The following is a 142918-nucleotide window of genomic DNA, read 5'->3' as shown; positions in this document are numbered from 1 at the left end:
CTTAACAGCTGTGGGACCTTGGGCTAGTGACTTAACCTGTCTGGGGCTCGATTTTCTCATCCACAAAATGGAGATGATGATAAGAATGCCTTCCTCTTAGGGCAACTGTGAAAATTAAGAGTCACTACATCGAAGTACTTAGCACACAACCTACCCTATAGTAAGAACTCAATAATGTTGCCTGCTATTACTAAGTTGATGGTTTTGAACAAGGGATTCTTGGGGCGAATAGTGGGAACAAGAGTATTCAAGCTATTCTCAATACAGACAGGCTAATGGCATGGGATAAGACCAGGTTGACTAATGGACCTTTTACTTTGGCTGGAATGCTGGCAACCCTATCTATTCACATTGGGACTCGCTGTCCGATCATAACCTTATTCAGCTCTTGCTTATTTATTAAAATTTGGGCAACTAATTAATTCTTATTGTATGCAGTGGAGTGAGGGAGCAGAATATTTGGGGGTGAAGTGGCAGAATTTTTAGTGAGAGGAAATTTAGAACAATGGGTGCCATTGTCCTAAAACCAAAATACAGATCTAGATTGGACATCAAATATGCTCAATTCGTTGACTTCATAATGATAGACGAAAGGGAACTCACTGGTCAGGGGTGGAAAATGCTGATGCGTAAACTATCCATTGTGAACACAGAAAAAAAAAAAAAAAGAAAAAGAGGTAAGCATCTATCCGGAGCTGCACCAAAGACTAGCCAAATAGCAGATGATACTCTAGAGATATATTTCAGATAATAGGTGAACACAGAATTACAGAATTAGAATATCACCCTTTTGCAACCCCTACAGAATTAACAGATTTAAGTATTGAGCACCAATAGCTACTGCTATCTCTCTCTCATACACGCACGCGCGCGCACACACACGCACGCGCACACACACACACACCTGCCATGAAGTAGTCTTACAAAAAGAAATGAACATAAATCTGATAAAGCCCTAGATCCATCCACCAATGTACAGAGAACAGAAGAATACTTTAAGGGAACCATGAGGATACAGCAAAATCAAGACTCGGGGAACCCCATAGGAAAAAGAACTCAGTTTCTTTGATAAACTGCAAGAACAAAAAAAAAGTTATAGCAGAGGGACCTATGGCTTTAAAATGACTTAAGGGATCTATCAACCAAACACAATATGTGGACTTTATTTGGGTCCTTCAGTGGCAAAATTATAGTCTCCAAAGATGTCCATTTCCTGATCCCTGTGACCTGTGAATATGTTACCTTATATGGCAAAATAGACTTTGCAGATGTGATTAGGGCTAAGGCCTTTGAGATGGAGAGATTATTCTGGATTAGACAGGTGGGTCCAACCTAATCACGAGTCTTTGAAAGTGGAGTCTCCTGGCTGGAGTCAGAATGAGATGTGACAACAGAAGAAAGGTCATAGAAAAAGGTGAGGAAACATATTCCCCCCTAAAGCCCCTGGAAAGGAGCACAGCTCTGCCAAGGCCTTGATTTTAGCCCCGTGAGATCCATGTCCAACCTCTGACCTCTGGAACTATGAGATAATGAATTTATATTGCTAAACCACCAACTTTATGGTGATTTGTTACAGCAGCAATAAAAAAAAAAAAAAAACAACTAACACAGATCCAAACAAGTAAGCTGTATTTTAAAAATTATAATCATTGGGAAAACGTTAACACTGGTTATTTGAAGTTATATATATAAGAAGTTATATGAGATTAAGGAATTCTTTGATAATACTGAAAAAACTACCTGATGTGATCAGGACTTTGGTTAGATTAATTCCTAGATTTCGTTTGCTTTTTGGTGCTATTCTTATGTGAGTGACTTTTTAAGTGATACTCTCAGGAGGAAGGGGGTGAGGGAGGCAGGGCAGGGATAAAAACTAAGCAAGAACATGATCTCAGCGACAGGCTACCCTCAGTTGGATCCCACAGAGTGCTCCGGAGCATGGATTACATCACGGAAATTGTCCTGGAGCCTGGATTTTATTCCCCTGTGTCAGTCTATCATTAACTACCAGCTGTTCCCAGGTGGCAAAGGGGTTCCCATTGGCTGAAGTCAATTCACCAGAGAATGAGGCAACTATGAGCCACGCAGCCAGCATTTCACTGCACCTGACAATGGGTCCATCAGCCCATTAGGAGGATCTGAGATGGACATCCTCTATTACAGTCGACCCCTCTGAACTGCTCTGATTCATTGCCTTTCGCATTAAGTTCACTCCACGTAGGCACAGCCTCTATAGAACTCTGGTTGGTCACAATTTGGGGGGAAATTTTAACAAGAAGATTAGTGGGATGAACTAGAGCCCCCACTACAGTAGTTGGTCTCAAGGCCAAACTAATACTCATCATCTCTCTCTTCCACCACTCATTCTAGATTGCCCTCCCCTGTTAGCACTTCTGCTGGCCTAAGTGGCCAATCTAATGGGGTGATGCAGACCCTTATCCTGAAGAGTCTGAACCCCTGATTACCATGCCCTTAGCAGGCAGCGGTTGTTTACTGCCCATTTTCAATTATAGTTAGGCATGGGGACCTCAAGAGATAACCCAGATGATCCATCTGAACAACAAGAATATGCTTTATTGGGATGCCTGGGTGGCTCAGTCTGTTAAGCATCTGACTCTTGATCTTGGCTCAGGCCATGATCTCACAGTTTGTGAGTTCAAGCCCCACCTCGGGCTCTGTGCTGACAGTGCAGAGCCTGCTTGGGATTCTATCTCTCCCTCTCTCTCTTCCCCTCCCCTGCTCATGTGTACACACACACTCTCTCTCTCAAAAAATATAAATAAACATTAAAAAAGAAGAAGAGGAATATACTTCACTGTGTAGCTGCAGCCCTGACTCCCCATGGGGATCAGGGCCAATTACTTCTGCCGGGATGGTGATTTTGCCTTCTGGTATACCTAAAATAACCAGGTGGCAGGCATAGTTTTAGGTTACCTGAGACTCTTATTGTGTACCCTGATGGAAGTGGACCCCCTCTGGAAACTAGGACCCCTAAATTCACAGCACCTGGGAACAATGCACAAAGCCTCCAAGTAGTTCACTGGGAGTTATGAAGGATAGGGCAATTCCTCTTTTACCTCTTAGTTCTAGACCCCAGATACTCTGCCTCTTACTGACATAGCAATACATAATGGCCACTGATTTAGGGAATATTCTGCATCCTTAAGGATAGTGTGACAACCTTTCAGGGTGTCATCTCCATGCTAACCTATCAGCTATGCCTTCCAGAGGCCGTTATACTCCTCTAACAGATACAACCACTGCTGGATTGTGTAGGATATGGTAAGACCAGAGGATCTTGTGCCCGTTGCTGCATCATTTTGCCCAAGTTGTATTTTTCAGTATCACATGGTGGTACATATATATGAATCCTTAAATAGTGCTGCTAGCTGAGGTCCTAAGAGCCAGAAAGGCAAACACATACCTAGAATATATGTCAATTCCAACCATGGCTTCCATGATGTAAGGGTCTGATAGAATCACTTTGTCACAAAGTGATGTGGTTTATGTCCTGAAGGAATGATACCACACTGGGGACATAGAATCATTCTCTGTTGTGGGTAGGTCAGATACCCAGCAGTGGCAGTAACTAGATCACCCTTGGCAAGAGGAATCCATGCTGTTTGGTTCCATGGACAATCTCCAACTCTTCCACCATGACTACTCCACTGTGCAAGCATCAGGTTGGCCAGGGATTGAGGCAGGCTGACATCTACTGAGTTACTCTGTCCATGCGATTTTTTTAGTGTCTCTTTTGCAATGATTAACATTAACATACAACATAAGAACTTCACACTTCGCACCTGCTTTCATAACTCTATCTACATGCCTCCATCATAAAACTCTTTATTACATTTTCCAAAATTTCTCCTTGCAGGCCCTTGACCAATCAACCAAATTATTCATCCTTTCCTAGGATTCCATGTCTATTCTCCACTTGGGCCATTTCTGTCTCCATACAGAGTGAATGGCACGGTGCATGCCTGAAGATTCAGCCTTTAGGAACCAACCCTAAAAATGGCTGTCGTGCTGCCAACTTTCCATTTTTGCCTTGCACACACTGACTAGGTGCACCCATTTGTGACCTAAGCTTATTCCTCTTCCATCAGTTGGAAGCTCTCCATGTGGTCACAGACGAGAGCTGAGGGACAGCTGCTGGGACAACGGTAGTGGATAAATGGGAGTCCTGGCTCCATGCCCATGCAGCTCGTTTGTGTTCCCTGAACCTGTGTGAGCCCAATCCGGTATGTACGACCTCCACTTTACAATGAACTGCGACTGGATCCACCTTGCTTAGGCCCTTGTGTGTCTGACGGGACCCCATTCATGATGAGACTAGCAGCTCCTGACAGCATGGTCATCTGATGTCACATGGCTACACACTCAGTTGCCACTAGAACCCAGGAGCAAGCTAGGCACTTCTTTGGAAATGGTGTACATTGACGTATTTTAGATGGGGTACGGTTCTAGGTTTGAGAGGCTGTATTTGTGTCCAAGGGCTGCCATAACAAAGTATCGCAAACTGGGTACTTAACACACCAGAAATTTATTCTCTCACTGTTCTGGAAGCTAGGAATCCAAAGTCAAGGTGTCAGTAGGGTTGATTCCTTCTGGAGGCTTTGAGGGAGAAACCATTCCTTGCATGTCTCCTAGTTTCTGATGGTTGCTAGCAGTCCTTGGTGTTCCCGGGCTTATAAATGCATCCCTCCAATCTCCGCTTCTGTCTTTACATGGTATTCTCTTCCTGTGAATGTGTAAGTGTGCCTCCAAACATGCCTCTCCTTGTAAGCACACAAGTCATTGGATTTAAGGTGCACCCTAGTCCAGTATGACCTCATTTTAACTTGGTTATATGTGCAAAGTCCATTTTTCCAAATAAGGTCACAATCATAGGTACCAGGGGTTAGGACTTCAGTACATCTTTTTGAGGGACAAAATTCAACCTACCACAGATAGCAAGGCTTTACTTCAAACTCCAGCATCCATGTCTACCAAAGATGCCTCTAGTTCAATGATCTCTGCCAGATCATATGGTTCATTCAGCAGCTTGGACCCACTCCAGAGTCCTTTCTTGACCTGGGCTCCCCTAAAAACACTAGCAGCCTCTTATGTCATGCAATAAATGTGCTGTAGAATTATTTTCAAGTGCACAATATCCTGTCTTCAAATACCCAAAGAAGCCCACCAAGCATTGTGCTTCTTTTTTAGGGGTAGAAGTTGCAAAATGCAATAACGTGTCCTCAGCTTAAGGAGAGAATGTACTGGCCTGTCTTGGATCATTGGATCCCTGAAAGCTTCACTGATATGGCAAGCTCCTGAATTTTAATAGGCTTTGTCTCCCACCTTCTGGAACAAATTTGTCTTAGCAAGGCATCCAGGGTACTTACCCCTTTTGTTCATCAGATCAGATTAAAACAAAGGCATCAATGTAGTAGACCAATGGGAAGTTCTGCAGAATTTCTAAGAGTTCCAAGCTCCTTTGGACTATAGTGAGGCAGAGAAGTAGAGACTTAATGTAGCCCTGGGAAAAGGAATCTATCTGCTGTCTGTCCCACATAAGTGGAGACTGCTTCTAATCCTCATTCCTGACAGGTATTGAAAAGAACACATTCGCCAGATCAATAGCTACACGTCTTCACAGCACAGGCTGTGCTACTCCCCTCCAGTAAAGATCCTGCAACTAGCACAGCAGTACAATCGGGGCTATTACTTGATTGCCTTTGAGATTATCCACTGTCATCCGCCATGACTGCTTCGTCTTTGCAGGGGCCAGACTAATTAATTAGAAAAGAATTGATGAGACCAACACTTGTGCTTTCTATAAATCCATGGGGGTGGCATTTATCTCCATCTTAGCCCTAGAATGGAATATTTTTTATTTACTCTCTTGACTGGGAGAGAGAAGTTTCAGGGCCTTCCACCTGTCCTTTGGAAGGGTGAAAGAGCTCTTATTTCACTGGTCAAAAACCCCACATGAATGTGAGAGTCATGCCAACAATTAAGAACATTCATTCCAATTGTACTTTTGGAAATAGGAATGACCAACGGATGGTCTCTAAGACATCACATTGGTCTATCTCCCATGTAAGCTCTAGGAGAGGAAGTTAGTAGAGAACTCCATGGATTACCTGGACTTCCTATGCCACCACTCTAACATGGGAGCCACACCGGTGCTTCGGGTCTTTGCATGTCAGCGTCAACTCATATCCTATATCCAATAACCCTCAATGGCCCCGTATTAATTTCTGTATTAATCACTGTCACAACAAATTACCACAAACTCGATGGCTTGGAATGACCTCCACTTATTTCTCATAGTTCCATAGCCCAGAAGTCTGGGTATAGGATGATTATCAAGTCCTCTGCTTAGTCTCACAAGGGTGAAATCAAGGTGTTGGCTGAGCTGGATTTCTTTCTGGAAGCTCTGGGAACGAATCTGCTTCCAAGTTTATTCAAGTTTTCGGCTCAGTCCCTTGTGGATGTAGAACTGAGGTCCTCTCTACTTGCTACATGTCAGTCTTCACCCTAGGAGTCCACCTGCATTTTTTCTCCTGCTGTCCTGTGGCCTCTTGCCAGCAATGGCTGAAGGGGCCACATGCTTTGAATCTCTCTGACATTTCCTTCTGCCTTCTCTCCTGCCTCCAGCTAGAGAAGGTTCTCTGATTTTAATGGCTCATATGATTAGTTTGGACCCACTTGGAGAATCCAGGATAATCTCCCTATCTTAAAATCTGGAATCTTAATTACATCTTCAAAGTCCCTTTTTTAAAATGTAATGGAAAAAGAGGTTAGAGTGGAAGAGAACCAAAGCATAAGAGACTCTTAAAAACTGAGAACAAACTGAGGGTTGATGGGGGGTGGGAGGGAGGGGAGGGTGGGTGATGGGTATTGAGGAGGGCACCTTTTGGGATGAGCACTGGGTGTTGTATGGAAACCAATTTGACAATAAACTTCATATATTGAAAAAACAAACAAACAAACTTTTAGAAAGTAAAAAAAAAAAATACCCCCCCCCAAAATAAATAAAATGTAATGGAACAGATTCCTAGGATCCAGAGATTATGGCATGGACATCTTTGCAGGGCTTGGGAGAGGCTGTTATTTTGTATCCCAGTATACACACCTGAGTAAATGGCCAGAGATCGTTCTTCTCGGGAAGAACGAGCTAAATCACTACCGTATACACTGCCATGATGTTGCCATGTCCTTTCTCATAGAGATTCTGTCCTCTCTCTCTGCCTATGGGAACTGGTTTGGGAACCAGTTCCAAGCATGGAAATGAGGATCATGGTTTTCCTTGGGGAAACTGACTTTAGTCTTCCGCTCATCCATTGGTGATCTTCTTTGATTATACATATTTAGCAACACATTTGTTAGCTGCCTATCCGTCCTGCCCAGGCACACCATGCTCTGTTAGCCGTCTGCATGGATCCCAATGGATCAAGCCCCTCTGGCTGCCATTCTGACTTGCTGCCCATGACAGTCATTGTGTCCTCTTTGCTTCTGATGGTTAAGAGCTGCCAGGTGGCTTTGGCAACACCTAAACCCCACCGTTCCCATTGAAACCAGGATACCAGTTCTGTCATGGCAGCCCTGCCAGCCAGCCCCATCCTCAGAGGACACCACCACCACGGAGCTTCCTAATGATGCTGGTGCTCCCTCATCAGCATATTCGTTATGGCCTTGATAAAAGAAGGGTCCACGAGACTTTTCCAAGGAATCTAGTCAGCTGGTGATTTTCTGATCTTAAGCAATAGATCCCCTCTAGCATTTCCACTTCTCTGAGCCTCTTGATCCCTTCCTCTAGTCTGCTATCTCTATTGCATTCAAGGTGAGCCAGTTTTCTAAGCCTTCCAGCAGCCAATCGAGACTGATGCCTGGGGCACCTAACAGGAAGTTAGATTCTATTTAGCAAGATAAGAAGAATACCCTATATTAACAAACCCTCTTTCTATCTTTCCCCCTTGATCCAGCACTCTCAGGAGCCATACCTCTCAATTCCTCATTCTGCAATTCCTTTGAAGTTTATTATCTCTCCTCCCTTAGCAGATCCAGCCCTTCTGTGGTGAAGCCATGCTGGTACTTAACCCTTCTTAGAGGTCTGATGTCCAAATGGGGAGGAGAGGCCCATGCTGGGAAGGGAGAACATTATCTTGTAGTAGCTGTCTCGCTTGGGGTTTCTACATAATTTTCAACAAAAGGGAGGTTGAAGCCTTCTAACAAAGGGAGGCAGCTGCTTCTGCAGGTTCAGAGGGCTCAGGAAAATCAGGAAACTTGAGGTTCTCCAGGGCATCTTCCCAGATATCCTCACCCCAGGTCTCGGGTCCTCCCTCCCTCCCTATCAGGGCACTGACTTTGACATAGCAGACCTGCCAGGCCTGAGAGTTCATCTTTCTCTGAGATTCAATAACTTTCACAGGTAAGTCTTTCGCCCAGTCTTCAGCTCGGTCCCTTTAAATGTTCCCAAGGAGCTTCTCTGACTCTCATACTTGGTTTTAAGTTATAATAAATAGATCAGAGCCTGATGTTTTCTCTGTTCAATGAATCCAGGGATTCAAGGGAACTTACAACAGCCACTCACCTCTATTAATTCTTATAGTTATTATTTCCCCCATGTCTTTTTTTTTTATAAGATTTTATTTTTTTTTAATTTTTTTGAACGTTTATTTATTTTTGAGAGAGAGAGAGAGACAGAGCATGAACGGGGGAGGGGCAGAGAGAGAGGGAGACACAGAATCGGAAACAGGCTCCAGGCTCTGAGCCATCAGCCCAGAGCCGGACGCGGGGCTCGAGCTCACGGACCGCGAGATCGTGACCTGGCTGAAGTCGGACGCTTAACCGACTAAGCCACCCAGGCGCCCCTATAAGATTTTATTTTTAAGCAATCCCTATACCCAACATGGGACTCGAACTTATAACCCTGAGATCAAGAGTCACATGCCCCACCACTGACTGAACCAGCCAGGTGCCCCTCCTCAGCATCTTTCAAATGCTAGAGACACTTTACAAGTTATTGCAGCTCCTCCTGCCATAACTCTGCAGATCTCCCCGGGTGCATCTTAGCCGCTGTCCTGCTACCCCAAGCCAAAATCCATCAACACCCCACCTACCCCCAGTGATGGGTTCCTCATTTCCCTTAAGGCAGCAAGTGCTCCGACTCCAGAATCCCATGCTTAGAATTGGCTTCCTAGGGCCATTTCTAGTCCCAACTGTCCTAGGGTGGATTCTTTAGAAGCAGAGCCTGAGCCAGGCATTTGTGCAAGGGATTTGTTAAGGAAAAAGAGAGTGAGGGAGGCAGGATAGGGCAGGATGCGGGGGAGCTGAGCTTCAGCCTAATCCCCATGGGGAGCCTGAGAGCACGAGTTGAACCACAGCTTTTTTTTCCCACCTTGATCAATTACTCATTGGCTGCCTGCTGCCTCAGTGGGAGAGGGTAACCTCCCAGGGGGAGGCAGCTCTCATCCAACAAAGGCAATTCAGTGGAGCATGGGGTGGCTGTGAGCCATCAGCCGCTAACAGCTCACAGCAGTTGGGGATGAGTATACCCAAGGAGGTGATGAAAAGGGATTCACCAGGGAAAGAAGTGGGAAGGGGGATAGATATTTTAGGCAGAAGGTAGTTTAAGAATTATCCTGTATAGCAACTATGTGCCTTTATTATTTAAAAAATATTTCTCATACCTATTACTTCATTTGAGCCTCACAAAAATAACCCCTGTGCAAGAGTGTTGGCATTATTGCACACATCGGCAGGGAGAAATCTCAAATAATTATGTGGGGTGAAAGAAGGCAAACAAAGAAGCATATACCTTATCATCCCATTTACATAGCATTCTAGAAAATATAGTGGCAAAGAGCAAACCAGTGGTTCCTTGGGAGGAAGCGGGGGGGGGGCCTCCTTGGGGAGGGCAAAGAGAGAGGACAAAGGGGCACAGAGACACTTTTGGGGCCGGTGGATAGGCTATCTTGGTTGTAGTGATGGATTCACGGGCGTAAATGTGTCAAAATTAATGAAATTGTACACCTTAAATATGAGCAATTAGTTGTATATCAGTTGTACCTCAATAAAACTGTTCCTGAGATATACACACTCTCACCCCCTCCTTTGGGGGGGGGTTAAGAACAGGAATTCCTAAGGAGATTATGCTAGTATGGGCCTCTGTTGCAAGTACAACCAGTGTAGGCTAAAAGGGAATTAACTGGCCCATATATCCCTATCGTGGGAAGGGCAGGGATGGGGCTGCCTTCTTGATGCTGAATGAAAGCAACAGGAGGGGCTAAGCTCCAGTCTCTGTTCCTCTCTCTCACCACCTTTCATCTCTGATTGCCTCTGCACTGACAGCTGACTTCTCTCAGGCTGGCTGTCTCCATAAGGTCCACCGCAGGCCACCAGCAGCTCTGGGGCACAGCCCCTGTCATTGCAGATCACAGAGGGCTAGGTTCTTCTCATCTTTTCCTGCCCACACACCTGTTCCAAGGGAAGAGCTCTGATTCCCTGGCTTGGGTCATGTGCCCACTCCCAGACCAATCACTGGCTGAGGATGGAAAGAATATGACCTCCCCCTTGTCAACTCCTTATCAGTGGGTGGAGTGAGGGAGGAAGAGGAAGATCAGAAATGCCCAGAAAGCCCTGTCTGGATAAAAAGAAGATAGTTGGACAAAAGAATAAATGTCCACCACAAGAGGTGCAGACATGATTGACCAAAGAACCCAACAAAGTTAATGTACCCAGTTGAGGCTCAAACCCGTGATCTTGACTGTATCCCATCTGGTCACCAAATCAATGAGCCAACAAGCTAGACTGCTATTCTAGTGACCTCTCTCTCTCTCTCTTTCTCTCTCTCTCTCTCTGGGAAGGGAATCCCAGGACCCCATGAAAAGTAGAAGAGAAAGCACTCAGCTTTAGGTCCTGCAAGAAACAGATGCCAAGAAAGGATTCAATGTGCAATTATGAAGGAAATGCCTACCAAGCCTGAGGAAGAGAGAGCAAGGCAGACGGGGGAGACTTCAGACCAAACTCCAGATCTGATGCCTGTGAGAAGAGGCAGGACAGTAAGGACTGGATCAGTAGAGCCTTGGACTAAGGGTCTCATCTAGAAAAAAATGGGGAGTCCTAGGGCAAAATCTGCCTGGTACAGGGTGTGGGAGACTTAACCACCCCCCACCAAATGTCCACATTGAATCCCTGGAAATGTGATGAAGGATCTTGAGACGAAGGGGCTTATCCTGGATTGCCCAGGTGGGCCCTAAATCCAATGATAAGTGTGCTTATAAGGGGAAGATAGAAGGAGGCTTGAGACAGACAGGAAAGGAGTAAACACAGAAGGAAAAAGAGACGGTGATGTGAAGATACAGGCAGAGGATGGAGTTACATGGGCTCTAGGGATGCTGACAGCCATTGGAAGCCAGAGAGGCAAGAAAGCTTTTTTCTCCCCTAGAGTTTCCTTAGGGAGTACAGCCAACACCTCGACTTTGGATTTCCGACCTCCAGAATACATTTCAGTCGTTTTAAGCCCTGAGTTTGTAGCAATTTGTTTCAGCAGTCTCAGGAAATGAATGCAGACAGGCCTCGGGTTGAGCAGGACTGGCCGGGCTCTATCACTCCATGTGCTCAGTCTTTGGGACCATTTGGGAGAAGCACAGCCTGGCGTGCACATCTTGGCGGACCCAGAGATACAGCAATGGAAGGCTGTTGGTCAACGAAGCTCCCTGAGAGGGAGGTCGGAGCGGTAAGTCACTACAGCCACCATGGAAAGCCCGCACAATGTCTAGCACACAATCGGTACTCAGTGACTATTGTTGATGTTGACTGTAGAATGAGTAAATGTTCATTCTGTCCAGCCTTACAGGGCAGACCAGTGGATGAGGAAAACAGGGAAGCAGATTTTGGCCTGGTGTAATAATAACAGCCCACACTAGGTAGGAACTATTTGCCATGTGCTGTTTTTGCACGTACTTATATGCCACGCGCATAAACACAGACACATTTATGTACCCGTGAAGGTGAATGTATGTACACATCTATGTGTACACACAGTTAAATCAGTTTAAACTTAATTTAAGCTTCATGGAAGTCCTTGGAGAGAGGAATTACTAGTCACCTTTGAGGAAACTGAGGCAAGTACAGTACAGCCATTTGCCCAAGGTCACATACAGCTTACAAGAGGTAGAACAGGAATTCAAATCACCACCCTTCACTGTTCCTGCAAATGTGATGGGAAGAACATAAGGGCCCCGACAATTAGTCAAGCAACAAAGCCCTGTTACAATTCAGCAATTCAAAGAGCTTCTTTTGGGAGACGGAACTAAATGGCCATCTTGTTGAAATTGTTCTATCGTTGAGTGGCCAGGAATGGGGGGGTCAGAGAGGAGCAAGAGGGGAGTCAGGTAAAGGGTAGAAGTGGCCCCAGGCCACCAGGGCTACTATGTATTGAGGATTTACTAACAGCTGGGCACCTTTCTAAGGCTGTTATCAGCACTCACTCATTTAGATCACCTGACACGTCTACAAGAAAGGTGAGCATTATTGTTACTCTATAAAGACATTCTTATTTTATAAATAAATAATCTCAAGTCACCCAGCTACATCAACCCAGCTCTGCCTCCAAAGCCCCGCTCCGAACCACAACCTTGTCCTGCCTCCTGTGCATATATGATGATTCTGTTCCAGGATCCCATGGGCTACAAGCCCACAGAGACACCAAATGCACCTTTTCCCCATTTCTTTTGCTGCCTTCTGTGTCTGAGATGAAAAGGCATGCCAGTCCCCACTTGGGGCAATCGAAGGGGCTCCTGGGGAATGCCCCCCACCCCGACTGTACTCAGCTATCTGGCTTGGACATGGAGCCATCGTTGACAGCATCCTCCCAAGCTGGCATGTTCTGACAACCTGCTGGTAATCGGACGCCATCGGCAAATCATCAGCCCCCTCCGTTCCCGCCACACGCGGTCAGGCTTGGCTTGTTGCTGCCGAATGCCTGACACATTTCAGCTCTGGCAGGAAATTGGATCCAATCTGGAAAATTACTCGGCCACGGCAGGGGTCTGACGGGAACAGCTGAAACCCCCACCCCGACTCCTCCTTCTGTCCTTCCCTGGGGGCTCTGAAGGGATTCCGGGCACAGTGAGACAGCCTTCAGTCTGCACAAGGGAGGGCTGAGTGGCGGAGAAGGCAGAACTGAGGGAAGGCAGCCTGAGTCCTAGTCCCGTCTTAGTGCACCCCTGCTTGCTGTGTGACCTTGGGTGGGGCATTCACCTTCTCTGGGTAATGTCGGTGCAGCCAGACATTCAGACTTTGGTGTCAGACAAGACCAGTGGGAATCCCAGCTCTGACACCACCGGATAGATGGTCTTGGGCAAGTTCTTTCACCTTTACAAGGCTCAGTTTATTCATCTATGAAATGGTAGCAAATAATCACACGTATTCACAGGGCGACTTTGGGCATCCCATGAAAATGCACGTAACATTCGGCAAGGTGTCTAACACGTAAGCAGGGCTCGGTCGATGGCAATGATTCAATGATTCTTCACCACTTGATGGACAAGCATATTTCTAACCCACCTGGCATTCCGCATCTCCACCGAGTCACTCACATGGAGCATGAGGTTTACAATCAGATCTCTCAGTGCCTATTGAATGAAGGCAATCAGTGGTCACATACCTAGAATATGTAACATCACTACTTACTGAAGATTTAATAGGTACTAGGCAGATAAAAACAGCTATCACCCAGCATCTGCCCTTAAGGAGTTCGCTGAGGCTCAGTTTTCCCATCTGTGAAATGGGCGCAGAGATCCTGCCTTGCCCTCTAGACTCGTCGCGTGGATCTAAGAGATAACCAGTGTTACACAGGCATTGTTTCATTTAATCCTCGTGGCAACCCAGTAAGGTAGGTACAATTCCATCCCCATTTTGCAGGCAAAGAAACTGAGACTCAGAGAGGTCGAGCGGTTTTCCTAAGGTTGCAGTGCTGGGTAGGGGAGAAGCAGGGAGTCAAACTCAGGCATTCTGGCTCCAGAGCCCAAGCTGCGGCTACTCTAAGCTAGAATCAAACATAACCTCGCTCCCAGAGCTCGCTGGGTACCGCTCACGCGTCCTGGCCCAAAGAGCTGCACTGTCAGAAGCACAGGCCTTGGCTTACTTTGCCCACTGAATTGGATGCATTTAAACATCTCTTGGGGCTGCAGAAGGCTTGCCCGAAAGAGCTTCTGACCCTTACCGCCTCGACAGCGGGTCCTCAACACCCCAACATCCCTTTGCATTTGGTGGCTCTCGCTTCTTCCTGACAGAATCGTCATTCCTACTCATTCACCCATCTCAATCCTTGCTCCCTTCCAGGGGGTACTGAAGTGAGAGCTCTGTTTAGAGGGCCTGGCACACAGATGTCTACACCCTAGTCAAAGGTGAATGTGTCAGCCCCTGGGTGGGATGGCAAATCCCTGTGGCCTATCAGGGTCACTGCTAAACCCCCAGGACTAAGCACAGGGTGAGGCCCCTAGGAGGCACTGAACAAATAACCCGCAAAAGAAACATCAGACTAACGCAGGTCGTGGTAATATCAATTAGAGGTGTTCACGTTTACCAAGTACTTACGATGTGCTGATGTTTTACATACACTGTCCCGTTTACTTATTTTTCCTCTTTACAGACAAGGCAACTGAGGGGTACGGTTGTCTATCATCCTTCCCCCCCACACAGGGAATCGGGGACAAGGAGAGGCATCAGTCACTGGAAAATCCTCCTACAATACCAGCGGCATTTCTTGGGAATCTCCCCTAATCGCTTTACATACAACATCTCCAATCTACACTGTAACCTGCGGAATAGACCGTATCATACCCGTTTTACATATGAGGAACCTGAGAGCCTTGGAGGTTAGGCAACTTGCTTTTATATGGCAGAGCAGGATTCAAACCTAGGTCAGTCCAAGTCCAAAGTCTGTGCTCCATCATGACGTCACACTTGCCTCCGCTCTCCCTTCCCAAGGCCAGCAGGAATACGAAGTTCAAAGGAGGAATGCCATGGTCAGCTTGTGCTTGGCACTTACTCAGGTCACTTTATGGCCAAGGATTCCCTGATCGGTGTCCAGCACCACCAGAGAGCGAGCCTGGCTTCCACCCTAAAGCCCTGTACACCCTCCTCCTCCATCGTCCCAGACTCCCCTGGCCAAGACTTCGGTGTCAACCGTCCCTCCTCGGGGGCCTCAGAAATGAGTAGGAGGGGGTGTCGTGAGGAGGGAACAAGCAGACGACTCTCTCTCTGGAAACTTGAGTCTTATCGGACTGAGAAAGATAGTCCCAAACAAAGAAGTGGAAAAAGAGAGAAAGACAGAGACACAACTGTCCTTGACACCGGGTTGGAGGATGGGCTGTTGCCAGGGCAACAGCAGAGAAGGAGGGTATCAGACAGCAGAAATCACCGCCTGTCCCCCCTCTGTTGAGAACCACTGTTCTGTAGCGTAATGGGGAAAATCATGCACTTTGTATACTTATCCAAATAGAAAGATGGTCACAATATTTGAAGCAAATATCATAGGTTGAAAAAACGTTACGGACAGTTTCTTAGGACTCATCGAGTAGTTTACCGGTGATCTTCCCAGCACGATTCCATCCCTCCCCTTCTTCCTTACTCCTAGGCCTCGGATTTTGCACTATTGAACAAATTTGTCTGGCCCCGGAGGATGAAATAAGATTTGTCTAAATCAATCACAGCAGGCCCCTTCCCCTCCCTTCCAGGGATTGGTCTGGAAGTGGGCAGGTAGCCCAGATCTGACCAATTAGACAAAAGGGAAATCTGCTGAGAGGCTTCCAGGAAGTAATCTTCCCTCTGTCTCCCAATAAAAGAAAGGTGCGTGCAGGAAAAAAAAAACTCCTTTCCTGCTCTAGTTATCTTCTCATCCTGGTTTGGGACACTATCCTCTGAAGATGTGATTCTTGGAGCTGCAGCAGCCATCTTGTGACCATGAGGGGAGTTACTACCTATACCCCAGGGAAGGCAGGACAAAAATATGTAAATACCTATGCCTTTAATGACACCGAACCATCCCAGAATTACTCTCCCCCAGCCATCTTGGTAACTAAATAAGTGTTCTTACGTGTTAAGTGGCTGTTAGATGTTTGGTGTTGTTTTTTTTTTTTTTCCTGCCACCTGCTACGGATTCTTGCCTGCGAGTAACAGAAACCCTTTCAAATCTCTGAAAAAGGGAGGTTTGTCATGAGGATAGTCAGAGAACTCAAGAGCACGAGATGGCTGGATTATGGGTGTCATCTCCTCTGCACCATCACTGCAGACCTCTCTCCTCCAAGCCTACATCACAATGCTGTCTTGCCCATTCCAGACACTCACCTGCTCCACCTCGGGGATCGGCAAGTTCGAGGCCGGAGCCACTTGGCCTCCACTCCAAGTTCCCCACCAAGGCACTGGCTGATGTGATGTGAGTCAGGTGCTCACAACCTAACTGAATCAACTAGAGCTGGGACTGGGCGTCATGTTGCCCAGGCAGAGCTTCCAGGATCCTGCCATCGAGCAACATGGATGGGAAGATGGCCAGGTGCAAAGATGGGAACAGGCTCGCTCAGCAGACAAAAAAAAAAAAAAAAGCCCCCTAAAAATTCCAGAAGTCCTACGCACCAAAATTTGACAGTGTTTACCTGTGTGTGGTCGCATTATACGTTTTTCTTCTTCATGCTGCAGTTTCTTGTGTCCCCACAGGAAGCATGTAGAAGCAACCAGCTGGACCCCTCTGTGCAGTCTACCCACCGTGCAACCGCACCTTTCTGAACCTCCGCTTCCTCGACTCTGACAACAAGCACCATCCCGCCTATTTCAGCGAGCTGCGGGGAGGATTCAAGGGGGAACATCGGGTCACCAGCCTGACACGCTGTACGGAGGGAGGAGCCTACGTATTTGTGTTTACGTGTCAAACATATTTGTTTCTCTTCTCTCCCCTACTTGCTGTTAGCCCCTGAGGAGCAGGCCCTTATCTCCAGAGTGTTCTCCTCACAGTGCCTGTCATTGGGTTGGATAGTGTGCCCCCAAAGTTCGTGTCCACCCAGCACCTGTGAATGTGACCTTATGCGGACTTGGGGTCTCTGCAGATGCTGCCGGGTTAAGAAGAGGTCATGCTAGGTTACGTTGGGTCCCAAACCCAACAACCGATGACTTTATAAGGAAAGGAAGACCTAGGGACACAGGAAAGACGGCCATGGGAAGACAGAGGCTGAGACTGGAGGGATGGGGTCACCAAAGCAAGGAATCAGAAGCTGGAAGAGGTGAAGAAGGACCCTCCCCTAGAGCCTTCAGAGGGGACGTGACCCTCCAACACCTCAACTTGAAAAAAATGTTTTTAAGGTTTATTTTTGAGAGAGCGAGAGACAGAGAGACAGACACAGAGTGTGAGCAGGGGAGGGGCAGAGACAGAGGGAGACACAGAATCCGAAGCAGCTCCAGGCTCCGAGCTGTCAGCACAGAGCCCGACGCGGGGCTCAAACTCACGAGTTGCGAGATCATGACCTGAGCTGAAGTTGGACACCCAAGAGACTGTGCCACCCAGGCGCCCCTCGACACCTCAATTTTAGACTTCTTTAGACACCTCCAGAACCGAAAGAAAATAAATTTCTGTTGTTTTACATCACCTAGTTTGGAGTAATTTGTTAGGACAGCCCTCAGAAATGAATAGAGTGCTTAACATAGTCCCTTGCACATGGTCAATTCTTGATAACGGTTTGTCTAGCGAGTATGTAAGCGAGTGAGTGAAATGAATCGGAAACAGAGTCTGAGAGAGCTTCGCTAAATACCTGTGCCAACCTCTTCGGCAACCACAGCTAACGTTCAACAGTCTCTCCCGATACCGATTCATTCATTCGTTCATTCATTCATTCATTCATTCATCATTTACCACTTATATCTATTGAGTTCCTGATTTGGAGTAGACACTAACCACTGAAGAGCGCCCCCATTTTATTTATTTATTTATTTATTTATTTTTAATTTTTTTTTCAACGTTTATTTATTTTTTTTTGGGGGACAGAGAGAGACAGAGCATGAATGGGGGAGGGGCAGAGAGAGAGGGAGACACAGAATCGGAAACAGGCTCCAGGCTCTGAGCCATCAGCCCAGAGCCTGACGCGGGGCTCGAACTCACGGACCGCGAGATCGTGACCTGGCTGAAGTCGGACGCTTAACCGACTGCGCCACCCAGGCGCCCCAGAGCGCCCCCATTTTAACTAGAGCAAGGATTTGGTAACTGGTCTCTTTTTCCAGTCCCCACCTCCCCATGTACCTGTGTTTTGATCGATGACTCCCCAGAAGGCACCCAACCGTGCTCACACAATAAAAGGAGGGAAGAAAATTTAATAAGATTCCAAATTGCCTTCCCTTGAATTCAAATTGCTTCATATATTATGTTCATGATAACTACTGTAGTCCCTATTTTTTTCTCAACACCCCCCCACCACTTCTTTTCTAATACAAGACAAGTTCTTGTGTTAATGAATTCTAGATTTTCATTTAATAAATGTTGTGTGGGAAGCTTCATTATTTGCAACCTCATCAATCTAAAGCGGACACATAAATGCCCTCTTTCTAAGTACCTGCAATCAATAGAGCATGATTCTCACGTACTCGGGCCCGATGCACAGCCACCGAGAAGAATTCAGTAATTGAAAAGACCTTATAAATCAATACAGCCAAATTGAAAACTCCAAGAGAACTCCACATCATTCACTGAGGTGCTTGTTAAGACTTCTCTTTCCTTTCAGAGGGGAAAAAAAACCAACACTGGGGAAAGGTTGAAGAGGGGGCAAAGGAAAAAAGATATTTCTATTCAATCCTAATCACCTGGGAGAGATGGTGGGTCTCCTTCTTAGCATGTTTATTTAATTTAGTTTTGATTACTTGTCCTGATTAGGTTGAGTGTGTGTGTGTGTGTGTGTGTGTGTGTGTGTGTGTGTGTGTATGTGTGTGTGTGCGCCTCTACTCAAACATAAGGTCTCTGCACTCCAGACCACATAGAGGTGGTTTCAGAGTCTTCTCCAGAGAGGCATTGAGAGAAAAGACAGAATTCCAATGTTCATTGCTAAGCCTGTCATAGAACATAGACTCAGTAAGGGCTGTGCATTTCAGCTGAATCGCATTGAACCCAGGGACCGCCATCCCACCAGTCTTCCAGGAACGGGACTAACACAGGACCCCGTTCTCTCTGTTCCCCTGCACATTCCCCTTAGCCTGATAATTCTCTACCATGGCTACAAGAGTTGAACAGAAGTTATGTTAAGCATTCACAATGCATTTAGGGTGATCTTCTCCCCACCCCCACCATTTGCTTCCCGACCGTGCTAAGAAAATCAACCCTAGTGTAAATTACCCACCGTGCAGGGAGAGAAATCATCTGTCAGTGGAGGGCAGCATCTAGATGTCTGGATGTTTCAGACACGCCTAGAACACAACCTGCACAAACCTGAACTGGCCATCTGCACCCCCACTCTGAACCTCCCCCTACACTTCACTCAGAAAATGGAGCCTCCAATCATCCATGGAGCTGAAGAGTCCCCCTGCCCCCCTCTACATCCAATGCACAGCCAAGATTTATCTACCCGTGTGTGACCGCACTGGCTGGTAAGCGGTCGCTGCTTATCCACAAGGCCAAACGTTCAACAAGAAAAATAGTCAACTTTAGGGGCTTTGGTTTATTCAGATGTGAGGGGGTCAAAATCACTGAGCTGGGAATGAAGAGCCTGGATTCAAACCCCAATGTCTCCACTTACCTTTCCCAAGCCTCAGTTTCCTCTGGCGTAAGGTGAGGACAGTGAACTTCCCTCCCAGATGGCATGTGTGAAGGAATACACAGGTCCCAGTGCGTCATCATTAGGCGACATCGGGCTGGTCAAGTGTTAACCTTGAGGGGGAGGCAGCGTTTGTAATGGTTAAATTACAAGAGCAAGCAGGTGGAGTCCTAGCCCAACCACCTGCCGGCTGTGAGTTCTTCATCAAAGCAGCTCATTCCTCACGCCTTGGTTTGCACATTTATAAACGGGTAACCCTCGTACCAACTTCATAGGGTTATGGTGGGGATTAAGCGAGGTCACACATTTCAGGTCCTCGGTGTTGTGCCTGACACATGTGCATTTTGTACTATAATTATTGTCTTTTATTTATTCCACCAGTGGTATTTCACTCCCACCCATTCCGAGGCAGAGGCACCCACACCCACCCTCTTGATTCACACATCTTTCTTCCAGCTTGTGATTGCAAAACCACCGTCAACCCAGGATGACCCTGGGCTCTCAAAGCTCTTCCCCATTCTCTCTGCCAAACCCACGGGCAGAAATCTTGAAGATGAAAGGCCGGAGAGAACACCCACCCTCCTGGAAGCCATCAAAGCCATCTTCCTCATTGCCTTAAATACAGCTCTGAAAGCAACCCAGCTCCTTAGGGAACTCAGGCCTGAGGCCCCTGGAGCTGGGGGTGGGAGAGTGGGAGGGAGTGGGATGGTGGGTGGAGTCCAGAAAAAGGAAGTTGTTTGGGAGTTGAAACAATAAAGGAAATTCAAGTTAAGACAGCAAAAAAGGATATCCTTTTTGCTAACCAGATCAGCAAAAACAATGTGATACAAGTTGCCCTCCGTCGATGGGGTGGAGCTGGAAGTCACCAGTGATGAAAGTTCAAGCTAGCACAACCTCTCCCAGGGCGGCTGCCCGCTCCCATCAAAAAGCCCAAACCTGCATAACCTTTACCCTCCCAGCTCTCAGACGCATGTTTTCTACAAAAACACACATGCACAAATATGTGTGGACAAGAGGGTGCATGAAACACACACACAGAGAAAGCTGGAGATAATTAAATGCCCATCAACAGGGACACGGATCATATTCCACTGGAATATTCCATTGGGGTGTTAAGTATCTCTTTAAAGAATGCAGTAGAGCCTGTGCTCACAAGACCTATGTGCAAGTGACACCAAGCAGGTCACAGATCTCTAAGTATTACAGGATAAGTATTATTAGAAAGAAAAGAAATACAAAACCACATTTAGGCACATGCGCGTACTCAGGCTGGAAGCGGAACAAGTTAGGGGGCTCCCCCGGAAAAAGAAAGATGACGAACAGCTTTCTCGACATAAGAAAAGTCATTTTAGGGGGCGCCTGGCTGGCTCAGTCCGTTAAGCATCCAACTTCAGCTCAGGTCATGATCTCGCGGTTCCTGGGTTTGAGCCCCACCACGGGCTCTGTGCTGTCAGCTCAGAGCCCGGAGCCTGCTTCGGATTCTGTGTCTCCCTCTCGCTCTCTACCCCTCCCCCACTCACGCTCTGTCTCTCCTCTCTCCCCAAAATAAACATTTAAAAAAAAATTAACAAATTTAAAAAAAAAAAAGAAAGAAAGAAAAGTCATTTTAGGCCCCCACCATCTTGAGATCTGCAAAAGCATTTCTTGCAGAATTTTCTTGGGGTATCTTGAAATTGCAGAAGAACAGACCCCAGCAGATAAAGATTTTAAGGGTGGGGGGGGGAGTCGGAGAGGTCTGGTAAGACTGTAAGAACAAACAGCCACTATCAGGCCAGGAGCCAGGCTAATCATGTCAAGACAATAAATCAGTGGTCAAACCACCAGTACTGGTTCAAATGTAAAGATTAATCTGAGGCACATTCTTGAGTTATCTTTGCAGGATCTAAACCCTTCTGAGCACTCAGATGCCAGACAGACCAAAGCCAGAGAACTGGTGATGCTGACTTCTACCCGGACTCCATCACCTTAAGATGACTTTTGCCCGGGGCGCCTGGGTGGCTCAGTCGGTTGAGCGTCAGACTTCGGCTCAGGTCACGATCTCACGGTCTGTGAGTTCGAGCCCCGTGTCGGGCTCTGTGCTGACAGCTCAGAGCCTGGAGCCTGTTTCAGATTCTGTGTCTCCCTCTCTCTCTGCTCCTCCCCTGTTCATGCTCTGTCTCTCTCTGTCTCAAAAAAAATAAATAAATGTTAAAAAAAAAATTAAAAGATGACTTTTGCCCTAATTCCATGCTGAAGCCCCTTCATGAATATGCATGCCCTCCTACCTTAAAACTTGCCCAGTTTTGCTGTTCAAGGAGACGCGGCTCTGGGACACATCCCTGGTGCTCTCCTTTACATGTGGCAAGTAAAACCCCTCCTCTTCCTAGTCTTTGGCTAGGTTGCGTCTTTTGGCCTGACGCTCACCGAAAGGTGCACCCAGTTTCGGGTAACAAGGTGTGCAAATGCATAGGAAAAGCCCCGCAAGGGAGCCCTCCACACTGTTAAAAAGCGGATGCTGATGGTGAGTGGGTGGAACACAGAGGATTTGGGGGCTAGGGAACCATTCTATATGATCCTAGAACGGTGGGTACACGTCATCATAGATTTGTCCAAACCCATAGAATGCACACCACCAAGAGCAAACCCAAATACAAACTATAGACTCTGGGTGATCATGGTGCATGGATGGAGGTTCATCAAGCGTAATGGGCGTCCGGCTCTGGTGTGGGATGTTGGTACAGGGGGAGCCTGTGCATTTGTGGGGGCGCACGGCATACGTGGGAGATCTCTGTACCTTCCCCTCATTTAGTTTCATTTTACCATGAAACTAAAACGGCTCTAAACGCTAAAGTTTACTTATAAAATAAACATGAAAACATTTTTCCAAAGGGCATACCTCTGGAGAGAGGGGAGAGAGCACTCGTGCTTTCCGTCGTAGACAAAAAAGAAAAAAAAGATCAAAGAAAAAAGAATATAGAAGTGAGAGAGGCGGCGCTTTATTGGTTGAAAAACCTCCGCCTTCCAACGCCATCTCCCACCCCTGCCATTCTTGATAAGAAGATAGATTTAGGTCCTAATTTTAAAGATTCAGAAGGCTTTCAGAAATGTGCCTTGCTTTGTCTTCTTCGCCCGTTCCCCCTGCCTGAATCTGTTTGGCATCCGATCCATGAACGCCTCCCTGTGGGGCTGTGCTCCCCGCACAAGGGGCCCTAAGCACAGAGAAGGTCTAGGCAAAATTTATGCATGACTCAGTTACAGTCTTGCATGATTTCCCACTTGTGTCTTTTTGTAAACCTTGATTTAAATTTCGTTCCCTTAGCACATTCCCTTAGCACATTCTCTCCCCTTCCAGATATTGTTGCAATGGATATTGGGCTCTTTAAGACTTTCTCGGTTGCGAGTAAGAGGAGCTAAATTAGCAAAAGGTGGGATTTATTATAGGCATTCAGTAAATGTTTGTTGTTGCTGCTGCCCCTGCTATTATTAAAGGCGGGACCTGGCTGGGTTTCAGGAACAGCTGGATGCAGGAACTGGTACGCCATCAGAAATTTCGTCGCCCTCCATTGCTCATCTCTGGTCCGTTTCAGACTAGTCTTTTTCACTGGTAAGTGAAATTCAAGTCAAATCAGCTTTAGCAAAAAAAAAAAAAAAAAAAAAAAAAGGCAGGGGCAGGGGGTGATTATTGGCTCATGGAACTGTGGCTTCAGAAACTGCTTCACATACGTGCTAGAACTACACGAACCACATGCTTATCCTGGAAGAGAGTTCTGAAATCAGTCCTACTCTACCCACGTGAACTCTCAGTGAGAAAATGGTGGTTTGTGCCATGGCAAATCAGGGTAATGTCACCAACAAAGGTAGACCGATGCTAGGTAGGCAGAAACAACATGCATCCACAATTCATCTTTTTCCTCATTCTCCTCTTTCTCTCTCTCTCTCTCTCTCTTTACCTCCAGCTCCAGAGAGAAAAATCCCAGAGAAGCATTTCGATTGGCTCAGCTTGCGGCATATGCCCCTCTCAAGAGCCATCAGTGACAGGGGTCAGGGTGCAGGGTCTGGTGCCAGAACAAGGGAATGGAAGAGGAATCCAAAATGGTCATGGACAATAGTGTCTACACTGCGTGACTTTAGGTGGGCCACTTAATCTTTGTTAGGTCTTAGTTTCAACATCTCCTAAATAGTGATGATAAGGCCTTCCGTATAGAGTTGACTATTTTTTTTTAACTTTAAGTAGGCTCCATGCCCAATGTGGGGCTTGAACTCCCGACCCTGAGATCAAGAGTCGCATGCTCTACCGACGGAGCCAGCCAGGCACCCAATAGTTGCTACAACTATTAAATTAGGTGATATCTGTGAAGCACAATGCGTAGCCACATGGAAGTGTAGTCAGATGATCCTTGCTGCTACAAGTACCTAAAACTTACACTGGCATTTTTTAAAAAGTAATATATAATTGGAAAGTCTCAGGACCCACTCTTCTCGTTCTCTTGGTTCTTAACTTCCTCACTGTGATTGGCTTCCTCCACGAGCAGGCTTTCCTCACGAAAGCAAAAGAGCTGCAGCAGTTCCAGGCCTCATGTCTGAAACCCACACAATCCACATACACACAACACACACACACACACACACACACGCACACACACACAGAATGTCTTCCTTCCAACATCACAAGCAAGAGTCCTGACGTTCACTCTGATTGGACTGACTTAGATCACATTCCCACCTCTGAACCAATCAGTGTCCAGGGAAATGGACTGTGCTGATTAGCTGAGACCAATCAAAACCCACCCTGATGGTGGGGGTAGAGTCGGTCTTCCAGGAGCACAAGGGGCAGGTGGGAAGAAGTGGAATAAAAATCAGGTACTATTAGAAAAGAGGGTCGGCTGGCTGGCCACCTCAACCCTTTTGTGTTACAGCAGCAGGGTTGAGCAGTTGCCACACGGACCATGTGACCCACAAAGCCTAAAACAGTTACTCTTGGGTCCTCTACAGAAGAAGTTTGCAGACCCCTCCATGCAGGCAAGCATACGATTTCCATTGCAAGAGTACTAGAAGTATCTGTTTCTTTCACTCTCCTCTCCCTTCTCTTTTGAGAGACATCATGACAAACCAGCAGAGCAGGCACGTGTAGGCAGAAGGATCTTCCTAGGGTCCATCAACTCCCACCCCGTTGGCAATGACTAAACACGAAGCCACAGAATTCACATCAGGCAGAGGACTGGGTTGAGAAGAGCTTTCATGGCTGCTGGAGCGTATAGGCTCTGACTCCATTACCCACTGCAGAACTTCACCACTCAAAGATCAATGACGCAGCCTAGATGATGCTGGCAGCCCATGGGCTGCAGATCCCAATTTTTCCTCTGTGATAAATGAGGAGCAATCTCCAGGAGCTCTAGCCTGAGAGACAGCCCTAGTTAAATTACTTTATCGCCCAGCTGAGAGATGGCCAGCTTGGAGAAGAGGTACTAGGGCAGCATATTAACTAGAGTCAGCATCGACACACAGGCCCTTTCTTGGAGCAACAGACTCCTCCCTCCTCCTTCCCATCAAAGCACAGAACTCCACCCTGCAAGTGGCCACTCTCCCTGCCACTCCCTTGCGAAAAGAGACTGGGCATCTGCGAAGGATATGCCCACCCTCCGTGCACACGTCCAGCGAGATCGCTGCTTGCATGTTTGTGGAGTGGCAGAGAACGTGTACATCATGGTGTCCCTGCAGACACTTGAAATGCTGGTCTATCAAGCTTAAAAGAAAGCTCCAGAGCAGCGGCTAGGTGCACGGGCAATGGAGAGATTCAGAATGGGTTTCAAATCCCAGCTCCTCAATTCACTATTGATCATGGTCAAGTATCTCAGTTTGGGATCACTCAGAAACCTCCTCTGGGACAAGGGTCCGAGTGCAAGCAGGTGATTTAGGCAGTGGCCTCATGAAGCACCAGCAGGGGACTGGAGAAGAGATGGAACTATGCAGGGTATGTATTAAGGAAGCTACCAAGGAGGTCAACCGGGATTGAATTCTGTTGGGGACTCCTGGGAACCAGTGATGTTCCCCATCCAAGGAGCTACCTCATCCAAGGAGCAAGGGAGCTGGGGTATTTATACACCAACTTCTCCTATAAATCATTATTCGAGGGCTGTCCCGGGAGGCATTAACTCCCTGCCACTTCTGGCCTGCTATGCGTGGGGACTCTGGTGGTCAGTGGGATCCCTCCATCAAAGAGCTGCAGATGCTGGGGGTTGGAAGTCTAGCCCATGAACTCTGAAATGGTAAGACCCAAGGGAGTAAGTGTGGAGGGGCACCATTAACATACATTACAACAAGCACTCTAAATCATCTGGGAGTCAGTTTCCTTACCTATAAAATGTAATAATACCTAATACCATGGGATTGCTTTGAGGGGCAAAGGCAATACCATAGGTTACAAAATTCAACACAGTGCCTGGTGCAAGTAAACATTCAATACGTGACAGCTCTGTTTAAAAGACTCAGGCTGCATGGGGCGCCTGGGTGGCTCAGTTGGTTAAGCGTCTGACTTCGGTTCAGGTCATGATCTCGTGGTCCGTGGGTTTGAGCTGTACTGACAGCTCAGAGCCTGGAGCCTGCTTCGGATTCTGTGTCTCCCTCTCTCTCTGCCCCTCCCCTGGTCATATTCTGTCTCTCTCTCTCTCTCCAAAATACATAAACATTAAAAACTAATAATAAAATAAAAGACTCGGCTACAAACTCAATTATGCAATGAATCCACGGCTCATTTTTACAATCAGCTCTGAACCTCCTCCCACCCCACCCCCCCATCTTATAGGGTTGGTGAGAAATTCAATCTCCATATTTTGGGGTGGTCCATCCACATTTCTTATTTAAGTTTTTTTTTTTTAATTTACTTAAGACAGAGAGAGACCAAGCATGAGAGAGAGGAGAGGAAGGGCAGAGAGACAGGGAGAGAGAAGTGCCCAAGCAGGCTCCATACTGTCAGTGCGGAGCCCGAAGCAGGATCGATCTCAGGAACCGTGAGATCATGACCTGAGCAGAGATCAAGAATGGGATGCTTAACTGACTGAGCCACCCAGCGGCCCCAGTCCTTCCACATTTCTAAGGTGGCACGGAATCTGGGAGGCTTAATGTGGAGCTCAGGAAACAAAAGATAGGCCTCTGGTCCTCAGTTCCCTATGTGTTGCTGATGGGCTATTATCCAGCTCTCTACAGAATTGCTTAAGCTTGGCCACAGAAATCTTGTGCAGACTGAGAGCCCCAATAGCCAGGCTCCGTCTTCCTTAAGTATACCCCAGTCATTCCACACCACCGCATCCCAACCACCAGGGCGTTCCAGCCATCCCCCTCAGGATCCTATGGAGAATCACGGCACCTGCAGAACTCCGGCCAACCCCCTTCTGGTGTTGAGGAGTCTCCCTCCACTCCCACTGCTTCTGCCATTTCCCTGCTCCTCAAGGGCACTTGTCTCCCTGTCCTTCCCTTTGAGACAACAGCATCATCTAGGCTGCACATCACTGTCGAGCTATGAATGGAGATGTTCTGTGACAGGCAATGGACTCAGAGCCCTTCACTCTCCTACAGCGTCCCTGAAAGCTCTCAGTAACCCAGTCCTCTGCCTGATGGGAATTCACAGGCTTTATAGGTAGGTCATTGGCTACAGAGTAGGTTTTGAGTCCCCCTGGGACAGTTCTGCCTGCAGACGACACTTGTCCGCTTTGTCATGATGCGTAACAAGACAGAAGAGGAAAGAGGGAAGGAAACAAACATTTATCGAGTACCAATAGAAGCAGACATTGGACGTCTGCCTACCTCATATCCATCCTCTTTTCTCCTTTCTTAGCAGTATCCAGCAGAGAGGAGAATTTGCAGATAACGCCTTACATTCTGATTCATCTCTTGTAGGAATAAAACCACAAATTAATATCTCAACGAACTATCCTGCCTTATAAAACTTTGTGCAACATCAACTATCATCTCATACCAAATTCTAATATAAGCCAGGAGCAAGAGCCATTGGCCTAGTGGGAAAAGAAAAAGCCAAAACTAGAAATTCTATTTGTCTGGGGTTCGGTGGTTTGGTTTTGCTTTGCTTTGCTTTGCTTTTTCCGGGGAGAATTAACAAGTTAATTTCTGTAGAGGAGAGTGCCTGGTATACAGTAAGCACATACTAACTGTGCTGTGTGGTCCAGCACAGCAGATATGCCATTCTGAAGACATGTTCACACTGTAAGAAACAGAACTGTGTTATTTCTCTGGGAGTGGCCAAATGTCTGCTTCTCAAAACAAACAAAATAATTTCTTTCCCCGAGGGAATGGGAGAGTGATCCAGGAAAATATCACCTTGCCTCCTCACCATCGAAGGTACCAAATGCGTGAAAATTTAATACAGATCATTTGCATCTATTTGGGGCTTTTAGCATTTCAAAATGGTCTCACCTCAAGGCTTTGCAAGTGTCAGAAACCCAGCTCAAAGTAATGAAGCCTAAAGGGGAATTTGCTGACCGGTATAACCTGGAAGTTCAAGTGTGGTTTGATCCAGGTACTCACAAGAGAGCATCAATACTGGGTTCTTTTCTATTTTTCATCTCTGTTGGCTTCACTCTCAGGTTGGTGTTTCCCCAGCATGACTGACAGCAGCTCCTTGCTCACATCCCACCAGCTAGAGATCCCAGAAAAAAAAAAAAAAAAAAGAGAGAATATCTCTGTAGCAGTATCTCTCTCCTTAGTCCTGGAATGCATTTTTTTTAAATTTTTTAAACATTTACTTATTTTTGAGAGACAGAGCATGAGCAGGGGAGAAGCAGAGAGAGAAGGAGACACAGAATCTGAAGCAGCCTGCAGGCTCTGAGCTGTCAGCACGGAGCCTGATGTGGGGCTCGAACCCACAAACTGTGAGATCATGACCTGAACTGAAGTTGAAGTCAGATGCTTAACCAACTGAGCTACCCAGGTGCCCCAACATTCTTTTTTTTTTTAAGCTTATTTATTTATTTTGAGAGAGAGTGCAAATGGAGGAGAGGCAGAGAGAGAGAGAGAGAGAGAGAGAGAGAGAGAGAGAGAGAGAATGAATCCCAAGCAGGCTCCACACTGTTAGCACAGAGCTGGGTGTGGGGCTAGCACTCATGAACCCTGAGATCATGACCTGAGCCACCCAGGTGCCCCAGTCCTGGAATGCATTCTGATTGGACAGCTCTGCAGTCATGTGCATCACCTGAACCAATCATTGTGCTGGAGGATGCAGTACATGTTCTGATTGGCCAGGCCTCATGTTGCCTCTCAAGGGAGACCGCCTGCAAGAAAGATGGCTTCTCACTGTAAATCAGAGTGATGTTACCAGAAGAGGGGAAAAATATGCCAGGCATGCATGCATAACTGATACCCCTGCAGGATCCACAACTACCATGTAGTTTTCAAGGGGCTCTATGATCCCCAAAATGATCATTTAGGGTTTTTGCTCCTTTTTAATCTCAAAGTCATGCACACTCACTGTAATGATTACTTTTATTTTACAGATGTTGAACCTGAGGTTCAGAAGGAACAAGGGACACCCAAATTCTCAGTCAGTCTGCCTCCAAAGGGCGGGGGGGGGGGGCGGTCCTTAAACCACCGAGCAGATCTGTCCACTGTCTTTTCTTCTAAGGTCCATTTACAGGCCCAGGGGTCATTTTCAGGACTGTCCAAACTCTTCTTCTACTATATACATAAACCAAAGGAACCAAACAGCGTTCCTCACCCCTCACTCCCACAACCCAGGAAGAGCAAACTTCAGGAGCCCGTCTGTAGCCACCTGGCATGGGGACTGATCACCGAGCCAGTAAGCTTGGGTTGGGTTAATACAGCAGTCACCTGAGCACTTGTTAAAATGGTAGATCCCTAAGCTCCACCCCACACGCCTGGGAAATCACAATCTCTCAGGCTGTGGCATCCAGCCTCCAAGATGGTCCCCTGTGATTCCTGCCTCCCAGTGAATCCCTGGTATTTGCAACTTTTTATTGAGTCCCCTCATCCCTGAATAGGCCTGACCTGTTGTCTTAGTTAGCTCAGGCTGCTATACCCAAAAAATACCTATATGGGGTTGATGTAAACAATAAACTATTTCACAAGTTCTAGAAGCTTGGAAGTCCAAGATCAAGGTGCCAGGGTTCACTTCCTCGTTCACAGATCACCATCTTTTAGCTGTCCTACGTGGCAGAAGGGCGAGGGAGCTCTCTCTGTCCCTTTTATAAAGAGGTCACTCGTCCCATTCATGGAGGCCTTCGTGACCTAATCACATCGGAACGGCCCCTCTTCCTAACCTGTCCCATTGGGGATTAGGGTTTCAACGTATGAACAAGTGCTCAGTCCATAACACCCGTGGAACCAGTAGGCTATTGCGGAAGCTGACTTCTGTGGCTAGGTCATAAACAACATCACATCTGCCTTGCTCTCTCTTGAGTCAGTTGCTCTGGGGCAAGTCAGACACCATGTCACGAGGATGCGAAGCCAGCGTGACGCAGGTTTCCGCGTGCCGAGGACCCGAGTTCCGTGACCTGCGAAATCAGTCCCCCAGCTCCAGCCAGGCCCTGGCCCACACCCTGACCGCAGCCTCTTAAGAGACCACATGCCAAAACCAACCGGGCAAGGTGCTACCTAATTCCTGACCCTCAAGAGCTATGTGAAGCAAAAATGCACTGTTGTTTTAAGCCGTTAGGTTTCAGGGTGATTCGTTACGTAGGAGTAGATAGTTACTGCACAGAGTGAGCCCAGAAATCTGCATGTTTTATAAGCTTCCTGGATAAGTCAGAGGTGCGTTCCCATCCCAGCCAGTGCAGCCCCAGGATGTTCCTGCAGCACTGTATGGAGGGGACAGTGGCGCTCTCTCCAGGGAATTAGGAAGCAAATTATAGTCCACCCCCAAATTATAGACAGTGATGCAGGTACACAGCTATACCTTTTTTCAAAGGAGGCCTAGTGTTATTTCATGACACGTTGAATGAAACACCAGTCAGCATATACTAAGCCATCCTACTTTTGTTCCATAAGGAGTATTATTAGGTAGTCCCTCGTGCCCCAGGAGTCACCCTCCTGTAAATATACAATAAAGGCTTTTATTCCCTAAAAAGAGTTTACTTCACTCCAAAAATTTCAGTGCACAGCAGCCTGATCGCTTAGAATTAGTCCCAGCTGTTTCTAAAGGTTCCCCAAGAACCCATTCACCCCGGGTTCAGGAATGAGCCCACACGTCCTTTTGACCTTGGCATTCTGCTGTCCCACCTCTGTATTCTGCTGGGACGACTCCCACCCCTAACCCCAGAGGCAAGATGCTGTTCCCCCGACGAACTTCACCACACAGCCCTCGAAAATATCCAAGTGAAACCAGGCTGTAGGGTTTGTGTTTTTTTTAACACATGTGAAGTACCTGAAAATCCCACTGTAAAAATTAGTTTTAAGGGGGGATGGCATAGGCAGTGGAGGCAGTAAAGCATAGTGGTTCAAATCCCGACTCCGCCTCTTAAATCGGCCCCTTTGCCTCATTTCTCTGCTGTCCCACTGCCCGCACAATTCCAGGGCCACAGTTCGTATTGTTTTCTATGCATATAGCACCCCCTGGAGTTGTGCCTTCGCTTCCTCGTGTAAAATAAGGAATCTAATCATAATTCATAAGGTCATTATTAGGATTGGGTAGGTTAACTCCTTCAAATAAAGCCCTTCAACAGTGCTTGGCCCAGAGCAAGCATTCAACAAACGTCACCTGTTACTTTAACTGTCATCGTTATTATCCACATAGACTCCACACACATAATCCCGCTGCCCTCCTTAGAAGTCACCCCAGTTATTGTTTAAGCAGGCACACTTGCGGAATTTTCTGTGCATTTACATACACATAGAAACACATTTTTGCATTGGTTTTGTGTTTCTCGAATGAATGGGACCTTTCTCTGTGTATTGTTCCCCGGCGGCGTGTGTCAGAGAAACACCCACACCCACAGGTACGGATCTGGCTCACTCTAGCGCAGATATACCATGGTTTGTCTAAGAGTCCCCACCAGATGGACACTTAGCTTATTCCCAGTTTTTTTTTTTTTAATTTTTTTTTTCAACGTTTATTTATTTTTGGGACAGAGAGAGACAGAGCATGAACGGGGGAGGGGCAGAGAGAGAGAGACACAGAATCGGAAACAGGCTCCAGGCTCTGAGCCATCAGCCCAGAGCCTGACGCGGGGCTCGAACTCACAGACCGCGAGATCGTGACCTGGCTGAAGTCGGACGCTTAACCGACTGCGCCACCCAGGCGCCCCAACTTATTCCCAGTTTTATGCTGTTACGAACAACCCCTTTTGTTTGATGCTGCGGAAAACGTCAATACATGCCTCTTTGTCCATCACACTAGCGCTGAGAGGAGATTCCTAGAGGTGGCATTTGTGGGCCATAGGGTATTTGCACTTCAAATGCTGACGGATCCTCAGGCTGTGCAACACTACAGACAGCAAGATAAGAGGAGAGCCTTTGTCACATGGAGATTAATTTAGACCCATTGGGTTTTTTTTTATTTTTTTTATGTCTATTTATTTTTGAGAGAGAGAGACAGAGTGCCAGTGAGGGAGGGGCGGAGAGAGGGAGACACAGAATCCGAAGCAGGCTCCAGGCTCCGAGCTGTCAGCACAGAGCCCGACGCGGGGCTCGAACTCACCAACAGCGAGATCGTGACCTGAGCCCAAGCCACACGCTCAGCCAACTGAGTCACCAATTTAGAACCACTGTTAAGAAAGTTTCCTCTCTCTCCATCCTGAAGCGCAGACACCACATTCAAGCTCCATGACAAGGAGCTGCTCGCTGAGCACTAAAGACATTCTGGAGAAGGCGGGAGGTGGGGGCGGGGGTCTCCACCCCTCCAAGTTCCCACCCAGCTCCTTCTGGACGAAGAAAGATAAGGAAGAAGACCAACACCACCTCCTCATGAAGCAGGGAGCATCTCCTCCGCCGAGAAGTCCTGTCACCGCCTGCAGTGAGCCTCCTGGCCCAAATGAGACAACTGCATTGGCTGGCAGGACATTTACAGCTCTGTCTGCTAGGTCTTGTACGTCACCACCGGGAGGGAGACCAACCCTGGAGACCTGGGTCCTCCTCGCCAAACCCTCCCTTTCGCCTCCAGCCTCAGGTGACGGGAAGATCAAACCTGCACGTCCCCCTGCCACCATCTGGCCCTCAATCCCCAACCCCAGTGAGCAAGGGCTCAGATGAGAACACACACCCCATCTCCCAAGAGCAAACAAGCACATGCAGGCCTGCAGCAGCCCACCTCCAAGGGCGGAGGCAGATTCTTCTCCAGCCCTGCAGGGGCACGTTCTGCTAACACACACACACACACACACACACACACACACACACACACACACACGGTTTGCATTAGGTTCTCCTTAGAATACCTAACAGCTTCGTCTGTGCTTCAGCATTTGGGCTTTCAGGGTCTCCCCAAGAACTGTAAATAGATCATTTTTCTTATTTTCTGCTCACCGAGAATCAAGGGATGTTCCTTCTGAAAGGTAAACTCCAGTCTTCTTCCCAGAAAGCAGGAAATGCGTGTATTGTATTAAATCAGGGTTTTCCACGCGTTCCCCGAAAATGTGCAAGTTGACTCTACCCCAGGAACTCTATTAAATATGTATTTATATTTTTCATTCCTTCAACAATATTTACTGAGCACTACTACACATAGGACGTAGTGTAGGTGCTGAGGACACAGAGGCGGAAAAAACAAGCCAAGATTCTACAGGGGTTACATTTTAGCGCACAGATACATGGGGGGAAAGCCAAAAAATATTTTTTAATGTTTATTTTGAGACAGAGAGAGAGCAGGAAAGTGGCAGAGAGACAGGGGGAGAGAGAATTCCAATGCAGGGCTCAATCCCACGAACCGTGAGATCATGATCTGAGCCGACGTCAAGAGTCGGAGGCCTAACCGACTGAGCCACCCAGGCGCCCCAAGCTGACCAATATTTTTAAGTGATAAGGGTTATCCTGAGGATTGTGAGAAGAGCAGACCTTTTTTTTTTTTTTAATGGTTTGTTTTGTTCGAAACTTTTCCATTTGGAAAAAAAATCATAGTTTAGAAGAATATTGTTGCGGTGTGTGTTCACAATATAGTGCTGCATGAAAATCACTGAGTACAGAAGAATATTCAAAGTGCTAGCAGTGTGTGTGTGTGTGTGTGTGTGTGTGTGCGCGCGTGCGTGTTGCTAGCAGTGGTTTTTGACTGGAGGAATCAGAGAGGAATGTGTTACTTCATTTTCTTTGTGCCCTTCTGTGTTTTCCAAGTGTTACGCATCGAGCGCACACAGTTTTTATAAATAGGGGGGAAATGTTATTTAACAACTGGAACTGCTTCCTTGCCCCAAGGTATTCTATCCATAGGTCTGTCGGAATACCTGAATGTTCTCCATTAGAGTCACTCGTTTGATTAAACCCTGTTTTCGCGGAGGCGCCTGCTAAAATACGGAAGAGGGACCGCACGCTGGTCTCTGTGAGATCTCACACTGTGAAGCAGAAATGTGAACAAGGGAATCTAAAAATGAACTGTTGCTTTGGAGAGCGGGGAGCCCCCCCCACCCCGGCCCCAGCCCCCCGGCTCAGTGAGACGCAGGCAGAGAGGGAGCACGAAGAAGAGAAGAAGAAGGGATGGAGAAGCGGAGACCAGCGGGGCACAGTGGGGAGAGGGGAGGAGGCATCTAGCCCAGCAGGGAGGCGGGAGGCGGGAGGCGGGAGGACTCCCATCCACGCCCCTCCACCTACTCCCACCACACCGACCCCCAAGAGTTATTCTGGAAGCAAGGTCAGCGCTAATTAGCACACTAATGAACAACCTGTTTGCTGCGAGGAAAAGGAAACCTATTTGTGCACGGTTTTCTCGGTGGTGAACAGCGTGGCCCAAGTTTCAGAAGCTCCATCTAGGGTGATGTCACTGCCCCCTGTCACAGGGGCCAGAGCTGAATGCCACAGCAGCACCCAAAGAGCTCACTCACCCATCTCTCTCTCCCTCTCTCCCTCTCTCCCTCTCTCTGTAGGTTTTCATCCAGAGTCCCGTATGGTAACACCTGACAGAGGGGAAGGCGGTCCTCAGAACCACAGTGGGAGAGCAGAGGGGAGGGGGGGCCAGTCAGCCAAGAGATGAACCCTTCCCGATGTGACCCTACCATGCACGCCTCTGCTCCACGACCTCCTGCACTCCGTTCCTGGTGCCCGAACCCAAGATACCCTCAAAGCCTCCCTCTGCTCCACACGGTGACCACGCACATCGAGGGGCGGGGGGTGGGGCGGGCAGGGGGAAGCGGGGGTGCGATTTAGCCAACGTCACTTAACAAGTCAGGAGCACAGAGGACCACCAGCCAGATCTCTGACGTCACGTCACTCAGCCTCCGTTACAGCCCGTTTCTCCTGCCCTCCCAGGAATCTGAGGCGCGACAATATTGAGCATCAAGGGAAGGTTAATATGAAAAGAGAATGTACCTAAATTAAGACAGACGAGTGCAAATCTATCAACCTTACCCCAGTCCTATCAACCTGTCCGCAAGTCTTGTTGGCTCTCTCTTCAAAATCTATTGGGGATCCAGCTCCTCCTTCTTACTGAGGCCACCTGGGGCCAAGGCACCAGGATTTCTGCTGCTGCCACCTCCCTCTCTCCCAGCTTCCACCCTTGCTCCACGACGGGCCGTTCACACACACAGCAGGCAGAGTCCTTTCTTTAAGATATAGATTGGATCATGTGTCTCTTTCCAGCTTGGAGCCTCCAGCAAATGACTTCCGGTGACACTTAAAACTTTCATTTCTCAAAAATAAAAAAATAAAAAAATAAAATAAAAAATGGGGCGCCTGGGTGGCGCAGTCGGTTAAGCGTCCGACTTCAGCCAGGTCACGATCTCGCGGGCCGCGAGTTCGAGCCCCGCGTCGGGCTCTGGGCTGATGGCTCAGAGCCTGGAGCCTGTTTCCGATTCTGTGTCTCCCTCTCTCTCTGCCCCTCCCCCGTTCATGCTCTGTCTCTCTCTGTCCCAAAAATAAATAAAACGTTGAAAAACAAAAACAAAAAAAACACTTTCATTTCTCACCCTGGTCTATGAGGCAGGACATGATCTGTCTGCGTGTCCGACCTCCTCTCCTACAGCATTGTCCTCACGAACCCTGTCCTTTCTATTCCTGGAAAGCCCCCAGCTCTACCCCGACCCCACCCTCTGCCCTTTGCACATGCTGGTCCCTAGTCTGCACAGCTGGCTCTTTCTCTCCCTTCAGGTCTCAACTCAGATGTCACCTCCTCCAAGAGGCCCTCCGCGAGTCCGTATAAAACCCTCTCCCCCATTTACTCCCTTCTCATCAGTTGGGTTCACTCTTTCAAAAGAACTTCTCACCCTCTGAAATTACTTTGTTCACCCATCTGTTTGTTAATTGTCCTCCCAGACCACCACATAGACACTACCGGGGCAGGGCCCAGGCCTGCTTTGTTCAAGCACCCAGTACACAGTAGGTGCTCAATAAATACCTGAGAAGAAAGGGAGGGAGGATGGGGGAGAGTGGGAGGGAGGAAGAGAGAGAACGGGCGACGTGTTGAGCTCCTCACGCCCACGTCCATACCACAACTCCAAATACTCAAGTGACAGTCAGCTGACCAGTGCAGCAAGCCCGGAGCCAGCCCCACCCTCCATCAACACCGCGACGGCGGGTATTCTGTGTCGCTTGGCATGAGCCCCCATGTGACCGGTCATGGCTATTCAGAACAGCCAGGGCCTTTGCTAATGAGGTGAGCAGCCATTTTCTCCAATGCTTGTAACATCACTGAGAATGCTTCTCTCCAGGTCAGGTTTATGGCTCTTACCTGACGCTCATTATAGGGTGTTATAATAGGTCTGAGAAAAATAGCCAACACCTGTGGAATTCTGCCTCCCAGGGTCCGGCCTTGGCCTTGGGTCCTGAGGTACACGGGTGCCCATATCACAGGCTCGGCAGTCTACACTGAGCTGGGGAGAGGATCCGACCTGCCTGGTGCTGAAAATCCCTTCCCCCTGCTCTACAAGGAGCAGGGGCCCAGGCCAAACCAACCATGGATGATCCCCCTCAAATCCCACTCTCTCCCTCCGGCAAGAAGAAAGTGATATTGATTCTGCAGGCTCTGGGGATGGTAAATTTGCCCTTGTCAGGCAGGCTCTACCAAGCTGGGGAGAAAACAAACCACTCCAGCACCTAAATCTAGTAAACCGAGGAGAGGTGGCAGCCAGGATTGCTGCAGGGAGGGGAGGTAGGGGCCAGGAGAGATTTACGGGGCACCAGCAGGAGAGAAATGGGGGTGGTTGAGCCCATTCTTCTGCCAACCCCAGATTTATACACTCCAGGCCTAGTTCACTGTCCCCACGGGACCTCAGGGACCTTTTGGTCTCTCCTCTTAGCCTTGGGGAGATTAATCACACAGAGAGGAGGCGAGTGTCGGTATATCGCTGTGGGTGTGGGTGTGCCTGTGTGTGCTTGGATATGTGTGTGAATTGTGTGTCTTTGTGTGTTGGCTTCAGTGCATTTGTGCATTTTGTGTATGTATGCGTTTGTGTTTCTCTTCGGCTACTCCTTTCAAATATATGCTATCAGTATCTCTCTGAAACAGCCTTTGGGGAGTTGAGCCTCCTCTACCAACGTCATGAAGCTTCATCTTCCCTTCTTGAATGTCAAGGCACCTTTTCCCGTGCTGACCACAGAGCAAACCTTGGAGGTGGTCTTGGGTTCTATCCAGGGATAAATGAACATCTGTGATTGCAGTATGCTAAGAAAATGAGATGGGTAGCCCTAAGCCCCTAGCTGGTGAATACCCTCCTCTTTCCTTCTTGCAAATCACTTCTGGTTTAGAGCAACGATTTTAAAATCCTGTGTCTGGGGGCGCCTGGGTGGCTCAGTCGGTTAAGCGTCTGACTTCGGCTCAGGTCGTGATCTCACAGTTCGTGAGTTCGAGCCCCACGTCAGGCTCTGGCTCTGTGCTGACAGCTCAGAGTCTGGAGCCTGCTTCGGATTCTGTGTCTCCCTTTCTCTCTGCTCCTCCCTGCTCACATGCTATCTCTCTCTCAAAAACAAATAAGGATTTAAAAAAAATTTTAATAAAATAAAATCCTGTGTCTGTAGTCTTTTTTATTTCAACATGAGCAGCCCTTCAATTCTCCCTACCTCTGCCTTCATGACCTGAATGTTACCAAATGAGGTGGCAGCATCAGAAAAATCAAAGCAGGCTGAGTCCTTAAGTCATTGCATGAGGGACCACCACCTAGAGGGTTGACTGACCCTCACCAGAATTCATAGAGGAGAAACACAGCTTTGTGGTATGAAGCCATGGAGATTTCTGGGCGTGCTTGTTCCTGCAGCATTAGTGGGCTTATCCTGACTAATATAACACCTAAACCATTTATATATATATATATATATATATATATATATATATATATATACATATATATATATATATATACATATACATATATATATATCTCCTTGGTGAGATACACCAAAACACTTTGGGATGTGCTGAATCTGACTATTTCTAAGTTCCTATTCATGTCCAACATGAAGATCCTAACCTCTTATGATGGAATGGCCTTCATTCTTTCCCCAATCATATGACTAGAATCTCTACACAGATGAAATCTCATCCCGACATGGCCACCCAGCCCTCTGGAGTGTTAGGAGATAAGTCGAAAGATGCTGCTGGGTTCTCCCATTATGGCAAAACATGAAACTGAGGTGTCTTTGTTGTGACCATGAGGCTTCTATGTTTACTACTCACCTCAGGACTTGGCCAACTGTATGTCACCCTGTGCTGGGCAACTGTTCCCAACCCAACCCAAATCCCTTCTCTCCAGGTGCCTTTCTATGATCAAGACCCTTCTGATTAAGGACACCACTTTGAAATTATCCACAGAAGACTCCCCAGAAGTACCTTTTGGCTTCAAGCAAGCCCGGTGCCTTGAGGGGCTTATCCCGGCTCTTGTCCAGGTGAATTGGTCACTCATGTCTAACGACAGTGCCAGTGACCTAGGTTCAAATCCCCACTCTGGCATGTCCTAACTGTGTGATCTCTTGGCAAGTTTCTTAGCCTCTCTGGGCCTCATGTTCCTCATCTGTAAAATATGGACAATAACAGTAGCTGCCATGGGGTTGTCCTGAGGAAATATAGAACATGAAACTGGTTCTCCAAGCTGAAGTGAATCAGAGTAGACCTTCATGTAAGCAGAACAGGGAAATACACTGTGTTCAAAAGTTCTTTTCCTCCCTGATCTGGCAAAGTGTCAGTACTTCTGCCATTAGAGTCACCAGTTTGCATTAGGATATTGCCACTAGAAATAAACTCGATCTGACAGACTAGCCCTTTGACTCACTATTGCTCTCTAGCTAAGACTGACTTCTCGAATGTGTCATTGCTATCAGGAATGGGAGACAATGAGACAGGGGACTAGTGGATTTTCATGATGATAAGGAGAGTCCATGCTTGGGCATTTCTGGAGAAGTACAGGTCAAATGATAAGAAGCCCCAGGCACTAAAGAGACAGCATGAAAATAGTGTATGAATCACTTCACTTGAGGTCACTGTTTCTTCCTTCATAAAAGCCATAGGATGTACTGAGAGTATAAAGTGGATGCCACAAATTTTAAAGTGTAGTGGACTGACTTGTTATTGCTATTGCCATAACCATTATAATCTGCCCTACTCACAAAAGCCCTTACAAAACCACCCCTCCCTCAGTGCTCCTTACACCTTCTCCTTCCTGTGTGGTTGGATGAATCAAAACCAACACTCTCCAATTTCCAGGACTCTCCTGGAATCATTGTTTGTTCTCCAAGAGGGTGGATTTTAATTCCTTTGTAGGTGAGAGCCTGGCTTCCATTCCCTCTCTGCTGTCATGGAAACCAGGGCACTAGCAACCTAGCATGGAAACAAGAATATGATTTTTTTTTTCCTTCACCAAGCAGAGGAGAGGCTAAGACAACTTCTGGGCAGGGGGAGGAGGCCTTACAGTCGATTTGATCTCCTTTTGTGAAGGAACAGCTACCCAGAAGATGCCGACAGAAGGTGCCACCCGGAGCTGTTCAGCCACAGAGCCCTGGAACTGACTTCAGAACCATGGAAAGCTCCCTAGGACTTCAAGGTTGAGAGAGGAGGCTACACCATATCCTGACTTCTAGAAAAGCAGAGTATTAAAGATGGGGACTGTGCTGTGTTTAAGAGTGTCAGAACCACAAAGAGGAAATGTGAAATATCATTTAGTTCACAATCCCTCAAAGTGTGTTCTGAGGGCCTGCATCAGAATCATCTAAAACGCCATTCCTTCCAACATCTGAATCCTTCTCTGTGGGGCGGAGTCCTGCATTGTGCATTTTAACACACTGCCTCAAAAAATTCTGATGCACATCAAAGCTTGAGGCCAACTGATCTAGTGCCACACTCGTATTTTTCAGGTGGGGAAATGTGCTAGTCAAAGTGACGTGCATTTTCTCAGTTCAAACAGCAAGTTGCAACCAGAATCCTTGTGTCCCAATTACCAAGATTTCTCTGAACCATCCAGCACTGCTCCGAAGTCCCATTTCAAAACCCTACCCTAAGTACCTATGCTGATGGCCCTGGCGAGCACATGAGATAATCATGCCTTAGGTCATCTCTCTGAGAGCTCTCTCCTACGACACAAATTCTCACTGGGAGGGGCAAATTGTCTTACCACCGTATTCATATCCCTGGAATCTAACACAAACACGGATGCTCAGTGCTTGCTGGCTGAACTAACTAATCGATTCGTGTACTAATGGATGAATGAACTCCTCAACAATGGGGTGTGATGTCTCCTTAATGGAGCTATAATAAAAATTCACATTTATTGAGCAAGCTTACATGCCAGTTTCAGGGCTAAGAAATCAACACTCAGAGCCCATTGGGTTTGCACAACAACCCAATGAGATAGGAACTATTATCGTCCTTAATTCAAAGATGAAGAAATACAGCGTGGAGAGGTGTAGTAATTTACCCAGGGCGCACACAGCTGTGGCAGAGCTGGGATTCACACCCAGGTGTACTAAATCCAAAGGCTGAGCTCCAAGCCACATTTTTTGGACACACCAGGAAAAGGCACTTGCCCTAATGAATGGCCTCTGTGCAGTGGGAAGAAGGTTAAAGAAAAGGACATTCAAGCCCCTGCGATGTGTTTGGTCACTAGCCAGAGCCTCTGCTTTGAGCTTACCAAAGAGAGGTTAAACCCACCCACCCATCCATCCATCCATCCATCCATTCCTTCATTCTGAAAATATGTGTTGGCCACCTAGTGTGTGCCAGGCCCTGTTCTAGATGCGAGGGTACGGTAGTGAACAAGATAGACAAGGTTTCTGTTCTAGTTGAGGGAGACAATCAGCACACAAAGAACTAACAAATAGGTACTGCGGTATCAGGCAGTGATGGGAGCTAAGAAGAGTACAGCAGGGCAAAGGGGATAGAGAGTGACAGGGCATGGAGGGAAACAGCCAGGAGAGCTACTGACACACAGCAGCTGTGTCTGCAAGAACCCCAAACAACTAGCTGAAAAATAACATGTCAGGCAACCCACTGGTTGGCATCAGAACAACCAAACCATCTCAGTGCGTTTTCTCCACTGAACTCATCTTGTGTTGTCTTATTTTTTCTCTTTTAACAGAGTCATTGATGAATAGATAGAAATAGAACCTGAGAGCCGGAGGCTATGACCGATGCTCCATTCTCTGGCCCGGCCCGGGCCTTTTTTCTGGTTGAGATAGCCCTGCTGTGAACAGTAAGGACTGGCAGGAGTGCCCGCTCAGGGATCAGAAATAAGAACAGAGGCCTGTCCATTGACAATTGTGTCAGTTGGGACTCTCTGGATACAGGTCACGGTAGTTTTCTAAATCTAACATTAGGAATAAAAGGGGACACGTAAGGGTACAGAGTGTTTCAAAAAAACCAGGCTAGGGACATTCCAGGACTCAGGAGGGACCTGAATGAGCAGCAGAAGGCTCTCAGGATGCCTGCTTCCTCTCTACGTCTGCCACTCAGCCTGCTTCTCTCTCTGCGTGTGGGCTGTCCAGTTTGTGTGACGAGCCAGAAGCTAGCTGCCCACCGCTCCTGAGTTTTATAGTGCTGCTCAAAAGCATCCCTCTGACACTAAACCTTCTTAGTCCCGATCTCAGATTCCCAGGGAAGAGGTTCTACTTGGCACATTTGGGGCTAGGGACTCCCACCTACGGTCAGTCGGCTCTGGCCAGGGAGAGGAGAACTTCATCGAACAATCATGGCGAACCTGTGTGTCAGAAGAGTAATGGAGGAATTGTTTTCAGGACTAATGGAATCAGAGTGACCCACACAGGATCTCATAAACTTGCCATGACTATGATATATCCCAGACCCTAAAAACAGAGAAAATGCACACTCCAAGGGTTGAGCAATTTGACCGGGGAAGAACTTGGGGTCCATACTACATGGAAGCCAGTGATGGGGATGAGAGAGTTAAGCCGAACCCATGAACTCTGAAAAGCACCCAACTCTACTCAGTAGTCATTGAAATGGCCTCCATAAAGCTCCGAGGCAAAATTATAGATCATCATTTTAATTGAGTGCAATTGGCTATACATTAATATTCATGATTATTAGAGCAGCTAATTTTCCTCTTTATAGAAAGTGAGTGGGGGATCATTTCAGCTGCTACTTACTTTTCCTCCCTTAGATTTCTGCGGGGGAGGTGAAAGAATAAAAGACACGGCACTTGAAATCAGCCATCAATTCCTGAATGTTGGGTAATTATTAAGGATTTTTAATTGCTTTGACCTCTTAGACGGGGCTGGGGAGAAGCATCTTAGGAATACAAAAAACACACACATACACGAGCCTCCGGAAATGGCTCCTCCGGTTGGATGAAAGCAGATTATCTAAATGAGAATCTGAGCCATTCCTCACCCCACTAGCCTGCCAAGGATAATAGTAACAACAGCAACAACCACAATGATTGGATTGCCATCAGAGCCCAAGCGGGATGAGGAGGATATCTGCCTGAGGGTACAGCTAACATGGGCTAAGAGAGAACAGGCAGGGTGACAAGGGGGTCCATGCAAGGTAGCAGTGGCAGGTGTAACAGGATGATTGTTTCATTGGTCAGACAGTTAAATATACTGAGGAAAATGGCAGCCAGCTTTCTCATCATCAGAAGGGAGTTACAAATATGGAAATGGAAAGAATCAGAATAAACTCGATGGTGATAGATTTGAATCAGAGATATCAATGTGACTTTATGCTTTTCAGTACATAGAAAAAGTCTAGAAATAAATACACACGTGAGCATGTCTGTGTGTGTGTGTACACATGTGTGCACACATGCGTGCACATGCACGCACACACACACACAAACACACACACACACACACACACACATCCCTGAGCTTTGTCCACGGAGGGGCTCTCAGAACTGTGATGCCCCAACAGCAATACACACACCAGGACCAACTTTACTTCTAGATATCCCCCACTAAACTGAACCAGGGCTCCCTTGAGAAATGGTTGATTCCAGGGCTGCTGGCTCAGGGAGAGTACAGGATGAGCCTAGAACATCTTGCTGGGCCAAAAAGCAAAGCAGTGCTCAGAGTAAAATGGAGGTTGTATCAAGGGACGCAGAAGACAGCTTGAAGGGACTCTCACTGGCCCAAAAATGAGGCAATCTGACCACTAAAATAAATGATAATAGTAATGGATTAAATCCTCTAAGTAAAATAGCAAAGAATTAGTTCGTAATGTTATGAATGAATGAATGAATGAATGAATGATTTGGTGACGACATTTACATAGTTTCAAAGAGCTGGGGCTCCTGGGCAGCTCAGTTGGTTAAGCATCCGATTCTTGATTTCGGCTCAGGTCATGATCTCGTGGTCATGATACCAATCCCTGCATCAGGCTCTGCACTGACAATGCAGATCTTGCTTGGGATTCTCTTTCTCCCTCTCTCTCTACCCCTCCCCCACTCATGCTCACTCTTTTTCGCTGTCTCTCAAAATAAATAAATAAACAGTAAACAAACAAACAAAAAGAACCTTTCCACAAAAATATTACGACAGAGGAAAAGAGTAACTTCACAGCAAAAAGAAGCTTGGCAGAAACCACCTTAGTCACATGACTAAAGAGAACAGACCAATAATGGGACACATGGAAATCACATGCCACCTGGCAGGACTCAATAAGGACACAGCATTGCTCCTGTGCCAAAGATGCACGATCCAAAGCTAAACTCAAGGGAACATCAGACAAACCCAAACTGAGGGACATTCTGCAAAGTGATGGGCCTGTCCCCTTCAAAAGGTTGAAGAATGCTCCAGACTAAAGGAGACTCAAGAGACAGGACACCTACAGGCAATGGGCAATCCTGAACTGGACCCTTCTGTTACAAAGGACATTATTGGGACAAACAGCAAACGCTGAATGGGGTCTGAGGATTAGAGGTTAGTAATGTGTCAGGGTTAATGTCCTGATCCTAACAGTTTTATTGTGACGATCTCAGAGCCTTCCTGTTTTAGGGAAATAAATTCTACTATATTCAGCGGTCATGGATCATCAGGTTGGCAGCTTTCTTTCAAATGGCTCTGGGGGAAAAAAGGTACTTGTATTGAACTTACAACTTTTCTATACTACTGATAATTGCCAACTTGAGTGCCTACTGTGTGCCATGCACTCCATCACCGCTTCTATCTTGCAAATAACCTTACAAAATATTTCTAGTTCATTTTACAGGTGAGGAAACAGAAGTTCACAGAGGTTAAGCACCGTGCATAAGACTGTTACTTCTTTCATTAGACAAGTACTCATTGCATCTCTGGGGGCTGTGTGAGGCACCAGCACATAGAGTAAGGAATAAAATAAGCATGCCCGACCTTCATGAAGTCTCCAGCCCAGGAGGAATATAGGCAATAACCAAGAAAGCAAACAAGGAAATAGTTCCAGGGCGTGACGAGGGCCATGAAGGTACCAACAAGAGGTGTCGGGAAAGATAACGTTGGAGGGTAAAGGATGAGCCAGGTCGTGTGGACCTTTATAAAATTTGGATTGCATTCTAAATCAGAGGGAAATCACGAACATGATTAATGCAGGGGAGTGGCAGGATCTGATTCATATTTTAAAGGAATTCCCTCGTTGTGGAGAGAGATAAGACGGGGCAAGAAGAGAAAATGTAGGGGCCAGGGAGCTAGTAGACGGCAGAGCCAATGTGTCCCCCACCCCCCACCCAGACCTGTGTGACCTCACTCTCTTGACACGGAGGGCATGCACTCTGGGTGCCTTCCCATGTTCTCCTGCACTTACCAGGTCTGGGCATCCAACCCCAATTCCATCTGTCAGCTCCCTGCCTTGGGCTTTCTCTGGCCGTCCGGAGCAGGTCGACAGTGCCCGGAATCAATGCTGGCTCTGTCACCGGGAGAGCATCCCTCGACTGGTGACACTGGGAGAGCATCCCTTGACCAGTGACCTGTCAGGCCTAGTGGATAAATACCATAGCTCCCTAGAGCAGGAAGTATTGAGCGAAATGAGCCACGTCACAGCAATCTGGGGCCAGTCCATGTTACATAGAGTCTAAAGATGGCGGGGGGGTGGGGTGGGGGGTGGGGTGAGCTCTGGAATTAAATGAGATCTGGGTTCTAACCCCAGTTCTGCCACTTAGTGGGAGACGGAAGTGAGAGGCGCACAGGCTCCTTAGGCTGGGGCCAGCGAAGACCTCCCTCCTTTTTGTTGTTTGAATATCTTCCGTTTGGGTCTTCCGGACCCGGGGGCACCAGCAATGGCCAACAGAACTTTCTGCGATCCGGGGAACGTTCTTTACCTGCACTGTCCAGTCTGGTAGCCACTAGTCACATGTGGCTATGGAGTACTTAAAATCTGATTAATGCAGCCGAGGGACTGAAGTTTTCATCTGACACCATTTTCATGAATTTGAATGTAAATAGCGACACACGGCTACTGGCCTCCGCGTTGGAGGGCGCGGGTCTACCCCCTTGGGACAAACGCTAGGGCACATCCTGCTGGAATGGGCACCCGCACCCGGCTTCCGAGCTCTCCGGAGAAAGGCAGCCGGTGGGAGCAGCAAACCACACACCCAAAGCCACGTGACCCCTGTCCTCTGGTCGCCAGGATCAGCCACTGGGCTTCTCTCTCCTTTGTCCTGCCTGAACAGTGCTGTTCCTTTTCAGAGATGCACACGCCTTTTCATAAGAACATACAGTGCTAAATTGCATCTCTCTCTCTCCTGACACAATTCTCTCTCTAACGAGATTTTCCCCATTTTCCACAGCAGCTGTGCTGAAAAGCCATCTTCTGATTGAGCCGTGACGCCTGAGCGCAAGGGATGGGCGGGGCATGAGGCACAAAGCCAGAGGGATTTAGGTCTATTTTCTCACCTCTTTGGGGACAGCCAGCTAATATAATCAAGCCAAAGACGATTTCCCTAACGCCCGCTGCGAGGCCAGCTGACCGGCACCTGCCTCGGCCACTTGTAATTGACGACGTTGCCAACAGACGGAGCCTCGGCCGTGGGACAGCCCGGCCCGGGGGCCTCGCATCTCTGGAGTGACCTTTCTGTTGCCCTTTACGAAGGGTGAAAACAGAGACCCATTTCTTGCGAGAAGATGAGCGGAATTTATTCTCTAATAGGAGATGGCGAGAGGAACTTTGGTGGTCTGAGAGCTCTTCGGGCAAGCCGAGCAGAAGTGACGCTTTCCCTTGTCCCTTAATAGCCATTCCGGAGCCCTGGTCTATTTAGCCCCCACCCGTCACTGACCCCAGCCCTTTCTCCCCACCTCCCGTCATCTCTCACCTGCAGGAACAAAATCACCTTCTCAAAGACCTCCCTGCGGGGCGCCTGGGTGACTCAGTCGGTTAAGCCTCCGACTCGATTTGGGCTCACAGTTCATGGGTTCAAGCCCCGTGTCACGCTCTGTGCTGGCAGCTCAGAGACTGCTTGGGATTCTCTCTCTCCCACTCTCTCTGCACCTCCCCTCCCTCTCTCTCTCTCTTAAAAAACAACAACAAAAGGCTTCCCGGCTTGCATTCTCTCTCACACCACAGCCAGAGTAACTACTGGCGGGCAGGACAGGCCATGTTATGGGGCTGTAACAAGCAGTCCTCAAAAGCTAGGTTCAGTTCTTGCTCCGGTTCCGTTCAGCTAGGACGTCGGCTCCATGGCCCCACCTGCAGGATGCCAGGACAAACGCTGAGGGCCGCTCCAGATGGAAAACGGACAGCCACCCCTCACTCCCCAGGCTCCCTGCACGCGGCAGGCTCTCGTGCCCTCCACCCTGGCCTCGTCTCCTCCTAGGCCAGGCTGCGACAAGGGCCAGGCGGCTGCAGAATCTCTGAGGGGACAAATCACCCTTCCTGTCAATTGCATTGCGACAGTCTATGTCAGGAAGAAAACAAACGCACACGGGGACACTCCCTCCCCGATTTAGCACAGGGCCTATTCCCTCATCTCTTGGGCACCTACGCCGAGATCCACAAAGCAGTGAGTCCCAAGTGCTGATTGAGGTTTTACTTTATAGTTGTTAGGATTATGAAAAGAAAGTGTTTGTTAAAAAAAAAAAAAAAAAAAAAGTGTTTGTGGACAGGCCACCCTACTTTTTTTTTTTTTTTTTTTAAATGGTTAAAATGAAGATTTCACACCAGTAGCAGAATCATCCGATGAAGGGGGAGGAGGAATCTTTTCCTGGCCTGGCCAGTGCCTATTTCACACCCTCGTGGACAATTTTCCTGGCCAGGAAGAAAGGCATTAAAAAGGTGGCTCTTGGGACGCCTGGAAGGCTCAGTCGGTTAGGCGTCTGAATTCAGCTCAGGTCATGATCTTGCGGTTTGTGAGTTTGAGCCCCACATCCGGCTGCCTGCTATGAGCACAGAGCCCGCTTCGGATCCTCTGTCCCCCTCTCTCTCTGTCCCTCCTGCACTCGTTCTCTCTCACAAATAATTAAAAAAAAAAAAATTAAGGTGGCTTTTTTTTTTCTTTTTCTTTTTTTAAGCAACCTGAGCAGAAGCTGGGGCCTGGGGTTCCTGGGTTCCTCTCTGGTGAGGGGAGAGGGGGGAAGCCGGAGACCAGGTGACTCCCAGTTCTGCCAATTAATATCTGTGTGTGATTTAGCCTCAGTCTCCCTATCTGTAAAATGGGGATGCAAATAAGTTTGTTTGAGGATTAAATGGTAGAGTGAAAACAAAGTGCCTTATATATTGTAGGCATTCTATATTTTGAAGTGCTTTTACATTTTGGGGTTGCTCTGGCTCTTGACGTGTCTTCCCCACGTCTCCACGAGCCGGCCGCTGCCCTTCCTTCAGGGCCACCTCTGCTGGGAAGCCCTCCTTGATTGGATTTCCTTGGCCAATGAAGATCTTGGTCACCTCCGAATCTGTGTGCTCTTTAGGCCTCGACTATGAATTCTGGCTAATTCTCGTCTCCCCAGCTAGACCTAAGCTAGAAACGGAGCTCTGATTTCTTCGTGTCTGTTGCTGAATCCAGCAGGGGTTGGATGCACAGCTCAGTATCACTCTCTGTGTTCCCTTCTCCCTTGACCAGTCTTCAGACCACCCTTTGAGGGAGGTTTCAAGGGCAAATTAGGCCCTGCTGTGGCCCAGGTTACATGACAGATAAGTCAGGGGCGCTTATGGCCACGCCCCCCCCCCCACCTCGCCACCCCACTCCCGCCCTCCCCATCCTCTCACCCATGCCTCCAGCCGGGCTGAGCTCTCTGCCCTTGTGCATTTTCCAGACTCCATCCCACAAGCCGCTCTGCTTTCAAAACACCCACCCTCCTCTCCTTCACTTGGTCTCCTGCTGCCCTGTTCAACTCCTCTCATTCTCCTCCTCTCGGTCTTAACCTCCTTGAGGACAGGGACCTGGCCTGCCTCAGTACTTGCCATGCCCTGGGGGCCGCGGCAGCCAATCACAAGCAAGTGAATGAGTCCCTCGGTTCTATCTAGGGAACAGGAATTACAAACGAAGCTCTCTGCTTGGCTGGCAGGAAAAGGAGAGGCAGGAAGAGGCTGGCAGACACAGAAACCCCCTCACACACACTCACCCCAGGAGCGGAGGTGATGGAGAAGACGATCAGGCACTGACCCGTGCTACAAGCCAGGAGGACGTCAGAAACACTCTGCTAAGCGAAAGAAGCCAGACCTGAAAGGCCACGTAGTGTACAATTTCATACATACGAACTGCCACGAAGAGGCAAATGTGTAAGACAGAAAATAGATTAGCGGTTTCCAGGGGGTGGGGGAAAGGAGGGGGGGCTGTTACTAATGGGAAGTAGGCTTCTTCTGGGGCAGGTTAACGTGTTCTGGGATTAAATAGCGGTGATGGCTGTACAACCTAGGGAGTATACTAAAACCACTGAATTTTATACCTTAAAAAGGGCAAATTTTATGACATGTGGATTATAGCTCAATAAAAAAAGATGATGATAGATAGATATTTTTTAAGTTATACCAGCTACTTGATTACAGTTCATGATGGTTAGTATGTCGAGATCCATATGCTTTGATGAACATGTTTCTTCCTCTGCAATAATACCGCAGTATTTTTTTTTTCATAAATAAATCTGAAGTGTGGTCCTTTAAATTTAAAAAAAAAAAAAAAAAGGAAAGGACCAGAGTGGTTAAGGTGATCTCCTCTTCCTGCTGCCCCATCAGCTCCATACGGTCAACGGTCTCACCCCGTGTGAACCACACCACCCTTAGTTTGAACCCCGGATGTTACCACCCTCAGGGCAGCCAATCACAGCCACACGGCTACAAGCAAGGGACGGAAGTCACCTTTCCCCGGATACTCTCCCGGACGGCTCCGAGCCCCCAACCGAAAGCAGGACTGGCTGAGAAAACCAGGCCCGGGAGCCCCCAAGTGTAGACAGGCAGCACAAGAAGAAGATTGCATACCGGCCCCAACCTTCACCTCCTCCCTCGTCCAGGCCCTCTGCCGCCTTCCCGCCCCTAAAGGCACGGTGTCTGGTCCGCCGAGGTGAAGCTTGGATGGGAGTTGGATTTGCGCCAACCGTGTGCTCGCGGACGCAGCCTGTGCAAAGTCCTAAATACGCTTTTGCACTTGGCTGGTGTCTCGTGCCTTGGCCGTGGGCACTGGCATGGGAAGAGAATGGCCAAAGGCGAAGGTGTGGAAGCCTGAGCCTCCTCTGCGGCCTGGAAGCCTGGCCCAGCTGAGCCCAGCTCCTCCAGAACCGCAGATGGGCCGCGTGAGGGGGCGGACGTGCCGGGGCTAAGCCACGGTACCTCGGCGTGGCTGCCCACGGAGCTGACTAGTGCTTCCGGACGCACGTGGCCGCACATCCTGGCCTCCCGGAAGACAGGGGCCTCGGCTCCCAGGAGACGAAGCGCTGGGACTCGTCCCTGAACTCCAGTCCTGCCAGCCCCTAATACCCTGGGCCCACCAGTGTGGTGGGAGGAAGTTTCTCGGGCAGCGGTGACCCCCTGTGCACCTTGGCGACGTTGCACTGGGGTCTCCTCCCCTCCACCTGCAGGGAAGGAGTGGACGGAGGCCAAGAGGGGCTCTCGGGTCCTCTACTCTTGAGGACTCTGGGCCGGGCAAGAACTGGGATGGAGGACCGATGATTCCCGCACAGGGGCCCAGGACCTGTGGGCTCCGCTGTGGGCCATCTTGGGGACACTGCTCTCAGGAAGGCTCAAACCTCTGTCAAAGTCCAGAAGGCAAGAGGCGGCCACCAAGTATCTGCTGAACGTGTGCCAAACTGCTTGGGTTTAAATCCCAGCTCCTTCCCTTGCTACCATGTAACCTGAGCTCTCTGTGCCTCAGTGCTCCCATCTGTGAGATGGGGATCTCACACAAGAAAACGGCATTTGTCCCACGGGATCGTTATGAAGATTAAATCAGACGGGTACTCGTAGAGCAGTCCGCACAATGCCTAGGTCATACTGAGGGCTCAGTCTTGGCTACTGTCGTTGCTATCATTTTCAATGTTATGAAGGGAACCAATGGGTGGAGAGGGAAAGAGTAAGGGAGGGGATATACTTAGTGAGGATGGTCATAAAACGCTGTGCCCGACATCTCATTTCAGCTGAGGCTTGGAAGGATGAGGGGCCAGACATGTGGAAGAGGTGGAGGAAAGGGCATCCCGGACTGAGGGAACAAGTGCAAAGATCCTGAGGTAGGACAGGGCTTGATGCTCCCGCAAAACCGAAAGGGGCTGTGGATGCAGCAAGTCCAGCTCCTTCCACCTCAGGGCCTTTGCACATGCGGCGTCTTCATGGAACACTTCTCCCCCTCCCCGGCCCTCCCCGCACCTGCAGCGCAGCCCCTTTTGCCAGCTTAATTGCCACTTATCCCACATTGGCCAGCTCAAAAGTCACTTCCTCCCAGAGCCTTCCTGGATTTCCCAGATGAGGTCAAAATTGGTTATTCCACCTGGATTCATTTCCTGAGACTGCTGTATCAAATTTCCACCAATATGGTGGCTTAAAACAACAGAAATTCATTTCCTCACAGTTCTAGAGGCCAGAAGTTCCAAAGTCAAGGTGTCAGTAGGCCCCTGATCCCTCTGGATGCGCTAGGAAAGAATCCTTCCTTGCGTCTCCCAGCTTCTGGTGGCTCCAAGTGCCCTTTGTCTTATGGCTGTATCACAACACCCTCGCATGGCTCTCTCCTCCTTCTCTCTTCTGGGGACACTTGTCATTGGACTTAGGGCCCGACTGGATAATCCAGGATAATCTCATCTCGAGAGCCTTCCTTTGTTTTGTTTTGTTTTTTTAAATTTTTAAATGCTTTTCTAATGTTTGTTTATTTTTGAGAGAGACAGAGACAGAGAGACAGAGACAGAACGCAAGAGAGAGAGGGAAACACAAAATCCAAAGCAGGCTCCAGGCTCTGAGCTGTCAGTACAGAGCCCGACACGGGGTTCAAACTTAGGAACCGTGAGATCATGACCCGAGCCGAAGTCGGACGCTCAACTGACTGAGCCACCTTGGTGGCCCCAAATGTTTATTTATTTATTTTGAGAAAGCGAGAGTGAGTGGCAAGCAGGCGAGGGGCAGAGAGAGACAGAGAGAGAGAACCCCAAGCAGCCTCCACCCTCTCAACACAGAGCCCAACACGGGGCTCAATCCCACGAACTGCAAGAACGTGACCTGAGCCAACGTCAAGAGTTGGACACTTGACTGACTGACTGGGCCACTCAGGCTCCCTGAGAGCCTTTATTTAATTACATCCGCAAAGACCCTTTTTTTCCAAATAAGGTCATGTCCACGGGTTCCAGAAGTTAGGACATGGACAGATCTGTTTGGAGACCGCCATTCACCCCACTCAACCTTTTCACGTCATCTCGGAACCTTCCCTCACTCCCTTAGCCCTCAGTCCCTTAACCATAGTTGGAAATTCTGGAATTATTTGCAAAATCATTCGGCAATGCCAGTCTTCTTAGGAAGCTGCACGCAACAAGAAGGCGGGCCCCACATCTGTGCTGCTCACCACTGGTGGCCGCGGGCACCCGGTGCGTGTTTGTCGAACCAACAGGCCGCTGAGCCCCAAGCTCCTAGAGGATGCCTCTCGTCAAGGACACAGGCCAGAAGCCAGAAGCAAGGCCTCCAGCCTGCAATGTGCTCAAGCCCTTACAGCCTCATAAATCCCATGGCTTGCGGCATGATTAGGACTGAGTCAAAATGCAAGAAATTTAATTTCCCAGGGCTCAGCCTTGTAAACTCACCCCCCCCACCCCCGAGCCAGTAGCCATAAATGTTTGATAAAACACCACACAGCTTCTGTTTCCCAGAAACGGTCCACGGACCCAGGGAAGACACTACATCCAGCCTGCACTAGATGTGATGTGGGCATTGTAATTAATGTTTGGTGGAGCCCTTCCTAATGGCCTGGGCTCTCTGTAGCCGTAAAAATAACAGCGACACTCACCCAGCCAGTCTGCTGACGTGTCTAGTCCAGAGAGGAAAAGAAAACGGAGAATCTCAGAAGCAACTTCAGACACGTTACAGGATAAGGGAACGGGGCCGTGGATGTGTACGGTGCTTTGGGCTTTTCAACACACAGCCATGTGCTTGGTCTCACTTGATCCTTGCATTGGGTCCGTGAGAAGCGCAAAGCGAGAACTGCTCGCTCTGTTTAATGGAAGAGAGAACTGAGGCCCAGAAAGGAAACTTGCCAAGTCACACAGCTCACAAAAGCCCCAGGACCTGAACCTGGGGGTCAGGACCCCTGACCCGCTCACACACCAGGGAAGGACAGGATGCATCTACACAGCAGCAGGAAGGAGGCGAGTCAGGTTTGAGGAGGACCTTCCTGACCTAGAGCATTCTACATCATGTAACCATAGCAATGGCCTTCGGAAGGACATCTGGATCCAGCCAAGCCTGAAGCCAGAGCCCTAGATTTTTCAACCCATTGAGCCGGCATGTTACCTTGCTTCAGCCAATATGAACGGAGTTTCTAAGGCTTCCAATCAAAGGAATCCTGATTCACACACTCTCGATTCTATCCCCAAGATGAAGCCAGGGAATCAGGAGGAAAACTCCCTCTCGCATTTAAGACACGTTGGCAAGGGTGTTATTGGCATCAACAAATTCTAGAATGTCAGAGCCGGAAGAGTCACCTCACTATCCAGAGGAAGAAACAGAGGCCAAGAGAGTGGACTTGACTTTCTTAAAGCCATGCAATACAGGAACCAAAGCAGGACTCATATCCAGTTCCGCATTCCTTCTTTGCACGCAGGCATCGAAGGCAGTGAAGGCATCCAGCCAGGTAAGATCACCCGAGGGGCACAAAGCAGCATCTCCCAAACACAAATGACCAAATCAATCAAATCACCAGATCAGAAAAGACCTCCCACTCCCTGTCACACTGCCACCGTCAGGGGGACCCAGCCCCCATCGTCTTTCTGTCTCCAGGATGCATAAACCCAGGGAAGGAGTTCCAGCGATGCCGATTGGTGGAGGGATACAGCTAGAGAAACGGTGGATTATCACTGGGTCGCTACAGGTGGGGAAACTGAGGCTAGGAACAGGACCGTGACTGGCCTTTCCACTTTCACAGAAAGATCTGCCCACAGCAGGCCACGGGCAAGGCAGACACATCTTTGGGAACCACACTCCAGTAAGAGCCCGGGGTCAGATGGTGTTGCCTCCCCTAATTCGCCTGAACTGATGTGGGCCAGCTGGAAGCACGAGGACGGCCAGCTGAGCAGCCCCCCTGCCTTTAAGAATCTAAAGAACACAGCAAACTCTAGTCGCTCTTCCCCTGGAGTGAGAAGAGAGAACCTCATATTTTGCCCTTAAGAAATGGGTGTTGACATCTCTTTACATTATTAGAGAAAATGCCCGGCCAAGAAATAAACCACCGCTCTATTTACAGTATTATTTCCCAGAACTCCGAGAAATGCTGTGCTTTTCTGCATAGACTTCAGACCGAAGCATAATTCATCACAATACATCGAACTTCACAGAACATAAAACTCTCCCTCCCTTGTAAAAACATACAAGGATTTGCTCCCTCTTCATATAAATTCCTTAAGAACATCCCAGCTGCACACATCATCTCGAAAGGATTTCCCTTACTGGAAAGAGCCAACTCCACCAGTGGCGATCTCTGCAGTGGCCGAGGGAACAATGAAAATGAGAACGATAGAAGTTGTAGCAAAGCATTCTGTGGGGAAGAAACCCATCCCAGATCAGCCTAGAGCAGCGAAATAAGTCACCTCCGTGCCGAAGTCCAGTCTTGGCGAGGCGGGTGATAGAAATAGAAGCGAGATTACAAACATCCTAAGGGCGAGGACCGTGTCTAATTTTGGTCGCCAATGTACCCTAGCACATAGTGGGTGCTCGGTAAATTCAAGCTGAAGGGGGGGTGGGGAGATTAGGAGGGGAGGAAGAAGGAGCCTGCAGAGCCTATAACTGTATCCGTTCTCTCCCCCTACAACAATGCCATGTAACCAGCTATCTTAAACCTCAAGCACTTCAAACTACTACTTCCGCGACCCTGAACAAGTCTGCGGTTGGCTGGCCGTTCTTCAAGCCTCAGCCAAGCTCACACACTTGTCTGGCAGTCAGCACGTGTTGGCTGATGGCCTCCGTTGGGACAACTGGGCTCTCTCCCGTGCGTCTGTCACATGCATGCATCTCTCATGTTCTAGTCTGGACGCGTTTTCCGGCCAGCTCAGGCACATTCTCTAGGCGCCTGCGGGAGTCCAAGAGAGCAAGTGGAAATATGCAAGCACTTTTTTCAGCCTCTGCTTGCCTTACGTTTGCTAGTATCCCACGGGTCAGAGAAGGTCACATGGTCAAGCCCCGAGCCAGAACAGGAGGAGATGAGGAGCTCTAGAACCAGCATGGATACGGGGAGGACATTAAGGGGACAATCCGAGCCGTACCCATTATCACCATAATGATTCCCGATTCTCAAAAGCCCTCACCCTCAAACCGCACCCCACAGTCTGTGATCTTACACCCATGGGAACAACAACAAAAAAAAGAACAGAAAACAAGATTCTACTGACCCCACTCTCCATATGGGAAAAGTAAGGCTCCAAAGTCAGGCCCTCCAATCGGTCATATTTATTTAAAATAGCCGTTGCAAATCTTAATACCTACAGGGACAGGCAGGACAATTACTGAGCCAGACCCAGCAGGGAACGGAGTGAACTGGGACCACTCTCCCTGCGTCCTCAAGGCCGGCAGGTATGCAGCCAAGGCCTCACAAGAATGGGGGCCCAGGGCCGCCAGCTCACCTAATTATTTCAAGAGAAGCTGGAAATAGGCACTTGTAAGCGAAATCACATTTCCAAGTTAGCCACTATTTTTCTGTTTGATTGCAGACACATTGTGGGCACCCTCCCCCGGCGCCCCACCCAACAGCGATGAGGCACCCCCGACGGTCAGGCCTGGGGGTGCGGGTTCTGCCTCCAAACACTGCGATGTAAGGACCGTGGGCCCCAAGCTTATTGATTTTGCTTCACCATGGGTGAAAGTCAGACATTTTCGGAAGAAATGGAGGCAGGAACTGGGTCTGCCTTGCTGACCACTCGGTGCCCCAGCCCAGAAAGGTCCCTGGAATGCCATACTGGTTAGAAGGAAGGATGAGAAGGCAGGAAGGGAGGGGAGAGAAAGGAACATTTCTAGAACGTCTGCCACGCATCACGCAAGCATTCTACATGCATGTTGTGGACAGAATGATATCCCCCCCACCCCCAAATTCACATCTTGAAGCCTTAACCCCAAAGTGACTGTGTTTGGAAATGGGGCCTTTAAGGAAGTAATTAAGGTTAAATGAGGTCATAGGGTGAGGGCCTTAATCCAATAGGGCTGGTGTCCTTATACAGGAGGAAGAACCACCCGAGATAATGCCTTCTCTCTCCCTCCCTCTCTCTTCCTCTTTCTTTCTCTTTCTTCCCCTCCCCTCCCCTCTCTCCCTCTCCATCTCTCCCCTTCTCCTTCCTTCTCTCCCTCCCTCCCTCTCCCTCTCTACCCCCTTCACCCCTCCCTCTCCTTCTCCCTCTCTCTCCCCTCTCTCTCTCCATCTCTCTCTCCCCCCCCTCCCCCTCCCACACAAATGCAGAGGAAAGAGCGAGAAGATGCCATAGGCAAACGAAGGAGAGAGGCCTCACCAGAAACCAACCCTGTTGACATCTTGGACTTCTAGACTCCAGAACTGTGAGAGATCCATTTCTGTGGTTTAAGCCTCTCAGTCTCTGGTATTTTGTTATGGCCGCCTGGCTGAATAATACAATGCACAGTCTCATTCCATTTAAATTATAGTACAAAGACATGACATAAATCCCCACCCAAGAGAAAGGTAAACACCTGACCTTTGTGTAGTATTTTATTTACGAGGCCCTGGGGCGGGGGGTGGGGGGGGGGAACAAATGATTGCCTCCATTTTTCAGGTGAGAAGACTGGGGCTCAGAGAGGCTGAGGCACTTGCCCAAGGTCACACAGTGAGAACACCAAGTCAGTCGCTCTTTCCCATACATCCCGGCACCTGGGCTGGCCTGGACAATATTGGTGCTCAGCCCAAACCCACTCAGATCTCTTCATTCCTTTTCTGTGTGCCCCAGCAACTACCCCAGCCTCTTCATGCATTCACCTCCAGCAGCCAGTCCTGTGACCCTGCGTGGAGCTCCTGGGCTGCTGAAGGCCTCTGCTGGCACTTGCAGGGGGGCCAGGAACGCCTGAGCTTCGTTCCCGGGCAGGCCTTAGCTGATGACCATCAGGTGCCTGTGTGTGAAAGCCCCGCTCCCTCCCCAGGCTAACTCAGCTCAGGGACTCACTCTCCAGGGCACCCCTGAGGATCCGGGCTGAGGATACCCTCCATAGGACTTTGCCCCGAAATCATACCTTGTTTGGCTTCTTCCCTCTCCCTGCCCTGCCTCCCCGACCCCCTTACTCATCTCCCCTGGGACACATAAGTCTTTCTTATGTGACCTAAGAAGACCTAAGAAGGTCTTCTCCTGGGAAACCCAACCCAAGCCCGGGTCCCCTTAAAGACGTATGCCCTACAGCAGCGAGGCTGGTTTTCTGCCCTGGTTCCTGATACAGCGGGAACCAGGCAGAGCCCAGGGCCTGATGGAGAATCACACCTCCAGGGACACCCTGAAGGAAGCAGATGGGGAGCTCTGGAGACAGCTGTCAGCGGGGCTGGGAATGGGCACTCCGTGACAGCAGGAGAGAGGGGAAGAGAATGAGGCCCTCTGGCTTTCTTTGACCTGTCCTGTTTTCTTGTTACACGATTTCTACACAGGCAGAAGACCAAAAAAAAATTTCTTCAATGCACATTTTTTTTTTTAAAGATCACCCAAAGATAAAATAAGCAGTCAACATATTGGGGTAGCTCCAGCCAGACTGTGCATGCGTTTAAACAAAAATAGGGCCACTCCATATTTAGAAAAAGCACTGTGTAGAAAGGGAGACAGGCTACCAGGCTGTGGACCTCACTCCTCACTCACAGCTTCGGGACCTGAGGCAAGCAACCTCACCTCTCTGTGCCTCCGTTCCCTCATCTGCCAAGTGGAGAGGCTGATGTCTACCTTCGAAGGCCTTGGAGGGTGGTCTCGAGGATGAAATGAGCTAATGCATCTAGGGCACTTAAGACAGTCCCTCACATACACACAGTCCTGTGATAACATTTGCCGTCCTCACCAGCAGAACTGTTCTAACTGGAGGCCCTGAACCAGCAGCTTCTGGCAAGATCCAGCCTGCAGAAGTGTGTTTTCGTTCAATCCGAATAACGGGTTTGGGATCTGTTCGGTGTCGGGCGCGCGCAGGTGTCCTCTCAGAGGTGACCGGGTCGGAGGCAAGGGAATCGAAAGCGTGTACTCCAACCCCTTCTTACCTCTCGGTCTTCGGTGAAGAGCTGCCCGGAGGGGTAGGGAGCTTGAATTCCCAGCAAAATGGATCCTGGCGGGCTGAGGGCAAAGCGCCAGCAACAGAGATGCAGTTGCTAACCGTGGGGGAGACAGTGCCCATGAAAACAGGAAAGAGGTCCACGCATGCGAGCAGGGCACTGATCGCGTTTGCTACAGAACGTGGAAGTACGCGGAGGTCCTGATCGGTTGGCAGCGATTGCCAGGAGCAGGATGTTGGCATCTGATACCAAAGGACCAGGAATACCAAAGAATGTACCCTGTCTGGCTCCGTCCCACATAATGAAAACTCGCCCCACCCCCAATGTCCAATTTTCACCCCTAGAGATGAACGCTTATCTACGTCTAGTCCCTCATCTGACAGAGGAGGAAATTGAGGCCCAGAGAGGGAAAGTGACTTGCCCAAGGCAACACGGCAAAAAGACCTAGAATGGCTAGAATGCTGGTCTCTGCTCAGCTGCCCTTGAATCTTAACTCCTCCCCAAACCTGAAAGAGAACATTCTAGGCCCCAAGCGCAAAAATCCCTCTTGGAGTTCTAGAAGGGGGAGCCCATCCCCTGTCGTCTCTGGGTGGAGTGGGGGAGAGATCAAACTTCAAGACGGTAGAGGCTAGTGCCAAAAGCAGATGTGCAAACAAAGACAAGGAAGGCAGGGTTTTCACCAGACAAATTCGTGCCCTGCTCGGTTTAGACATTAAAATGAACTAACTTAATTTCATGCCATATGCAAATCCTTACCAGCTGTCAGCTCTGTAATCACAGGAGACTTAATGTAATAACTAAACAAGAACAAAAACGCAGCAAATACAGGCTCTGGGCAAGTCCATTGACAGCGGGTTTTATGTTTCTGGGAACTCAGCAAGTGCAGAGCATTTATGGCGGACATCTGGAAGCAGCTATGTGCCCAAACGCCTGCCATCTCCTTAACAAAAATGCTGGCAGCGATAATAAATAATGGTTAAGGACTGAGCTGGCCGCTGCACGCCCTGAGCCCCCGTGTACCGTGAACGTCTCTCTCCAGACCCCACAGCTTCTCTGCAATCGTCAGGGCTCAGGTCGGCCTGGCTGCCATCTGCACTGAGCTCAGAAGTAGCCAAAAGACATCGCGGGCTCGTTCGGTCTGGGTCCCCTGACTTGGAACCAAAGAAGTGGGAAGACGGCTGCTGTCACGGGGGAGGAGGGGCGGTCTTCCAACCTGAGGGCCCCGCGTTACTCTGACTGCCTGAACGAACAATCATAATGATTTAAGATCATTCATTCATTCATTCATTCAACAACCAGGTAGTGAGCACCTATTATGTGTCAGGCACTGGGCTGGAAATGGATTAGCAAACAAAATACAGAAAAATCCCTGGCTTTGTGAAGTCTACTTTCCGGTGGGACACATTTTTAAGATACAGCTGGGACGTGTGTTAGGAAAAAGACACTTTGCGCCCTACGACGTCACCAACATTATTGCCTCAGGACGGTGGTCTAGGTTCCAAAGTTGATTTAAAGAAAAGCATTAAGTAAATAATAAAACAGGTGATTCAGAGGTGGGCTAAAGGCACGAAGGGGCTTCTCGTGCACAACGCTTATATGGGTGTTATTGGTATTGTCAGTCCCGTTTGACAGCTAGGGAAACTGAGGCTCAGAGAGGTGGAGTCATTTGCCTGAGGTCACATGGGAAGTGACGGAGTCCAGATTTGAACCCAGGTCCATCTTCAGAGTCAGTGTTTTAACCACTACCCTGAGCCAAAGAGATACATCAGGTGGCCCATTCTGACACTTGGCTCCCTGCCACCAGCTACCAAAATCACTTTGCACATGGCTTACATCCCCTCTACAAAAATCCCACCAAGAGGTTGTGCAATTTCCCCTTGCTTACGTTTCAGGTTAAGGAGGATTTGGGGCAGCCTATTTCATATCCTTCCTTCATTTGGGAGCCAGGACCGCCTCCCATTCGCACACAGCCTAACTCGGGGGACTGTGGAAACAACCCACTACGGGGAACCCCCCCCCCGAGAACCCACAGCTACTTCCGCAGCCCCGACAGGGCTGGTCCCGCGTGTCTGTGAAACCTGCCAGCGCTCCGGCCAGGAAAGCAACTCGGAACACCTTCATTTCCAGATAATCAATAACATCTCCCGTGTACAGCATGCCAAGAGCTCACTCACTCCTCTAACAACCTGCGTGACAACCACTGTGATCATTCCCATTTCACAGATGAGACGACAAAGCCAGGAAGCCCAAGGTCACACAGTGGCAGGGCTGGGTTTTCAACCCCAGACAGTCTGGCTCCAGACCCTGAGCTCTAAACCAGGGGTCAGAAAACTTGTTCTAGGAAGGGCCCACTAGTAAATATTTTAGACTTTGTGGGCCTTTCAGTCTCTGCTGCGACCACTCTCCTCAGCCATAGACGATACATAAACCAGTGAACATGGCCATGTTCCAATAAAACTTTATTTACAAAAACAGGCAGGGGGCCAAACTGGGCCCCCAAGCCATAATTTGCCAACCTCTACTTTATTTATTGTTTTAAGTTTATTTATTTTGCGTGCAAGCAGGGTAAGGGCAGAGAGAGAGAGAGAGAGAGAGAGAGAGAGAGAGAGAGAGAGAGAATCCCAAGCAGCCTCTGCACTGTCAGCACAGAGCCCGATGCAGGGCTCAAACTCACGAACCGTGAGATCATGACCTGAGCCGAAATCAAGAGTCAAACGCTCAACCGACTGAGCCACCCAGGCACCCCACCAACCCCTACTTTAAATCACTGCACAGCACTGCCTTTTATCATTTCCAAAGCACATACCCTGAGCCACCCACTGGGGATTTGTGTCACAGAGAAAACATACAAACAAGAAGTTGGTCTCGGGCGCCTGGGTGGCTCCGTCAGTTAAGCGTCCGACTCCTGATTTCGGCTCAGGTCAGGATCTCACGGTTTGTGGGTTCAAGCCCCGCGTCGGGCTCTGTGCTGACAGTGCAGAGCCTGCTTGGGATCCTCTCTCTCTCCCACTCTCTGCCCCCCCCCCATACACACACACTCTCTCTCTCCCAAAATAAATAAATAAGCTTTAAAAAAAAAAAAAAAAAAAGTTGGTCTCGAAATCAGGAGGCGAATCCTGTGGGGGCACCAAGGAGATCATGTAACCTCCCGGTCCTGTTTCCTCTACCGTGAAATGAAAGCAACACCTGCACGGTACACACAGAGACGGAAAACGCACACGTGTGCACACACACACCACGGGATCATCACGACAGTCCAGCAAGACAGTGCACGCATTCTAAGCTCACCCCTGTCCAAATGCAATTATTGTTATTCTGTAACTGGGGCCTCCGGCTACTCCTCCAGGAGACGCAGAAAATGCTGGGCATCGTTGTGAAGAGGCTGTCTACCACTTCTGAGGGCACCTCTGCGCCTTCCCGTCACACTGGAAGCTCATTTGCCCTCCGTCCCTGTTGTGATGGAGCCTCTTAACTCCCTCCCGGGTGACAGCCGTAAGGGCCAACATGTGAGATTTAACACCCCATTCCCCGGGTAATTAGATCCAGCCGTACAAAGTGAAATGTTGGACAATTAACTTCTCTGCGGCTCCCTGAGGTGATGTGGCAACAGTGTGAGCGACCCTGTCCATAAACCACTCTTTTGTTCTCTCCTGGAACCCTGAAGCCACTCATTTGTTCTCTGTTGCTGCCCCGTGTTCCATTGGAAGAGGTCCGGGATGGGGTGAGGCGAGGTCAACACCCCAAGAAAGACACTTAGCACTGTGGAAGCGGGGGGGAGGGGGGAGCCACAGGGAAGACCTTTATAAATGGAAGCAGTAAGGTTCAGTAAAATCTAATCAGCCCTGAAACAAGGTGAGCTCTTCGTACTTACTAGAATGTTCCATTCATGCCAGAACGATTTGGGGGTTCGTGTTGCACTGGGGGGGGGGGGGCTGCGGGCAAGGGCTGCCCTGCGAGTCCACAAGCTGCCAGGGAGACAGTGGACAAATAATTTGATACAAGAGGGACTGACACCTAGGGAGAGGGCAGGGAGCCCTGACCACACAAGGGACTAGGGTTTGAGCAAGCTCCCCAAGAAAGGAGCTGAAATGCTCTGAGGGGAGCAGGACTTTGCTATGGGAAGCAGGGATGTGGAAAGAACATTCCAGGTGAAAAGACTGTGTTGCAGCCCTCTGGCCGAATGGCCCTTGGTGTGCGTGAAGTCCCTGAACCCTCTCATGGATGTTACTGCTACTCGACATCATCCTGCACAAAAGACCTTTCCTGAAGGATCTTTCTGCTCCTCCCTGATTGGCTATTCAGGGAGAGACTCTGACAGGGAGGAGGGGTGTGGGGCACGGAGTTCTCCTACAGAATCATATGACAGCCCCGGAAATCAGGAAATGAACACCAGCATCCTCGTCACTTAATCCTCAGACCTCATTTAGGTGTTACCAGTTATCCCAATAAAGCCCTTTATAATAAAAGGACACGATTCACAATCAGAACACCTTGAGGTGTCACATTTTCCTCTGTGTCTTCCAGTCTGTAACAGTTCCTCCTCGATCGGTCTTTCTTTGGCTCTCATGATCGGGACACTTTTGACAGGTACCGGCACGGCAGTTTGTAGAATTTCGTTCCGTGTGGATCTGTCCAGGTCGCCTGTCCGATTAGGCTGTCCCCTGCACACCCGCCCCTGCAGACCAGCGGCCCCCCGGTGAGCTGCATGCTTACCACAAGTAAGCCTGTTGACTTGCCATTGTATTTTAGGTAAACAGCACGTGGTAGGATAAAATACGAGGGGAAAAGGAAGTTGTGTCCATGAAAAGTTAAGTGTTTTTAGAAAGCCCTGAGAAAATCAACTTCCTAAATAGAAACTGCTAATTAGCTATAGAGGTAGGTGACTGTAAAAGATTGCAGCGGCCGGGGGTGGGGGTGGGGGGCTACTATTAAAATCTGGAAGGGTCTGTATTCTGCTCTGCAAGTGGCTTTAAAGTCTCATTACATTTGGAGCGCCTGGGTGGCTCAGTCGATTAAGTGTTCAACTCTTGGTTTCAGCTCAGGTCATGATCTCATGGTTCACGGTTTGGAGCCCCACATCGGGCATTGCTCTGACAGCTCAGAGCCTACTTGGGATTCTCTCTCCTTCCCTCTCTGCCTCTCCCCCGCTCTCTCTCTCAAAATAAATAAATAAACTTTAAAAATAAAATAAAATAAAACAGGGGTGTCTGGGTGGCTCATTCGGTTAAGCATCCGACTTTGGCTCAGGTCATGATCTCCAGGTTCATGGGTTCAAACCCCACATCGGGCTCTGTGCTGACAGCTCGGAGCCTGGAGCTGCTTTGGATTCTGTGCCTCCCTCTCTCTCTGTACCTCCCCATTCACACTATGTCACTTTCTCTCTCTCAAAAATAAATAACATTTTTTAAAAATTTAAAAATAAAAAAATTAAAATAATAATAAATTCTTATTACATTTAAGTAAGCCAAAAGAGACAATCATCTGACTTGTAAAGGAAAGACAACAGGAGGCTTTAATCACTCAACCTATCATCGATTAATTAACCCCATATTAACTAATTACCTAGGTTACTGAATTGACCTAATATTAACTAACCCCATATTAATATAGGAAAATTAATGTACAGAATATAAATTAGTATACAGGACACCTGTGTGGGTAAGTGAAAATAAAAGATAAAATGTTCTAGGATATAACATTTTCTGGTTTTCTGCCTTAACCAACGTTTTCAATTAATCTTGCCAGATACTAGCCAATGGGAAAACAATATCACGCTCCATATCACATGTCATCAGAGAAATGCAAATTACAACAACAGGACACCGTTAGGGGTGCCTGGGTGCCTCAGTCGTTGGAGGGTCCGACTTCAGCTCGGGTCGTGATGTCGCGGTTTCGCGGGATCGAGCCCCACGTCGGGCTCTGTGCTGACAGCTCGGAGCCTGGAGCCTGCTTCGGATTCTGTGCCTCCCTCTCTCTCTCAAAAATGAATGAATGTCAAAAAGAAAATTATAAAAATACAACAGGATGCCACCACACACCTGTGAGAAGGGCCCAAATCTGGAACACGGTCAACACCAAATGCTGACAAGGGTGTGAAGCGAAAGGTGCTCTCACTGATGGCTGGTGGGAGGTCCAAAAAGGACTTTGGGAAACAGGTTGGCAGTTTCCTCCAAAACCAAACCTACTCTTCCCACACAAGCCCGCAACTGTGCTCCTTGGTGTTTACCCAAAGGAGTTGAACACAGGTCCACACGAAAACCTGCACACAGATATTTACAGCAGCTTTACTCATAATTGCCCAAACCCGAAAGCAGCCAAGATGCCCTTCAGGAGGTGAGTGGATAGACCATGAAGTACTCAGCGCTAAAAGGAAATGACCTATCAAGCCATGAACAGACATGGAGGAAACTTAAATGCATATTACTAAGTGAAAGAAGCCAATCGGAAAAGGCTACGTACTGAAGGATTCCAACAAAAGATATTAAAAAAAAATTTTTTTTTAATGTTTATTTTGGGGAGAGAGCATGTAAGCGGGGGAGGGGCAGAGAGGAAGACAGAGGATCTGAAGTGGGCTCCAGGCTCCAAGCCGTCAGCACAGAGGGGCTCGAACTCACGAACTGTGAGATCATGACCTGAGCCGAGATCGGACACTTCAACCAACTGAGCCACCCGGGCGCCCCCCAACAGACAACATTCTGAAAAAGACAAAACCAAGGAGACAGTAAAAATATCACGTTGCCCTGGGTTGGGACAGATGAGAGGGATGAAAAGGCAGAGCACAGAGGACATTTAGGACAGTGAAAATACTCTGCATGATATGGTGGTACAACACTGAGAATGAGCCTGGATGTAAACTATGGACCTTGACCTTGGTGATAATGACATGTCCACGTAGCTTCATCGGTTACAACAAACATTCTGCCCTGGTCAGAGATGTTGGTAAAGGGGGTCGGGGCTGTGAATGGGGGGTGAGTAGGGTGTATGTGGGGAATCTCTGTACCTTCCTCTCAATTTTCCTGTGAACTTAAAGCTGCTCTAAAAAGTTTTTGAAAATCTTTAAAATTAAAAAAGAAGCGATACCAGACTAGCATCTCAGCTGTCCATGAGGACATGTTAAAAGTGAACACTAGGAATGTTATCTGGCCTTAAAAAGGAAGGAGATTGTGGGGAGCTTGGGTGGCTCAGTCGGTTAAGCGTCTGACTCTTGATTCTGGCTCAGGCCATCATCTCACCATATGGTGAGTTCAAGCCCAGCATCGGGTTCTGTGCTGACAGTACAGAGCCTGCTTGGGATTCTCTCTCTCCCTCTCTCTCTCTCTCTCTCTCTCTCTCTCTCTCTGTCCTTTCCCCACCCCCCTCTCAAAAATCAGTATATAAACTTTAAAAATTTTTAATTAAAAAAAAAAAAGAAAAAGGAAGGAGATTCTGAAACATGCTAACCACAGGGTGAACCCCGGAGGTATGTGAGCCTAAGCCATCACAAAGAGACAAATACGGTCAGGTTCCACCTAGACTGGTCAGAATCATACAGACAGGAAGTAGAAGGGGGTCTCACAGGCTGGGGGGAGGCGGACTGGGGAGCTACAGTCTCAGTGTCGACAGATGAAAAGGGGTCTGGAGACAGATGGTAGTGGTGTTTGTACAAAAGTGTGAATGTGTTTAATGCCACTATTTCAAAATAGTTAAGGTGGTAAATTTCATGTTTATGTGCATTTTAATATAATAATAATACTCATCAAAGTCAAGTATCCAGACTAGTGCAAGGTGAACAGTGACATTTTTTTTTTTTTGATACACACGGTTTATGGCTGAAAGAAAAGAGACAGATTATAGCTTCAGCAAAACATGGGCATGAACTAAAAGAGGCGGCTTTTAAGTGGATCCCACAAAAAGAAAAGGTGGGGGGAGCGCTTGGGTGGCTCAGCCGGTTCAGCGCCCAACTCTTGATTTCGGCTCGGGTCACGATCTCATGGTTTGTGGGATCGAGCCCCACGTCAGGCTCTGCACTGACAGTGTGGAGTCTGCTTGGGATTCTCTCTCTCCCTCTCGCTCTTTCTGCCCCTCCCCCACTCATGCTTTTTTTTCCCTCTCTCTCTCTCTCAATAAATAAGCATTAAAGAAGAAGAAGAAAGGTTTAAAAAAGGGAGGTGGCGGGGGGCGGGGGGGAGAAAAGGTCTGTAACAATGAACTAGTCCTAACACACATGCCATTCCTAGGACGGTGCCTGGCACCTAGTGAGCGCTTGCTGGCTGTGATTAGAACTGTCCCACCCCGGCCTCCAAAAGAAGGAGCGCGGTGGGGAGGCATGTCCACCCGTGCAGGCATGACACGTGGCCAGTCGTGCTCCAAACGGGCCACTTGTCCCACTACAGCCTCAAAGCAGCGGGGAAGGGTGAACACTGGTGGCCTCGAAGGAATCTGCTCCCCTCCGTCCATCTGGAGCCCGGGCGGGGGCTAATTTGGCAGCTGCACCCCTGGCCCATGAATTGTTCTCAAAGAGAACAGAGACACCTTTGTCAGGGAGACTATGAAGAACCTTAAGGAGGCAAAGAATAAAAATGCTGAAAGAAGCCAGTCACAAAAGACTACGTATTCTATGATTCCATTTATAGGAAGAAGAATCTATAGGGACAGAAAGTAGGTTGCCGGGGCTGAGGGCGGCCGGTGGCAGAGAAATCTAAAGGGTGGGAGGTTTCTTTTCGGGGGGATGAAAAGTTCTAACCTTGACCATGATCCTGAGTGGATTGTATGGTACGAGAATCACACCTCAGTAAAGTTGATATTAACAACAATAGGGACGCCTGCTTGGCTCAGTTGGTGGAGCATACAACTCTTGATCTTGGGGTTGTGAGTTCAAGCCCCACACTGGGTGTAGAGAATCGTAACACACACACACACACACACACACGCACGCACAAATCTGAAAGTCTTCTTAAAATAACAGTATCAACGTCAACAAGAAGCTGCCTTGGCTGTAAACTTGCTCCTTGGGTTCCTCTGAGAATGCCAGAATCACCACCAGCACCCTATGGGGGTTGTGCTCATTTCACAATTTATTTATTTATCTAAAAAAAAATTTTTTTTTAACATTTATTCATTTTTGAGAGACAGAGAGCAAGTGGGGGAGGGGCAGAGAGCGAGGGAGACACAGAATCGGAAGCAGGCTCCGGGCTCCGAGCTGTCAGCCCAGAGCCCGATGCGGGGCTGGAACTCACAAACTGCGAGATCGTGACCTGAGCCGAAGTCGGACGCTTAACCGACAGCCACCCAGGCGCCCCTCATTTCACAATTTATTAAAGAGCATTTCCAGGAAAAGATCCTTTGATGTCCGTCCCTAGCCTTGTCTAGTTAGAAGTGGGAAACGCAGAATAAAAGCGCAGCTTTCTAGCCCAGCCAGGCACCCTTGCTAATTTCCTTGTCTCCGTGTTACTATGGCAACTGAAAGCTTCCACTGAGTGCTTCTGGGGCGTGTCCAAAGGGACTGCAATCTGGACCCAGGGTGGTCGCGGCCCCCCTGCCCCGCAGCTGCCAAGCGCTTGGCTGTCCCGCTGACGGGTGTTGCTGGAAGGGGCAGCCTCGGATCGGGTGAAGCAGGGAGATCTGAGAAGGGGGAGGAGGCAGACCGTGGGGCCTCTAGATCGGCACTTGGGTTGGCCTAGTGGCCACCCTAAGTCACCATCACCACGCAGGAGGAGAAGGTGTCAGTCACATCTTCTAGAGGCAGCGATCTACAACGGCGTCCTGAGCACGTGAGCCAGTCTCCACGTCCGCATGACTGTGTTTTTAGGCAGGAGTAGGCAGCTTCTCAGGCCAATGAGAGTAGCAGGGCTGGAAAGCTCTCATGAAACATCTGGGGGAAAGGCACTTTGGCAACTCGGAACCCACTGTTGTGACAGGTGAGTCTCACGCCTGCAGAAGCTTCCTGTCCTGAGGCCCCCAAAGACTCGGAAAGAACCACTGGGATTGAGGAGGGGCAGGCACAGTGGGTGCTGGACAGGCAGCCTCCAAGACGGCCCCCGATGACCTTCACCTCCTGCTGAACGCTAGGCAGTCCCCTTCCACATGGTACCGAGGTTGCCCTGTGTTGAGGCCCATACAGTCCAGCAGAGGTGACGATGCGTGACTTCAAAAGCTATGTCATAAAAGACAGCTGCCATGCTGTGGGGACACTCAAACAGCCCTACGAAGTGACCCACATGGAGAGAAACGGAAGCCCCTGGCCACCAGCCAGCACCAACTTTTCAGCCACCTTGGGAATGGCTCTTTAGCCGAGTCAAGCCTTCGGGTGCCTGTAACCCCAGCCAACATCACAACTGCAATCTCGAGAGAGATCCTGAGCCACAATTACCCAACTAGGGACACCTGGGAGGCTCAGTCGGTTAAGCGTCCGACTTCGGCTCAGGTCACGATCCCACGGTTCGTGAGTTTGAGCCCTGCGTTTGGGCTCTGCACCGACAGCTAGGAACCCGGAGCCTGCTTTGGATTCTGTGTCTCCCTCTCTCTCTCTCTGCCCCTCCCCAGTTTCTGCTCTCTTTCTCAAAAATAAATAAATAAACATTAAAAAAAAATGAGGGACACCTGGGTGGCTCAGCTGGTTAACCGTCCAACTTCGGCTCAGGTCACGATCTCGCAGTTTATGAGTTCGAGCCCCATGTCCGGCTCTGTGCTGACAGCTCAGAGCCTAGAGCCTCCTTCGGATTCTGTGTCTCCCCCTTTCTCTGCCCCTCCCATGCTCATGCTCTGTCTCTCCCTGTCTCTCAATAATAAATAAACGTTAAAAATTTTTTAAAATCTCACCCAGGTAAGCCACTCCTGGATTCTTGACACATATGAACTATGCAAAATAATAAATGTTTATTGTTGTGTTAAGCTGCTAAATTTGGGCATTATTTGTTACACAGCAGTGGATAACCCATACAGAGCAGATCCAGCTGCCCCTAAGAGACTGAAACTGTCTTGAGAAGAAAAGATGACTTTATTAAGATTTCTCCCTCCTTGCTTCTCATTCCCTTCTTCAAAGTACTTTTACATAAGAAAGTGATGTGTTGATGAATAAAGAGAGAGTCTATGGACTTGGATTTGTGTCCTGGCTTTGCCCTTGCACTCTATCCGCCTCAGTTTCTCCACCTGTAGAACTGAAGAGCCTAAGCATAACCTGTCAGCTCTGAGATCATAGAGTCTCCTAGTGGTTAAAACCACAAATTCTGAGTCAGGAAGGCTGGTTGTGAACCCTGGCTCTGCCACTTGCTTGCTGTGTGACTCAGACTAATTACTCAACTTCTATGAGCCTCAGTCTTACCTTCTGTAAAGTGGGCTTAATAATCTCTACCTCACAGCATTGTTCCAAAAGTCCAATAAAATACACATAAACTACTTCGTACACAGTAAGTGCTTAATAAATGGTGGTTACCACTACCAGTAATGAGATAGTGTGACCAGTACAATTATTTCCATGTATAGCCAAGATACAGAAGGATCAGAAAGGTTGGAGGACTTTATCGGTCTAGAGCAGGCCCAGGTATAGGGTGTTTTTCTAAAAGCTCCCCAGGTGATTCGTTGAGAAGCTCTGCCCTAGAGAAACTTCCAGACACACACCAAAAGATCATATAAGAACTTCACTGACATGTTGCTTGTAATAGAAAAGGACTGGAAATACTCTAAATGCCTATCAACAGGTAAATGGGAAATAAATTGTTAAATGGAATACTACATAGCAGTGTACCATTAATGAACCAGAACTCCATGCATCAATAGGAATATAAATCTCTAAAACAAAATGCCAAACAAAACAACAACAACAAAAAGAAGAAGGATACACAGCATACATATAACATGTAAAAGCATGCAGAACATCGCTATATATCATTTAGGAATATATACCTATGGGTAAAAACAAGAGGCCATATATGGATGTAATAAGCAACAAATTCAAGACGGTGATTATCTCTCGGAGTGAAGGAAGGGAAGGTGATATGGGAGAGAGTGCCCCGGGGCTTCAGTACATTGGTAATATAATATGATATTTCTTAAACTGGTGGGGGTGGGGGGGTGCGGGGAGGCACCCAGGGACCCATTTTACTACCTATGCCTTCTGGATGTCTGAAATATTTCATGATTTAAAAATAGACGTGCATAAAAAATATCTAGTACAATTGCGCACGGGATTTTTTTGTCTTCTTATTGTTTATTTGTGCCTTCTGTTATATCTGTGATCCCATTATGCTTTTAGGAAATAAAGTAGTTGTGGTAACATTGTAAAGTGACGGACAGTAACTACACTCTTCATGGTGAGCACTGCGGGATGTACAGAATTGTCAAGTCACTGTGTTGTACACCCAAACGAACATAATATTGTATGCCAGCCACACTTCAATTTAAAAAAAAAAAATTAAGTAGGTAGTTGGTTATTTGGGTTATTTAATGAGAAAGGGAAACAGTTATGGTTTAATTTTTTGAAAGTAAGAAACATCACTTCCCCGAGTGATTGCTCTGAAAACAGTACTTCTTTGCATGTCTGAGATCATCCTGAATCCCAAGCATGAGCCATCAGCCCAAGGACACCTATCCCAAACCCTGTCTTCTGTGGATGCCCCCTGGACCCCACTGGGTATGCAAACTGAGGACATCAGTAGTCGGGGAAAAGGGTTGCTGGGGGCCTCTTCTGCAGCAGCTCTAAGTTAGAAGGAGAGAGAAAAAAAAAAAAAATCCAAGCAGGTTGGGAAATGAGAAGAACCTGGGAGTTGGGAGAGAGAGAACCAGTCTGGTGTATTTTCTTTTAAATGAAGTTGAGTCATTCTGGAGCCATCAATGCAATATATAGCCTCGAGTTGGGGAGTTTTGTGTTTCCTAAGCAATAGAATCCGATTCAGCCAGCGAGAAGCGCTTGACTGCTGTTTCTTAAAGATGCATAAGGGTTTGTTTTGTTTTGTTTTGTTTTGTTTTGCATAATGGACACATTTCCAAGCAGCCACTTTCCAGGTTCTTTGTCAAGTGTCAAGGTAAGCTCTTAGAAAACTGCGTGGGCCACGAGGAAGCCATTTCCACCCAATATAGAATGCTTAAGGTGGAGAAAGCCGACTTTTCAATCTCGCTTCAGGGACCATATTTTGTGCATTCAACACAGCTGAATGCAGACAAAGTCAAGAAAATTGAGGGTGATCTCCTGACAAAGATTGAACGGGGGACGTGATGTTTGGTGAATTACTGCCCCCTGGTGGTCACCGACAGTGGTGCAGTCATTTGCTGAGCGGGCATTTGTGATGTTACTTCCTGTGTTCGTAGCCACCATCTCCCGCCCATTTTAAAAGCCTAAAACAGGGATTACAGTCTGGCAGCCCTGCATGGCCAGTGGGCAGAGATGCCAACTGTTAAAAAATCTGGAGAGTTTGCTTCGAGATCTAGGCCTGACATTTCTTGTGAAAAATCGGAAAATCTGTCAACTCTTGGACACATTTTTCACACAGTAAAGGTAGGCTAGAGCAGATTAGCTGTTACCCACCTTGGATAAGGCAGGTACGCTCACCTTCTCCACACTCCCCACCTCCCTCTACTGTCTCAGGCCCAGGCAATTTCACTCCTTGATGGTTCTTATGCAGCTTCTGGATTTGCTCCCCACGGTCTAAGCTCATTAAAGAACTGGGGCCTGAAAAGGTGGAAAGCGGACAGTGCCTTTAAAAGCGGATGATGATGTCATCTTATGCCTGGGAGGAGACAGAAGTCCACAAGCCCCATGATACCCAGTTCAGTGTGGTGAGTGACCTAGTCCAGGTAGGCCTTGCATTTGAACACATTATCTGTCTGGCCCCCGAGCCTCACTGCTTTCCCCTCCACTGACCATCCTCCATAATTCACTGGTAGCAGGGCAGCCTGGCCCTCCTCTGGGAAAAGTTTTTACAACATTACTACGCAGGCCATCAGAAGTGAAACTTCAGGGCACTTCAAGGGAACCGTGTTCAAGACCTTCGTTCAAAAGACAGAAACAAGGGGCGCCTGGGTGGCTCAGTCGGCTAAGCATCCGACTTGAGCTCAGGTCATGATCTCGCGGACCGTGAGTTCAAGCCCCGCATCAGGCTCTGTGCTGACAGCTCAGAGCCTGGAGCCTGTTTCCGATTCTGTGTCTCCCTCTCTCTCTGACCCTCCCCCGTTCATGCTGTCTCTCCCTGTCTCAAAAATAAATAAACGTTAAAAAAAATTAAAAAAAAAAAAAAAAGACAGAAACGATACGGGGCCCCTGGGTGGCTCAGTCGGTTGAGCAACTGACTCTTGATCTCAGCTCAGATCATGATCTCACCGTCGTGGGATCGAGCCCCATGTCAGGCTCCGCACTGAGTGTGGAGCCTGCTTGGGATTCTTGTCTCCCTCTCTATGCCCCTCCCCTGCTCATATTCTCTCAAAATAAATACATTTAAAAAAGAAAAAAAAAAAAAAGATAGAAACAAGAAGCCCCAGGAATAACCACCATCTTGATTTTTTTTGTTTGTTTCTTAAAAACACCATGGTTTGTCCTGTTTTAGATATCTCTTATTTGAGTCAACAAAATCTCTTGAGCATTTGCTATGTGCCGTTCTCCATGCCAAGGGCCGGGAGCTGGGGGAATAGGGGAAGAGTTACCAGATATAAGCGGAAGCGCAGCCAGCGAGGGCCAAAGCTGTTTGGTCCCTCACCTTGCAATGCCCCGCACCCCCCCCCCCACGCCCCCACGGTATCTTTCATGACAGCACACCTCTGGCCTGGGTTGGGACACTTCCTTTGTGCTGTAGGTCGGTGGCTTCCCTCCACTGGATCAGGCTGAGACCTAAGAAAGGACATGGAGTCACTCCCCCGTGGTTGGAGCAGCCTACAGCTCTGACAGTTTCTTCTGTGAATAACAAAACAGCAAGGACTCGGTGTCTTGTCTAGGAATAACTGCAACAGCAGATACTCACCAAACGTCAGCTTTGTGCCAGACATGTAGGATCTCACTTCGCCCTCACATAAAACTCTATGAAGTACTGTCATCACACTGTCCCCATTTTACTGAAAAGCAAACGGAACCGGTGAGATAGACCAAGTCACTTGCTGAATGTAACTCAGCTTGCAAGGGGGCAGGGCTGGGACTGGAACCCAGGGCTGTGTGGCTTCCAGTGGAAACGCCCACAACCACTGCCTGATAGTGGCTCCCGAGGGGAATGTGCGTCATGGAAAAGGTCAGATCTTGGAGAGTCTGGCCTGCAAATCCTGAACTTGGGGCCAAAGGCGAGGCAGTTTGTCTCCATTTTACAAATGGAAAAACTGAAGCTCGGAATAACTTGCCGAAGGTCTCACAGAGCGGAGGTGACCAAGTCTGAACTTCAGCCGGGGTCCCTCTGGCTCCCGTCTATAGGCTAACATCTTAATGCTTAGCATTTCTGGGCACGTCCTGGGTGTTTAATTTCAATATTTGTGAACTAAGACGGAAGTTTCAGCTCTCTGCTTCAAGGAAAAATCTCTATTTCCCTGGGAAGCTAAATAAACCAGCCAGCTCCTTCTCGAGCGGATGCCACGCTAAAAACTCAGGGAGGAAAAGGAAAAGAGGTCAGAAACGACGGCAACCCTGGTACAGCGTCGTGGCTAAGGACAAGGGGCTGTGACGGCAGACTAACAGGGTGGAGAGCACCCTCATTTCACACCTAAGGAAAAGGAGGCCCAGGAGAAGGGCCCCAGGACGTGGAGAGGGAAGCACAGCACTCCGGGGCTGGCGGAATTACCAGTTTCCGACCGCGGCATCTATCATACCCGCGGATCTCCGCGCCCGCGCGGGTTTTCCGCACGCTACTCCCGCCTCTCGCCCGGGCACCGCCCCGCCTGTTGCTTATTGGCCGCTGCGGGCACGAGACCAACGCAGGAGCCAGCCAATGGGAGTGGCCCACGGCGCATCTTTCCCGGGGAAGCAGGGGCTGACGCGAAAACCCGGAAGTACGAGGGGCGGACAGGTTGGGGAAGCCAATCCGCCACGACGAGGATGGCGAACCACCCAATGGCGAGGCGAGGCGCCGGGGGCGGGGCCAGAAGGCCGGCGGCGGAGCAGGGCCTGGGAGCCGGCGGCTGCGGGGCCTCCGAGTGCCTAGAAGTCGGCTGCAGGGTCGGAAGCCGCGCGCGGTAGGAGGGGGAGAGCCCAAGGGGCTCGGAAAGAGCCAGCTGGGCAGGGGGCGGCGGGGGAGTGAGTCCTGGGCGGGGTTCAGAGGGACTGTAGCCCAGCCCCTCTGGGCGTCAGTTTCCCCCTTCCTAGGGTAGTGAGGGGGGAGATTCGCATCTCCTGCCTCCCCTGCGCAGACCCGCGTCCCTGGCGAACTCCAGCCCTGCCGTGTATCCCGTCCCTCCGGGAGCCGCACAAAGCACCTGGATGAAGCAGTGACTCACACCCTCCTCTAAACCCCTACAGCACGCCAAGCGTACCCCCGTTAGGGCGCAGACCAAGCCATTTCAGATGTTACCAATGAGCCAGCTTCCCCATTAGACTCTAAGCCCTGAGCGATCACAAACCTCATCAGTCATTTCTGGGTCTTGGGAGGCCCAGCACCAGAAGCAGGCCGGAATAGGGGTACACGGGCCCTGGTTGAGAATAAGGTAGAGGTTAAGACCTGGGCGCTCTTCCTAGATGCACTGAGGACTCATTCTTCATGCTTCTGTTTACTCCCATGGCCTTCTAGAAACTGACTTGCTGACTTAGTTTCCTTTGTAAAATGGAGCTAAGGGTAGCTTTCCTTCATAAGGTGTTAAGGAGTAAGTGAGATAATGCATGGCTACCCCGCAGCCCAGTGCTCAGTACACCATAGTTGCCCAATAAATGCTTATTGTTAGCATAATGGTGCTTGCATACCTGACCCCTCCATCTCCACTGCCAGCCCCAAGCACATGCCCACTGTCCCGATGGAGGGTGAGGAGTGGGTCACCCACTCTGGCCCACGGCTGGAGGTTTTGAGATGCTTGGACTGCCCAAGCTCTAGGTGAGATCGTTGCTGGGCAGGCCAGGAAAGGAAGGCCAGAGAGGGGAGAGCAGCACTGTGGCTAATACCAGGGTGAGGGCATGAAGAGGCAGTAAATCAGGCCACAAAAATAGTTGTGTGTGTCAGACACTAGGCCCCGGAACTGCCTTGGCCAATCTTGATGTGTGGCCACAGAGATTTGTGGTCAAGGGAGGTTGGGGGAGAGTTCCTGAATTCAAGTCCCAAGACTGTCACTTACTCACTGGGTGACTTGGGGCAAGGGGCTTCGTCTCTGAGCCTGTTTCCTCATCTGGAGAAGTGGGAGGACGATAGATAGCATCTGCTCCTGTTGGAGACTGGTAGAGATAGTATGCATGAGGTCCTTGGTACTTAGCATGGGGCCTGGCACACGGTAAGCGCTCAATAAATGTTGAGTGCGGTAGCATTACTGCTCAGAGTCCCAACGGCCTGGAAGTGGCACCAGTCTTTCGGGCTGGCCCCTCCCCGTTTATAAGCACTTCCTGCCTTGCCTCAATCCCCCCGGTCATAGTGAAGTAAGAGGTGTGGGAGCCTCCAAGCCCCAGCTGAAGTCAGCAACATATCTTGCGTGTGTCCCCTTCCCCCACTTCATCTCCTACAACTCTTGGTCCCCTGCAGATCCTGCTCTGAGGCAACGGAGTATGTCCAGGGGGCCTGCCCCTCTGTCCAGATGACACTCATGCCGATGGCTTCAGTGATGGCAGTGACTGAACCGAAGTGGGTCTCCGTCTGGGGCCGCTTCCTGTGGGTGATGCTGCTGAGCATGGTGTTGGGGTCCCTGCTGGCGCTGCTGCTGCCGCTGGGGCCCATCGAAGAGCAGTGTCTGACCGTGCTCAAAGGCTTCTACCTGCTCAGGAGCAAGCTGGACAGGGTGCAGCATGCCGTCACCAAGTGTACCAGCCCGTCTACAGAGCTCAGTGTCACCTCCGGCGATGCAGCACTGCTGGCGGTCAGGACCAAGGCCTCTCCAGGTAAGACAAGACAGACTGGCCAGCTCTCCTCAACACTTGTTAATTTCATAGATATTTACAGTGCATACTGGGTCGTGTGTGCAGGACACAGGGCCACTATGGGGAACGAGTCTACCCTGAGCTCCCGGCTCAGACAAGCTGACAAATGACTGCCGCACGGCATCACCAGCCTGGTGATGGGGAAGGAGGGGAGCACACCAGGAAGGCTCCCTGGAGGGGATGCCTGAGCTGAGACCCCAGTGTAAATAGGAAAATGACACGAGGGGAAAGTGCACCAGGCAGAGACCCGGAGGGTGAGAGGGCTTGGGCATCCAAGGAAAAGAAGCCAAGTATGTGTTAATGACCCTCAGCAGTGGGTGGAGGGCTGGTGAGGGAGGGCTTGAGCTAGAGAAGTTTCTACCCCCGCGCTGTCCTCTGTGGTGCGCTGTTAGGAGGCTGAGCTTCCCTGGTCTCCACCCGCTGGATGCTGGTAGCACCCTCACGCCCTTAACTGTGACACCCCACCATGTGTCAGATGCGGCTGGATGTCCTCTAAAGGACAAAATCACCCCTGCTTGAGAATCACTGGGTTAAAAGACTTAAAGAACAGATGAGGGGTGGGGAAGCCCCCAGGGCCTGGCACCGGGGCGTGGGGGGGGGGTGCTTTCACAGCCTAGGCCTGAAGGGACAGGAGCAGGGATCAGCATCACCAGGACTGATCCAGGACAGCAGGGAGCTGAGATCATACAGGAGGGCCACCTGACAGGAGTTGTGGCCACAGCCACTCACCTCGGCCCTCAGAAAGCTGGGGGCTGGGGAGTCCAGGTGATACCTCCCAGGGTGGAGGCTGTGGCTCTGGGGACACACACACACACCAGGTGTGGGGCACGAACGCATCCACACACACAGAGAGTGCTGGGACGAGCCCCCGGAAGCACCGGCACAGGGGACAGCGCCCCCGAACATCCCGTGCCCTCCCTACCCATGCTTCTTTGGCTCTCTTCTAGCTGGGAAGTTGGAAGCCAAAGCAGCTCTGAACCAAGCCCTGGAAATGAAACGCCAGGGCAAGCGAGAGAAAGCCCACAAGCTCTTCTTGCACGCCCTCCAAATGGACCCAGACTTCGCAGATGCGCTCAACGAGTTCGGCATCTTTTCCGAAGAGGACAAGGACATCGTCCAGGCCGATTACTTGTACGCCAGAGCGTTGACCATCTCGCCCTACCACGAGAAAGCACTGGTCAACCGGGACCGGACACTGCCGCTGGTGGAGGAGATCGACCAGAGGTATTTCAGCATCATCGACAGCAAAGTGAAGAAGGTCATGTCCATCCCCAAGGGCAACTCCGCGCTGCGCAGGGTCATGGAGGAAACCTACTACCATCACATCTACCACACGGTCGCGATCGAGGGCAACACCCTCACCCTCTCGGAAATCAGGCACATCCTCGAGACCCGCTACGCCGTGCCAGGGAAAAGCCTGGAGGAGCAGAACGAGGTCATCGGCATGCACGCAGCAATGACGTACATCAACACAACGCTGGTTTCCCGCATCGGCTCTGTGGCCATCGGCGACGTGCTGGAGATCCACAGGCGGGTGCTGGGTTACGTGGATCCAGTGGAAGCTGGCAGGTTTCGGACGACACAGGTCCTGGTGGGACATCACATCCCTCCCCATCCTCAAGACGTGGAAAAGCAGATGGAGGAGTTCATCCAGTGGCTCAACTCCGAGGACGCCATGAACCTGCACCCGGTGGAGTTTGCGGCCCTGGCCCATTATAAACTGGTTTACATCCACCCTTTCATCGACGGCAACGGAAGGACCTCGCGCCTGCTCATGAACCTCATCCTGATGCAGGCGGGCTACCCCCCCATCACCATCCGCAAGGAGCAGAGGTCCGAGTACTACCACGTACTGGAAGTCGCCAACGAAGGCGACGTGAGGCCGTTCATCCGCTTCATCGCCAAGTGTACGGAGACCACCCTGGACACCCTGCTCTTTGCCACAACCGAGTACCCGGTGGCCCTGCCAGAGGCCACGCCCAACCATTCCGGGTTTAAGGAGACTCTGCCCGTGAGGCCCTAACCCCGGAGAGCCTCCCTTGGTGCCAAGGGATGACCCAGTGGGAAGCAACACTTAGCGTTTCTAGAAACCTAGCCGTCTCCCGAAGCAAAAGGAGACCGATTAGGAACTTAAGCGTTCTTTACCTCCAAACGTTTTCGTTAAAAAAGCGACAAAACTAAATTATTAAGCCCTGTCTTTAAGGTAACTTATAACTCAGCCCAAGTTATTTATTTTCTTCTTTTGAGCTAGTAAATGTTGTGTGGCGTCCGCTGTCCGTGGTGGTGGCCCCAGTAGGCGCTGGGGGCGCACCGGCGCGCTTTGTGTGACCAGAACACGGGTTCTGGAGCAGAATTTGCACTCGGGTCGGGAGAGGCCGGGAGTGTGGAACGAGATCTAGGGCCCCAGGAGTAACTCCTCCAAGTGTTTCTATGAAACTGGCTGAGAGGTGCTGGGACTTCACCTGGGAGGTCAGCACTCTTGGTGCGAACCCGGTCCCGGTTCTGAGAAATAATGGAAAGCTTTCTTTCTGAGAGAGTTTTGCTCCCCTACAAAGAGATGAGCGTTGTGACTAATTCTCACTAGTAGGGCAGACTTTTGAGATACAAAATAAAAAATGTTGACAACGTCTCTGTGAGATACCTTGCTTATTTCAAGGAAGTCTTTGAGTCCTAGGTGGCTTGCGAACGCGAGTCGCAGAGGCTGGTTTTTTTTTCCCCGTCAAGACTCTTTTTCTAATTAAGAATAGCCGAGCGGCCAGCTTGGTTTTCTCTGTGTCTGAATGTTTCTCACGCTTCATTTGCAGCAACTCAGACCAGGTGTTTTAGTCTCAAAGTTCTGAGTCCGTCACTCGACTGGGTCATACCGCAAGTCAGGTATTGTGCACGTGGCCAAGTCTGACTCTGAGTGTAACATCTTGTGTAGGTAGACATTCAAGAATAAATCTGAGAAAACAGATGCCACGTATGAACACCAAATATGCATTTTTGGTAACAAACTGGAGTGTCTCCCGAACCAAGGGAAAACCCTTAGCCATAGTCCGATGTGTCTCTCTTGTCGTGCAGTTTGATCTACGTACTCACCTGACCCCCACCTCCCGCAGCCAGGGTACAGCACGGTGTCCAGCATTCCCTCGGGGAAGCAAAAGAGATTGCCTTCCAGTGGCCTTATTTTCCTAGGAACTTGTAAAATGATAAAATATACCACACGGCCAAGTTTCCGCGTCGTCATTCTATGGAAGAAGGTTCTCTATCGGTAATAAATGGCAGAGGTGACAATGTGACCGCTGCTGTGCTCCTCAGAGTCAAAAGGGCCACGGGTCCCCCTCCCAGTGACGGAGCACGGGACATCTCACGCCGTAGTGCACTCTGTCAGGGTCCAAATGATGGTGAATACATACAAAGTGTGGTCTCTGGCTTGAGAAGTCACACTCTGACGGTAAGGAGGTCACTATTCTGAAGTAGCAGGTGTCTGTATACCTCTTTAACTGTGTAATTAGCACAGAGTAGCTTTCTGAAGGATTAAGAAAAATGTCTGAAGTGGCCCCGAGTGATATTCAAACCTCTATAAAAAATCTTTTCGTATTTGCATGTTGCCGTAAGGTAGCTCTTCAACCTAACTCTTCTTGATGTTATAGGCACACCAAGGAAACCTGACGGCAGCGCTCTGTACTATAGAGAAGCGTGCGCTTTAGTTCTGTTGCGAAGGATGTTATTTTAACAGATGACTGACTCTAGTAAAGTATTTTAAGACAGAAAGGCCCGAGACTCGGCTGTCTTATCCAAGAGCTGTTCCCCTTTGTTACGAGGATGAAGGAGGAATTCTTGCAGAACGTGAAGTCCTATTTAGATTATCGTGGCAGAAAACAGATCCCAGACGGTGATTTCAACAGGAAAATGGGACAGAACCCTTTAGGTTAGCCACCTACCTGTGCCGGCAGGGAGAAGTCACCGACCTGTCACTGGCACTCCCAACTGCGTGCCATTTCGTGCTCCTGTTTGCCAACAGTTCTTCGTTTCCTGGGGAAAACACATAGACCCACTCACATGTTCCCGACAGTCCGTTTCTAGAGCCGTCAACACCCTGAGCTCCAGCCTGAAGAGGTTCAACTCTGTGATGGGCATGTGTTGACAGGCGAGAGCACAAAGTGAGGGCAGAAGGCTGCCCCCATCAAGAAAACAGAACAGTAAGACGGGAAGCCGTGAGGGTAAAGCCACATTAACCTGGATCAGGAAGGGAATATTCGTGGCTCCTCGGCAGCCGTCCCTGAGCATCCCCAGTCCCCTCACCCAGCGAGCAGGCTTCTGCAGGAGGGTGAGTGGCCATATTCCAAAGAGAACAGGAGGAACCAGGGTAACAGCACACGTTCTTCTGGCTGCTTCCAGCAGCCACTACTTGAATTTAATTCAGAAGTAACACCTGACAAAAAATGTTTTGTGCCAAAGAGAAAGACAAGGTAGAGGGGAACCTTCAGATTAAAAGCCTTGGGAGGTTTATCAACCGATCCTAACTTACCGGGGTGGGGGGCGGGGGGATACATTTACAGAACAACAGGAAACTGGCCATATGGATAGCTGAGGACACGAAGGCATGACTGCTCATGTTTCTAGGGATGATGACAATACTGTGGCCTTTAGGTCTTTATCTCTTTGAGGCAGGTGCTACGCCGTTACTGGGGGAGTCCTGTGATGTCCGTAACAGGCAGGAGGGGGTGGGGGCAGAAATGAAGGCCGATGCGCTAGATGGGAAATGCTGAGGCTCAGTGGCAGGCGCGTAAGGACTTCCTTTTGCTCTTCTGTCTGTGCTTTTGTATAATGCTTACAGTTTTCTGTGAAAAATGCAGTAAAGCCTGATGCACAGAAACTTAAAAAACCAGAGAAGTGGGTTGATTTCCATCACACATGAAAGCATTTCCTGATTTCTTCCCCCAGAGTGTCTTTACAAAGTCTGTTTCCCTATTGGACTGGCAATGCTGCTCTTAAAGCAATAAATATTTGATAGAGGCGGAGAGGTAAAAAAAAAAAAAAAAAAAAAAAAAAAAAAAAAAAAAAAGCTTAAAAGCTGCAGTGCCAACATGCTGCAAAGTAAAGTTTAAAACTGAAGACCCGCCGCTCTGGAAAGCAGTGTGGAGGTTCCTCAGAAAATTAAAAATAGACCTACCCTATGACCCAGCAATAGCACTGCTAGGAATTTATCCAAGGGATACAGGAGTACTGATGCATAGGGGCACTTGTACCCCAATGTTCATAGCAGCACTCTCAACAATAGCCAAATTATGGAAAGAGCCTAAATGTCCATCAACTGATGAATGGATAAAGAAATTGTGGTATATATACACAATGGAGTACTATGTGGCAATGAGAAAAAATGAAATATGGCCCTTTGTAGCAACGTGGATGGAACTGGAGAGTGTGATGCTAAGTGAAATAAGCCATACAGAGAAAGACAGATACCATATGGTTTCACTCTTATGTGGATCCTGAGAAACTTAACAGGAACCCATGGGGGAGGGGAAGGGAAAAAAAAAAAAAAAAAGAGGTTAGAGTGGGAGAGAGCCAAAGCATAAGAGACTGTTAAAAACTGAGAACAGGGGCGCCTGGGTGGCGCAGTCGGTTAAGCGTCCGACTTCAGCCAGGTCACGATCTCGCAGTCCGTGAGTTCGAGCCCCGCGTCAGGCTCTGGGCTGATGGCTCAGAGCCTGGAGCCTGTTTCCGATTCTGTGTCTCCCGCTCTCTCTGCCCCTCCCCCGTTCATGCTCTGTCTCTCTCTGTCCCAAAAATAAAATAAACGTTGAAAAAAAAAAAAAAATTTAAAAAAAAAAAAACTGAGAACAAACTGAGGGTTGATGGGGGGTGGGAGGGAGGGGAGGGTGGGTGATGGGTATTGAGGAGGGCACCTTTTGGGATGAGCACTGGGTGTTGTATGGAAACCAATTTGTCAATAAATTTCATAAAAAAAAAAAAAAACAAAAAAAAAAACTGAAGACCCATCACATCGGAAAAGATTTAAATCAAAGGGACAACAGGATTGGACTTACAAAAGTTCTATTCACACATGTGTTAGGTAACACCAAGCGCACCCATCTCAAAACACGTCCGGGTTTGAATGAACATCTGAGTACCATTCGGCAAGAAGTTTTTAAGAGAACTTCAGTTTAATAAACAAAGCTAAGTGGGAAGAATTTAAGTTTGCACTTGACGTGGCATTTAAACAAAACCAAAGGGCTGAAACGCAATGTTTAGACAAAGAATACAGTTCACTCAACACTAGGCAAAGAAAATGGTCCACGGCAGGTGGCGCACAGAACTCCCAGACAAAACAAATGTCACAAAGACTCGGCCTTTAGGAAACATAAAACAATGGGTTGATGTGTCATTTACAAATACATAATATAAAAACGCGCACAGCCCCCTTGAACAAAAATCCATCAATTTTTTTTTAGGTGACTTCCCCTATCCCCACCACCCCTTTACTAAAATAGGCCATTCTGGTGAATTACTAGCATCTGCCATTTTGTCTTTTAAAATTAAAAGAGTGATGGGCACGTGTGCTGTGCAAGGTGTAAGAGAAGTGTCTTATAAAAGGGGGCCAGAGCTGGCCGAAAACATTTGGACAGGTGGGTCTCAAAACGGTGTTTGAGTTTCACTTCTGTTTCTCACTCCATAAGACACAAAAATATTTTAGGAAACTACACCCTGGGCCCAACCACGGAGTGATCATTTTCCTCCTATTGCCCTCAATATGAGGGAGCGCTTCAAGCCTCTTCCCTTGGACACCCTCATCCCTTTCTGCCTAACCCAGAGGAAAATGTGCAAGAGGGGTGCTGCCCCGGGCCCCTCCATACCCAGAGTACCGCTGGGTGCCGGGTGGTCTTCCTGGCCAGCATGAAGTAAGGCATTTCCCTTCTCCACAGTCCCATTCACTTTCTCAGAAGCAACTTGGCAAAATCGGCATTGGACATCTTGGGTGCCTCGGTGGCCGCTGAGGTGGTGACCGCTGGCCGCGGGGCGGGGCCGTTCTCAGCCTGAGCGGCCGGGGCGCCCGGGTGCTGCAGGGCACGAGGCAGCAGGGAGAGCTGGGTTCTTCCCTTCCCCCGCCTGGAAGAGCAAACACCGAATGTATCCTTTCCAAGCAACAATTCACGGCCCCTCCTTGATTTGCGAAAAGAAGCCAGGATGGTCTTAAATCACCCAAAGCTAAAAGGTGAAGACTGTACTTTCAAGGGTCATTTCTGTAGTCTGTTACGAGACAAGTTTCTCTCAATGCACAGAGCACAAAGTTAAGAGGTGAAGAGTAAATACCAGAAAGGTAAAGATGATCCCCGTTCTCCCTGACTTTGAACTGGCAAAAACCGGTTTAACAAACTGCCCCTTCCACAATTTTGGCAAAGACCAACCCTGTGCAATACAGTCACAAGCAGGGCGGATCAAAATGCTGTCATCCTTCGGACCTCACCAACTAACGTCACAATTTTGCCGTCTCATTCCTACCGGCTGAAAACCTCGCTCTTAGAGGATTATAGCTGGGGCTACAGGTCACCCCGGCAAGCTTCTGAATCCACACATATGGACCCTACTGCCAAAGGAGGCTTTAAAATAACCGCCGCCTAGAAACCGACCGCCCTCAAATAAGTCACGTGTATAAACTGTGAACGCCAGGAAGGGCTCCGCTCCCCGGCTCACGCGCCGTGCGGACCTGCTCCGGGCACCCTGCTCTGGTGAGCCACGGTGAGCGTCCCCAGCTCTCTGCCCAAGCCCGCATGACTAGCAGGAAACCAGCTAGCGGCGCCGGCCAGGACGGAGTCTGCGCCGGGTGGCACGCAAGCACTTACGCTCCGTAAATCTGCCGCGGCACCAAGGCACCACCTGGCGCTCTCCTTGCTTCTGGCTTCTCTGGAACCTTCCTCTGAGGGGGATTGCTGATGGCCACTTTGATGACATTCTCTTTGACAGTCATGCCATCCATCTTCAGTACGGCCTGTGACGCCTGAGATTCACTTTCATACTCCACATAAGCCAGGCCCTGAAAGAGGCGGAGCCAGAGCCGTCAGGTCAGGTGCTGCGCAGCCAGACCCGACTTCCTCCCTCAGTTCTGGAAGCTGGTACCGGGCAGGCACCCCGTCATCGGGTTCCCTCCCCCCACCGCCACCGTCCTTTGTCTACAGATTTATTCGCTGGCCCTGCTCTTCCTCTCTGTTTCTGCCACTGACCGTAACTTCAGATCATCTTTGTGAGGTTGGTACACCTCATGCTTGCTCCAGCAAAAAAAAAAGGAAAAAAAAAAAAAAAAAAGGAAAGAAAAAAAAGATAAGAATAACGAAGGAAAGAAAGAAACGGACAGACGGACCAGTATAAATCCAGCAAAAACAAATGGATGAGGCGGCTGGACACGGGATGAGCCCTCATGTCTGCACCTCGGCCCCTCCTTGCTTCATAGTCTTCAACTCTCCATCACCCTGGACGGCCGGGGGAACGAGAGGTCATCCAAACATGTGCCTGAACAACTACTCAGAATGTCGCACAAAAAGGATCTTGCAAGGTGCCCAGGGGGGCTAAGGGGAGGACGTGATGGGGTCTCGGGGAGGGACGGGAAGTGGTGGCTGGAGGCCTAGTGAAGGGGCCAGCCTGGGCAAGAGGGCGCTCGCTCCGGAAGAGGGCACCTCGCCCACACCTCACAGCCAGGGGTCTGCGCCGATGCCCTATTCTTTTTAGCATAATTAGCTGGAAACGAGCCAATCCGAGTCCAAATGCAAGTAGAACCAAGTGTCCTATCATTCTGTCAACCTGTCGTTTCTCAGCAGACAAACCAGAAACCCAATCAGAACCTAACAGCCTGAACAGATGGAGAACGAGGCTGGCCCGAGCCTTGGGAGGCTAACGCATCGCGTGCAGACACTGACCTTCGGTTTGCCCGCCCGGTTGGTGACCAGCCTGATGTCCTTCACGGTGCCATGAGCCTTACAGATCTCTTCCAGTTCCTCTTTAGTGCAGGAAAAAGGCAGGCCCGAGACAAACAGCTTGTGTTTCTCCAGGGCAGTGCTGTACCTGAACACCTACAGAAAGAAGGGAGGGAAACGAAGTCAAGCACCCACAGCCCCATCCAGCACACCACACCCTAGTGCATACCAGACTCAGCCCGGAGACGGGAGCCAACCCTGGGCGCCACAGATTGGTTTTTTTGTTTGTTTGTTTTTAATGTTTGTTACTTTTGAGTGAGAGAGCATGAGCAGAGGAGGGGCAGAGAGCGAGGGAGTCACAGAATCTGAGGCAGGCTCCAGGCTCCGAGCTGTCAGCACAGAAACTGATGTGGGGCTCGAACCCACGAACAGCCGCATCGTGACCTGAGACAAAGCCTGACGCTTAACCCACTGAGCCCCCCAGGCGCCCCTGGGTGCTGTTAATTGTTAATGGCACCACTCCAAGCAAGTCACTTTAACTTCCTCCTCCAGAACATGGCAAGAATGGAAGCCGCTGTTCTCCTAGTGTGGGCAAGGAGCCGACAAGGCAGTATGTTAAATACCTCACACGGCCCCCTCGCCCCCTCTCCACTGCTAAATTCAGCGGCAAGTAGCCATTGTTACGGTTCCTAATGTTCTCATCACGTGTCAACCAGCGTGGCCTCGAAGAAACGGAGCCAGGAGTCAGGCCTCAGCTACCCAGCTCAGAACAGACCCGGTTAACGCGGCAGTTACCAGACTACAGATACCGCACGTGGACGCTAAATATTAGCGGCTCCAGGAGAAAAGCGTTCGCTCTGCCCGCAGCAACCCAACACGAAAGGCGTCGTGTTGCACAGACCCACCTTGAAATCGGGATTTTTGCTCTTATCCACACAGGGGGAAACAAACATCGGCCTCCCTTCTACGTTCTTCCGGTCTAACTCCAGCGCCTGCAGGGCGGACTTCTCCTCTTTAAACTCCACGTAGCAATAGCCTCGGAAATCGCCCCGGTTGCTGAAGATGGGCCGGATCTCCGCCACCTCCCCACAGGCCTCAAAGAGCGGCCGGAGCTGCACGTCCGGCTCACTCATGCTGTAGGGCAGGTTGCTGACGAAGACGGTGATGCTGTCCTTGCTGCTGTCGTGGGGCACCTTGGGCACGTCCCTCTTCAGGGCGGCCGCCCTCTCCTTCTGCTTTGAGGGGGGGTCCACGTCCACGGGCACACTTTTCCCCAAGAGTCCCGCTTCCGGCTCTCGGTCCTGTGCTTCTCCGGCTGAGGGAGTGCTGTCCTCAACCCTTCTGCGTTTGGAAGGCTGCTCTACAGGTTGAAGGAAGCAAAGTAGCAACGATTAAGATTTCTTCTCTTCAGCGAGCTGTTCCCCGTAAGTGCTCTTGCGGGAAAGTTCTCCTCCCACCACAAACGGCCGGTCTGTGGCAGCTGCCCAGGACACACTCTCTGGACCTGGGCCATACCACGCCCTCTGTCAAGTCTTGCTTCACCCATTCAACTTGTCCCCCCACTTTCTGGGCCTCAGTTACATTCAGGTAAGTGGACTAAATCAGGTGATCACTTAAGTCCCCATCACCCACTCTTTTTTCTTCCTAATTTTTTTTATTTTTGAGAGAGTGTGTGTGTCAGCAGGGGAGGGGCAGAGAGAGAGAGGGAGACAGAATCCGAAGCAGGCTCCAGGCTCTGAGCTGTCAGCACAGAGCCCGACGCGGGGCTCGAACTCGCACACCACGAGATCATGACCTGAGCTGAAGGCGATGCTTAACTGACTGAGCCACCCAGGCGTCCCCCATCGTCCACTCTTAATTATACAGTTGATCCTTGAACAACACGGTTTTGAACTGCGCAGGTGCACTTGCACGTGGACTTTTCTGATAAATACCATTCAGCATGGAAATGTACTTTCTCTTCTGGTTTTTGCAATTACGTTTTTTCTCTAGCCTCATTATAAGCATACAGTATAAAACATACGTGACGCACAAGACATGTGTTAGTCAACTGCTGACAGCATCCCGGGAAGGCTCCCAGTCAACGGTAGGCTAGCAGTAGTTAAGTTTGGGGGGAATCAAAAGTTACACGCGGATTTTTGACTGTGCCGGAGGTTGGCACCCCTAACCCTCAAGGTTCAAGAGTCACCTGCATCAAAGGGCAGGGGATCTCCAACTTCAGGTGGCAAATGCTCCAGTACCCCTTTTGCTGGGGCAGCAACGGAGGGATGGGGCCGGGAGACTTGAATTTAAACAAGCCCCTTGGATGACTCTGCAGTACGGGCTCCACATCTACACAGCACTGCAGTCCCTAAACTGTTCACTGCTGTCTCGTGTCCTTCAGCAGAGTTTAACAACATTCCACTCCAACCCATCTGCCCCACTGCCTCCTGAGGAACGGTCCTGGAAGCCAACTGGCACTGGCCCCACTTCCAGACCTTTCCATCAACTCCCCACTGCCCTCCTAATGAAGTCTAACCATTGCACGCTGCATTCAAGAGCGGCCCCGAGTGGGCAGGCCGGTCAGCTCCTCCGGCCTCGCCTCCCCCAGCCTCCCGTACGCCAGCACACCGCCCCCAGCACGCATCGGGGCTAAAACCCAGCTACCTGCCATTCAGAGAAAATGCCAGGCTCTTCTGTGCCTCGTGCCTCGCCGTCAGTGGCACTCTGTTTGGTTTACCTTTCCCTTCCTTTGCACTTGACAGAGATCCCTCCCGCCTCCAGATGCCGAGATGCGTGAAGTCTTTCCTGCAGACAGCTGACCCGCCAGTGGCGCTTTGGCCTCCACCATTAATCCACACCGTGCTCTCCCACGATCCTGACTACGCACCACTGCAGTCACGTCACATCTGCCTTTCCTGCTAAACCTGGAGCCCTAGGACTGTGAGCTACCCATACATGGTCATTCTGAAGCCCCCAAAAGGTGCATAAGCAAAAGGTCGTTCAATTGGATGATGGCTCCGTTACTATTTCCCTCTGGTTGACACCATTGTACTAGGAAAACGTGTGGCGTCCCTTAATGTCTAGAGACAATGCTTTTACCTTGACTGACATTGCTGAAATAAACCTGACCCACACCTGCCCAGCCCTGGAATGGCAGGGGCAAGAGAAACACTGGCTGAAGACTCTACCGAGTCAGAACCATTTGGCAGTCCGAACAAGGCAGGTGCCCGCGCAGGCTGGGGCTGCGGTGCGGGATGCTGGAGCCTGAGAGGATGAGGGGCAGGGGCAGCTGGGGTGTGGGAGCCCGAGTGGGTGAGGGGGGTTCCACACAGCAGGCAGGCGGAGGGGGGGCGATGGCACAGTGGAGGGAGTGGAGGCTGGGAAGACAGGCCGAGGTGGCTGCAGGGCTGCAGGGCAGGCTCCACACGGCGTGGAGCCCGAGCAGGAGGAGGTCATGCACGTGGACGGTGGAGAGGGACAGGAAGGGTGATGGGGCACCATGCGAGCAACTTATTCTCACGTGGCTTAAGACAAAAGTTCTCTGGATGTTTTTCATAACTTCACTGGAACTTGGAGATGCTCCCAAGTAGCATTTCCAGAAAGCTTTACCTTCTTCATCATCGCCCCACTCTTTCTCATCATCCTCTTCTGCTTTGCGCTTGTCTGCGCCTCTGGTCTTTTTCTTCTTTTTTAACGCCTTCTTCTCAGCCCGGGCCCTCTTCCGCTGTTCTGCCTTTTCTTCTTCTTGCTGGGCGAGCGCCGCTTCCTTCTCCGCAACCTGGGAAGTTGGGAACACGGACGCATCACTAAAATGCAGCGACTGCGGGAACTCTACGGACCCATGGGGAGTCGCGAGGGAAGGGGACTTGGGAGTGGAAATTCACTACCCCAGGGGGAGGAGAGGTCGCCAGGAGGAGGAGGAGGGTGTCCTCACAACTTTCCCGGCCAGGGCTTATCCAGGATTCTTAGGGTTCTGTGTCTCAAGTCTACAGGATGCTCTGCAGTGTCCCCAGGAATTACTCACCAAAAGAAAGAAACACATCGCAAAACCGGGGCTCTCATTAACTGGGACGGGTTCAAGTTCCAATCACCGGGCTACGTGGGGCTCCATTCTATCTCTTTCAACTATAGCCCAATAACTTTTAGGTCCCAAATCCCCCCCACTACATACTTATTGCTGGGGCTCAAATTTTGAGCCAATCCAAGAAAATGATACAAGATAGGCTTCAATGCGGATTCAAGTGCTTCACTAATTAATATTCTCTGAGCAAATGATACTTAAGACCTCAAAGGTTTTGACAAGAAATATTCATACGAAACACAGTCAAAACAGCTAGCAGAGGTTCTGAAGACTTTAAGTAAGCATCATCACCTTAATTCTCTGCTCATTAACACGAGCTAATCGAGTTTCGGTTTTCTGAACAGCTATATCCCAATCTTCTAGAGTACCTTGACAGAAAGAGAAGCAAACTTTAACTTTTTTGCATTTGCAAGGATGCAACAGTATAAAATTTTCTTAATTTCCCCACACCTCTACCGGAGGTCTCTCCCATCAGACAATAAAAACCGGAGAGTCGGCTCCCCATTTTAGGACTTCCTTATGGCAGGCTTGAGCTTTTCAGAATGTGAATAGTCCTCCCAGATATGTCTAAAACATCCCTTTTCTTTTAGAAGAGACTTGAAAACCAGAATACGATCTATTATGGGCTTTCCACGGCAAAGATTAAGAAGACATTCTAATGTAACGGGTACAAGGCACTTACACGAAGATGAAGGATTTTAACAGCTGCTCAAATGATAAATGTTAGGGTGTTTTTTATTTGCTTTTGTTGCTTCCGTGTTTTGTTTCCAGTTCCGAGGGGATCGTATCCCAAATCTAGATCAACACCCATAGGTAAATGCAATTTCCTACTGAGAACTTAATACCGAGGCTCTCAGCTAGGACAAGAGACGCACACCCCACCGAAGGCCATGTTCAGCCCTTTGCCCCTCAACAGGCCTTTCGTGTGCATGACATTGTGCTAGAGCAGGGACTCTGAACTGTGAGCTGGCTCCCCAGGGAACAAGACTGGAGATGTCTCTGTCATGACCGGGGGTGAGGGAGGAGTGCTGCCGGTACCTAGTGAGCAGACAGGGCTGCTTTGCCCACCGCAAAGAATGAAGAGAACCCTGTGCCAGGGCGCATCACAGAGAGCCCTCCTTGTACCCAGAGACTCTCAGAAGAGGGGCGAGAGGATGTGGACTCACTGGCGAGTGCCATCAACGCTCTAATCACTGAGTGCCATCTGAGCGGCTGTACCCGTACCCAGTCTGTCCTTAGACTATAGTCTTGAGACCAACCGGCAAATGGGACAGACTCCAAGCCAGAAGCCGAGAGCGGAGGGTCCCCACCTTCTGTCCTCTCCATGGTGAGCAACACTTCACAGACGTGCTCGGGGTAGTCACTGGTGCACTGGACGGCCCGGTGCAGAGCCTTCCTACAGTGCTGGGTGTCACCGTGTGCCCTAGGACAGAAAACAAACCATGGCTGCCACCAGGACACAATGCAGCAGGCACAGAGAAGGAGAGGCCGTGTTCTCACAGGCAGCGTCACAAGATCAGAAGCTCTGCGACAACTCTAGCTTCCGAGGAGGCTCTAGCTTCCAGAACTGCCCACAGCTCTTTGCACCACTGCTACTTGTAATACTTTCTCCTTTCTCCTCCAGTCAAAAGCTAAGACTTTCTTCTAAGCCACTCTTGCCTTTAGCAACCAGATGCTACTGGAAAATGCACCTGGGGCAGTGGTCTTCGACCAGGGGACCTGCCTTTACAGCACTGGCATATGCAACACAGGTGGGAGATCTAAGAATGCCATATAACTTGATCAAGTCCTGAGAGAAACTCTACAATGCTGTCCTACCCAAGGGAAGAATCACTAATCCAGCAGACTGCCGGATTTCATGCCCAGAGTCCCATCTTTTGGTAACTGCTGTTACTAAGAGAATATTGTTTATTGTGATGAGCACTCTTTCCACTGCTAATCACAATAAACAATATTCTCTTAGTAACAGCAGTTATGAAACACTACGTTCCCATTTCTATTTTTTAAAAACTTACAAACATATGTAAATATTATAAATACATATTAGGACACTAAAAAATAAAAAATTAGAGCGGCGGTTCTCCGAGTATGATCCACGTCACCCCAGAGGGTCTCCAAGACCCTTTCAGGGAGGGGATCTGCAAAGTCAAAACTACTTTTGTTGTTACTGAACACGAGCTGACTTTTTCACTGTGCTGACATGTGCACTGATGGTGCAAAAGCTACGGTGGCCCTTAGCACAAATCAAGGCAGCACAGTTTTCACATCCTGTGGGACAAAAGGAGATGTGCACACATAAAGTGCCTTTTCTGCACACCCGAGTATGACGGTTGTCCCAAAGAAGAGATCCTTTTGTTTAGGGGGCAAGCTGAACTAGTTTGTTTTCTCATGAAACAACATTTTTACTTGAGAAAAGAGCTGAGTGACAAAACCTATGGTTATGGAGACCTGAGAATCCGGCAGACATTTCTGAAAATTAATGAAGTGGGTTCGTCGCTTCAAGGAAAACCACGAACTGTATCCGTTGCCATGTTAACAGCGCAACTTTTGAGTGAAAATCCCGATTTAGGAAAATCTGTATCTGCCACTTTGAGGCTGACAGGTTCCTCCTTAACAGACTTTTCTAAGATCACTGAGGACATGAACAAAATGATACCTTTTAAAATACCGTATTATGAAATGTGTCGATACTGTGTAGAGCTGCATGACTCAGTGATTGAGTATTTTCCACATGAACAATGCAGGTCACAGAACCATACGTATTTGGTAAAAAGTCCATTCAAAGTACAAAACAGACCAATGAATATTAGCGTTAAGAGTCTCAGAAATTCAATGATACGGTTTCAGGTGCCACATCGCAACTATTAAGAAACTACCTGCTGGGGCACCTGGGTGGCTCGGTCGGCTAAGCGTCTGACTTCGGCTCAGGTCATGATCTCAAAACTCATGAGTTTGAGCCCCGCATCAGGCTCTCTGCTGTTAGTGTGGAGCCCGCTTCAGTTCCTGTCTCCCTCTCTCTCTGCCCCTTCCCCAGTTCGTGCTTTTTCTCTGTCTCAAAAATAAATAAAAACATCTAAATAAACTTTTTAAAGAAAATACTACTTGCCGAATCTTGCTCTAGTATGAAAGAATATCCATACTTATCTGAAAAGCTTATTAAAATACCCCTTCTCTCTTCTAGCCTCCTATCTGCGTGAAGCCAAATTTTCTTCATATTCTTCAATGCAAATTCACAATACAGCAAACGCAAAATCCAGCAATCTTCTAACCCAAACCAATGATACTCGCAAAAATACAAAACCATGCCACTTTTCTAAGTTATTTCGGGGTTTGGAAAATAATCATTTTTCATAAATAATATATCCTTTATGTTAAACATAATGAATTTATTATTGTGACAATAAAATTATGTTTCAATCGTTCACTTTCTAATACAGTGATATTGATACTTAGGAAGATGTATCAATGTTTCTAATGTGGTCCATTAAATACACAGAACTCACATAAACAAAAGCTGTTCAGGGTTCTCAAACTTTAAGAGTATAAGGGATCCTGACCAAAAAATCTGAGAACTGCTGGTCCAGAGGAATATTCAACAAGCTTTTTTTTTTTTAAATGGTTATTTTTATTTTTTATTTTTATTTTTTTTATATGTATGAAATTTATTGACAAATTGGTTTCTAAATGGTTATTTTTAGATAGCACATGTGTGCATAGGGGAGAGCCAGAGAGGGAGGGAGGGAGGGGGAGGGGGAGGGGGAGGGGGAGGGGGAGAGGGAGAGGGACAGGGAGAGGGAGAGGGAGAGGGAGAGGGAGAGGGAGAGAATATCCCAAGCAGGCTCCATGCGGTCAGTGCAGAGCCTGATACAGGGCCCAATCCCATGAACCGTGAGGACTTGAACTAAAATCAAGAGTCAGATGCTTAACCCACTGAGCCACCCAGGCGCTGCTCATAAGCTTTAATAGTAGTCATATCTCTGGGGATGAGATGGGAAGAAACTTTCACTTTCTACCACACAGTTTTGTAAGTGTCTATTTTAATTTGAGTACATGTTGTTTTTTAAATTGGGGTAAAATCCAAAATACTCAAAAAAAAAAATATATAGACAAATATACGTATTGACACACAATGTTCAAGACACAATGAAATAGAAAAGCCGGTCATATTTTTTACATCTTCCCCCCGTGATAAATATCATTGGTCACATCTTATTTATTTAAAATAGCTTCAGAGATTTATAATGTACGCTATCATTCCATTTTCTTTAAAACAACAACGAAAAAATTACAGAGCACCTGGGTGGCTCAGTCACTTAAGCATTCAACTCTTGATTTAGGCTCAGGCCATGATCTCACAGTCATGGGATCGAGCCCCACATGGGGGTCTGCACTGGGCATGGAACCTGCTTAAGATTCTCCCTCTCCCTGTGCCCCTCCCTAACTCGTGCATGCGCTTCCTCAAAAAAATAAAATAAAAATAATTTTTTTAATGTTTATTTATTTTTGAGAGAGAGAGAGAGAGAGAGAGAGAGAGAATGAGAATGAGAATGAGAATGAGAATGAATGTCAGCGAGGGAGGGGCCGAGAGAGAGGGAGACACAGAATCCGAAGCAGGCGCCAGGCTCTGAGCCGTCAGCACACGGAGCTCAAACCCACAAACCATGAGATCATGACCTAAGCCAAAGTCCAGCGCTTAACCGACTGAGCCACCCAGGTGCCCCTAAAATAAAAATAATTTTTTAAAAATTTAAATCTAAAAAACTCTCAAGGAACATACCCAAACTATTAGCTAACAAGGGTTATGTCCTCTGGGTCTGTCACTACAGAAAATTTGGGGTTTTCTTCTCTTCGTTTTTTAATAGTTTCTACTCTTACATCCAAAGCAAATATAAAAAATAGTTCCCCCCAAAAGTCACATAAAACCTTCATCTCCAAAAATCAAAACAAACCAAAATAACAAACAGAAAGAAACGCACGGCTGTAAGACAAGCCCAAGCATAAAACAGTAGGTTCGGTTCCCTAGCCTCGCCCATTATACACACAGCCCCCAACAAAAGAGAGGCTAATTGGAGTGGGGGGGGACCGGCCTGAGGTAAGGAGCAGGCCCAAGCTGGCAGGAGTCAGCCGGGAGGGAAGACGGGTTACCCCTGACAAGCACCACCAAAAGCACCCCCAGATCAGTTACCTTTCCAGGTTGTAATATTCAAGCCACATGTTGGCATACTTGGCGTTCCCTTTGGTCATGATGCTGTCCCAGAGTTCCCGAGCTTTCTGCATGTTATTGCACAGTCGAGCCTGAAACGCATTAACGGGCTCCATTAGGAAAGATTCAAACCTTACCGACGTTGGCACCCGTAACAAAACACACCTCAAACAGACAGGCTTTAAAAACCCCCCACTAACTGTGCATGTGACGTAACTCCCTGGACATTCCCAGCCACCTTCCATGGCGACGGGCTCGGCTCAACCACGCCAGCCTCTCCAAGGGGACAAGCCTCTAGCTGCCTGCCTAACCTATTTGAGAGCAAAGAGCAGGAGCCCACAGGTACTTACGACAGAACTAGCTGGACAATCGTGTTTTATTTTTATCAAGCTGAACTACGAGTGTTTAATCTGAGGCAATGCGGAGAAAGAAAGACTGCTCTAGGAGGAGGCCCCCTGCTGTGCCACTTGGGCAAGTGAACCTCTCTGTGAACCTGACAGACATCTGTTTCTTTGACCTGACCCCTCTCAGAAAATAAAATGTGGTTCGAATTTCACAATTCTGGAAGTGCCTGGGGGGCTCAGTCGGTTAAGTGTCCGACTGCGGCTCAGGTGGTGATCTCGCGGTTCGTGGGTTCGAGCCCCGCATCGGGCTCTGTGCTGACAGCTTGGAGCCTGGAGCCCGCTTCAGACTCTGTGTCTCCCTCTCTCTCTCTGCCCCTCCCCCGCTCTCTCCCTCTCTTTCTCTCTCTCTCTCAAAAATAAACATAATAAATATACGTTAAAAGAAAAAAAAAGAATTTCACAGTTCTGTGAGCTGATCAAGGGCAGGTTCCGTATCTTCTTGATTCGGGGTCCTTGGTCCAACAGTAACACTCAATTCACTGTGTCCCCTAATTATCCGTCAAACTCCTGTCTCCTACACGAGATGAAAGCCTTAGGAGCACGAGGCAGGTCTATCTCCCCAGCACACAGTGAAACACCTGGCGAACAGTCCACACCCGGTACAGCCTGACGAACAAGGCACTGAGGGACGGAGGCAAGGGGTGCAGAGTGATGGGCGTTCCAATGTCTGCCGCATAGCTTCTTAACTGCGTGCCAGTGTTTTCTCTGAGGTATGAGTGAATGTGCACCGAGCTAGATATGTAACAGAGATCCTTACAGACCCTGGACCATCACCTAAGATTCAGACTCAGCCACATTAACGACACACGCGTCCTTCAAAGCGGGCTGGAACCGACAGGCGTGTCGGAAACATTTACCTCAATCCTAGCCCAGTTCTGCATGATCATGCAGCTTGGATCTCCGCTCTCATTGAAACCTGTAAGAACAGAGTTAGTCAAAATCAGAAATCAATTTAGAGACCCAGAGCCTCTGACTGAGAAGGCACATCCACCAAGAACAGGAGACGAGCGGAAAAGGGAACAGGTCGAAGCCACACTTACGCTCCTCCACCTCCTGCTTCAGATACTCCAAGGCGCGAGTGAACGCAGACCTCAGCTCTTCCAGCTCTTTACTGGAGTCTGTCAGAAATTGCAAAAGAGGTTTGGCTTCGTGAAACCACGTACCATGTCTTTTTTATTTTTTAAATCCCACAGTGCAACTCCTGGGAGCCCGTTGTGCATCTGGCATCAGCTCCTGCCCTCATCACATAGCTGGGGAGAAAGGCTACAACAGCACCCATCACGGACAGCACCACAAAGGTGAGCACAGGGTGCCGTGTGTGGGACCACAGCAGAGGGGGTCTCGCCCAGCTGGGAGAATGGCTGAAGGCCACCTGCATGAGGGCAAGTCAGGGGTTTCTGATGCCTTTTTTTTTTTTTTTTTTTTTTTTTTACGAGAAAAGGGAAGAAGGCAGGGGATCCTACAGAGATTCAAAGATTTAAAAGACATACAGGAGTCCTACCTAAAGAACTATTTAGGATCTATAGAAGGGAGAGAGGAGAGAAATGAGACGAAAGAGGCTGGCAGGAGCCAGAATAAAAGAGAAGGACCTTAACTCTCTTCCTTTACAATTCACAGCAGGACTTGTGAGAAGATTTAAATAGCCAAAATTTCTGGGGGCAAACAGTTACCAGTGGCTGGTCTACATCATCTGCCTAATCATGATGTATCTGGGCAACCTGGGACATCTCAGCAGAAGGTATGTTGAGAAAAAAGAACCGAATCTGACACACAAATTTAAATACCTTGTTTGAAATCAACCCTTCTCCTCAGGTAATCAAGGTACGCCTGCCAAATTTCCACATAATCAGTGGCCTGAATGAAGCCGGCACTCAAAGCTTTCTCGAAGGTCGCTGGAATTGGAAGAAAAAGCCAGGATTTGTTACCAATTCAAAAAGAAGCTAATATAAGTTCTCAAGATTGTTACAAAAACCTCTACTGACTATCAGATACTGTATGACTTACAACAATAATGATAGGATACAACAAAGTGAAGTGAGCTAGAGAGACATGTTCAAAAGAAAAGCTACTACAGGATTTGGACCGTGTTCTAAAAGGGGTAGATTCCACACGATGTCCTACACTAAGAGAATTCCAGGCCAAGTCAGATTGGAGAGAAGACCCAACTTCTTGGAAAATCACAAAGAATGTCAGCATTCTTTGGCTCTGAGAAGACAAAAACACAACCAAGTTATCTCCCACTTAGGGCCTTTTTTGTCACTAACACCCAATATCCCAAACTCAACACCCAGGGAAAGGCTGACCTAATGACTCTGTGACAGCTATCTTTCTGGCTTGGAACAGAAAGTTTAAGAGTCTTCCCACAAAAACATTCGCACCGGAAATCACTTGATGGTCAACTCCGTGTCTTTCCATGGCCAAGAGGTAACGGCTCCACAGGGCAACTGTCCAGGGGCAGTTTCTAACGGCACGATTATGCACAGATAAAACCAAATCCTTTACTTTCAGCTGCCGATCCTACGATGAAGAAGTTCACGGTGAGGAGATAAAATGCTACTGTTACAGGCTTCACCATCCACGAGACCTTTCCAGCACGACCAGCTGACAAAAGAAATTTCCTTAGAAATTCTCGTGACTGGTCTCTTCGACAAAAAAATCGCAAAGGGGAATTGAGGAGAGGGGAGACCAGAGATGAAAACAGCTTTAAGGGATATCAGCCTAGCCGCGTGGATGGACCCAGTTTGCACCCTGACTCAAATCTTTTATACGCACATACTGACGTACTCGCCAGTGAAATGTGACTTCTGGATCTGCTTCGCATGGAAGGGGGGAGAAGGTAAGCACACAGATGGAACTAGACTAGTGCCGTGAGTTAACCGTTGAAGCTGGGTGACGGCACGCCAGGTTCCGCCTTTCCTCATCTATGTGCCAGGTGTACCTTTTCTCCAGAATACAAAGTGAAAAGAAAAACACTGGTGTCGCAAAGCCCTCAACAGGAAAACCGTGCCCATTTTTCCCACAGTTAGCATGATCAGTCTGACAGGACTTGAAACAGCAGAACCTCACGGGTTGGCCAACAGGGCGAAAGGAAGAGGAGGGAAAGGGGAGAGCGCAGAGAGGAGCAGCACGCGGCTGACTCCCGGCGCCCTGGCTGAGTTCCTTCGCATAGACTCTCAATCGGTAAAAAGGAAACGAAGTTAGAACAAGTCAGGTCGTCTTACTAGGTACTGACTGTAGCGGATCCACAAATCTGGGACGAGGCAGTTCTCGACCAGGGCGCGCTCGAAGATCAACTGGACGCGAGCAGGGTCGCCGATTTTCATCTCAAAATCGATGTACGCCTGATATTCAGCCAGTCTGGGTGCCTCTGCTTGCAACTAGGGAAGGCAGGGGAAGCACAATGAAGTCGAAATGAGCTACTCAACACCGGGAGGAAGCACAACACATCTTCATATTAAATCCTGGCAAGACTGGCTACGTCAATCAGAATCACCAATCCCCACCCCGGGTACCTCCGCAATCTGACCGGCAGAGTGAGGTCCGGGGTGCCTCTCCACGGCAGCAGTTACAAAGACTCCATCAACCCTTTCCCGGACCCATCCCTAGGCCACAGGATTTCTGATGACAGCATCCACCAGAAACCAAATGAAGGAGAAACACCTTTGCCAATGACCACGGCTAGCCATCGCTCCAAAACGGAAGTCCCTTCCTTGGCCTACTGAGCGAGGGAGGGCAACCACACTGCAGCACTTCGGTGCCGTGTGGTACTTCAGGTTTCTCACCCCACATACCAGCTCCCGCCGGGACGCAGGCACAGGCAGAAAAGGGAAGACACGAGGCCGAATGCTGACTGCTCCAAAGACCAACAGTCCAAATTCTTTTCAGACAAAAACCTTGTTCAACCTTGCTTTTCAGCCACCCTCTGCTGAAGATCCTAACATCAAACTGGATGAGGATTTCACTAATGACGCTTTGAGAAATACAACCACCTCCAATCATTTACATGTGAAGAAGGGAGACAGAGCACACGCGGGCCAGCAGGAGAGCACGCACGCTCTGAACATAGAAAGATGATGTTGTAGAGGGCCTCGGTTTCTAGTTGTAATGACAAACTAGTTGCCCAGGCAGACTGCCACTGAAAACAACTTAAAATTGCTGGATTAAATATGAAAAACGTCTTGAAAAACATCAGCAAACCGGCAAAGAAACAAGAAATACTAAGAACGAAATCTAAGTGAAGGTTAAGCCTTTGCTGGTATGAGATCTATTAAGGATGTGATCTTCACAATGAGGTGTCATTATTACCCCCTCTTACATTCGAGGCGACCGATACACAAGGCGGCTAAGAACGAAGTCTGAGAGCTAGTAACTGGCAGAGCTAACATTCAAACTCGAGGTAGCCTGGCTCTCAAAGTCTCTGTCCTTACTATGCCACAAGATACCAAAAGCAGAGCCAAGAAGCCCAACTAACCCCCAAAAGGATAAATACAAAGATATCCACCCCTGGACCTCCTGTAATGAAATTACAGGACATCAAACAAAACCAAAGAGATCTTAAAATGGGCCGGAGAAAAAACAAGGATTGGCATCAAAGAAGCTGACTTCTTAACAGCCAACGACAGAAGCAAGACAGGAGACGTAACTGCCAGTCGAGAATTCTACATCCTGAGAAATGAACTTTCAAGGAGACCAAAGTGAAAGACCTTTTCAAATTAAAACTGAGACCATCTGTCACCAGCAAATATCCAGTGCAGGAGACTCTCAAAGGGTGTATCTGAAGCAAAAAAAAAAAAAAAAAAAAAAAAAAAAAAAAGATTCCAGATGAAAGCTCTCTAGGATGCAAGACGGGAAGGGAAAAAGAGCAAAGAAAAACGGGAAATGGACATAAGTGAATGCAGACAGGGTGGGGCTGTATAATGCAAGATTAACAAGGATGCCTCTCAGGTTAAACAAAAAGACAAGAAATACAAGAAAACAAGAGTGTAAATCTGAGGGATGGTAAATGAAGCTGAAAGTATTCTAAGGCCAAGAAAGGTTGAAAAACACCACTTACAGACAATCTTATGGTCAACAAAACAAAAACCAAATACTATGGTCAACACAGAAAATCCAAAAGAATCAATAAATCATTGCTAAGAATTTATAAAGAAAACAGACAAAAATTAATATAGAAGACAAAAATAAATTTAAACAATTTTACAGAAAGACACAGCCTAAATAGCAAAGACCTATAAACCACGTTCAGAGATTGGAAGACTCAAAATTTTAAAGATGTATATTCTTCCCCAAATTGATCTACAGAGAAAATGTAATTCCAACAAAAAAAAAATTCAACAGCTTTTTAAATAAAATTTGAAAAGCTGATTCTATTCAACAGAAGCAGTAAGAAAACAGGGGTGCCTGGGTGGCTCTATCAGTTAAGCGTCCAACTCTTGATTTTGGCTCAGGTCATGATCTCACAGTTTGTGGGAGCCCCGCATCGGGTTTTGTGCTGGCAGTGTGGAGCCTGCTTGGGATTCTCTCTCTCTCTCCCTCTCTCTTTGCCCCTCCCCTGCTCGCACGCTCTGTCTCTCTCTCTCTCAAAATAAACAAATAAACTTAATAAATGAATAACATTTATTTTTTTAAAAAAAAGGGACTAAAGAAAGACAAAACACTCTTGAAGAGGAACAACATGGGTGGGATTCATGTCACCTACGAGCAAAATTTATAAAACTATCAGTATTATGATAGTATAAAATAAACCAGTGGGGCAGAATAGAAAGCCCAGAAACAGATACACAAATGGAGAGCTAATCTATGACAGATGTGGGCCGGCACATCAACGAGGGAAAGATGGAATTATCAAAATTGGTGCTGGAAAACTGGTCTCATATGGAAAAATTAAACTGGACCCCATCTCATGCTATATGCAAAAATCAATTCCATACGAAGATCTAAACATGAAACACACAACCATAAACTTTCAGAAGAAAACGGAGCTAAGAACAGCCATGAGCTTGGAACATGGAGAGATTTCTTAAGCGTAACAAAAGCGCAAACTGTAAGACAAAGGATGATAAATCCAATTAGAGTGAAATTAAGAACCAGTCATCGAAAGATGCCATTAAACACCTTGAAAAGACAAATCACAAACTTGGGGGAAGTTTTTGCGATACATACAACCAAAAGTAAGGATTAAGATCTGAGGTTCCTCCGAATTAATTAAAAAAAACACAAATGAAAGGGAAATGAGTCACAGACTTCAACAGGTACCTCACAAAAAAGGAAACCTGAATGCCAACAGATGTGAAAAAAATGCTCAACTTTAGTAGTAACCAGGGAAATGCGAATTAAAGCTACACCTCAGATCCATCAGAATGGGTAAAATTTGAGTATGTCGATATCCAAGGCTGGTGAGGGCGACGAGAACCCCGAGTTCGCTGAGAACCCCCCACTAGGAGCGTCAGCCGATGACGCGGAAAACAGTCCCGCAGGACGGGACGATCCAGCAATTCCATTCCTAGGTGCACGCTCTGGAGGAACTCTCCTCACACGTGTACCAAGAGATACATCCAAGAACGGTCGGAAACATGCTGCTCCTCCTAGCAAAACACGGGAAAGCGACCCAACTACCTAGGAACACGAGTCAACAAATCGAGGCACACACATACACAACTCGATAGCCGTGGAAACAAATGGACTATACTTATCAACACGGGTACAACCCAAAAACATGGTCGATGAAAGAAAATACACAGCATGATCCCATTATATAAAAGCTCAAAAAACAAGCAAAATGAAACAATACGTTAATCAAAGGTATGTTCGTAGATTGTAAAACTATAAAGAAAAGCGAGGGAATGATTATCACAAAAGTCAGGAAAGTGATTACCTCTCGGGAGAGGGAAGAGGAAGCAATCGGAGAGGGGCACATAGGAGACTTCTAAGGTACTGGCAATGTTCTATTTCTTAACCTGGGTGGTGGGTACATGGACGTTCACTTTATTATTAGGATGTAAACTGCACGTACACATTTATACACTCTACACATTTCACAACAAAACAGATTTTAAAGATACCGCTTTATTTGCAACTATCGATCAGCATAAAGTTTGCAGGGACGCGTTTACCGTAAAAGAGGCCAACACTTACCAGCGCTTCTTCATAGGGTTTGTATTTCTCCAGCTGCTGCAGTGCTTTGTTATAGTTCTGAATTACCGACTCCGGTATTGGGTCTTCTGACCATTCTTCATACTCTGCAAATGTTGCCTCCATATCTATTGAAAGATGGATTCAGCCCCGTAGGTCTTGCCATGGGTTTTATCAACCCAACCAGAGATGAAACCATGAGACTCGGATGTTGCTAGCCCCTCCCACATCAGCGGCCACAACAGCTCTTAGGATCGGATCTTCTACTGGGCCCGGACTTGACCTTAAGATTCTGTCTCAAGGCAACTCCCCAAGCAGCCCTACCAACTAACTAAGCAGTTAATTAAATAATAGCAACACTCACCCACTGCTTCCTATGATCTAATACTCTCCATCCACTAACTCATTTGATCCTCACAACTCTATGGAATAGGTTCTATCGTGATCCCCATTTTGCAGATGAGGAAACGCAAGCAGAGAGTTACATCAAATGGTAGAGCAAGGCCTTGAGCCAGGCAGTAAGGCTCAAGGTCATGTTCTACTCACTGGGCTGTGCCATGTCACAGTGGTACATGAGGGGACACCTACAAGCCACTGAGTTCTAGGCTTTTCTGCGTATCGCCCAAGGATTCAACTGGAAAGCCAGCCATTTTACAAATCTGTCAAATCAAATCCAAATAAACCGTGAAGTAAAAAGAGAAACTATGCCTGGGCTCAAGTAGTTATCCAGAAGTGCCAGGGGTGTGCAACGCGTAACCTGGCCTAGGGAACAAATAAGATGGAAGCACCCAACTCTTCCCATGCCCAGAAAAATCCTCCAGGTGCCGCTCACACTCAATACCAGAGCTTCAAAGGCTTGGCTTACCAAAATATATTTACCCAAAAAGGAAAATCCTTACCAAACCCCCAAGAAATTCAGATGGGAACACTTCCAGTCAACAGTGCTCCTGAACCAAATCACATCCCTCCCCCCGCCCCCGGAAGAATGATAGAAGCCTGTGGAAAATCCCCATTCTGATACCGAAGAGATTACTCCTAAAGAGAAAATGTTCACAATGGAACCCTTACTCAATAAAGCTTCCCCAGAAAATATAGGGGGTCAGCCTCCCTACCCCTTATAGTGACCCCTCCTCTCCACCAACAACGTCTTAACGTAGGAAACCGAGTCAGGAAGTCTGCTGCTGACCCTCAGAATCCTCTTGAGCATTAACAATTCAAGGTATGTTTTTACCAATACACAGTGACACTGTCCAGTGAGAGCAAGAACACCAGCGACATTTGCCTCACAGGATGCTAGGAAAGGACTAATGACAGGACAGACCCCCCAGGCATTTTAAAAACCATGGAGGAAGGGCCGGCTACTGACATGTCGGTTTCTCTTACCAAAGAGTGGGATCGCCAACTGTCGCCGGAAGAGACTGTGGACTTTCTCCAGCTGTGAATCAAAGGTTTGTTCCCGGTCAAAAGGGGAAAGGAAGCCAGCTATGGGCTAAAGAAGCAAATGTGTAGTAAATTACAAACTTTTTGGTTCTTCCTACTTCAAAAAATATTTCAACAAGTTTTTAGTTGAAAGTAAAAAACTGTATCTGACCTCTTAGGCATAAGGTATTGTGACAAACGTTGCAAGGGATTCAAAAATAAACTGGTCTCTGCTACTAAGTGTTTAAGATGGAGTGAAAAGCAAAAAGGAATATAAGAAACGCATATACAGACTATATTCTATACAAATGACTACCACGGGGCCGAATGGAGATATCACAAAAGTATCACTGGTATCGAAGTCCCGTGGCTGGCTTTATTTAAGCTGGTTTTGGAGGCTGCGGTTCGTTATGAAGGGAGGAGATCGGGAAGGACTCCCGGGGGAGCTGGCACCTGGGGTGCATCTGCAGGCTCTCCGGACGTAGCAAGAGAGAAGGAACGGCGTGGGAACAGGGGACGGCAAGCGCCCGAGTGTCGAGGGGGGACTGCGGGCGCAGGGCCCAGCAGGGCTGGGTCAGCCAAAGGCGTCGGCCCTGATGCCTCAGTCGGGGTGAGCTAGAGGCACCGCTGCAGGCTCTTCAATAGGGATGTCACCAAGAAGGGAGAGCGCCACTTTAGTTAATGACCTAACTGCCGGCGGGCTCCGCTAACTGCCAACACTAACTCTGTGCATACACACACACAGGGGAGAGGGGACACTGGGAGGGGCTGTAAAATCCTGTAAATGAGAGTTTAAAAAATCTAATTATGATGGGGTCAGATCTCTTGCAGTTACTATTGGACACGACACATACACACATACATATATATATGTATGTGTATATGTGCACATATATACGTGTTTGTATATATGTGTGTGTGTATATGTGTGTGTATATATATGTGTGTGTGTGTGTGTGTGTTTTAGAGTGACGTGGTTATTCTTGTGTATTCACCTGGAACCAGTAACTGAAATAGTAGTATTTTTTTAAACATCAGGAAAAAATCATAGGGTCATTTGCTTTTCAGTCCAACAAATCATTCTTGCTATTCCACAAAGACTACCGATTTACTTTACCGCCCACCCACTAGGGGACTGGTGTTTTGTTAGCGGTGTTCCTCCAAGACCACTTACAAAGAGCCCCGACTGTTCAAAGGCAAGCACTGGGCCCAGAGACGGGGGCACTCACCCGGGCAGCTTCCACAATCGCACTTTCAAACTCCCGGTAAGCCTCCCAGATGGCGAGTCCTTTGGTCATATGTAAGCCAACCGATGAGAGTGCCCTTTCAAACACAGAGCGGACTTTCTCAAGGCCACCTTTCTGCCCAATCCCACCGACTGAGTACTGGCCGTACTCGAGCCAAATGTTAGGACCTAAGAAGAAGTGTTCTAATCAGTTCAGGATATGAAATACCCAAATATCAAAATTTTTGTTCTGATGCATCGCAAAATAAACGTGCCCACCAAAACAGTACAAATTCATATAAAATGTTAACGGAACATCAACAAGCATCCCAACTTACATATAATGCTAACACTGCAGCTCAAAAAGAAGTGTATCTTAAACCATGTTCCTACTAGGTTTCGATTACCGAGTTTTACTTCATAAACAGAATATGCCAGGAGGTAATATGTAATACGACTGTGATTATCAAGCTTATTTATTAAAACTGAAGGAATCCACTAACAGAGTTTAACGAAAATAGTTACGAGGGGCGCCTGGGTGGCGCAGTCGGTTAAGCGTCCGACTTCAGCCAGGTCACAATCTCACAGTCCGTGAGTTCGAGCCCCGCGTCAGGCTCTGGGCTGATGGCTCAGAGCCTGGAGCCTGTTTCCGATTCTGTGTCTCCCTCTCTCTCTGCCCCTCCCCCGTTCATGCGCTGTCTCTCTCTGTCCCAAAAATAAATAAACGTTGAAAAAAAAAAATTTAAAAAAAAAAAAAAAAAAAAAAAATAGTTACGAATCTGAGTCAACTTTCAGAAAGATTGCAAAGCCCAGAATTTTTTAACTTCTGAACACTGATTCCTTTTTTTTTTTTTTTTTTTCAACGTTTATTTATTTTTGGGACAGAGAGAGACAGAGCATGAACGGGGGAGGGGCAGAGAGAGAGGGAGACACAGAATCGGAAACAGGCTCCAGGCTCCGAGCCATCAGCCCAGAGCCGGACGCGGGGCTCGAACTCACGGACCGCGAGATCGTGACCTGGCTGAAGTCGGACGCTTAACCGACTGCGCCACCCAGGCGCCCCCACTGATTCCTTTTTAAACCTACTGTTTGAAGTGAAAGAACAAATTAAAAGCACCAATCCTGTCACCAGAAGTCTGTATTTTAAGTCTCCAGGTATAATGATGTTTACACAGCAACAACAGAAAAGACCTGGTGGCCCTGGGTTTTTTTCCCACTTTCTTTTTACACTTTTCATATACTCACCCCTGCTGCTTTTAAGAGCAGACTGATGAACTAAACTCTTCAGAAAGGCAGTGATTCTTATGGCACACATTTTGCCTACTAAGTCACTTTTCAAAGACCTGAAAATAATTTCACGGGCCTGTGCTAACTAACCTTGTAAAATAAAAACACTTAAAAAATAAAGAAGCCTATATGAGAATTACTGTACGTTTTCCCAAGGCTTGCTTTTTCACTGAAACGGGTTTATTTCAAAGACCTTAGCCAAAGTTCGTCAGCTACTCTGTTTTAGTTCATCAGTACCGAGCTTCCATACAGGCTGCAAAAGAAAAAAGGAAAAGAGGGGCGCCCAGCTGACTCCATCAGAAGAGCATGTGACTCTTGATCCTGGGGTTATGAGTTTGAGCCCCACGTGGGGTGTAGACATCACTTTAAAAAATGAAATCTTAAAAAAAAAGAAAAACAAAGGAAAAGAGCAGCTCTTGGAGCAGAAACCCTTGGTGATGGTTGAGTCATGTCTACAGATGGTCTATGAAACAGCTCATCCTCCGAAGAGAAGGGAAGAGAAGGGAATTTTCAATGGATTACCTCACAACTCCTTCCAATATTTAAACAATCTAAAAAGGTGTAAAAATTATGAGTAGTATTTTAAACTCAGAAAACCCAAGGGTACAGGGTCCACAATAATTACGAGAAGCAAATAATGAGTCATTGGACTCCAGGTTCCAAAGCAGGACATGAAGTCCCTGCACGAGGCCTTCTCCAAAGACCAAGGAACCCGATTTTCAAAATCATCAAAGAGCCAAAGGGCCACAGGCATACTCTGTAACTGGCGCACTGAACGCCTCCCAGATGGTCTGAAATCGGAGTACATGCATCTTCAAATGTGCAAAACACAATTAAAAACTAAGAAGCAGACCAAAGTGGCTTCATAGTGGTTTCTGAACATTCACAAAACATGTGACACAACTTCCACGTTCTAAAGCTCCTGAAAACAACAAAAAAGCCCTGTGGGTCCCCATTCAAAACTACTTTGAGACACATAATCTGGGGCACCTGGGTGGCTCAGTCGGTGGGGGGTCCCACTTCGGCTCAGGTAATGATCTCACAGTTCGGGAGTTCGAGCCCCACATCCGGCTCGCTGCTGTTAGCACCGAGCCCCCTTCAGATCCTCTGTTCTCCCCTCTCGGCCTCTCGCCCACTTGCTCTCTCTCAAAAATAACTAAAACATTAAAAAAAGAGAGAGAGACAGAGAGACAGACATAATCTAAGAAGCACAGTTATCCAGCTTCCTGAACCCCAGCAGCCCTGAAGCAGTTGGGGAAAAGGAAGGCGCGCTGACTTCAGCACTAAGTGGCAGTGGAGGCCGGACAGCCGGAATGACTAGAAACCATAAAGGACCTAAAAACATCACAGTCTGGGCAGAGACAAAAGATCCCTGGAGAAAAAGAACCGGTGCTGTTAAGGACGACTCTGAGACCTTAGCAAAGGGGTAACAGGATCATCAGAAAACATGGGACCACCATGCCTTACGAACTGTCAAGAGATTCTAAGAAGCCACAGGGGCAGCATCAGAACAGAGACACAAGTATAGCTTCTAGAAGTGCATACGGTATAATTTCATATTCCCCAAACACCTGTAATTTTCAGTATCCAGATTATAAAAACTAAAAATCGATCAATTCTTTTTGGCTGGTAAAAAGGTACATGAAAGGTCCTCTCCCTCAGGGCAGTCTATAGCCCAGACACCCACGCTTCTCACAAGGGGAGATGCCCACGGCGGGAAGTGGGGAAAATCACACATGGAAGAAAGATGTTTAATTTAAAAGAGGGAAAGGTGGGGGCGCCGGGGTGGCTCAGTCAGTTGGGTGACTTGACTTTGGCTCGGGTCACGATCTCGCAGTTCATGAGTTCAAGCCCCGCATCGGGCTCTGCGCTGTCAGCATGGAGCCAACTTGGGATCCTGCCTCTGCTCCCATTGGGGTTCTCTCTCTCATGCACACGCACTCTCTCTCTCTCAAAATAAATAAAAACGTAAAAAATTAAAAAAATGGGGGCACCTGGGTGGCTTAGTCGGTTAAGCATTTGACTTCAGCCTAGGTCATGATCTTGCTGTTCCTGAGTTCGAGCCCCACGTCGGGCTCTGTGCCGACAGCTCAGAGCCTGGAGCCTGCTTTGCTTTCTGTGTCTCCCTCTCTCTCTCTACCCCTTCCCGACTCGTGCGCGAGTGCACACCCTCTCTCTCTCTCTCTCAAAAGTAAATAAACCTTAAAAAACAATTTTAATAAATAAACAATAAATAAGTAAATAAATAAAATATTCTGTCCAAAACAATCCAAACAACCCATTCAACGTGTAAAAGTCATCTGGAAATACCACGTAAGTTCTCCCCGCCAGAAAAGTGCTAGGCGTAACTATATTCATTATCTTGCTAGAAATATTTCTTCCACTTGAATTTGAAAACCAAATATCCTCAAATGACAACCACAGACAATGAGAACGATGAGCAAACTCCAATCCTTCTAACTGCTAGACTAAGGCTCTCCTTCCTGAGCAGTGACACCTCACAGTACGGTCCAGGGCAGGAGAGGCCGCCGCTGGGCGACGCTGCAGATGCCTCGAAGAAGCGCACGGGGAACTTACAGATGTAATCCTTCACAGCTTTCTCAAAGAGGTCGTACACGTGCTCTCTGTCCAGGCCGTCCAGAGCCATGCTGATCTCGTCATGCAGCCATTCCAGCCAGAGCTCTGCAAGACAACAGCACCTCCTGCGTCACCATCTCCTTCACCAAAGGGCAGGACGAAAGCAGGGACTTTACTGCCAGTCACGGGCACACAAACATCTCACCCATCTTATACAGCCTGGTACAGTTCGCAGAAATTCCATTCTTAAAGCCTGTACCAAGCACATAGAAGGTTTATGCTTCCAAATCAAATAATTAGAAACATAATATCCTACACCTGTTGGGCATTTTATACTCTGCAAAGTACTTACATATATTTCCCATTTAATCTTTGTCAAAATTCTGTAGGTGACAGTAATAATAATTAATAAAAATGGCATCTAAGCATTGACAACACACTAAGGTATCTGTTAAGTGTTGTGCACAGAACACCTCTTCCAACCCATGTACTATAAGGCAGAAACTATTATCAGCCCCATTTTACTGCTGGGAAAACTGAGTCTTAAAACGTTTACATAATTCACTTAAGGTCACCCAGCAGTAAGACGTACAGCCAGGAATGAACCTCGGTGATCTGATTTCAGTTTCCATACTTGGCAGTTATGCTTTCGGGGCAGGGAGAGCTGGATCTGGGACCAGAGTTTTCCAACTCCTCCCTAAAATATCCGTTACGAACACTCATGAAGACTGAACCACAAAGATGCACAGTTTAGTTATGTTTCAAATAAGCAAGTAAGTATAAATAACCTAAATGCCCAACGATCCTGTAACAAACAAGGTATAAAACATTTACATTAAAAACTGTTTAGGGGCGCCTGGGTGGCGCAGTCGGTTAAACGTCCGACTTCAGCCAGGTCATGATCTCGCGGTCCGTGGGTTCGAGCCCCGCGTCAGGCTCTGGGCTGATGGCTCAGAGCCTGGAGCCTGTTTCCGATTCTGTGTCTCCCTCTCTCTCTGCCCCTCCCCCGTTCATGCTCTGTCTCTCTCTGTCCCAAAAATAAATAAACGTTGAAAAAAAAAAATTAAAAAAAAAAAAAAAAAAACTGTTTATAATGGGTGGCTGGGTGACTCAGTCGGTTACACATCAGACTCTTGATTTCAGCTGAGATCATAATCTCACGGTTCGGTTCGTGAGTTCAAGCCTCACATCGGGCTCTGTGCTGTCAGCTTGGGATTTCCCTCCCCTCTCTCTCTGCCCCTCCCCTGCTCACACTACCTCAAAATAAATAAATAAAATTTTTAAAACTGTTTATAAAAGTTTAATTGTAATACATTTACAATTATCTAGTTCTGAGAGAATGGATTAAGTACACAAATACTGGAATGGGAAACACAAAGATGCAGGAAAAGTTTAATTACATAAAGTTTTCATCGTGATATAGGATTAAAAAAAAAACAACTCAGGATCCGAAACGTGGGTCACTATTACACGATCACGACTACGTTTTGAAAAAAACAACAAGATGAGAAACTAGAAATCCCTGACACTGGCTGATGGGCTTTCTTCTTTCCACTTTATTTGTATGTTCCAAATGTTCTGTAAGGCACACATCCCACTGAAACAAGAATGTGTATCCTGCACTTCCGTTTTTATCAAAGCAGCCTGACCGCTGAAGCATTACCTTCAGTCAAAGGAAAGATCTCACTCATCTTCTGGCGAGCCATCCTCACTTTGCTGAGCTCGCCTTCCAGCCGGAGCAGCCGGATCAGGTCCACGTGGCAGTTGTAGTCATAGACGTTGATAGAGAGCTAAAAGGAGAACAACACAAGGTGAAATTTAATACGCCATCATCAAAATAACTTAGCATTCTTCACCACTGGTTAGGAGGCACATGTCTGCTTACAGACAAAATGGGCCATCTGGGAGAGCCAAGGAAACAACAATGTAACATTTACCCCCAGGAAGAGGAAGAAAAATCAATGAATGAGGCTTTCTCTAATCAACACAAAGCTCTCCCAATCTGTTACAGTCCCTATCAGAAAGCAGTTGGGTTCTCTCTGAAACACAGGAACATTCTGATGAAACGAATAAATAAATACCAAGTGTGACCTTAGGCAACTTATTAATTCTTCTAAGCCTCCAGTGTTTCACCTGTAAAACAGGGACACCACTAAGGTCTAGTCCATAAAGTTCTTGCAAGGATTTTACTGTCTTTATTTTAATTTTTTTTTTTTAAGTAATCTCTACACCCAACATGGGGCTCAAACTCACAACCCTGAGATTAAGAGTCAACTGAGGGGCGCCTGGGTGGCGCAGTCGGTTAAGCGTCCGACTTCAGCCGGGTCACGATCTCGCGGTCCATGAGTTTGAGCCCCGCGTCAGGCTCTGTGCTGACGGCTCAGAGCCTGGAGCCTGTTTCCGGTTCTGTGTCTCCCTCTCTCTCTGCCCCTCCCCCATTCATGCTCTGTCTCTCTCTGTCCCAAAAATAAATAAACGTTGAAAAAAAAAAATTTAAAAAAAAAAAAAAAAAGAATCAACTGAGCCAGCCAGGTGCCCCTCTTGCAAGGATTTTAAAAGGTGCTTCATAACATGGTTTAGCACATGCCAGGTATGTAGGTTAAGAGCTCTTTTACTAAACAAACAAAAACACCTACTGCGAAATGAAAATGAAATGAAAATCCCTACTGCGAGGAACAAGAATGGCAACACCTGTTGAAGCTGAGTGACAGGTACATAGAGACTTGTTTTTATATTTGAAACTTTTCAAACTCAAAGTTAAAACAAATCAAAATCGCTTAAATAGCTATCAGACATCTGAGACCACAGCAAACTAAAAGAATTTGCCGCTAGCAGACTGACTCTTAAGGATAACAAAAGGAAATGATAAATCTTGGAGCACCAGGAAGGGAGAGAGAACAGAAAGTATAGAAATACGAGCAAGTATCAGGAAAGGTGCTTCCCATGAGTTTTCTAAATTGTATGTGATAACTGAAACAAAACTTTCAAGGCCATCTGATACCCAAAACAATGATATTTAAAAGTAGGGATGGTAAAGGGACTTAAATGGAAAGATTTCCACATTTCACTCATTGGTAGAACAAACACCATGTAAGTTAAATACACTGTAATACCCAAGGCAACCACCAAGAAACTATACAAAGCAATATACTAAAAATCACTGCAAATAAATCAAGATGGGATATTAAAAGATGTTCAAGTAACTCACAGGAAGGCAAGAATAAAGATACAAAAAAACAAAGGAAACAAACAAAATAATAAAATGCCAGGCATTAGACCTAACATATCAACACCTATTTTAATGTTTATGGTCTCAATATACTAATTAATAAGGCAAAGAATGCAGAGCAGATAAAAACACAACCCTTGTAAGAAACTCACTTCAAATTCAAGGACATAGGCAGGCTGAAAGGAAAAGGATGGAAAAAGATATACCATGTAAACATTAGTCCAAAAAAAGCAGAAGTGGCTATGTTAATATCACATAAAGCGGACTTTAGAGAAAATTAGGAAGGATAAAAACGGACACTACAGGGGCACCTGGCTGGCTCAGTCAGTGGAGTGTATGACTCTTGCTTTGGGCTCAGGTCATGATCCCAGCGTTGTGGGTTAGCGCATTAGCTTGGCACAGAGCCTGTTTAAGATCTCCCCTCCCCCTCCCCACCTCTGCCCCTCTCACCAGCTCACACATGCTTTCTCTCTCTCAAATTTAAAACAAAAAGGGGGGGGGGGATTACGTAATGATAAAAGGATCAACCCACCAGGAAGATCACAAACAACAGATCCTTCAAAACAGATTAAGCAAGACTGAGCTAAGAGACACGACCACAGTTATAATGGGGACTTCAACATTCTCCACTTCAGCAACTAAAAGTAGTCTTGGACAGATAATCAGCAAGGACACAGAACTCAGTATCATCAACCAACATGATCTAATCAACATATATAGAACACTCCATCCAAGAGCAACAGAATACACTTTTTTTCCCTCAAGGGCCCATGGAACATTCACTGAGACTAAATCACAGGCCATAAAACAAACCTCAACAAATTTTCAAAAACTGAAATCATATACAGTATGTTTTCTGATGACAATAGAATTAAATCAAAAATCAGTAAAAATGGGGAAATCTTTAAACATTTGGAAACAAAGTGATATACTTCTAAATAACCTATGGATCAAAGAGGAAGTACCGAGGAAAACAAAAATACACACTACTGAATGAAAATGAAAATACAATAAATTAAGGATACAGCCAACACAGTGTGGAGAGGAACACTTAACCGAACTAAACTCAATGTATAAAAAGAATTATATGCCATGACTAAACAATTTGTTCCAGGAATTCAAGGCTAGTTCAATCTTTGAAAATCAATCAGGGGCGCCTGGGTGGCGCAGTCGGTTAAGCGTCCGACTTCAGCCAGGTCATGATCTCACGGTCCGTGGGTTCGAGCCCCGCGTCAGGCTCTGGGCTGATGGCTCAGAGCCTGGAGCCTGTTTCCGATTCTGTGTCTCCCTCTCTCTCTGCCCCTCCCCCGTTCATGCTCTGTCTCTCTCTGTCCCAAAAATAAATAAACGTTGAAAATCAATCACCGTAATCCACTAAATCAACAGGCTAAACAAAAATCATGATATCCACTGACACAGAAAATGCAATTGACAAAATCCAACAACCATTTACAATAAAAACTCTCAGCAAGTTGGCCCGCATTAAAATTTAAACTTTTTGCTCTATAAAAGACTCCATCAAGAGGATGCAAAGACAAGCTATAGACTTCAAAAAAAAAAAAAAAATGTACAAACCACATATGTAATAAAGGACTAGTATCTAAAAGCTAGAACTCTAGGGATGCCTGGGTGGCTCAGTTGGTTAAGCATCTGACTCGTGACTTCAGCTCAGGTCACGATCTCATAGTTCATGAGTTCAAGCCCCACATCAGGCTCAGTGCTGACGGTGCAGAGCCTGTTTGGGAATTCTCTCTCCTCTCTCTGCCCCATTCTCTCTCTCAAAATAAATAAATAAACTTAAAAAAAATATATATATATATATAGCTCTAAACTCGACAATAAAGGGGCGCCTGGGTGGCTCAGTCAGTTGAGCATCTGACTCTTGATTTGGGCTCAGTTCACAATCTCATAGTTGGTGAGTTCAAGCCCTGCGTTGGGCTCTGTGCTGACAGGGCAGAGCCTGCTAAGGATTCTCTCTCTCTCCTTCTCTCTCTGCCCCTCCCCACTCACATGTGTGCTCTCCCTCTCTCATGTAAATAAACTTAAAGTAAATTCAACAGTAAAAAACAAATAATCCAATTAAAAAATGGGTAAAAGACATGAACCAACACGTATATCCAAAGAGGACACACAGATCGCAAGTAAGTCCACATGAACAGTCAAGATCATTAACTATCAGGGAAATGTAAGGTAAAACCACAATGAAACATTACACACCTAACAGAGTGACTAAAATAAAAAACGACAACACCAAATGCTGGAGAAGATGCAAAAAACAAAAACAAACAAAAACAAAAAACCAAATGGATCACTCACACATTGCTGCTGGGAAGGTAACACGTATACAGCAGCTTTGGAAAACAGCTGGGCTGTTCCTCATAAAATTCAACACACAATTACTTTATCATCCAGCAAGTGCACCGTGGGTATTTCTCCACAGAAACAAAACCCATGGTCACACAAAACCTGTTCCTAACAGCTTTATTCCTATTAGCCCAAACTGGAAACAACCCAGATGTCCTTCAATGGTGAATGGCTAAAGTCACCATGGTGCACCCACACTGTGGAATACTTTTCAGCCAGAAAAAGGAAGTGAATATACACCCCACTCAGATGAATTTTAAGGGAATTATGCTGAATAAGAAAAGCTAATCCAAAAAGATTACATACTATATGATTCCATTTATATAACATCCCTGAAATGACAAAATTATAGAAACAGAGAACAGACAGTGATGGCCAGAGGTCAGGAACTATAGCTATAAAAAAACCAGAAGGACCCCTGTTGTGACAGAACTGATCTGTGTCAACTGTGTCAACGTCAACATGTGGGTAGTGACATCATATGTAGTTTTAAGATTACCACTGGGAGAAACTGGTAAAGGGTACACAGGAGCTCTGTATTATTTCTTACAACTGCAGGGAAGTCTACGACTAGCTCAAAATGAAAATTTAACTTTCTAAAAAAGCTTTTATAGGAGGTTGGGGTATGGGGTTACCTTAGGTCTATACAAAAACACTAGTGTCTACTTTTCCAACACCTGCCACAGCGTTTCAGCAATAAATATTTCCCTCTCCTTCATTCAACTAACACTCTGAAGGTATACTCAATAATCTAGATACTAGCTGATACATTAAAATACGCATGGAAGGACTCATCTCACCAGGTTGCAAGTCGCAGCAGAGTCAGACCGTGGAATTGACACGGGATTGACAAACTGACCAACAGAACAAAAGAGAACACCCAACATCAGACCCACACAGACAGAAAACCTATGACAAAGTGGCACTCATTGCATCCATTAAAATGAATTCATGACCCATAACCATGACCCCAGTTTGAAAAACACTGACTCAGAGAAATTCTTTTTTTTTTAAATTTTTTTTTAGCATTTATTCATTTTTTGAGAGGCAGAGAGAGACAGTATGAGCTGGGAAAGCACAGAGAGAGAGGGAAACACAGAATCCGAAGCAGGCTCCAGGCTCTGAGCTGTCAGCACAGACCCCGACACGGGGCTCAAACTCCCTAACAGTGAGATCACGACCTGAGCCGAAGTCGGACACTTAACCAACGGAGCCACCCAGGTGCCCCATAGAAATTCTTAAACATGGTGGATAATAGCATGTTTCAACAGTAACAATGTACCTTGTGGCTGGTTGGTAATAGGACAAAAGAAAAAAAACTGTAAGCAATCCAAATGCCAGAAGAACTGATAAATTGTGGGATACTCGCCCAATGTTATGCTAAATATACAGTAGTCAAAATGAATTAAGTGCAGCTACAAGCAACACAGATGAATGTTAGAAACACAATGCTGGGGCGCCTGGGTGGCTCAGTCGGTTAAGCGTCCGACTTCGGCTCCGGTCACGATCTTGCGGTCCGTGAGTTCAAGCCCCGTGTCGGGCTCTGGGCTGACCACTCAAAGCTTGGAGCCTGTTTCAGATTCTGTGTCTCCCTCTCTCTCTGACCCTCCCCCGTTCATGCTCTGTCTCTCTCTGTCTCAAAAATAAATAAACGTTAAAAAAAAATTAAAAAAAAAAAAAAGAAACACGATGCTGAGTGGAAAGCAGTCCCAAAAGATTACATACAGCATGGTATATTTTTTAAAAGCTCATCAATGAACAAAAGTGGACAACAGATTACTTAGGAATGCATATGTGGGAAATAAAATTACACGTTTTAAGGGAAAAGGGAGCACAGCAGATTCAAGAAAGTAGTTACCCGGGTTTTGGGAGGAGAGGCAGGGCAATGGAATAGGGGAAAGACCCATCGGTACCTGCAACAACACTGCTGAAGTTCTAACTCTTCGACCACGTGCTGGGTAAGCAGTAGTCATTTACCACCCTTTGTAACTTACAGATGTGAACTGCTCTGCATGTATCAAATTACATGCAAAAGGACAACAAAGGCTCAATAACAGGTAAGACTATGACCTATACTTTTTTTTTAAATCCTAAGACTTTTAGCAATGTTCTCCTGCTCATGATATCTAAAAGTTAACAAGCGGAGCCCATCCCAAGATCCAACATGAAGAGCTGAAAAAGGACTGGACTAGGTCAGGACCCAAGTGTTCTGATCTCCCCTGGCTCTCCTCCTTTGTACCAGGAAGGCGCTGGAGTGAACCTCTGCTTGCCACGCGGGCTGTCATGACACGCTGATGTTTCAAAATGGACTGTCAAGTGTGCACTCAAGTGACACTAACTAAAGAAGTGAAGTTTGTGCAAAATGTACTTTCCTTGTTAAAGAAGGGGCAAAAGCTCTCCCTGTCACCCACCGCTCTCAACTCACCTGGGTCTGAGAGTAGTTTTGGAGCACGAAGAGCAGTGGGACAGTCCTTGTCAGTCATCGTGAGTAATGTCTGTCTATACAAGCGTCCCTTACCTGCATATCACATGGAGGTCAGAAAGAATAAGTCAATGAAGTAGAGAAACGGCCTCTAAGGTGGTCTTTGGTCCAAATTTCTGATTTTTAGGCCCAAACAATGAAGATACTATACATGAACAGGCGTTCCAAAAGTACGTGTTTGAAATGCATACTGAGGATGCATTTAAGAGATATTTCCACAGAGTTCACTTGGCATCGACGAATGAGCACATACACAGGTCTATTCTGGTCTCAGAGCCTCATTAACGACAAAGGATGCTTTGAAGAAAGAGGCGGCTTAGCCAACGCAGAAAATGATGTGTTGATTTCCTGACTCCCTAGAGGCACAACCTGGAATAGGGGTGGAGAAGTAACAAAAGGCCTGGTCCAAGAGACACAACCACTGCAATCATGGGGAGGGCAAGGAAACAACAGAGCAGGCCTCGGCACAGCACCTACTATGCGTCAAATGTGCCACGAACTTTCTTTTTTTTTTTTTTTTTTTTTTTTTTTAAATTTTTTTCTTTCAACGTTTATTTATTTTTGGGACAGAGAGAGACAGAGCACGAACGGGGGAGGGGCAGAGAGAGAGGGAGACACAGAATCGGAAACAGGCTCCAGGCTCTGAGCCATCAGCCCAGAGCCCGACGCGGGGCTCGAACTCACGGACCGCGAGATCGTGACCTGGCTGAAGTCGGACGCTTAACCGACTGCGCCACCCAGGCGCCCCATGCCACGAACTTTCAAAGCAGCAGGTCACTTAAGCTCCACGACAGCCCTGTGAGGTTGGCACCTCGTTTTAACCACCTGGGCCACGGAGGGACCAGCGAGTTGGAGTAACCGATAGGGCACCACTTTTCGTTTCAGGGCACAAACACAGGTAATGGGAAACCCTTGCTTTTGTTACACAGATACCACAACTTGAAGCTTTCATAAACTACACTCAGGGATGAGCACTGGACTTCGCAAATATGACCAGGTTGAGTTTTTCACAGGCCTGTCTAGAAGTTATTCCGTGGCAGCAGGAACTAGAGGTTATGGGATTAGGAGGAGGTGGGAGAAAGGTTTGGAAAAATGGGAAAAATCAATCCCTCGACCCCATGACAAAGAGTCTGATAAAGCTAAGAGGCTCTTCAATTCACATCACTTGCCAGATCCCATCCTGTGTGGTCCCCTTCCGAACTCCATCCCGCCCTCTGTGGCCTGAGGTGGGGCAGGCAACGAGGGGACACCAGTAGCCAGGACACCTCTGCTCTGACCCATCCTCCTCTCTAGCTAGATGCTTCTCCTCATCAAGGATTTAATCTTTCTGCTTCCAATCCTGTCCTTTCTGCTAAAACCAATAATCCTATTTCCCCTGCCTCACAGAAGAGTAAGATCTGAGTGAGCTAATGGCTCGCTGAAAAGCTGAAGGCTAGAAATCAGGACAGACTTCCATCAGGACAGGGACATAGCCTGGCATTTTCTCAACACATGAAAGACTGAACAAACACCAGCATGCTTATTTATAAAAAGCGAACAGGGAACCACTTTCCTACACCCACTGGTTCCTTTGACGTTCAGACGTGATGATGAATGGAACGAGCGATACCAACGGACATCATTACTATCTCACAACAAAAGTATCACTGCCGGAGAGGCCATCCTAAGGAATCTCACACCCAACAAGGTTGAGTAACCTAGGTTAACAACTTCCCATCACTGATTTCATACAGATGTGGCATCGGGGCCGCAGACAACCCGGTTAAATTCAAATCCCCTTGTGAGTGACTTTGAGCAAATCGTTTCATTCTTCACTGAGCCTGTTTCCTCTTCACTAAAATGACAATGTGCTTGATTTCTGTTTGCCCTTCCAATTCTACTCCACCTTCTCCTCCCTGTCCTTTGCCCTCCCGTGTGTACCATATCCATGGGGTCTCTGGCTCTCTTGCTTCCAGCAGGGTTCGCCAGCCAAAGGCACCAGCAGATGTTTGGAGAGAGGAAGAGAGGTCAGGGTATTCCTTCCCCCACCCCAATCCCTGATGGGAAACTACAGCTGCGCGCCCTGACTAAAGGTGTCTCACCTGTTCTCAGGTGCCCTCTCCACACGACTATTCAGAAAACTGGTCACAGTTTTCCCGCCTCATCTCTTCAGGCCTAATGGTGGTCACAAGGTCCTGCTGTTAAGGAGCCCCGAGGTACTGAACCTTCACGCCTGGTTTCTCAGCTCACGCTTTTTTCTCAGCTCACATTAGCCCCTTTATTGTCCTTTTCTCAAATTATCCTAATTCGAGTGTGCCACCTATTTCCTGCTGGGACCCTGGATCACACAGAAGTTACAAATTAGGGATCACGTTACCATTAGGTGCCAGGCACTGGGCCTTTAATTACTGTTATGAGAACTACATGATGCAGGAGTTGTTCCTCCCAATTTGCAGATGAGAAAGCACAGGCTCAAACAAGTTAAGAAATCTGTCTAGGCACACGTAAGCATGGAAGGGCTACAACTGGGACCTCAGCCTCCAGCCGCTGAAACCTCTACCTTCCCGTTTCTATTATCGCCGTCCCGCTGGTTACTTTGTCTATCGTACTGCAGTTCATCATTATGGTCATTCCTACCGGAAAAAAAAAAAAAAAAGAAGAAAGAAAGAAAGAAAGAAAAAGCCACTCTCTTATGAATAACATTTTATTGCTACTGCAGACCATACTTTAACGGGTGGTTCAGAGTGGGAGCTCTGGAGTCGTTTCAAAGTTCAAGGCCTGGCCGCCACTTGCAGAAGTGTAATCTGCAACAAGATAATTCCCTCCACGAGGAGCCTCAATCCCCTCCGGGAAAACGGGGAATAACACTACTTCCTTCACTAGGTCGCTGCGAAAGTTCAAGGGGACGACACTCGCAAAGCACCCGGCAAGCAGGAAGCGCCCAAACGATGGGAGCTGCGGTGATTAATAGCGGTTTTGCGGCCTTGGGAGCTTTAATTACCGCCGGGGGCCGGGCACCGGGGAGAAGGGCCGGCGCTTGGGAACCACAGGGAAGGAGCCCGCCGCCCCAGCCACGGACACACCTGCTCCTCCAGCCGCTCGATCTCCAGCTGGTTCTTCTCCTCCTCTTCGTCGTACTCCCACTCGTACTCCCCGGGGGAGCTCTCCGCGGAGGAAGCCATGGCGTACTCCTCGTCCCCATCGCTCTCACTCACGCCTTCCTCCTGCTGGTCCCACCCCGGCCCCATGGCCTTGTACGTCGCAGCGGCCACGGCCCGCGACAACACCTTCCTCCTCGTTCTAGCCGCCTTAACCTCATCTTCCTCGCCCTCCGCGGTGGGCCCGGCCTTGGGCTCGGCCTCCGCTTCCGAAGCCGATGTTGCGGCCGCCGTCGCCATCTTGCGCTTCCAGTGACTCTCGGGTCTTCTCTCGGCGGCCGAGGACCCGCGAAAGTAGAAGCTGCCCGCGGCGTTCGCCTGCTCAAAACCCCGCTCTCGGGCCACCGAATGGGAAACTGTGAGCCTCGGGTGACGGGAAAATCTGGGAATACACGAAATTTTGTATTGCTTTTGAGACAGGAGACAGCCTGACCTTGGGCAGTTAGGAATAAGTGGCTCCTTGATAACAACAAGAGGGCAGAAAGGACAGGACCGTCTGAGACACCCACTTCCTGGGACAATCGGCCGGGGACCATATCCAGGTTCAGCAGCTGCACGGTTACTCCCCCTCAAAATGTCCCGCCACTGTAACCCATAGAAGCCCTCCCCTCGGATGCCCTCCCTAGTGGCTTTCTCCTTAAGGAGCCCCTCCGGGGTGGCGAGAGTCTCTTTGTTTCGTCCTCGCCCTCATAAACCTGGTGCCTGTGCTGCTCTTAACCTTGCTGATCGGTTCCATTTTTGAGAACACAATCCCGGCTTTAAAAAACGGTTACAGCTTTGAAGGCTCCTTGGAGATCTCCACGTCTTCTAACGGTAAGTAAGGAGCAGTCGGCACCCTCTTTTCCTATCTTACACGAACTCTCAAACTATGGGCACCTGTTAGCCAGTTAAGAGCGAATGGGGCGTTGCCATTCTCAAAGCCTCGGGTGACAGGTTCCCTGGGTCTCCTCCCAGCTGCGCCCCAAACGGAGTTGGGAACGTGGATGTATTGGAGACCCAGTTTCCCGATGCATGGGACTTAGGGGAGGGCAAACAACAACTGATGCGTCCTGACCGAACTATTCTTTGGCGGACGCCTGAAGGCGCTGGCGGAAACTGACCCCTGGCCGCCCGTTTGGGTATCCCGCTCAATTTTCCTCTTTCTGTCTCGACCAGCCTCTCCCTTCGGGAAATGAGTGGAGAAGCCCAGGACTGATCCCCCGGAAATCTTCCCAGGAGTGATCCGGGAGACTTCCAAGGGGTCCTACTCACAGGTTTCCCAAACTACAGTGGAAGGTGGCTACTTGCTTCCGATTCTGACACTCTGGCGTGGCTCATCTCCCCGGTCCGCATTTTCTACCTTTCATCTTCAAACTCCTCTTGTGGAGCTTATAGCCCTCACCCGGGCCCTGGAGCTTTAGTGAAGGTAAAAAGTTCCACATCTGTACAGACTTTAAGTATGCCTACTTGGTCCTTCATGGCCATGCTGTCATCTGGAGAGAAAGAAACTTTCTAACAGCCACTGGGACTCCTATCGAGTTCCATCAGGAGATAGGTCATTTACTGATCTCGGTGTGTGTGGGTGTGTGTGGGTGTGTGTGTGTGTGTGTGTGTGTGTGTGTTTCAATGTTTATTTATTGTTGAGAGAGTGCAAGCGGGGGAGGGGCAGAGAGAGGGGGACAGAGGATCCGAAGCAGGCTCTGCGCTGGCAGCACAGAGCCCAATATGGGGCTTGAACTCACGAACCATGAGATCATGACTTGAGCTGAAGTTGAACACTAAGGGACAGAGCCACCCAGGTGCCCATGACCTCAGTCTCTTCCCCCAACACACTGTAAAGGTCACCAAAAAGGACCAGATGAGGTTGCAAAGGGAAATAAAAGGACTGATGCCACAGCCAAACAGGTAGCTAATAGTGTTTCCCCATAAAAACAAAATAGCTCCTCTCTTTTGGGAACCCCCCCTTACAACCCATGAAACCCCAATGCAGCGACAAAGAAACCATGAGAGCCCTGTCCTGGTGATTTACCCTCTTGCCCTCGGGATGGCTACAGGATGAACAGGGGAAGATCTTGTTGCCCACTGCTACCAGATGGAAACTGCTTAAAACCTTCCATCAATCATCCACCTGGAAAGAGACGGGACACTTCAGCGGACGTGTAAGTTCTTCACAGGAAATAAAATTAGACTAGGGGCACCTGGGTGGCTCAGTCGGTTGAGCGTCCGACTTCATCTCAGGTCATGATCTCACAGTCCGTGAGTTCGAGCCCCCCATCGGGCTCTGTGCTGACAGCTCAGCGCCTGGAGCCTGCTTCCGATTCTGTGTCTCCCTCTCTCTCTGCCCCTCCCCTGCTCATGTTCTGTCTCTCTCTGTCTCAAAAATAAATAAAAACATAAAAAAAAAAATTTAGACTGTTGAGCAGGTGGTAGGATCCTGAGAAATATATCAATAAATAAATAAATAAATAAATAAATAAATAACCCCAAGCACCATCGGGTGGCTCCTCCAAGGAGTCCAACAAACAGAGTGTTTTCCTGGGGGAGGATTGGCCGGTATTTGCCAAAAACTCCAGGAATACACTACCTACTGGTGTGGGTGGGCACCTTCACCAGTTGGATTGAGGTCTTCCCCAGTAGGATGGAAAAGGCCCTGGAAGTAATTAAGACAATTGAACATGAAATTATTCCCCGATCTGGGGCGCCTGTTAAGCGTCCGACTTCGGCTCAGGTCATGATCTCGCAGTTCATGGGTTCAAACCCCGCATCAGGCTCTGTGCTGACCTCTCAGAGACTGGAACCTGCTTCGGATTCCGTGTCTCCCTCTCTCTCTCGGCCCCTCCCCCACTCGTGCTCTGTCTCTCTCTCAAAAATAAAGAAACATTTTAAAAAATTAAAAAAAAAATTATTCCCCGATTTGGGTTGCTTGAAAGCATTCAGAGTGATAATGGTCCATCACACAGGGCATCTCTGCTGCCCTAGGTATTCGGTACCACCTACATTGTGCCTGGAGACCCCAGTCCTCAGGAAAGGTTGAGAGGGCAAACGGGGTTCTAAAGAGGCACCTAAAAAAAGCTTGCTCAAGAGATGAGCCTCCCCTGGATACGGATCTTGCCTATTGCCTTGCTGTGAATGAGGAATACTCCTCAGGGCTGGTCTGGCTTTAGCCCCTCCGAGACGCTTTATGGAGACCCTTTCTAACCAACGACATATTATTTGACAAGTAACAAGTCAAACATGTCATTTCTCCTTCCAAATTCCAGAGGGCACTACAAGAAAACGAAAATACCACACGGCGCATACAAGGAGGACCTCTATTTGAGCCCGGGCATCCAGTTCTAGTTCAATCTCTTCCTCCTCCTTCCCCCTCTCTTCGGCCTTCCTGAGAGGACCCCTGCCCGGTGATCCTCTCCACCCCTTCTGCTGGTAAGATTTCAGGAGAAGATGCTTGGATTCACCACATTCGTCTAAAGTCCTGGCGAGCTCCAGACGATCCTCAGAAGGAAGGAGACAAGGACAACTGTGAGCCTATTGAAGACCTACAATTCCTCTTCAAGAAGTGCAGAGAAGTGCTCCGCCCCTTAAACGTCTCATAACAACACCATGACCCCTAGGGCTTTAATATTTCTATATCTCACACTCTTATGGTGCCGGCCGCCACGGGGAATCCTCGAGTGGGTTCCATTAATTTCCGCTGCCTTTATCTTAACTGACTGCTGGATCTGTGGGAAGGATTCTTTAGGCACAGTCGTCCCAGCCCCCACGTCTGTGTGGCTCTGAGCCAATGACACTGTCACCCCCTTCATCTCCTCTACCAGTCCTTTCTCCGGCGCTCACATTGAATGGCTGTTCTTCAAAGCCTGGAAGGAGGATACGGAAACTAAAAGGAACAACACCCCTTGGTCCAGCGGTACCCTCACCCTCTCCCGGTTGGACCGACTCCACCTCAACGCCAGTGCCGTCTTCCCAGTCTGCTTTGAAAATTCAACGTCCATCCCACACACGGGTCTCTTCACAGGTAATCTCCTCACATCTCAACGTAATCTCACATCCCAAGTCACTAGAGCCTCTGCGGAAGGAGTCCTGGAACTCTTCCCTCTGTAGTTCTCTCAGTGCGTGTAAGAACACTGATAAATATCACCTTCTCCTCGACGTTTCCTCCGAGCCCAGTATCCCCCAAAGCGCACAACCTCCTGCACCGCAGGCAATGTCCGTATAGCCAGAAGGTCTGCCGTCTCTTATAATTCAGCAAATTTAAGTCTGGCGTCCACACCACTCCTCTCGTCCCAAGAATTCTTCCTCAAAACATATCCCTCCAGCTTCCTTGCATCCACCATACGGGAAAGACTCAGACACCTCCCTAATTTGGAGCAGATTGTCAGGGGGCCCCCCTGCAACAAGTAGACCCCAAGCCCTCTTTACTTAAAACTTCCACGTAAACCTCTGGGTGGAAGAGGGTTTGTTCTGTGGAACCAGGGAGTACATCACGCTGCCGCCCTTATGGAGAGGGCGGTGCTTCCTCACTTTCATAGCTCCCCCAGCTGATGATGCGCCTGGTTCCAGCAGCATGCCGCAGGTTCTAAATGATCCTTGACCAGGGTCCGAAGGGTGGCTATTGCTCCCCTTCTGGTCTCTTTGTTCACTGGATTGTCGGGAGCGTCTGGAACAGCCGTAGGAGGCACCTCCGTAGACCTCTCAGCACAACTGGCCAAGACATTGAGGGAGACCATCAAGGGGATACAAACACCTGCGGAGCAGGTGAACTCCTTGGCAGGAGTCACACTTCAAAACCGACAGGCCTATGGGGCGCCTGGGTGGCTCAGTCGGTTAAGCATCTGACTTCGGCTCAGGTCATGATCTCGCGGTTCATGGGTTTGAGCCCCGCATCAGGCTCTGTGCTGACAGCTCAGAGGCTGGAGCCCGCTTCACATTCTGTGTCTCCCTCTCTCTCTCCCTGTCCCTCGCTCATGCTCGCTCTCTCTCTCAAAAATGAATAAACGTTAAAAAAAATAAAAACATTTTTAAAAATAAAAAACCGACAGGCCTGAGACTTGCTAACCTCAAGTGCGGGGGGTGATCCTGTGCCTTCCTTAAGGAAGAACGTTGTTTCTACATCAATAACGGGACAGATGGCCACACGTCTCGATTCCTCCAACGGTCTGGTCATCTCCACAGAGGCTCTTTCCAATTGGTGGGGCTCCCTAAGGGCTCAACTGTTGGCACTGGCTTTGGCCACTAATGGCTCCCTTATTAACCCCTTCCTTAATGCCCCTCTTAGGACTTTATATTCTCAATGCACTTACCTGGTTTGTTGCTTCTCACCCAGAGTCCTTTACACCTGCAAATGGTCCTATCAGTGTACCCAGCAATGGAAGTGCCACTAGACCTTTACGGGGGGCCACGAGACAGACCCCACAGGGAGGGACTCTAGCTGCCACTCATCTCCATGCCCCATCCCAGCATGAAGAAGTCAGAGAGGTCACCACCCACATACCCCAAGGGCAGTTGGGGTCACCTCCTCTAAGGGGGGACTGTGACAGGAGACAGACTGACCTTGGGCAGATAGGGATAAGTGGCCCCTTGTTAATAGCAGAGCAGAAAGTACAGGACTGTCTGAGACACCCACTTCCTGGAACAATCTGCCAGGGACCATATCCGTGTTCATTAGCTGCACAGTCACACCTCAAAAGGTCCCACCACTGTAGCCCATACAAGCCCTCCCTCTCCAACGCCTTAAGGAGCCTCCTCTTTAAGGAGCCCCTTCCAGGTCACAGGGGTCTCTTTGTTTCGCTCTCGTCCTAATAAACTTGGTGCTTGTGCTGCTCTTAACCTTTTTGGTCAGTTCCATTCTTTGGCTACATCAGAACACGATCGTGGGTTTTAAAAAGCAGTTACACATTTACATACGTGTAAAAGTACTCATAGAGGAAAAACTCCCTAACACAGCGCATGTTCCATCGCAACTTTAGACAGAAGTTGAGTCTTTGTACAGAAGTGCAGGCCATAGAGGAAGTCATGAAGTGATGATTGAAGGGAAGGGTTTGGCGCCATCTTGAGAAGGTCAAAAGGAATCTAGGCATAAACGCCTGCCTTCCCACCTAGCCAGACCTGGTGTTTGTTTCAGTCTCCGCAGTAACTGAGCCTCAAACGCAGAGAAAACAAGTTTTCAGGGGAAGGATCAATTGCACCATTCACAAGAAAAACCCATTTCCCAAAGAGATTCCTCCCCTTTATGTAATACCTGGTGCCTACTGGGCATTAAATATATGTGTGAGTTTTCTGGTTTTTTAAGATCATATTCTGCAAACCTCGATTAATAAATCACATTACTACACTTATTTAGAAACTCTTCATTTCCAAGCATTGTCATATAAATTATCTCTTTATGAAAAGAGAAATAGATGCAGACATAAATTCATATCTACACTTCTTTAAAAATCAGGGCACGGTGTGTTCGCGTCCTCAAGCTCATTTTTTAGTAGGAAAATACTGATGTTTATTTGGTGCCTCTCTCCCTCATTAGCAAGGTTAATTATGTAAGCAATGAATGTATTTTTTCTTTCCCTTGGATCCCCAAAGACTAGTACAGCGCCTTGCCACATGGTAGGTACTCAACGTTTATTTGCTCAATGAATGAATTGACCTTGAATTAGTACAAAAGTCAGGATCAAGGCTTAAAGAGGTGATGTCATTCGCATAGGGTCACACGGGAACCAGGGTTGTCAGAGCTTCCCAAATTAGTCTGCCTGGGCAACCTTGGACAAGTTACTAAATCTCTCTGACCCTCAACTCCTGAAGCTGAAAAGTGGGGGTAAGAGAAGCAGACTGGTTGATCCACTGCGCCCACTCCGGCGGTAGGCTTTGTGAACGCAAATCTGGGTCCCCATTGCAGCTTCAGCACCCCCTCACGGCCACAACCCTACAGGAAGAATTAGCCCTCCGCCTTCGATCCTTTAGCTCCGTGTCCCGCCCACCCCCGGAGGGGCGTGGTCAAGGCGGGGCCAAACGGGGACCTGTGCACAGAGGGGAAGGACGCAGGCGCGAAGTCGCGGTGACGTAAAAGGGTGCGCGCTCTAAGCGGAGAGCCGACTCGCGGGCTCACCCCTCCCCTCGGTCTCGCGCTCGGCCTGCGCAGGCGCAAGCCCGCAAGATGGCTGCGGCTGGAGCGGGCCGTCTGAGGCGGGCGGCGTCCGCCCTGCTGCTCCGAAGCCCGCGCGTGCCCGCCCGGGAGCTGTCGGCTCCGGCCCGGCTGTATCACAAGAAGGTAGGGGCTGATGAGGGGCTGCGCGGGGCCCGCACCGGCAAGGGGGCGGGAGGACGAGGACCACCTGAGGGACTCAGGTATGTCAGCGCCCGGCGGAGGCCCGGCCTGGAGAGGAGCGGTTGCGGGGTTGTGCGCGGCCTCGGGAGCCCCCAGTGCAGCCAGGGTGGGGGCCGTCCCCTCGCGCGCCTCTGCCTGGACTAGCTTTCGTTTGCTGCGCAGTGACTACCTGCGCCTGAAATAAAACTAACCGCTGCCCGTGGGCCCCGCCGCTGGCTGCGATTTCGGGCATCTCAGCCTTAAAACGCAACAGCCCGGGAAGGAGGCCTCTGTTGTAATCTGGCAGCCTGACTTCAGGGATGAACGCACACACTGGCGCGGGCTCCGGCTTCAGCCAGGCTATTGCCCTGGCCAGGTGACCTTGGGGAAGTCACTGCTCTGCGCTGAACCTGTTTTCCCCATTTGCAAAATGAGGTCTTGGCATTCATCTACACGAGCTAGGTAGTGCTCGTGGAGTCCTCGGCCTGGTGCCCAACACACGGAGATCATCTGTGGTGCGGGTCTTGCTGTCGGAGCCCTTAGGCTCCGAGTGGAGTCAGACTCGTAATCAACAGTCACAATATTTTAATTTTTGTCTTTTTTGGCGGACGGAAAGGAAAGGAGCCGGGGGTGTAGGGACAGGTGCGTAGTTTGCAGCCCTTGCCTTCCGAGGGCGTGGAGTCCCCTAGACATGAAACTCTCCCACTCAGGAAAGGACTACCTGAAGGACGCGGTAAATCAACATGGGGCAAAAAGTCCCGATTTAGCTTACTATTTTGTACGTCCTTGGGCTTGGAGTCAAAATCCGTGGTCGAATAAGTGGGGAAAGCAAACTGGAAGGTAGGGAGACTTAACGACTACCTGGTAGACAAGCCTCGAGGTTACATTAAAGCCTTTTGTATGCCAGATTATCATTCCGTTCTGGCTTCTGCACGGTTGCAGGGACTTCGCTCCTCCCCCACCCAGGGGTGTGTTTTGTTGACAACACACGCTCCGCGAACGTGGGCTAGCAGCCTTTCAACCACCAGGGTGCGCTGCTCCACCAGAGCGATTTCAGGGCCTTGAAATACAGTCATAGGACGGTTATTTTATCACACACAAATGCATTCCATAGCATTGTTCCTCCTGGAACATTCTCCTTGAGGCTTCTGGGCAGTCCTTCAATTGCTGGACCATAATTCATTTTAGAATTGTTAATAGTAATCATTACCCTTTGAAGATGGATTTTATTTGGAAATAACATAAATGCTATTTGATCCCAATGACTTGTGATTAAAAACCCTGTGGAATTAAGACATGATTTTGCTGATTTTCCTCCAGCATCTCAAATGTCTGAAGGTAGTTGGAGAAGAGCTACAAAAAGATGGGGTTATAAAGTCTCACGGACATAAAGTGTAAGCCCTTCTGCTGAGGTGAAGTTTGGTGTTCAGTGATTGTCAGGTTCTGCTTGCTGGCTGCAAGGAGCTTACCATCAAGTGGGGGGGGGGGGGGCGGTAACAAGAAAGAGTGATCATGTCTTCTCTTAACCTTCTCATTTCAGGTTGTTGATCATTATGAAAATCCTAGGAATGTAGGGTCCCTTGACAAGACATCAAAAAACGTTGGAACCGGATTGGTGGGAGCGCCAGCTTGTGGTGATGTGATGAAATTACAGGTGCCACTGGTTTTCATCTTTTAGTTCACAAACCTACAGCATTTCATTTGGTCTCCATCTGGATTCCTAGGACAGGATGGGATGAGCTGCTGTCACCAATCATTAGAGTGGGAGCTGAGTGTTAGTTCTTCTTAATACACTATGCCGACCCCTTCTGACAGTAAACCAGTCTCCCTTTTCTACTGTCTCAGCTTAAATTCCAACCTCAGCTCGGTAGAGTTTCAAAGGAAAACCACAACCGTTCAGTTAGCAATCCCCGGTGAGACAGGAAATGGCAGTATATCAACCCTCCCCCCAAATGGGAGACAACACAAAGGGAGGGACTGGCACTTTGGGTAAACTGTAACTTTGACCACATCTACTTCACCTTGGGGAGTGAGTAGGAAGCTTGCCAGAGGTCTTCATGCCTGTCTTGGAAAACAGAAAGGGGAGGCAGGAGGGAACCACTAGATGTCATTTCATGCCAAACTAAAAAGCATTAACCAGAGGCCTTTATTGCAGACTCTCCCAGGGCTTAAAGATACAGATTGACTGAGAGCCATGAGCAGCAGACCTTCATAGCCAAAAAGCAAGCTAGGATTGCAGAACAAAAACAAAACACGGAGGGAGGGGGGCACATTCTTCAGCCTGTCTTTACCAGGTAGGCCTGTATAGTTGTGATAGTTGTTCCTGCACTTTTGACCACTGAGCCCTTTGCCAAAGCAAAGCAAATTTAGTGGTCATTAATGTCAGAACTTAAAAGTGTGAAAATCAAGACCAAAGCCCTTGGGGAGAACCCAAGTTCTACAGGGCGGCACCAGGAATCACTGCTTAACTCCTGTCTCTTTTTCAGATTCAAGTAGATGAACAGGGGAAGATTGTGGATGCCAGGTTTAAAACATTTGGCTGTGGTTCTGCAATTGCTTCCAGCTCATTAGCCACCGAATGGGTAAAAGGGAAGACGGTAAGGTTGCCTACAAACTGAGAGAATTAAATCACATTCCCAACAAACCTGCCTCTGAATTCAGGGAAGGGTCTTGTTGGGGGCGGGGAGTCACTGTGATTTTTTTTCAAAATATTCTAATAATTTTTTAAATTTCTCCTACTCAGGTTTTGATTAAATTCTTCTCTACGTTGAGAATTACGGATAATTTTGTTAGGTGTATTTTAATGGGGGCGGGGGGGTTGGTTGATCATTTTTATTTGTTCAGGGATTTTGATGGTTTTACTTTTGTTTTTAATTATGTAGAAACAAAAAAGAACTGGCTTTCTCCCAGGTTGCTGATTATGTTATAATTTCCTAGGAGTTTAAGGACGGGAGAGGTTATATCGTGGTTTGTGTTCTTGTTTATTTCCTTCCATCATATTTCAGGAAGGACTGCAGGTGGCTTGTAAGGATTCGTGAAATAACAAACTAGCCTGTGCTAAAAGAGGGATTAAAGAATCAAAAACAGCGAAGATGGAGGCAAAGTGAACAAATAAATCAGAACAGTGATCCCGGTGGCTGATCAGCAGGTCCTCAGAGGGTAGAAATGAGAGAGGCTGGAACATCTTTTCCGTCCTTTTCTCTGCCAAAGCCTCTTTCCCAGCAGCTGCAGAGGTAGAAGCTCCCAAATGCAGTGAAGAGCTGGAGTTTCTAAAATCCAGTCATTAAAACCTCTCCGAAAAGCCAAAACGCAGGGCTGCTTATCTTTGCAGCCCCAAGGGATCAAGTCCAGGGAGCTGAGTCACGGAGGGGTGTGCTTGGGGAGCTGGGCAGCTCTACAGCAATGTGGAATGCCAGGCCACGTGCCACCCGCCTCCTGGGGCTCAAGGCCTTCTGGCTGGCAAGCTCCTCTGGCGAGCACACACCTAACCTGTTCCGGCAGGAGGTGGCTCTGAAGTCATTTGTTAAGCACTGTCCTCAGGGAAAGGGGAAGTGAGACAAGGCACCTGTGCTCCCAGGATCTGGCCTTTGAGTTGTGACCAGAAAGTGGAGGAAAGGGGGCCTTTCTATGACCTTGAAGTCCTCCTATCTGAGTTACTAGGAACAGAATGTGAAGCATAATCATTGAAGTCAGCAGAATTGGGAAACTGGGGGGCAGATGGGGAAATCTGGCATTCCTTAAGCAGTGGGGCTCCATGCCATGTAGGCCTGCCTCACGTGCCCTTGGGCACTCAACCAAACCCAGGCATCCTTTTCAGTGTGTTTCAAGGAGACAGGTCTTCCTTTAGGCAGAGGAGGGGCCTAAAGAGACCTCTCACCCCAAGACCTGTCTGTGCCACTGGCCTATTTGCCATCTCTCTGACCTCGCTGACACTCTTTAGCACTTCTAGTTGAAGGGATTTATTCTAAACATTTGGTATAAGACCATCAGTAAAGCTGGTATTCACAAAACCAGAATAGGAAATCCCTGCCTTTAAAAAAAAAAAAAAGACTCGTGTCGCTGGCCTCCAGCAGACCCCTAAGGGACTCCTCACTGGCTGGCTTGTGGGACCATCTTTGTCGGCCTTGCTGACCCTGGCCAAGCGCTGGGGTGTGTGAACTCCACCCTTGAGCGTCCCAGCTCAGCCTTGATGCACAAGCGAGGGGCCTTTGGGGCTGTTAAAGGGAAATCATCCCCCACCACCCTGTCCGGAGGGCCTCTTTGACCTTCTCTTTTCTTACTGCCTGTTCTTTAAGCGAGAGCATCGCTGCTAAAACTGTTGGTCTTTCACGTGTCTCAGGTAGAGGAAGCCCTGACCATCAAGAACACAGACATCGCCAAGGAGCTCTGCCTTCCCCCCGTGAAACTGCACTGCTCCAGTAAGTCTCTGCTCCAGAATCCAACAAGCTGGGGCAGTTGGGAGTTTGTCATGTATCAGCTGGCATTTGTGCAGGGTACGGGCAAGTCCATTTTCATCGCAGAGTCTGTCTCTGTGGCCTTGAGAGGGTTAAACCCCGGGTGACACAGTCGTCTCCAGGAGGATCTTCCAGGAGGTCGTGTGTGCTGGGCATCATGCTGAGCACTTCGTGGCATCATTTCTCAGCCTCAGAAACGTCTGCTAGGCCACAGAAGGTGTCATTACGTCTCCCTCTTACAGACCAGGAAAGCGGGGCTCAGGTTAAAGCGCCCCAGTTCCATGGCTTCTAAGTAGGAAAGCCAGCACCTAGCCCCCAATCTCTGATGCCAGAATCTGTGCTGTTCCCACCCCATCGGAGTCAAGTTCAGACCAGTAAAGGTGAAAAGCTTTTGCCACGATCCCATCTGTTGTATGTGTGTTGTCACGTCCTTTCCCAGGCACTGTTCTGTCGAGGTCTGCATCTGTGTACGGGATGACCAGGTCCGCTCGTTCACTAGTCCCCTCTATGCTGTCCTAAGCGAAAGCCCAGATGCCTGAACACCTCTACGTGGCTTTCTAGTTCAGTCTCTGCCTTAAGTCTAAAGCTTTTTCCATCCTCTCTCTCAACCTTCTACGGGAAGGAGGGAATGAGAAATGGCAGCTTCACTTACTGATGGAGGTTTACTGACCACATTAGTTACAAATCAGCAGAGAGCCCGGTCTCCTGCCCAGGGTAAGACCCCCAGGAGAACAGAGTGCTGGGGCAGGGACGTGGAACACAGCCTTCAGGAAGTCTGCTGAGACTGGAGTTCTTTCCACCTGAGCTGGACTTTCAAGTACCCAGGAATACAGGCCATAGCTCATAAGCATTTTCACACGGCTTCAGAAAACCCCCCCAGCCGCCTCTTTTGGCCGCCTCCTTGGGTACCGCAGCCTTCAGCTGCCGCTCTCTGCCGCTGGCTTGCTTGCTGCTGTCATTCCAGCACTCTTCATTTCTATTTTCCCCCATAGCGTCATTTGTAACATTGACTCCAAAGTAAAAGTGTTCAGGCTTGGGGTCTCTGGAGAGTAACGTGGCAGGTGCCACCTGTTGGCAATACGTAAGTCATGCCAGCTTGCGCAGCCAGCATCCACCACCTTTATTCCTGACCTCCACGTGAGCAGACGAGACCATTTCTCCTGTCCCTCCGATGCATCAGACACTTGGTGCAAGTCCTCATGCTATCCCAGCAAGAAAACAGTGTCCCAGTCTTATAGAAGAGAAAGGGCATTCCAGGAGGCTGAGGGACCAGGCCCAAATCCCACGTATTTAAACCCCAGTGTGTCTCCAGAGCCACTGGACAGGAGCAGCCTGGCTCAGGAAACGGCTGGTTGGCTTTCCAGGCTTGCCCGTCGCCCCCCGCACCCTGGCTAGTCGGCTCTGTTAAGCCCTTCCCAGCACCACGGCCCTCCAGCTCTGAAAGATGCGATTCCTAAGACTCTGTCTGTAGAGCCTCCAAACTTAGCTGGTCTTTCCTTGTGCCACTTCCAGTGCTGGCTGAAGATGCGATCAAGGCTGCCCTGGCCGATTACAAACTGAAACAAGAACCCAAGAAGGGAGAGGCGGAGAAGAAATGAGCCCTCGGCGAAGCGACCGGCCGGTCATATACGCTGTTCGTCCACCCGCCACACAATCACCGTAGATGTTCAGAAGCCCCTCACGCTACAGTACGAGACCCTCTGAGACACGCACAGCACTTGCTGGTCACGTTGTGGCTCTAATGCAAGCAAAATACACAGTTTACTCGTTCCAGACCCCGTGCTTTCTTTCAGCCCCCTTTTATCGCCTTAACCCAGTTTGTGTATATTTTGAATTGTGTGCATGGCCTCAAAGCTGAAATCAGGAACAAAGTCTGCTGTGCTGGTCCACGAAGTGCACCGATACCTCGTTTCAGCTGACCCTGTCTGAGGAAGATTACCAGTAGAAGGCCTTGGTACGATTATTTGAGAGAGCCAATTATTGTACATAAAACAGATTTGCATATATCTATATAATAAAAGAATGTAAGACCATGTTTTTCTCTGGTAAGCCTTGTCTCTTGGATCCCTCACTCACCCCCAGGTGCCGCCCGGAGCCCCCTGGGGCTCCCAGGTACTGAACCGTGACAGTGTGTGCACCTTTCTCAGCAAACTGGTCAGTAAAGACCACTGACAGAGATGGCCAGATGTGTGTCACATTTTATGGAATGGGGTGAAGGTGAAAGGAGAGGGCCGTCTCTGTTCGTGGTTCTTTGCAAACTAATAGATTGAGAAATAAATCACATTAAAATACAATGTGATAAATAAATTAGCACAGGTCTTTATAGTAGGGATTCCTCCCTGTGGGAGGAAAGGCTGTTAACGTTTCAGAGAACTGTCCCAGCTATTTGGAACCTTGACTTTAAAAATGAATTCAGCTACAATTTTGACCCAAGAAATTGATTTGGGTATGTATAGATCACTGACGGAATTCAGATTCATACTAAAGACTGTGACAGTACAACTTTAAAAAAAAAGGGGGGGGGGTGCCTGGGTGGCTCAGTCAATTGGGCATCTGACTCGATTTGGGCCCGGGTCGTGATCTCACAGTTTGTGGGTTCGAGCCCTCCATCAGGCTCCATGCTGACAGTGCGAGCCTGCATGGGATTCTCTCTCTCCCTCTCTCGTTGCCCCTCCCCACTCGCTCGCTCTCTCTCAAAATAAGTAAACAACAACAAAAAAACACCCGGGGGATGAGTTGAAAATGGAGATTTCTAGACCCATCATTCCACTTTAGGTCCCCTTTAGATTCTTTTTTTTTTCCCCCCAATGTTTATTTTTGAGAGAGAGAGAGAGAGAGAAACAGTGCAAGTGGGGGAGGGCAGAGAGAGAGGGAAACAGAATCCCAAGCAGGCTCCAGGCTCTGAGCTGTCAGCACAGAGCCCGATGGGGGCTTGAACCCATGAACCGTGAGATCCTGACCTGAGCTGAAGTCAGACACTTAACCGACCGAGCCACCCAGGTGCCCCCCGGCAGGTGATTCTAATGCCTCTGACTTCTGATGGCCTGGGTGGTTCTGGATAGTGGTGGAGGAGCCCAGGCGCAGGGAGGGAACTTCCTTTGTCCATTCTCTGCCATGCCCTGCACAGGGATGGTATTTGAGTAGCTCATTCGGAGCTGTCTGCACATGTACAGTGACCTGAGGTTTTAAAACATCCGTCCCTGGCTCAGGCATGAATAACATTCTACCCAGCATCCCTCCTGACCCTCATCTGCCCCCGGAGCTGTGGGTATCATTTTGAGGTACCCCACAGTCCTGCATCAGCCAAAATCCCACTTAAAAAGGCCCAATTTTCTAGCAAAAACGTGATCTTAGAAAGTACCATCTAACCGTCTCAAATCTCCAACTCTTCAAAAGTAAAAAAAAAAAAGAAAGAAAACGAAAAGTCCTCTGAGTCCTGGTGGAAGGCGCAGAACTTCAAAGCCCATTCCCTCCACAGAGCGGGGCCTTTATAAGAATCTCAAATTAGGGCCACCGGGTGGAGCCATGTCAAAATGTCCCGTGTGGCACACTCTACTATTTAATTCACCATCCCTCTAGGCTAAGCCGGTCCCGTTGCCTTCTTTATTATATGTGGCCACACTGCAATTCCCCACCGCTTTTCTCTGTAATTTAAAAAAATGAGACATTTCTGTCCCGGTTAACATCCCCTGAGACTCGAACCAGAATTCTACACGCCACGAGCTGCTCGCAGACGGCCACAGCAAGATTACCAGAACAGCCCAAACCTCAAAGTAGGTGTTTGTGCAGCGAAAAGGAGTGATTTTTTTTTTTTTTTGACTTACATTCAAGACCCTCCTTTCCCCAGACAAGTCTAGTGGTAACCACACGAGGGCATTGCGTACCCTTCCATGAGCTTAAGGCTAGGTCTCTGCATCTCTAAGGAAAACCTCCACGGAGAGATCTTGACGTGCAAGTCGGAAGAGTCCATCACGCACCCAGGCCCTGACGTTTGTCATCCGTTGATTGGCACGTTGATCAGCCCTCTGAGGGGGCCCTTATTTAAACTGACTCAAGCCACAAGGCCCAGGCTTCTTCCTGGTTTCCCGCTGGCAGGACACATCAAAGATTCCTCCCGAGGGCCAGAGGCTCACCTGGGCCTTGAGAATTCACATGAAGGGAAACCAACACGGGATAAGCCCCCGTGCGTTCATCTGGCCAACTCGCCACCAAGCACCACGGCCCTTGGCTGGCTGTGCTTCAGGACCGTCCGGGGAGCCTGCTTTAACCCCGACGCCCGATTAAATCTGATGTCCCGAGGGTGGAGCCTGGGCGCTGGTATCTTTTAAAAAGCTCCCCAGGAGTTTCCAGGATGCACCCACGGGCGAGAACCGCGGCACCCTTTGCAAATCAGCCTGCTAAGATTATTTCAGTGGAGGCTCACAGCCCCGTGAGGTGTCACCTCCCATCTCCAAAAGAGCTCCTGAGTCCCTTCCTCGCTGGCCCCCAGCGTCTGCCTGAGTCGAGGCCATCGTCCTCTCTCTCCTGGCCCCCGCAGTGGTCTCCCTGCCTCCAGCCTCACTGTTGGGATCCGTTTCACACGTGGCTGCCGGAGGGGTCTTCCTAAACAAAAGTGACTCCGTCGCTCCTTTTCTTAAAACCTGCCCGTGGCTCCCTGTTGCGCTTCAGACAAATTCCAAACTTCCTACCACATCGATGGATTTGCCCCAGCCATGCTGAACCTTACTGTTAGGCTTTTCCCTTGCTTCTGGCAGGAATGCCCTCACCAGGCATTCTCCCTTAACCCCCACTCAGCCTGGGAGCCTCCTCTCAGGCATCACCTCCTCTGAGAAGCCTTCCCAGATTGTCCCAGGTTGAGCTAGGTGCCCCTCTCTGCTCCCGCAGTCCCCTATACTTCTTAATTACATACGTGTCATAGACAGCACTGCAATTTGCTTTTCTCTTGTTTTTCCGTATCATTGCACAGACATTAAGTCTTTTTTTTCACTTTTAAATAGGTAACATACCACGAGAAAAAAATTCAAACAGCCTGAAATGGAAGAGTCCTATATAAGTTTCCTTGCCATCCTTAATCCCCCAGCCTCCTTCCCCAAGGCAATCTCTAACACTTGTTTCGTAGGTGTCCTTCTAGAAATTCTCTAGGCATATCCAAGTATACGTGTGTTTAAGTAGACCATCCTTTTGTTTCTTTTTCACACAGGTGGTAGCATACTATACATACTTCTGCCGTGTTTATTTTCCTCTTGACCATATTTCTGAAGGCCATTCCCTCTCCGTTCCTATAGACCTGCTACATTCATCACAGCTGCACAGCATTCTATAGATGAAGGTCCATAATTTAGTTTTCTGTTGATGATTACATAGATTATTTTCATGGCAATGTCTTAATTATGGGACCCAGCATCTGGTACAGTTCTCAACTTACTAGGGGATTCCCTGAATGCTTATTCGGTGTATGAATGGATGGGTGTTTGGATTGGTGGGTGGATGGGTGGATGGATGGATGGATAGATAGATAAGTGGGTGGGTGGATGGGTGAGTGGATGGATTGGTAGGTGGGGGGGATGGATGGATGGATGGATGGATGGATGGATGGATGGATGAATGGGTTCATGGGTTAAGTGTCCACATAGATGGATGGATGGGTCAATGAATGGGTGGGTAAACAGAAGGGTGGATGGATGGAGGGTGTGTGAGTGGGTGGGTAGGTGGGTAGATGGATGGACGAACACATGGGGGGGATGGGTGGGTTAATGGGTGAATGGATACATAGATGGATAGTGGGTGGGTGGTGAATGGATGGACGGATGGACAGACAGAGAACCAGGCTCAGAATGGTGAAATGGCTTGCCCCCGATGACACAGCCAGGAAGCAGAAGGCCAGCACTCTGCTGAGGTCCTCTATCCACCTCCCACCCCTTTCAAAGCACCACACCACAACTATGACCATGTCTCTAATTTAACCTTCCCTAGATGTTATTCCTGGATTTGGGCCACTTGGGACCACATCAGAATGCACAGTTTTAGAACCTCCCATTAAGCATGTCCTGTCAAAACTGGCGGTCTCTATCCTGGAGTCTTATTGAAATGCCAAGCAAATGAGAGGCATCTCTTGATAACTGAGGCCCCTTGAACTTCAGGGAGGAATACAGACTCTGTCCACCCTCATGACAAGACAGAATACTTATAGGTCCCACTGAGTCTCGGTAGAGTGAGGGGACACTGCAGACGAGCTCCAGCCCCAACCAGAAGATGGATGAGAAACACATCCCTCATCAATGGCTCTTTCTGGCCCATCTACTTGCTTTCTCCACCCTCCAAGGTGACATCAGCCAACCCCTCCAAAAACCACCTCCCCAGAGAAGGCCATGTCCACAGAGAGGCAGCAGCAGCACAAAGCCGAGTGAGCTTGGAGTGCTGGAATCAGACAGGGGGGGTTCAAGTCCTGGCTGCCACTGTGGGGCCCCAAACAGGAGACCTCAACCACCCCAAGCCTCAGTTTATTCATCTGCAGAATGGGAACGATAACAGTACCTACCCAGTCGGGTTGACCTGACAACTGAATGAAAGAATGCAATAAAGCATATGATACATAGAGTTCATTATTGTTATGGTGTCTGTTATGATTACGCACAACAGCTCAGCCCTGACTACGGACCAGGCGCAGTTGCTGGGTGTTTCTGTAGATCAGCTCGTTGGCTCCTCCCAGGAGACTCCTAACCTGCTATTATTATCCCATTCTTCAGATGAAGAAACCACCAGCTAAAGGGAATGTCCAAGATCACACAGCCAGGAAGTGACAGAGGAGGGATTCTAGCCCCAGGCTGCCTGATCCGGAGTCCAGGCCCTTTGCTTACTACGACTCCACTCATCCTCTCTACTGCCATTATTACTATGAGCGTGGGTATCATTACTACCATTACAAATAGTAGCTATTGTTACTTCTACTGTTACTACTCCCACTACTACTGTTACTCTTTTTAAAATACCACAACCTCAAGGCTTCCAACCTATGGTATGTTCACCACGAGACCAGCCCTCACACTAAGTCCTTCAAAGTCACACAGAGCTCTCGTCTGGCTGCACAGGGCAGGAAACACACAGATGTGACTTCTGTCACACATGGCTTGTTGGGCAAGCTCCCTCCACGGTGCTTGGCCAACCACAGGGTATGGCTATGCCCCAGGCCCAGCCTCAAATACCACCACCGCCCTCCCCGCCCAGCTATCTTTGGAAAAGTCATGTTAGGCACCTCAGAGAAGCCCAGCTCCCAGAATAACTCCAGAAGGCCCCCCGGGTGAGGACAACTATTATTGCCCTTAGAGCTGCTTGTGCCCAAGAAGTTCCAGGGGCCTCCCATCCTGCCCCTGGCACCTTAAGCCAATGGGTCAAAGGAAGCCCCAATGTGGAAACTGGGCTGGACACCCCTCTACCCAAATACCTCCCCACCACATGCAGCCCTGCGTCACTGGCCCCCTGAGTCACTTAGGGAGCAACCCTGAATGAGGACTTGGGGGCTTGGGTTCTGACCCCAGCTCTGCCGTGACCTCTGCATGTGACTTTAAGCAGGCACTTCACCAAGCTGAGCTTTGATCTCCCTTTCTGAAAAATCAGCAGAAAGCTAGCCCCTAAGTCATAGGACTGCTGTAAGGACTGAACGAATTATCCCAGCTCCAGTCAAAAAAGAAACAGAGCCAGGCATGCAGTTAGCGCTCAATAAATGTTAACCATCATCACCTTCACCTTCACCACCACCACCATCCCCAGCATCATTATCATTATCACCACCACGTCCCCCGTCATCATTACCACCATCATTATCACCATCGTCATCATCACCAGGATCCCCATTATCACTGCCACCATCACTGTCATACCCATCATCGCCATCGTTATCACCATCACTGTCCCCATCGATAGCACCATCATTGTTACAGGTCAGGTTCCCCCAAGAAGCCGACTCTGATATGCAAGGTAGCATGAGGGGTATTTATCGGGGCGTGTCCCTGGCGTCAACACCTGTGGAAGGGTGGGTAAAAAAGCAGGACTGGGCAGAGGGAGGACATGGGCAGCAATGTGCCCCCGACAAAACTGCCCGTCGATCCCATGAGGAGCTCTAAGTCTGACAGCCCCTCAGACTTGTCTGGCATCTGGGCGCTTGGCACTTACAGTCTCTAGAATTTATCACAATCTGGGGTTCAGAGGAGACCTGCATATTGTAAGAAGAAGAGCCAAGGGCTTACCCCCAATGAGGAATTCCGTTATCTGTGGGGTTTACTGTCTGGGGGCAAAGGAGCTTTGTGGGAGCTTCTCACACTGTCCCATTTGCCCCGCAGCCCCAGCGTCTTGCTCACTTTCCCACAACAGCAGGGCCCCTGGGGACCATCTCCCTTCAAGCGGGTGCTCATCTGTTCTAACCCCAAAGGCTTGGGACAGCGTGGCCCTGCTTCCTGGCAAGCCTTCTTGGGCGGCCGCCGGGATCTGTCTCCTCTTGACCTTTCCCACTCCTTTTCCTAGGGAGCTGAACCAGAGGATGGTCTGCTCGTGCAGGCGAGTCCCTTTCCGGCTGAGCTGACAGAGCTGAGGGCCTCAGGGAGGGAGTCTGGGTCACGGCCACCTGCCCTTCGTGGCCACGAGCAAGCGTGGGCCTCCCTCATGTAGAAAACCCGCGAGGGGCTGTTACAGGGCAAAATGAGGTCGCGTGATCAAAGTGGCCAGGACAGCCAGGCACTCAGTAGGTGCTTACTAGATGCTCCTTCACCCACAACACGGGCCCTTAGCGGGCGCCACAGGGCAGAAAGGAGACGTCAGGATTTATGCCAAGCAGTGGCTTCCCACCGAACCTCTCTCTCTGGCCTCGGAGGCCCTACCTGCCTACCTTGTGTCCCGCTCAACCCATTCCAGCCCCAGTGGCCTCTCCCTCAGACTCCCCAAGCTCATTCCCACCTCAGGGCCTTTGCACTTGCTGGCCCCTCTGCCCAGAGCCTTCTTCCCCAGAGCTTCCCAAGACTGCCCCCTCCGTTTGGGTCCTACCTCACCCCATCCACCCCTGCTCAGGTAGAAACCCATGCCTGCCGTCTAGCTCATCATACTGTTTATTTTCTCCACAGTACACAGCACTCTGGATTTACCTCGCTTGGGGAGGGCACGTCTGAGGATTCACCACTGGATCTCTGATGCCTAGAACAGTAACTGTGTACCACAGAGGAGGCCCTCCCAAAGGCCCATTCTGGCCACAGGTCCCGGAAAAGGGTAGGAGGCAAAAGGAAGACCTGTTCTCCTTCCCTGGGCAACTCTCTCTCCTCTGTCCGCGCGGTTTCTCTGCACAAGGAGGGGACCGGACCCAATGAATCCATATTCCCTTCCAGCTCCAACAAAAAGATTCCACAAACTTGGACAACTTCTCATTTTAGCCAATAACCAGCTCATGCCAGGACATGATTCATCTCCGCCGATTTAGCCTAGCAACCAGCCCTTTTCCCCACACCCCCGAATCAACCTCCCCCCAAGAAAAATTCCTCCCCCGCCACACACCCGCCCCACCTCCCCGCCCCCCCACCCCCCCCACTTCTGGCATCCCGGAGAGGAATGCGAGCCTTCAAGATCCCCCCCCCCCCCCCCGTCTGTCTGCCACCAACATTTTAACGCAACCTCAGAATGTCTCGGGCTATGTCTGGAACAAGCTGGGGGGAGCTGTTCCCCCCCGGGATTAGTACAGGAAACAGCAGCAGAAGTCAGGCAGGCAGAAAGCGCTGACCCAGCACGGGGAGATCATTTCTATTCTGATGCCTCACCCTCCTCTTACATCCAGCTCCTGAGGCCTTGAAAAGTGTCTGCGTTTTAGAGAGGAAGGGAGGAAGCGAGGGGAGACCGGGAAAGCGAGCAGGGCAGCGGGAGAGTCCATGCTCGCTAAGGACCCGGCTCATTCAGATTGCCCCAGGGATGTTTGCATACAGTCCCCACGGTGAGAGAAAGGAATTGCCTCATCTTCGGAGATACTGGAAAGCAGTTAATAAACCTCAATACCCGTTCGCAACACAAAATCTTGGCGATCTAAGAATAGAAAGGAATGTCCTTGACTTGGAAAGGGATATTTACCAGAAAACTACAGCAAACATTATGCCCAGTGGAAAACCGTATAAGCACCCCCCATCAAGATCAGGCACGAGGCAAGGATGTCCACCTCCTCAAAAAAAATTATTTTAATATGTATTTATTTTTGAGAGAGAGTCAGACACGGAGTGCGAGCGGGGGAGGGGCAGAGAGAGGGAGACACAGAACTGGAAGCGGGCTCCAGAGGCCGACGCGGGGCTCGAACTCACGAACTGTGAGATCACGACCTGAGCCGAAGTCAGAGGCCTAACCGACTGAGCCACCCAGGCGCCCCTCCACCTCCTCAACCGGCACCTTCTCCACCATCACCACCACAGTAACACCCATCATCGTCTCCTCCACAGCCTCTACCCTCCTCCAGCACCTCCCCCTCCCCTTCTACTATCACGACCCCCCCCCCCCCCCTTCACCGTCATTCTCCCACCACCAGTCAACACTGACGACAGTCCGGGACGTGGGCTGGAGACCCGCCTCGGCCACCACCCTTCTCGGTTTGCCCGTCTGTACCTTGAGTGGTAGGACCGTACTAGCTGTTTGCAAACCACACTCCACTGAGCACTCGGGGCTCGTGCAGGGGCACAGGGAGGCGAACAGGTGCCCTCCGGGGGCAGCCCGTTCCCCCTCCAAAATACAGCTCTTCTCTCATCCAACTTGGGGTAGGAGTCCTGGTGAGAGTTTATGAAAACAAAGGAGTCTGTGGCTCAACAGGGTTGAAAATCAGCGGATACGCGATCAACACAAGCGGAGACTAAGGATCGTAGCAGGTGACTCATGGGAGAAGGACTCTGTACGAAGCCCCCGATTCACCGATAATCCAACAGCCCACCTAGGAAAAAGACGGAAAACCTTGGCGGCGTTGCCAAGGACGGAGGGGAAGGGGGGCACTCCCGGACCAAGATGGGGGTGGAAATGGTGCTGCCCTTGGACAAGTCGTTTGGGAGCACCTGGTGCTCCCACCAGAAGGACCTACAGGCAGGAGTGCCCCGTGCGTGCGTCTGCAAAGACACACACGTGCAGGGCACCCTCAGAAATATGTGAGGACACAGGGCCACCCAGCTCTGCCACCTGTGACCGCCCTTCATGAGCTCACCTGGCACCTGCTGTGGCCCCCGCACACCTACCCAGAGGGACCCTGAAACTGGCTCCGTTCTGGGGCCACCCGAAGCCCAGGGGAGCGGGAGTCTGGGCTCACACCTCAAAAAGGGGAGCCGCCCGTAAAAGTCCATCAGGTCAAGGCCACTTCCTGGGGCTCATCGTTCTTTCCCTTCATGTAAGGTAGTCAGTAAACCGCAAGGAGGTTGAGTTCCCAGGCCAGACCTAGGATCTGAGCCCTCTCCCCCACTCACCGGCCGTGTGACCTCGGAGGGGTCAGCTCACCTCCGTCAACAGTTCGCAGAGCAGGGACGGCTTCCTCATGGGCCAAATGAAGCTGAGCAAAGCGACTCCGTAGCGATTTTTCCAATGGGATCGTTTACGTGGAAAGCAAATCGGGAAACGCTGACGATATTCGCGCTCCAGGCCCTTGCCTCGCAAAGCAAGTGCTCTCTGAACATCCTC

At 48.7% G+C, this 142918-nt stretch overlaps 3 protein-coding genes, 1 long non-coding RNA gene and 1 pseudogene across 6 annotated transcripts; 4 read left to right on the top strand and 1 right to left on the bottom strand.

Moving 5' to 3' along the window:
* The first annotated feature begins 74125 nt into the window (after nucleotides 1–74125).
* FICD (FIC domain protein adenylyltransferase) lies at nucleotides 74126–78732 on the top strand. Its single transcript, XM_030335924.1, has 3 exons — nucleotides 74126–74227; nucleotides 75712–76064; nucleotides 77051–78732. The coding sequence occupies exons 2-3, from the start codon at nucleotides 75764–75766 to the stop codon at nucleotides 78124–78126; spliced, it is 1377 nt and encodes a 458-aa protein (XP_030191784.1). The 5' UTR covers nucleotides 74126–74227; nucleotides 75712–75763; the 3' UTR covers nucleotides 78127–78732.
* Nucleotides 78733–82128: 3396 nt separating this feature from the next.
* Nucleotides 82129–119768, bottom strand: SART3 (spliceosome associated factor 3, U4/U6 recycling protein). 2 transcript variants are annotated; one of them, XM_030335922.1, is made up of 19 exons: nucleotides 119444–119768; nucleotides 109970–110096; nucleotides 108307–108411; nucleotides 104447–104631; nucleotides 103182–103287; nucleotides 101802–101926; nucleotides 97889–98044; nucleotides 97046–97184; nucleotides 96452–96559; nucleotides 95708–95785; nucleotides 95525–95583; nucleotides 94246–94355; nucleotides 90371–90483; nucleotides 89352–89428; nucleotides 88589–88757; nucleotides 85903–86357; nucleotides 85001–85153; nucleotides 83933–84123; nucleotides 82129–83198 (listed from the first exon to the last, which is right to left on the bottom strand). In XM_030335922.1, the coding sequence occupies exons 1-19, from the start codon at nucleotides 119756–119758 to the stop codon at nucleotides 83021–83023; spliced, it is 2949 nt and encodes a 982-aa protein (XP_030191782.1). In that variant the 5' UTR covers nucleotides 119759–119768; the 3' UTR covers nucleotides 82129–83020. The 2 variants fall into 2 exon arrangements, with proteins under 2 accessions (XP_030191782.1, XP_030191783.1); XM_030335923.1 differs by having other exon boundaries at nucleotides 103182–103233.
* LOC115498891 lies at nucleotides 83308–83421 on the top strand (annotated as a pseudogene).
* A 204-nt stretch (nucleotides 119769–119972) lies between the features above and the next one.
* Nucleotides 119973–125323, top strand: LOC115528596. Its single transcript, XR_003973313.2, has 2 exons — nucleotides 119973–120331; nucleotides 122758–125323. It is a non-coding gene; the product is annotated as an uncharacterized LOC115528596 (long non-coding RNA).
* A 1298-nt stretch (nucleotides 125324–126621) lies between these two features.
* Nucleotides 126622–133283, top strand: ISCU (iron-sulfur cluster assembly enzyme). 2 transcript variants are annotated; one of them, XR_003973207.1, is made up of 6 exons: nucleotides 126622–126758; nucleotides 128335–128448; nucleotides 129281–129391; nucleotides 131134–131212; nucleotides 131491–131628; nucleotides 132761–132848. XR_003973207.1 is itself a non-coding variant. In XM_030336323.1 (5 exons), the coding sequence occupies exons 1-5, from the start codon at nucleotides 126645–126647 to the stop codon at nucleotides 132844–132846; spliced, it is 504 nt and encodes a 167-aa protein (XP_030192183.1). In that variant the 5' UTR covers nucleotides 126627–126644; the 3' UTR covers nucleotides 132847–133283. The 2 variants fall into 2 exon arrangements, 1 of the variants encoding a protein (XP_030192183.1); XM_030336323.1 differs by lacking the exon at nucleotides 131491–131628 and having other exon boundaries at nucleotides 126627–126758; nucleotides 132761–133283.
* Nucleotides 133284–142918: the final 9635 nt, after the last annotated feature.

This window comes from Lynx canadensis, chromosome D3 (genome assembly GCF_007474595.2).
Source record: "Lynx canadensis isolate LIC74 chromosome D3, mLynCan4.pri.v2, whole genome shotgun sequence".
Taxonomy (NCBI): domain Eukaryota; kingdom Metazoa; phylum Chordata; class Mammalia; order Carnivora; family Felidae; genus Lynx; species Lynx canadensis.
This window is presented reverse-complemented; position numbering and strand designations above follow the sequence as displayed.

What these genes read in the sequence shown, in the direction of transcription:
- FICD (XM_030335924.1), top strand. Translation starts at nt 75,764, where the DNA reads ATGACACTCATGCCGATGGCTTCAGTGATGGCAGTGACTGAACCGAAG. An exon ending in CAGGACCAAGGCCTCTCCAG is followed by an intron (nt 76,065 to 77,050) that starts GTAAGACAAGAC and finishes GCTCTCTTCTAG; the next exon opens with CTGGGAAGTTGGAAGCCAAA.
- SART3 (XM_030335922.1), bottom strand. Translation starts at nt 119,758, where the DNA reads ATGGCGACGGCGGCCGCAACATCGGCTTCGGAAGCGGAGGCCGAGCCC. An exon ending in CACCATGGAGAGGACAGAAG is followed by an intron (nt 89,429 to 90,370) that starts GTGGGGACCCTC and finishes CTTTCTGTCAAG; the next exon opens with GTACTCTAGAAGATTGGGAT. An exon ending in ACCGGGCGGGCAAACCGAAG is followed by an intron (nt 84,124 to 85,000) that starts GTCAGTGTCTGC and finishes CGCCTCTTTCAG; the next exon opens with GGCCTGGCTTATGTGGAGTA.
- ISCU (XM_030336323.1), top strand. Translation starts at nt 126,645, where the DNA reads ATGGCTGCGGCTGGAGCGGGCCGTCTGAGGCGGGCGGCGTCCGCCCTG. An exon ending in AATGGGTAAAAGGGAAGACG is followed by an intron (nt 129,392 to 131,133) that starts GTAAGGTTGCCT and finishes CACGTGTCTCAG; the next exon opens with GTAGAGGAAGCCCTGACCAT. An exon ending in CGTGAAACTGCACTGCTCCA is followed by an intron (nt 131,213 to 132,760) that starts GTAAGTCTCTGC and finishes TGCCACTTCCAG; the next exon opens with TGCTGGCTGAAGATGCGATC.